Source organism: Acipenser ruthenus, chromosome 25 (assembly GCF_902713425.1).
Source record: "Acipenser ruthenus chromosome 25, fAciRut3.2 maternal haplotype, whole genome shotgun sequence".
NCBI lineage: Eukaryota > Metazoa > Chordata > Actinopteri > Acipenseriformes > Acipenseridae > Acipenser > Acipenser ruthenus.
Genome location: NC_081213.1, coordinates 21,440,512 through 21,584,690, shown reverse-complemented (window position 1 = coordinate 21,584,690; position 144,179 = coordinate 21,440,512). Strand labels below are relative to the sequence as shown.

At 36.0% G+C, this 144,179-nt stretch overlaps 1 protein-coding gene across 5 annotated transcripts; it reads right to left on the bottom strand.

Annotated features, from left to right (window-relative positions):
• Nucleotides 1–26,405: 26,405 nt before the first annotated feature.
• LOC131701499 (E3 ubiquitin-protein ligase PDZRN3-B-like) lies at nucleotides 26,406–122,265 on the bottom strand. 5 transcript variants are annotated; one of them, XM_058999624.1, is made up of 10 exons: nucleotides 121,425–122,265; nucleotides 117,616–117,696; nucleotides 115,764–115,871; nucleotides 34,658–34,911; nucleotides 33,550–33,637; nucleotides 30,797–30,895; nucleotides 30,069–30,131; nucleotides 29,842–29,943; nucleotides 29,414–29,530; nucleotides 26,406–28,905 (listed from the first exon to the last, which is right to left on the bottom strand). In XM_058999624.1, the coding sequence occupies exons 1-10, from the start codon at nucleotides 122,136–122,138 to the stop codon at nucleotides 27,355–27,357; spliced, it is 3,177 nt and encodes a 1,058-aa protein (XP_058855607.1). In that variant the 5' UTR covers nucleotides 122,139–122,265; the 3' UTR covers nucleotides 26,406–27,354. The 5 variants fall into 5 exon arrangements, with proteins under 5 accessions (XP_058855607.1, XP_058855611.1, XP_058855608.1 ...); XM_058999628.1 differs by lacking the exon at nucleotides 121,425–122,265 and adding an exon at nucleotides 119,955–120,063; XM_058999625.1 differs by lacking the exon at nucleotides 117,616–117,696.
• Between the last annotated feature and the right edge of the window lie 21,914 nt (nucleotides 122,266–144,179).

Genomic DNA, 144,179 nt, shown 5'->3' with positions numbered 1-144,179 from the left:
ATTTCACTCCGGGTAGCAGACAAATTCCTGAATACTTCCAAGAGCATTTGCAATCACTGATTGGCATGCCATTCTATGGGAATTTTTGTGCACAAGAGCAAGTGTACAGTTTTCACAAAATGCACGATGTTGAGTTATAGCTCAGCAAAGCAATAAACACTACAATGTCACCTTTGAACTTAACAAACCCCTGCTAAGTTCAAAGGTTGCATAGGTAGTAATGGTGATTTATACCATGGTGGCATTCTGGGCATCAAGGCATTTCTCTTTTGTCCTTTTTGTTTTAATAGCATCTTTTTGTTGCAGTCTTTTTTGCAAATAGTTTGCAGGCAAATTAAAATAATTACGTGCTTTAAAGCAAGAATTCCCCAAAACACAAATATTTAATTGTTATATGTAAATATTAATTCACACAACCTTCTTTCCTTGGCTCAAATAAGCATGCAGCTGCAGTATGTGAGCATAGCCAAACAGTCTCATTTGCTTAGTGTTGACAGAACAGAAGGAGGTTCTTATACAAGCTTAACATCCTCACTCTGATCGCTTCTTCAGCCAAGGAGAAAAGTGGTTGGAACCCAAATTAGATTTTAAAAATCAGAAGCAAAGTATTCAAATAAGTTTTGATTTGAGTCTGTAAGTGTACTCAGACTCAAATGTCTTTTCTAAGTGTATTTTTCCTTGGCTTAACTCTTTACTGTTTAGTGCTCCAGCTTGCATTTGAATGTATCATATCCTCTTTCTTTCTTGTTTCTACAGTTCTGTAGCTCAGACTCTTACAGACCATTTGCAGTGCATTAGCCCAACAAAAGGGACTGAACAGCACACATTGGTGAAGCCAGTAATCCTACAGCACAGCACCGTAATAACAACTTCAAAGCATGAATAGGTTTTCTAGGTTCAGTTTATTTTTGTTATTTTCTGATCTGTCAATTTACAGCCATCATCAGTGCAGACAATGGATGAAACTGTAGGAGTAATGATCTAAACCTAATGTTCTGCCTAATTTCAGTCAGTCTATTAATATTAAAATGCCTACAGATATCAAAAGAATTCTGCAAGATCCACTTCTACCTCCCGGGTAGTTTAATATTAGATGCTGGGGGAATAAGGAAAGACATTTTAATGGCAGACTCATTTATGATTGACCTGTCATTGCTGCTGAATCCCTGTGGTGAGCACCCATTAAGGACACTTGTAGAACATAAAAGGCCGGCGCAACTACAAATTAAATGACCAAGTATTGCAAATGTGGGCTTAAATCACATCTATAGGAAATAAATGCTACATGTTGATTCTTACTTGAACCTTCAGATTTTCATACTTACTTAAAACATATACAGGTTATTCGCATTGTAGCCCAGAAAGAATGCTTATCAGCTCAGCTTCTTAACTTAATATGACTAATTTTCACAGACATCAATCACAGGGCCGCATTACTTGACAATATAATTGGATATTGGCAAAACCTTCCTTTATAAATTACATTAATGCTGTTTATAATTTGGTTATATTTTTTGAAGAAGTGCAGCTTGACATATATAATGTCAAAACAATATGTGTTGGACCGGACTCTATAGATATACAGGCATGCGGCTGCCACTAATGTGCACTGTGAGTTAAATAAATATTAACAAATGCTGTTTCAGCAGCTTAAGCATATGGATTTTTATGAGGTTAAATAGAACATCTCACAAAGCACACAATAGTGATTATGTATACATTATGCATTTAAGGTTACAGCTCCTGATTTTTTTTATGTTGTGATAATACTTGTATCCTCCAGCACAAATGTATTCTGTGTTCTATAATACATTTGGTGATCAGACAAAAACAAACTGACACATAGAAACGCTGTTTCCTTTCTGATTATATATGTGAGATATTTCTGTGTTGTACTGCATAGTTATTTAAGTTATCAATAAAATGTGCTAAAATTATTGGAACACACACAAAAAAAGGTTTACTAACATTGATACATACAATAAAAGAAGGAAATGCGGTCACTGAAAGATTACATTCATACATTTTGTTCTCTTCATTAAAACGAAACCTTTTTAACCAAAATGTGATACAGGTTCATCCTACAACACATAATAAGACATGATAAGACAATAATCACTGGAGACAGTAGGGCAGATGGCAAGTTATTTCAAGCTTGAACATATATGAAGTGACATTAACATTTGTTTTATTGGAACAGCAAACAATGTCTCCCTAAAAAATAAACAAACCATTGATCTATACATTTAAAGTAAAAGTAAATGACTGTTTTATTGTTTTATAAAATACGAGACAGGTGCTTATAGACTTAGCTGCTCTGTTTTACAACAGTTTGTCAACAGTTTTACAGTTATGGGTTAAGATTTTGCAATGCTGAAAATACACTTCCATGCAGTCATGTGTTTCAATACTGCTGAGTCTGTAAACTGCAACACTTCCCAGGTCTCTAAGGAATAAAGTGCTTATGATGTGACTTAAGCAACTATAGCCTAGCCCTTGGGCAGTGTGGCAGTCACAGTATGGGGGCTATTAAACAGCAAGTCCCTGTTGCCTGTACTTCTGTAAGAGAGCAACAATAACACATGCAGATAGTGAAAGCATCAATCAACGCCTGACAAACCAGTGACACAAATGTCTTCAGGCTACACGGCTTGTTGGTTAATTGCTAGGGGTTGAGCACTGCTAAACAAAAAAAAAAAATGCTCAGTTATATTATCATAAGGACATTTGCAAAGATGTGATAAATCTGATCACAACAAAAATTGTTTATGCAAAATGTCATTTTGGATGTACATTTCATCGCTCCCTTGCAGAATGCCATTGCAGCTTTTCAATATACTGTGTCCTGGGCTAAAATAATACGCCTCTTCAATCACTTTTGCTTTATTCTTTCAGAATAGAATACACAAAAAGCTGACAGTTGATATATTTCTTTGTATGAAGACATTTTTCATATTCAAACATGCCACCAGTAAACAATATTGTTCATACCATAGCTGGGTATACAACATTAACTTGCTTCCTGAAGCATAAACCTGAGACACCTAATAGCTTTTGTGAATAAGGAGTAGGATGCCACCCAATGCCATCCTCCCCGGGACAGAGAGCCTGCTAAAGAAGTGGAGGATTGTGTATGACAGGTGAGCTGTAGGTAAGAAGCTCTACATAACTTTGTTCACATGGCATCCATGAACATGAAGTGAAACAAATTGTAAAAATAAAAAAAAATAATAACCATTCAAAAACAGGTTTCACTGAAAGAATGTCTTTGTAGTCAGTCGTCCTGCAATTAATTTGGCTAATAAATACCGAGCTTATAAATATGTTTGAATTGTAGTTTATTTTACCCATTTTGCCCCGTTTGTTAATGGAATTTCAGTGCATTCTGCATGAAAAACAATTAAAAAAAATCTACTTTTGTCATCAAATTGGGGTTGTGGCCACAAATTAGTATTTTGAATGAATATATTCCTTTTCCATTGCACTGCCATCTGCAGAAACCATTCTTGTGTATAATTACACAGACATCTGGAAGACATGAATAATGTGTTTACAGGTGGATACATTGTTTGTTTGCAGATTTGATTGATGCCTGACAGCCAGCAGTGTCAATGGTATGTGTCGTCAGTCTTTTCATTTCTCTGTGAAAAATGAGGGCTTGGTCATGAAGCTGAAAGTCAGATAGATTGCAACACTGTGAATTGCTGTTAGAATCATTCATCTGAATAGTTTTACAGCAGCTAGTATGCACACTTTGTTAGGAAATGACCCCAGATTTGGGACAGACGCTGCATTATCCACGCAGAATGACAATGATCAAACCAACGATCCTGATGTTATCCGAGCACAATACTGCATTAAAAGAGCAGCTTCTGTAAACAAGAAAAATGCTTAACATTTTAAGGTCAATTATTTAAAATGGACTGAAGTACATTGTACAAATCATAACTGTATCATATGTCATTGGCAGATGATCTTGTTTTTTTTGTAACATTGTCTGCAGGTCGTCACAATCAAGAATTGAAAATATTTGTAAAATGTGTATAAATTCTACAGTTTATCATATGATACCCACATGCAAATTGAAAGTATTCTGCGATAAAAGTTTGGAGAAGGATAATTAAATGTTTCTTCATGTATAGCATGAATTTAGAGCTAATTACAGTCAAACCTTCTAGCTTCCAACTGCATTATTTTAGGACTCTCAAAACTGTTTATTATTAAGATGTACAGCAGACATACTGTGTATCCAGAAACTATGAATGTAAAAACCTTTGAAAAAAAAAAAAAAAAAGTCTGACAACTCGAGTCTCATTGGTCATGCAGCTACAGAAATCTGTTTTTAGCATCTTTCTTATTGTTAGGATGATATTGTACAACATTTGGTTGGTCTAGTCCACGCTTGTGTAAATGTAATAGTGTGTTTAAACTGAATATGTGCCCAAAGGCAGCAACTTCTAAATTAAATTATTTCTCTTGACTCAATGTGTAAAACTCTTGCCTGTTGTGCTGCTGAGGAAAGATAAGCTAAGCACACAGGTGTACCAGCTGCTGGCTGACCCACTATAATAGAAAAATAGTTTAGCTGAGTCATAGATGGGGCAATGAAGCAGGAACAAGTCACTACAGAAAGGGCAGCATGTCTATAGAAAACATTTAGACAGCAAGAAAAAGTGAAGTAACAGATACTGGTACAACAAAACAGAGACTTGATTCATTTCACTCGTGGCTACTAACCGTTTCGATTCATGTTAAAAGCATGTGTGTCTGCTTTGTAAACTGAGGAGCACAAGTGATAACCCAAGGTTATCACAACAGGAATACTTGGTGGGGAATATAAGGCGCACCTGTGTCTGAGTTCTTGTCATTCATGCGTTTTCAGTGTTGGGCTAATTTACAAAGCTTTGTGATTTTAATGTTACACACAGACACTCACCCACACATATGTACAAATGGACAGAATTTCTAGGTTTTTGCTCAAACACAAATAAAAGGAATACAAACAATCCTTTATCGTTTGTTGAAATAACTTTCTACTACTGCGTTTAAAAATAGTTTTAATTTTGAGAACAAAAAGCAAAAGTAAATCCATGCCAAAGATTTTTTTTTCATTAAAAGATGTTTGTAGACCATTGAACTTTAAAAAAAAAAAGAATGTGATAAAGCCTAAGCATAGAGTAATGTTATAATGAGCTGTGATATCATGTTTTATGACTGAATACCCTTCAATGCAGTTGAATAATGAGCAGAATTATTCAAAATCCTCTACTGAACATTAGCCTAATTGGGGATTTCATATCTGACACTGAATTATAGAATCTCAAAAGTCTTTATTTAAAACACTGTTGTTCAATATATAAGATAATATTTCCGTTGAGTAGGCGTTCTCTATAAGGGTAGAGATTTAGGATTGCAACAAGGTGAATAGATACTTTATCACTTATATACGACTGAAGACGATTTATACTTGAAAATCACCTGCGTATTGTTTAAAATGAAAATGAGCAGATCATTATCAATATCTTTAGCTTTGTTAATTGGATTATAATATTTTTTAAACGAAAGCTGCAGGTGATTCCAGGTGACGAGAATGGTTGCAGCTGGCTTGCTCGTTTGGTTGCTGTCTTTTCCTGAGAAGCATGAATGATTTTGTGCCATCAAATTTTCTTTAAATAAATGAAATACATCAACTGAATTACATTAACATTTGATTTAAACTATCAGTCTGTACAGATTGTATTTCTTAAAATGTAATTTATTCTCCAAGGACTAAATTGTGGGCCTGCTCTAGTAGCTTGGAACAAATACTTGATTTTAATGGTATGTTTCTTGTTACATATTGTACGAAACAAAAAAAAAAAACATTTAAAAATCTATATACATCTTTATTAGAGGTATAACTTGCTTAGGACCAGACTGTTCTCCAGAGTGTGGTTAATAAAGAGAATAGTGTTAAAAGTACCATTTTGTGATGGTAACAGGATGTCAGAATTAAACACATGCTGTTAATAGCAGTCTTATTTTTCACCTTATTTTAAGTTATTTATTTAGGTTGAATAAATATAAAAAACAAGTGAATGAAAAATATAAACCAGTGGTAATCACAGAAACTAGGATAATTTCATCTTATTTTTGGCCATGTCTTATCATTACAGCACAGTTGTAAGTAGAGCCCAATTGATTCCTAATGGAGTACTATTGAAAATTCAAATTACACCAAATATATATCATTTGTTGATAATTTTTCACTTAAAAATGTATCCATGTTAATGTTAATGCTAATGTTGCATGTAATGATTTAAAACCTTGCATAATTAGAACATTTCCTGCAGTTCTCTAAATATATATCTAATAAATCTTGTTTCCATAAGGGGTCAGAAGCTTTTTAACCTCATTTTTGTAGAGCTGTTTGATACCAGCGTCACGTCTGCCTGCCCTTCAATTCTCTGTGTTAACAGACTGAAAGAAAGTCTGATCAAAGTAGTTTTTCATTCCAGGATTAAGGTTTGCACTAAATACTAATGAATAAAATACATATTATGTGCCATAGTTGATTATGTGTTATGGATGAGAGGAGATGTATTAATCCTTTAACAAACCAAGCATTGGCTAAGCCTATTGAATGACACTGAATTAACTGTTAGCATATGGCAGTAGTATTGATATTGGGCTAAGTTATACACAGTTCGCATCGTCTATTTTTGTGAATATTTTAAACATTTCTAGACTGAAGTCTAGCTTTCTTACTGCTTTCTTACATGTTCAAGTACTAATAATGTACTGTACATAGATTTAAAGCTGCCAACTAGTTTTTCCCATTCAGATTCAGATTAAAATGAACATTACCTATACTTCAGTGTTAATATGTTACCGTTGATGTGAAGTAATGAATGCATGGGTTTGGAATAGTTAGTTGTAAATATAAGAGCTTGGCTCTTGGAGAAGCATTGTGTTGGTACTATGCTGCACCTGCTCGCTTCTTTAGCTTGTTCTTGATCTATAAGCATGAGAAGTGGCGTCTGGTTACAGCTAGGTCATGGGAAATGGCTGTGGTCATAGCCAGTGAATAAAACAGGTTCATATACCAGTTACATAGATATTCTGTTATGATTGCAAATGCTTGCTGTTTGTAATTGCTGTGTGCTCTTATGTTCCAGTAGGATTTTGGCAGTAACAATGATGCAGCAGCTGCTATGAATGTAGTTTTGAAACTTGTATTCTGGAATATGTAGTAGTTGTGTGTATGGATCATTTCTTACTTTGAGGAAGCGAAACAACACTATTTGTATCTGCTATTAGCCATATAGGCTATTCCAAAGCCTGAACACAATTACAGGGAAAAGTAGTAGTTTTTTTTTATTTTTTGTTCTGTAAAAATAGGTTTTCCCCTAATGGAAAGTCCTATCAATTTCTTTTTTTTTATTGATTTGTTGGTGGAGAAAGTGTGGTGGCTCATTTACCTTTGCATACCGCATAATATACTACACTTCTTCTGCTATCTGGCAATCAGGTAAATAGTGACAGTTTAATAGAGTCTCAGAACGAGAAGGATTCTTAGGATTAAGATTAAGCCATAGCTTCTTATTTTTTATCTCGGCAATACACCCTCCGCGGCTGATATTGCTGATCAAGAATAATTTTGCTTTTAGCTATTTAGATACATTATAATTTTCGAAATTTTCTGGAACAAATGCTGAATATATAATCCTATATTTAAAAGCCTGGGCAACTAAGCACAACACAGGAATCTTTGATGGAGTGTAATGTGGGTTACAGAACATCTTGCAGGGTTTACATTAGTGATTAAAGTCACATTTTTTTCATCAGAGCATTTTCCTAATACGTGCACGCAACATCAGTGCAAGTCATTGAAGTATTACATTTACTGATGTATTATTTATTACTTCAAAACTCTAGACTGTTTATGAAATTGTGATCCTACATTATACCCATATATATATTGTATAGGCTAAAAAAAAAAAAAAAAACAACGAAGCAAATTTGTAACGTTTGCAATGATTATATATAGAAAAAAAGAACATATACATTCTTATAATCTTTCATTTCCCTACCTATTTAATATCTCTTGATGTATCTTAAATGAACCCTGAGACCAGGTGATAGAAAGGATATTCACCCTTTAACATACCAATGCTGTTTGGCCATAGAGCGAGGCAGACTGTATAAGAACTCTTAATGCTGCACTTCCCAGATCATTTATTTGCATGATTTCCATTGCATCAGTCAATCTCATTCTTTCTTTCACTGCCTCTCTTTACTCACCCATGTCACTCTACAGCAATGGCTACAGTATCGATAATTTGAAGAAATAAAAACAAAAAACAGTAAAACAGTAAACAGATTTGCCACTTCTTTGGACAACAACATTGAAAATAGTATGATTGCTCAGAACATTGAATGGTTTACTACAGTTTAATATAACAAATGCATCCACAGAAGTAGAGGTCAAATGACTGGTGGCAGATCAGCAAAGTCCAGCAGCATTGGTTAATGAAGGATGCAGTCCATATGGACAGGGGCTTGATGAGTTTGCCTTCCTGCCAGTTGGCAGATCTTGTGCCAGGTGTGTTTCCTTAATGTGGTCTAATTTGTCTCACATTTTAACCCGATATGTCTGTAATTTGGCAGCATTGTTTGGCCCTTGAGACCACCTGGGGTTGTTTCAGGTATTTCAAATTGTAGCTCCTATCAAGCTTTGTAGTACAGAGAGTAAAAACTAAATGATGTCCGTACAGCATACACCAAATTAAAACATTTCAGCTGACCAAGTAACCCTTAAAGGTGTTCTGTGCTGTGTACTTCCATTCACAACAAAGTTCTCACATGTGCAGCTTTGAGTTAAAAAATGAATTTAAAGAAAGCTCCTTTTGCACACCTTACTTTAAGATAGTCTTGCACTGAGTGAAAGTGTAGCCACCCCTTCAACTGCGTCTTTCCAGTCATTAAACAAGCAGCTACTCCCCCTAATCACTGACTTACTTTCCAGCCAGTGATATTCTTTGACCCTGAAAATAAGAAATGTATAAGGCAGTTCATCTCCATAGCCATGAATGGATTTAGCAAATCTATTCTGACTGAAAGAAACCAAATATAAAAAATACATTGAAGATGTTGCTAAAGAGTTTATACTTGCCAGATTTGTTTCTAAATCTGTCACAGCAAGATTGCAAAATAACTATATGATAACATAATTAATACAAATATCATCTATGCCTGTGCTCTATGCAGTAGGTGTGGCTGATGGGAAGTTAATGTGTGATTCTATCAACCACTGTCAGTATTAGAATGATTAAATAAAAATGATAAAGTAGTTTAAAAAATGGTTCCCAATAGCACTAATATAGTATATATGTGTTAAACAGGCATTTATAATACACATGTGCATCAATCATAACAATACATTATAGAATGTTTGGTATAAAAACAAATAAAGCTCTCAGGTTTGTGAGACAGAACTCTATACATTCTCTCTGGAGCCCGAGTGCATCTCAGGCATGTGGAAATGCTTTAAAGTCTGTATAAAGACAATCTAAACCACATGTGCTGGGTTATATTAGGATGTCACATTTTTTACTTTTTTTTGCATATTAATAAAGGTCAAAACTATTCCAAAGATTGAGGACCACTAGATTAGCCTACACAAAAAAAAACACTTGTGATTTTATACCCCAGTCCTAAAGTCAAGGTTTTTGTTTCAACCAGTCAGGAACTAAACATCTGTTTAATTTTTGTTCAGTGTACATAAGACAACACTCACAGGCAGCCATTGAGACTTTAACTAGTCTGTTGCTACAGTGATTGCTCTATAGACCAGACTACATTGCAAATTGAAAAAAGGGGAAGCGAAACATGAGGACGAGGATTGACAACAACTGCTTAGAAAATTGGCTTGAGCACAGAGTGGGTTTACACTATTTAAATTAGCAGAACGAAACTGACAAGAGCATGCACTTCAATTTAAATATTAGACAAGGTAGACAATACATATATCATACATTGTTATATACATTAGAAAAATGCATTTTGGCATGACTGTATATGAAATGCTCAGCTAAATGTTCATTCTAGAGTGACAGAATTATGCATGTGCCTTTTTTGCTTTTTCACTAGTCGGAAAATTGCAACTGTAAAACAATAGCTCTTGCAAGTGCAAGGCTATACATGTAATTGCATAGTTTAAAGATTTATAGGGTTTGGGGCATTCAAATTTATGAGGTTTCATTCTAGAATTTCATGTCACTACCCCTTGATGAACAAATCCATTCAATTTCCCCATTAACTTTTCATAAATTGTGGAAAGGCAGGCCTTCATTTCATAAGTAAACGAATTCTGCGGACCTAAGGGCTCTGTACAACGCATAAGAGGAAACAGGATTACATTTCTTTATATTTTACATCTTTCATTTTGAGGCGTGTGCTCATAATGAATCTGCTAGCTAAGGTTACAGTTCTAGGTGTCAGTTCCAATCTATCCTTAGTCAGAAAAGCAGGCCACTGGTGGCTAGTGAATTTAATTTCCAAACAAAATCTGTACCAGTTGTACCATACTGTTTATCACACCCACAGGAAACCCCGAAATGATACTGACCAAAGAACATGTAGATATCCATTATATATTTTAATAGTCACCATTTACATCTAACTATCTGGTTTGGTAATAGCTTTCCTGATCGTAATAATTTACCTTCTCCTTTTTGTGACTGCAGTGCTCTCGTTATTTCCCTACCTGACTGATCCTAGATGAAATATTGAAAACACTGAATTAGGGAAAGACCCTTATACAGTATTTCTCACCACAATGCTGTTATTGCAATGTGACGTAGGATACTAAGTCTAAATCACTGAAATCAAATGCCCTTGTAGTGTAGCTAATATAATGCTTTTTTATGATGATGTCAGTTGTCAGTTTTTATTTCCCATCCAAAAGATGTATTTGTTTTGATAAGAATGTGGTAAAAAAACCCCAAAAAACTACACAGCATGTACCTGCAACAGGATAATTCTATTACCTCTACAGTAAGGAATCTCACTTTAATCTCTGTGGCTTACATGTCTGTGAAGGTTATAGTCACTCACTCTAAATTAATTGACAAACATCTTTGCAAAGAATCGTATCTAAGTTACAGATCTTTCCATGCATATTTGTGAATTGATGTATGCCCCTGTATATCTCGCCTCAAGTCAAACAGTTTTGACAAAAATAGGCTATGAAGGAGTGGTATACATAGCACCCAACCAGCAGCCAATTAGAAAGTGTAATGTAGAAATACATTTTTGTATCCACTCTGCTTTTGGTTTGGCCAACCCCTTGTACTTATTGCATATTGGATTTTTGTCTTCTTAATTAGCCTTATTGCATATTGGATTTTTGTCTTCTTAATTAGCCTTACAATTGTCTATGTGTGATCTGGTGGTAACCAGGAGGTCCCCTGTTCAAATCCCAGCTCACTCACTGACTCACAGTGTGACTGTGTGAAAATGTATATATATGAAGGTTAGCAATTTGTCCCATATATTGCACCTTGTTTTACTATATAACTACATAAAAAAAAAGAAATATAATGTGCTACATCTAATATGATTGTTGTCACGTTTCATGCAAGTATCGAAAAACTAACCAGAAGAAATATGAGTAAAAAAAAAATCATAGTAAAAAAAAAATGAAAAAAGAAAAGAACAAAAATGTAACACACAAATCTATACTATATTATTTGTGTGCAAATATATTAGATTTTATTTTAATGTAAGGGGTACTTGTTAAATATCCATTAGAACAGGTTGTAGAGAGATGTTTATGAAATAGGTCACTCTCTTCCTTATTGTAGAGCCCCTCGTAACAAAATGAACTTTGTAGACACCAAGCAAGGGACTAGACTTGGTCGGTTTAACTCATTAAAGGAATATTAAACAGATCATCTATCAACACCCAGGAAGTGACACTAATCTGGCATTTCTATTACAATGACTTAGTACCAGAACCTGATTAATTTATTTCTAATTATGCTTGTATTACCTATAATCAGACCATTCCTTGATGATTGTTATTGGAGGTATACTTAGTGTCTATTGTCTCTCCTTAACACTGATTTTCAATTGAGCTTGGAAGGAACATACACAGTTCTGGGCTAGTTTTTTTTCTCTCATTCATCTTGAAATCACAGTATTGTGTTTTTTAATGCTTCCCCCTCTTTTGCTGACCTAATCTCTTAAATCTCTCTTCTGAATGCGGTTGGAAGCCTGGATACTGAAGAGACCAAAGGTTTTAAACAAACAAAAAAAACCCTCACAAACCCAGATGAATGTTAGGATTGTCGAAACCTTTTATGTAGAACATTTTCCTGTATAATGTGCAGTAAATACAACCTTCTGTGACACCTCTTTGTTATGTCAAAGTTGAACACATGTGAGTCGAGAATAGCATGGGACTGCCACTCTTTGTCTCCAATCCAAACTCATTCCACCTGAGGAGTAAAGAGGATTTCATCAGTCCATGGAACCTTGTCCTAGTATGCACCATCACTATCAGCATGTTTTTATTAACTTGCCATTCATCCATTCAGTTCTATTCAGCCCTTTCTCAATGCATAATTGAACCGCCTATGCTACTGTTACCGTGTCCACAGGCGTCTCTCAAACCTTAAGATAAAGTTTATAATATGTTGCATAAGATGTATGCTTAATTCCTAGACACTTGATTTAAAGTGTACTGTGAATGGAGACTTAAAAAGTCCCCTACTTTCCCCTCACTCAGGAGAATGCTGCTTTCATCAATGACCTCAAGCTATGGAAGTGGGCATTTGAGGATGTTCATTATAGAAATGACCTGACCTGATGCTATCTATGTCACAGTTCATCTACCAAGTAGCACTTTCAATAGGTCCTGAGGATGGGACATTAGCATTCACTGCATGCTGCACAGATTTCACTGCATGCTCTACGGTGTAGCCAAATACATGTTTGGTATAATCAATATTGGTATAATGTGATATATCTTGCCAGCAGTTCAAATGGCTATATTCCTGTTTCTTTGTAAATGTATTTGTATAGAAGACATATGTAAACCAGCAGCTTTTTCCTATCCTATTGCATAGACTTGGACTTGGTTTTCTTTATTGACACAAACTTGACACCGTGGCTCTAAAATGCTACAGTCCATACATCTGCTTTTCCAATAACATGGCTTCCATGTTGATTCTGCTGTCAAGGTTCTGTCATAGATGTAAGGACTTTTATATGTACATTCAGCTGGATTAGTTACACATAACTAATGGAGAGTGACAGTCCCATCACTTGTTGTCTCCTCTGTCTTATTGAATGGTTTTCACCGATTTTTGAGACTTTGACAGTTTTACTGTTGACGGTCTGAGAAGCTTTATTTAGAAAGGTGTTGATAGTTGTACGAGTTGCTATGGTTGGAAAGTAAGAATGGCACATGGTCTTCTCAGTCTCTCATAATGAATCTCTATAAATACTGATACCGCCACAATCAATTTCAGACCTCACGCTCCTGAGGTGAAAGTCGCTCTAGGAAGCTATGGTATACATGTTTATGTGGCCAGTGGATGGTCACTTTATTCGATGGCAACCCACTCAAAACTTGAGAGAAATCTATTCTGTGTAACTCCACGCACAGCATTCCAGTGGGTACAGTTTCTCACGACTGACATTGAATTTGCATAATCTTCTAAGAGTTGCCAGTCACTATCAACCACATGTTACATGTTATGTAACTTATCTAAAGATGTGGAACAGTGGTCCTTGGTTTCCTACTTGCAGTCGCAGTATGGGGTATAGATTCCAATTGGTCTTTCATGATTCTTTCAGTCGTATCTGTTTATACCATTTTTATAGACACATATACCGCAAAGGCGATCACATAACACACAACATGATTCATTTCATGATGTGTTCTTTGTTTTCTGTAAGGTATTTTTTTTAAGTAGTTTTACCTTATCGTTGGTTTACTAAAGAGATACTTATAAGTAACAGGGAATGGTTCAAGACAACTGTAAGAGCAAGTCAGATAGATAGGATTTGTCTTTGTGGAAGACATCACACCTGCTAGCATGGCTTAGTGCCAAGCCAGGCCCAGGTATCCAAGCAGACATTGGAGCAGAAACACTCGTTTCCTTCATGAGCCCAAACCAGATTTGAATTAAAGAATATGTAAACAAGGTCAAGGACTTCAAAGACTTTGGTGAGTGCATTTCAACCTGTCTCTTACCAGCTGCTAAACGTATGTATTGGAACTGTGCCCTGAAAGTTAAACATTGCAAATAGCACATAAAGGAAACAACATGGCAGCATGGAAATAAACACCTGACAAGTTTAAATCATTCTTATAAGTTATCCAGGCAGACAAGTATGTTATAATAATAAAAAAAACATCAGGAAAGAATCTCCCCCCAAAAATGGATTGCGAGTTCCTTTGTTTTCTTTGCATGCCATATTGTTATCTCCCATTAAAGAGTTTGTACACACTGTTCTCCCAAGACATAAATCATAGCAGTCTGTGCTCAGCCATCCTTACAGAGGGGTAATCAATTACATCCCAGCAGCCAGAGATGAATGGCTTGAATGTGTCTTCTGGCTGCTTTTATTTTAATGCCATCTCTTGAAATAATCTACATTAAAATAGAAATACTGTGTTTTATTTTTAAAGCAATAGCAACACCCAAGTCATTAAAAAAGTATATACCTTTTTTTGAGGACATGAATTCATCTGTTGATTATCTGCAGGAAAAAAAAAGTTAGTGCTTGTAACAACCCTAAAAAACAAACAAATGTTCAGTTACATGCAAATGGAATCACTGTTAATATATAGCAGTCATAGCATACACTATAAAAAGCAAGAGTGTTCCTGACTGTCAGTCTTCCTAAGTTACTGTGGTCCAGAGTTAGAACTAATCAGATTCTGGATCCTATTTGTTGGTCCCTCTGTAGTTTTATATTTATTTACAATAAAGCATTTGTTGTTAAATTGTTTGAACCAAATACTAAATCACGGTTTATTACTCACCTTACTGCATTTAAAGTGATCAGTTTCCTTCACTCATAAACTGATGTTTTTAATTGCAGTTTAAATAATAATAATAATAATAATAATAATAATAATAATAATAATAATAATTCTCTTTTATTATGAATTTTAAATTGCCTAAATAAAACAAAACATTCACTGAGTAATGGTTATATCCTCCGTAATTGTAAATAATATTGTTTGAAATAAATGTGGTTATTGAAATAAAACAAAGCTAAAATGTTAACGGGTCTGCAGTTGGTAGCTATCCAACAACACTGATTATAGTATCGTACTGATTCATGGTTTTGCAGTGATTCTGAGTATCCTGTCAAAACTGACGGGTTTCATTTGTTGTTGTTGAAGTATATTTTGAGAAGAAAGCATGTTTAGCATGCAGGTGCACTTCTGCTGTGATATTGGAACTCACTTTTACATAGTAGATACAAGTAACCCTCTTTCTATCCAATGAACTGTCAGTTTTTTTAAAATAAACTTCCCATTCACGTCCTTCAGTTTGAGTTCTTTGCTACATAATGTGGTTCCGTGACTAAGTGTGGACTAAGTGTGGAGTAGTGTGGAGTAGTGGTTAGAGTTCTGGACTCTTGATCGTGGGTTCAATCCCAGGTGGGGGTCACTGCTGCTGTACCCTTGAGCAAGGTACTTTACCTAGATTGCTCCAGTAAATACCCAACTATATAAATGGTTAATTGTATGTAAAAAAATAATTTGATATCTTGTAACAATTATAAGTCGCCCTGGATAAGGGTGCCTGCTAAGAAATAAGTAATAATTTTATATGCAAACGATATCTACACTCATTCAATCCTGGCATGCACTGAGTGTATTAAAATGGTGCTGCAAGAAATTAATTCCGTTATGCTAAGATGGACAAGACAAAGGAGTGCGATTAATGCGTGTTAAAAAAAAAATCAATATATATATATATATATATATATATATATATATATATATATATATATATATATAGATATAGATCGATAGATAGATAGATATTCTGTATACCGACAGTTTTGTTACTTTCAGTGAAGTTGACAAGGTAATTATGGTTCATTGAATACATTTCATGTCATTCTATCAAGATGTGATTGACATGTTATTTCACACCATGTTTTTACAATTGTTACTGTCAAAGTACTGTGGTTCTCCTGTCTTTTTTGTAATTCATTAATTTTAGTGCTTGTCACTTAAAGAATAAATAGAACAGAGTTATGCCAAAGTCAGGGTCAAGGGTTGCCTTTCTAAACGAACAAAAAACAGAGGTCAAGGCAATCACCTCTGCCTTTGCGGTCAATTCAAGCTGGACATCAGTCACTGATCTGGTCTGTCTCTGTAATCATTGTTAAGGTAATGTGGTGAAGGAAAGATCGAATACTGACAGGTTCATTTCACTCTGTTTGAAAAGCAAATACCAAAGTGGTACCTCTAAATCAAGTATTTGATGAATAACATGCATTCCAAGTCATGTGAATATGTTACTGCTTAAATAAAGTAATGGTCCCACAGTTCTGTGCGTGATTTTTATTGATGCTCAGTAATTGTATCCAGTGAATGGTAAAATAACGCAGAATACATTTCAGTGTAGTTCTCCAACTTAACGGACTGATAATAATAATAAAAAAATGTTTGCAGAGTGCAGCGTTGAAACAGGACTGACTCACCGAGAATGGAAATACCCAAACGGCAATGAACAGTCAGTAAGCAAGATCTGCAACAACCAGACGTTTGCTGTCCGGTCAGTGGTTCTGACAGGACACTGTACAAATTCCTTTAAAACTGGATGTCCGGTCAAAAACCGGACAGTTGGCAACCCTGCATCTGATGTGGATGCACGCATATTCTTTTCAGTTGTTAAAAACGCAAGTCCTTTGTATTTATTTTTTTATAATTGGAAGCGTTCCAGTTTGAATGTAATTTGTGCCTTTGTGTTGAACTGTTATGCACAACAGTGTTTGTAGTTATTCAATTTTGTGTTAAAAAAAGAAAAAACAATGTTTGTTCTTTATTTTGAAAAATAAAACACCAATGCATCGATTATTGCTGATAAATGCCTATATGATAATCGAATAAGAAATCAGTGTGCTGATTGCACTAATAAACTAATAAAGTCAATGATGAGTGAAATGGATTCTGATGTTTGTTGTACAGAAAAAGCTTCAGATGCATTAATAGTTAAATTTATTAGTATATTAATTTTACTCTAGAGCTTAAAATAGATTGAAATTCTATTACACATCTCATGTCCTACAAATGTATCCCAAAAGGCAGATACTGAAACGGTATTTAAGCATTTACATAGTTGATTCTGATAAAACACAATGCAATCTAACTGAAAACTAAAGCATATTTAAATTGCTTTGGTAAAGCAAGGCACATTGCTGCTTTCTAAGACAATTAATTTCCAGTCAATGTTATATTCGTATGATATATATATATATATATATATATATATATATATATATATATATATATATATTTTTTTTAGTAAACATATTGGATGTGTTTATGATTTACAAGGCAAATGACTCAGGCAGCCTACAGTACTTGCCCCAAGATAATAAATGTGCACATGCAAGAAGCTACGAATGTCAAATGTTTTGTTACAAGATTGGACTTGTAAAGACAGTATTCTGTGTGCATCCATAACAACTTTAACTAATAATTCAATCTTTGTATCCTGTGTTCCTAAAGCAATATGGTTGTTTTTTTTTATGAGACAATCTTCTGTCTTAGAATCTGTTTCTCGAGTTTGTATGAGATTGTTCACCAACTGTTGACAGATTATATCAGGTTTAAGAGCTCTGAGTATGTCTGCTTTAAGGAACAATCAGTGCCAACTGCTGATGAAAAGAGAGACTCATTCACAGAATCACTGTAACCAACTACATGTAAACGCATTGTGTTATCACATCTATGGACACTATCCACAGAACAGGCCTGTTGCAACCAAGTTAATCACAAGACCTTAATAATGGAATCAGTGGATTATATCACACAAGATGTTTAAATTAACATTTTCAAAAAAAAAAAAAGATTTAGGGGTAGATGTACTAAAGTGTTGCGCCTGTGGCAATAGTCGCAAACCTATTACAAATGAGTCGGAAGTCGTGGGTGAAATGTACTAAACAAGCGCAATGCTATTAGCGACTTTTTAGAGACTTTTTCTTTGCGCTTCAAGTTTAGATGAATGTGTAATTATGGGCGTTCCTGCATAAATTTGCAAAAAGGGGGTGGAGTGCAAATGAGGGTCCTCAAATATTATAATGAGATGTACTAAAGCTGCCGGCAATTGCGACACTTACAACTGCATCAATTTGTTCAGAACTTTTGAAAGCATGTTTTATACAGTCGCAATTGTTGCTGGCATTTCCCAGTCTACTTTTTCTCATGCGTTGCCAGTTGTGCTCAATGCATTTTTGAGGCGAACACCCAAGTACCTATTTCTCACGAAAGGCAGGGTGTACTTACAAGCCTTGAAAACAAATTTCGGTGACATTTTTGGTTTCTCCAATGTGCTAGGAGCAGTAGACGCATGTGCCACTAACCCCTCCAGCTCATTCTGAGCATTTGTGTAGGACCATGGTCTATTTTGTGTCAATTGTCTAGGCTACTAAGTAGGCCAAGTTAAAAATAATAATTACCAAAAAAATACGCTAAAATCATTTAATTTCAATTTAAATAATCTTTTATTCCCATTATACACCAATGTGTACAATGCAGCAGCAGCAGGTATTCATTTGATTTTACTACTGTACAGTATACTGTATAGGTCTACTGTACAGATTTATATTACTTTAAAAAAAAAAAAAAAATTATTTATTTATTTTTTTAAATAAATTTAGTAGTTGCCAATTATTTTTTTTATTATTTTCTCCCAATTTGGAATCGCCAATTATTTTATTATGCTCAGCTCACCGCTACCACCCCTGCGCTGACTCGGGAGGGCGAAGACAAACACATGCTGTCCTCCGAAGCGTGTGCCGTCAGCCGACCGCTTTTTTTCACACTGCGGACTCACCATGCAGCCACCCAAGAGCTACAGCGTCGGAGGACAATGCAGCTCTCTGGCAACTTACAGGCAAACCCGCAGGCACCCGGCCAGACTACAGGGGTCGCTGGTGCGCGGTGAGCAGAGGACCCCCTGTCCGACCTAACCCTCCCTTCCCCCGGGCAACGCTCGGCCAATTGAGCGCCGCCTCCTGGGAGCTCCCGTCCTCGGTCGGCAAAGGAATAGCCTGGACTCGAACTCGCGACGTCCAGACTGTAGGGCGCATCTGGCACTCTACGCAAGTGCTTTTACTGGATGCGCCACTCGGGAGCCCTGAATGATTTATTTTTAAAATACATTGAGCACAATAAATGTGTGCGATTTTATTGTATTTCCGGTTTTGCTGGAATTCAACTATTAAAGTATTAAAATAGATCAGATGTAAACAGAACAGAATGCATAGTACAGATGACGTTTACATTTAATAAAAACAATGTTATTTAGATTCTTGTATCCTTGCATGTATAGTCGTTATCTTTTGGGCACCCTCTGCTGCAGCAAACCACAACTCAACTCCCGCTATTTTTTTGAACAATGTCGCACAACTCTCGCAAGTATATTGCTGCTGTCTTCATTAACATTATTTTCTCTTAGTACATACGACAAAATGTTTACTTTGTTAAGTGTCGCAACGAAAATGCAAATTGCGGTATGTTTGCTCTGCGACTGGCCCATCTTAGTACGCCTACCCCTAAGTCTTACTGTAGCAAAGTTCTGTTTTTACTGACTGGAAACAAGAGATCAACTGGGACTCTGTTTAACTATTAATCTATCTTATTATACCCTTGGCTTTGGTGCAGTGACAGTCTGGACCACAGATCAATATAGTGGTCACAACTGTAGCAGAAAGATTAATGATAATTTGATGAATCTGGTTCAATTACTCTGTCAACATCATGAGAAGCGATTGGCAAAGAAGGAGTTTACTTCTGCATTATTTGTATTAGCACATGTTAATCATGGAAGAGACACACCATACATAGATTTCAGCAAACCTAAATGTATTAGTACTGACTGCGGTTCACATTAAGGAAAAGTATAAAGAACATTTTTGTAGGCAGTATAGCACGAAAGTCTTTGAAGTGCATTTTAAAATGCACCGCTTCTCGTTGCTTTCTGACTAAGATTTTAAATCTGTTTACATACTGGGTTGACTTTATTGCTGAGACACAGGGGTAGGGATTACCATGGGAAGCAAAAAATCAAAAGCCTACCACTGCTATCTGAGAAGAATCTATTGCTGCTTTGTCCTGTCAGTGCTGGTTTGGTAAAGTATGTAATCGCTGTGATAGGTGGAAGATTATACACTGGAAGTCTGACATTCCTTTTCAACCATTGAAGATACTGAGGAGCCTTCACTAAGACCAGTAAATGGTTGCTTTACTGTAGCCAAGGTGCATTCTAAATGATTATAAGCAATTTATTGTGCTTTCATATTGTCACTAATCTATTTAGATGGATATATTTTCCCAAGGTACTTAACTTTTCATGTCAGCAAAACAAATGGATGCGTTTTTTTCGTGCTATCGTAATAGAGCTTTTCAAGAGTATTAAAAATAAAGTGTAATTCTTGGTTTGTTATTATTTGACTGGAGTATGAGATTTGTGTTCATAGTGTATATCACATCATACACCCTTTTACAAATTAGGATAATTTATGTGTGTTATGTACAGGTTGTGCAGCTACAAGTTACAGTGAAGTGATAATATATAGTTTATAGCTAAATAAAACAACTACATGAGATGAATAGATAACAAGAGCAATAACACAAGGCTTCTTAGGTGTGCATGTTATAATCAGATATATGGTACCTTGTTGATGAGGTAATGGATGTACTGGTACTGGCTACGTTTTACATTTGTATACTATGAAGTTACTATGAATGCACTGAATGTCAGCTAGTGATTTGATAATTGGTATTTTGCACATTACAAACATTCACATGATATTCTTCAGTTAGTTACACAATTTCAGCAAGTTCAGAATCTGGTGCATGTTTGTTGTGCCTGGAATTGAAAATAAGGTGCTTTCATGGAACAAAGAAGACTACATTGTTGATGCAGTGGTCTAAGCAATCAAAGTCGTGAGCCAATGTCTGTTGCATCTCTGCTTTCTGAACTTGGGGTCAGTGAGTTACTCTAAGTTTACTTGCCAGTAGCAATGGAATGGAATTTCTTTCATTCACTAGGGAAAGACTGTTGGACAGGAACAGGTAAATGGTAACACACAGGTACCAGCTGTACTTAAAAAAACACAGGAGTGCTATACTTCTGCATTTTAAAAACTCACCAGGATGTGACGACAGAAATCGAAAACGATACACAAAGTGATTCTAAACAAAAAGAATACATCAATTAAGATAACTGTTATTCCTCATCAGTTTTGACGATGTATAGTATTGCCACAAATCATGTATTTGACACTGTTAATATGCCTATTTGGCAGTTTTTTTGCAGTTGTTTCAAGATTTTGCCTGATTTAATAATCTCTTGAGGGTGTTTTTCCAAACATGCAAATGAGGTTCCTGGGCTCCCATCCAGGCTGTGTCGAACAGATGGTTGTACCACCTTGTCATTGATACTCACAATTACATACTGCATTAGAAGGGATAAGTTGTTCAGGTTGGCTGTTATATTGGTTTACATGATAACAAGGCAATAGATGTCTATGCTGGTTCGAGGTGTGTAGCTCTTTGTTAGTTGATTATGGGACACATATAAAACATAAGACATGTCTAAACACTTTGCTTTCGCCTGAGCAGCAAATTGCGCAGCAGATATGTGTAATACCGTGCGGCCGCTTAGAGCTAACCCAGGCTTTAAATAAATCAGGAGTTTTGAGATCAATATTCTTATACTAAGTAAAATAACTTTTAGGTCTGAGATTTAATAAGCCTAAAACATATTGTACAATTGTCTGCAATGCTTAGTTATTTATCCTGTGGCCCTTTGTCTTGAATTACATTTCCTCACGCTTTTTTCTAAAAGGGAATCCAGCCTGAGTCAGAGGGATTCAGTGTCAATACCAAGAGGTAAAGGGCACATATCTGCCCCCCTGCTCACTACACACTTGTTTATTTACAGCCATGAGGGACCCATAATATATTGATAGGTAGCTATAGTAGGGGAAGGTTATCCCCTTATATACACTTAAGTGGGATATTTATTGTTTGAAATCAACAGACAACATATGGTGCACAAAGTACACGTATAGAACAACATTTCGAACTGCTACCTTGGCCTTGAGCCTTATATACATGATATTGTGTAAACACTCTCTCTACATACTGCTGAGATTCGTAAGTGAAACCTTAGGCAAAGAAACTAAGTCAAGTAGACAGATGTTTTGGCTAGGGTCTTCATCAGCATAAGGCACAAGCCAAAACATGTATCTACTTGACTTAGCTTCTACTTGACTTAGACATTTATTATTTCTTTTATTAGATCAATAACACATTGAAGTGGCATTGAGTGGTTTATGGAGTTTATTGAATGATGCTTTCTATGTATTCTAACCTGTGCAAATTCTTCTTGACTGAATGATCTGTTCTGGTGAATATTGATAAGAAGCAGGTAACAATGTGCTTGGATTACAAATATTTAGGACACACCATATGTATAACTAATAGGGGAACTATTACTAGCTTACCTCCCACTGTATACTCCCTCTATTCCCCTTTTAAACTATATACTTATCTTTTTTTTTTTACTTAAAACCACTTTCTGCAAAAGCTATTTTGTATTCTCTAATTCTGTGCTGTCCTTGGGTCTAGATTTTGTGGTAAAGATATCTAACTTGATCTAATTATCCATAAGCCATGGTGACTAGATTTCCAGATGATGCTTGTTTGCCTGCTGATCTCAGTTAGATGAAAATCAGGGATTCCAGTAGGGTTGCAATAGTGAGCTTCACTTTAATTAAGAACCGTTGGTAACCAATAACATGTTTAAGGGGAAGACCATGTTTAGTCATGTATGCAATACTAAATTGTAATGCGATCCTTTAAACCTTCTTAAGTCACAGTTATACTGCATGTAGACAGGGACTACTGAAAATTGTATATTGTGTATTTTCTGATTAGATTGCTTTCTTTTATGTTTTTCTAATTATTTAGCTGTCGGCTTTTCTTACCTCAACCACATTTCTCTACCAAAGGCAATTCAAAAGGCAGCTCATCCGGTTCATTAAACCAATGTTTGCCCTGCTTTGCTCATGCCCACTATATAAGCAAAGGTAGTATTGAAGTCAAGGCAATGTCTATTAGTAAAGAATCAGTAAGACGATAACTTGTACTGTGAAATAGTACAAGTTATACTGCGCTTCTAATAACCCCAACAGCCCTTTACCTGCATGTTTCCAGTCTACAAGTTATACTGCGCTTCTAATAACCCCAACAGCCCTTTACCTGCATGTTTCCAGTGCACAATACAAGATCTGCGTCTCGTTTCTATATACCAATACCAAGTGGTATCAGGCTAGTACGACATCGGGAGCACAATATACGATAGAGGGAGCGTTTCTATATGACGTTGCTCACACCACTTGATCGTATTACCTGTCGTATTACATGGACACCAATTTACTTGGCGTATAAATATGACAGGAGGACCACAGTCATTTCTCTCATTGAACTTTGAGAAACATGACTGCTCTAATTTATGCTGTGTATTTGACAGGCCGAGACAATTACAGCGACAGAGGGCATCGGAACATGTGTGCACAGTGTAATTTTTTTTTATTATGTATTGAGATTGTTATTATTATAATTATGTAGCCTATCATTTTTTTAATGACTATTTCTTGATACTGTAGACTTCTTTCTCTGTAACCACGTGTAAAGTGCTTTGAGACACTGTGGTAGGAAAGGCGCTATATAAATAAATAAAATTGAAAATCGATCATGAAATTATAGTGATCCTCTCTTCTTCTGCTGAGAGTGTGTAGGGTGAGGGGACCTCTGCCTTTTATTTGCAATTTACAGCCCTTTTGATTCCCCTTTTGAGGAAAACGTTACACGGCTGTTAATTTAAAACAATAAAATGTCCTTATTAATTTGTACTTCTTCTCACAGTAGGCATATCTGTAAGCTAGCTCTGCTAGTATAATGATTTCTTTTTGTTTTCGGCAGATGCCTTCACTGATTTTCCTGTCCAGATTGTCTCCTAACACAACCCACAATTCCCCTTAACAATTAGGCTCATTATATTTTGTTTTTTTAAATGTGTCACATGTGTTCTAACATAGTTAATTATTTAGTTAAATATTAAATTAGACTTGTTAAATAACTCATTAGTAACGCAATGCTGTGTTTATGGTGCAGTTCCAAACGTGTACATTACATGGGAACATATAAAATTACATATACAGCATAAATTAGATAGAAATAGATAGTCATATGACTAATGATTATGCAAATGTGATTTCCACGACCATTCAAAATACATTACTTGTGGGGTGTGGTTCATGTATTTTCTGACATGGCTAGTCTATCTGTCGTATTGAAACACGACACCCACCAACTATGATTCAACTTGAAAATAGAAACAGGTGATAACAGATCGAGATTGCAGGTAATCTCGTAATATAGAACCGAGCCCCAGGTCCTTAGAATGGTTTTAAAATCTATATCAAGACAAATGGGGGTTCCATCTGAGGGCCAAAGCAAAACTAGTAAATGCTTGAGGAAGGAAATATAAAATAGTATATCTCTATTCTCTCAAATGCATTCTCGCACTTGCCATAAGTAATCCGTCATATAAGTCTTTTCTATACAAGATGCTACCTTTCGCCTTTGAACTTAATACATGATACATTAATGTAAATTAACGTTACTGATCAACCAGCACCCCACATTTACGTGTAACGCAAAATAACATTTTAATCTAAAGATAAACATTAGTAATGAAGCAGCTGATGGAACTACAAGTTATATTACGACTAGCATGGGAGTTTAAACTGTAATACTGAGCTACATTTAAGAATTCTTTATTACATATTGAGGCAACGTTTCTAGGGTTGTGCAAGTTTAGTTTGTACTGTAAATTAAGTTCAGAGCTGTTTACTGTGCATTTCCCCAACAAATACTCCTGTCAGGAATGATATGTATGATATTAAATAGTTTCTCCTGCTTTGGACGTTATTGACTTATTTACTGATGAAAAGGAAATGTATAAAAATGTCACATTTCGTGTTCTAGTAAATGAAGTCTGTGCTAGACTAGTACCAATAGGCTAGTAAAATGAGAATATGGGGAACCAGTTGACAGCTACACATACCTGAACTGTGGCAATTTATCATGCATAACTGAAGACCTTAATTTACAGAATATATGGCCTCTGTCTGTATTAAAATAAAGTTGATTAAAAGGTGCAGTCAATATTTCTAAAGTTGATTTAAAAAAAAAAAGGTTTACACACTGACTGACAGTCTAATGGAATGAACCCAATTGATATAAGAAAATACCTTGATTTATGAGCAGACAAATTAATGTAATGCCAGCATTTATAGTTCATTGTCTCTGGTGGTGCTGCTTGTGTTAAAAACGAAGGGCAATATTAATACTTTTTTTGGGTAGCCGTCTGTGTGTGTCTGTGGTGATTGAGTTCCTGTCAGATAGCTAACAAATAACTGTTTGGAGTCTTTTAATTTGAAAGGAACTGTAAATAACACACAAAGATATACGTAATACATTCCATGTGTCTCCCTGGCCTGCATCTACAGCATGTGGAACAGAATCTCAAATCAAATAAAAAAAAAACACAGATTAATCAGAATCTGAGAAGTGGTTCCCATGATCTCCAGGAACTACATCTCCAGTATCAGAAATATCTCCATCAAACTCATACAATTGCCAAGACATGGCCCTCAATAGTTTTGTATTCCCCTGAATTTCGCCTGAATCTTCAACAATCAAAAAAATAATGGCAAAATGTTAGTCTAAATTGGTCACTTAAATTACATCTATACCATTGGGCCTCTTTAGTTTCTAAGAAACAAAAACTGCATTTTATTAAATCACAAATAAAGACTGCCAATGTGTGAAACGAGGGGAGCATTACAAAAAGCAAATGACAAGCACATTTGATGTTAGAAACCCATAACATTTGATGGTCTTCAAGGAAGCACCAGTGGCTGACCGCTACCCCCAACTTCACAATGCCATTCACTTCAATGCCTTTCAACCCATGTGAAATAGACCTGACCAAAGGAATGGCTTCAGTTTTATTGTGACCCCTGAACCCCTGAACCGAAATGCAAGAATGAAACATACAACACCCACCATTTTGAAAGCTCACCAAATATAAAACAATAATTTATTATTTCTCTCATTTTACAAGACATCACAATGTGCTGCTAACTAAAGATTCATTAAAATGCAATATTTAGTTCAGTACATCCAATCCAATCCTACAAAGCGCACAGTAACTACAACAGGCTTTAACAATTCCAAGTGTTTTGTATAAACAAATTAATTAACTATACATGCAAAATGTATTTGAGAGGCTGCAGCTGTTCGCAGGTAGCAATGATATCAATAGACAGCAGCCCTGTTTTACCGCAAGTCAATTTTAGCAAGTGTTTTACGTTTTTGCAGAATCCATTTGATGGCGCCTTTTAATACAGACTAAAAAAGTACAGTCAAGTACAAAATATTTTTAAAGTACAGACAAACCGGAACATCAATGATCCTTTGGAAAAGTGTAAAAACATTTACAAATGTCCAATATAAAAAGGATACTGCAAATAACCTTGAAGCTAAATATTGATTTAAAAATACGTAAAAGTACACATAAAGTAAAATACTGGTAGAAAATACATGTCTTCTTACAAATACATATTGGCAGTTATTTGTATGACCTAGGCAAGCTTTCTGTTTCTACAATTGCATGAGGATTTTAAAGATCGTAGTAAAACTAAAAAGTAAAAAATAATGATGTTATGGCAATTGGTGTATAAAGGTTCCCGAAGTGTAACAGTTTTACGTATTATTCAAAAGGTACAAAGGTATAAAGATTATTGAAAGCATGTGAAAAAAATCTGTACTTATTTTGCCTTCAAAACAATACTACAATTCATGATCTGTTTTTAAACATTTCTGATACCCAACCTTTTATATGTCGGTATTGTAGCTCAACATCTGGGGACCATTTTGTATTTACACAAAAAAAGGGTTGCCACATTTAACGAGGCAGGAATTTCTACCCCAACTGGTAGAATCTTATTTACATTATTTAGACAGCCCACTTATACAGTGGTTACAGATAAAAGGGAATTGTATACTCTTGTTCCATCTGGGGATTTAGTGCCGTGAGTTAACAGTTCTTGGATCGTCATCCAATTGTCAAAAACTTTCTTGTTCCTCTTCTTGTTCATCTTTTTGTGGCTCAGTTCAATAATATTCACCTCCTTTTTCTCCTCTCCACTGCCCTGCTCCTTCAGACAATCCTGTCTGCTCTGCTTCATGAACTCTCGCCTCTGCCTCTGCTCCTTCGCTCGTACTATATGCTGTTTGCGCTCCTCCTTGCTCCAGTAGCGGCCCATTTTCATCTCGCTGACTGCGTCATCGTCCGTCGTCATGCCGCTGCGCTCCTCTCTGATCCTTATCGCACGCTCCTTGAGCAGCTTGTCCCTCACCGGCCTCTTAGTGATGTACCGCGTCCCATCACTCCTGATCTTGACCTTCCACTCCATCTTAGGTTCCAATTGGCTTGGAGAACTGGGGTCTCTGCACATGCTGACCAGGCTCATCTGGCTCTGGGCATACTCTACTGCTGACTTCTGCTGGATCAACTGCATGTAACTCTGATAGTGCTGGGCATGAGCTGGGATGTGAGCATGCTTGTAGGGAGAGTGCTGGTATGATAAGTTACCAGCTTTTGAAGTCTTGCTGGCATCTGTAGTTTTCCTATCCTTTCCCTCTGATTGCTTGCTGGAGTCAGAATCCTTAGAGGAGTAGGAGCGGGATTTAACAGAGCTCGACTCTTGGCCTCCAGCTTGGGACAGAGAAACCTTTGGCGCTGTTCCGCTGGGCCCTGTGCTGTTGGCCACCACCCCTTCATTGCCCTGGCTGTTGATATCATCAGCAGTTCTGCGGAGAGAGTTGTCAGGGGACATCTCCAGTGTAAGAGGAGTGCTCCTGCAGCTCTCCCCAGTATTGTAAGCACTCGAGCTGTCCTTATCTGATTTCTCCGGCAGCTCTGTGATATCAGACAGCTCGTGTCTGCGAGCGTCAATGCTGGTGTTGTAGTTGTGGAAGCCGCTGTTGTGAAGCATCCAGGACTCTCTGTACTGCTCTTTCAGCTGCTGCATCTTGTGAGCTCGTACAATGTTCAGGCATTCCAGCTCAATGTTTCTCAGCTCTTCGTTCAGCATCTCCAACTCCTTGTCTACACTTTCCTGGTCGCTTTTATTCATGTCCATTGCACTGGTGTGATAATAAAGGCTGTACTGGTTTGCACTCTTCACTTGGCACTTCAGCTCAAGAAGCTCTCGAAATCTTTCGCATTCGTCTGCAGGAATCCCCAGAAAGTCTGCATCGGTGTAATCGGCAGATATGAAGGATTCATTGCTGAACTGCATATCCCCACTTCCCAGGGTGTCATGGCTGTAAGTCAGCTTCTTGCGACTGCCTAAAGTGTTGGATGAAGTGGTGTGGTCGTCTCCCATGTTCTCCTGCTCTGAGCTCTCATCGTTGCGTGTGCTCTCGTCGGTACGCCCCACTCCGCTGTCTTTCTCGTGCTGGTTGGATAAAATTGTAGCCGTGTCTGTAGTTCCTCCATCCTCATCGTGCTTCTTCTGGAGACACAAAATAGTGAAGAATTGTCAAACAAAATGAAAAGCTGTTCATTTTCGAAACAGTTAATTTGATAGATCATATCTGTGCATATTTTTTTTTTTTATTATATTTGTATTACTGTATATTGTATTTTTACTTTACATGTTTTACTTCTGTTCAAAATATAAATTAAAACATATAATTTATAATGACTGTTGAATAAACTGACAGGGATGTTCAACTTAACAACCAAGCTGGCTGGTGGGTGCTACAAACAATAAAGTTAGATTTAGTGTAGTGTTTAGGACATAACATAAACTACAAAACATGACATTACAAACTCCAAAAGAAAATGTTATTAATAATTATCTTTCGGAGAATCAAGTCAGAACCAAAATAATCAAATGCGAAATGATTACTGAACCTGAAAAACATGTGTTTTGGGAAATCGTCACAATTTCAGAACCGAAACAGTATGTATACGATATGACGTTTTTGACAATGCGTTGTACTGCAGAATAACCTTACCTGCTGAAGCATGCTGGCAGTAAATTGCATCGCCTGATGGTGCTGCTCCTCCAGCATATCTATGTGCAGATCATCAAGAAAGTCATTCCTGTCGTCATCCATCCATCCTTCGTCCAGCTAGAAACAGCGAACAACAAAAATAAGTTAATCGACAGCTTATGGTAATACGGTTTGTACCAAAAAGCTTGTCGAAAAACTCTCAAAGTGAAGTAACACAGCCCACTTCCGAGCGAGTCTTCTGTAAAGAAGGGTAACAGTAATGGCTTTTTTTTGTGTTCGTCTCCTAAGCTTCCAGTGATCCTTCAAGTCCCTCGATCAGAAGAAGGTATTAATACTGAACTTCACCTAACCCAGTTGACATAGTTGTTACTTCTTACATTATTAATGACGTATACTGGCATTCTAGATAACTTTAAATGAGCGCTCACCTGAATCTCAGGCCTGGCTACGAGGAGAGACACATTCTTGTTGTCTTCGCTGGTCAGAAGTGACACCGCTTCCTCTCTGTTCTGAATCTCTATTCCATTAATCTTAATTAAAAATAAATAAATAAATAAATAAATTAACATTAAATAAAAGGCAAGGTTGTCAAAATACAAAACCAATGTACTTGATTTGCTATCAGCAAACTCCTATTTAAACAACATAAAAGTACCTGGATAATTCGATCTCCTTCTCTGATTCGGCCATCTTTTGCAGCAATGCTATTTGGATCAATCTAAATAAGAAAGAAGACAGTTTAAATAATTGTGATTTAAATATAATTTCCATATAGCTCTACATTCCCTTCAATAATTCACACCACCTCCCAACAATCAATTGATTGTTTGCAGTATATATATATATATATATATATATATATATATATATATATATATACACACATATATATGTATACATATAATCATGTTCCTTTTATTTCTTATTATCCATTAGTGCCTATTTTAGGCAACTACCTCTCATTTATGTTTTAATTGAAGTATGGCATATTTAGTATTTGATATGTTTTTAGGTCTCTATATGTAAGACTACATTCTTGACAAAAGTCAAAATCTTTAAAGGCAATTCTATCACAGCACTGAATAATATACTACCTAAAAGCAATCGCATGAAAGGAATGCTGAAAAAAAACCAAAAAAAAAACACATTGGCTGTTGCTATAGAGACTGTAATATGATAGATGGGAAGTGTACAAATGTCACCTCCAATTCCCTTCTTACAGCCACTAACAAAAAAAAAGGGATTTGGGGTAATGTCCTTGATATAAAACCTGCCCCCACAAGCTCTGAACACTACTGATGCGTGGCTCTTTCATTTCAGTAGATACAGCAGATGAAACAGATTTACAATGCACGTTCAAAACGAAATTCACGGTGCACCTACCTCGCTCACATAGATCCCTGTGTCATCTTCATCATCTGTTCTATAGCACAGTGTGAGCCCAAGCTTGTCTTGGCTGTTAAGTCTGTACAAGTCCACTTCCTAAAGAAAAAAAAAAAAAGTGTAATATTAATTAAACTGGTTTCATTTTGTGCTGTGTATGAAAAGTGGTTCAAAGTAACAAAGTACAGGTACATTTTTACCGTAATTCATACGTTTTTTTTCATTTATGTAAACGATATTAACATCTGAATTTATTCAATTAAAGGGTTCCCTTGGTTTCATTTGTGGAACCCACTTTAGTATTCTGCTGATGATAAATGCCAAGAAGGGAAGGCTTGAGTGACAAAAATGTTTTGTAATTACTAACTATATCTAACCTAGAATTTGTAAACCACTAAAAATACTGATCACGTAACAGTCATCATAAGTACACTGTATTGAATATGTATTTAAGTTTGCTCTCATTCAAAGACTGGAGTATAAAAACCTTGAATGCTTTGAAGCTATTAAGCAAATTGAAGATGGATTATTTATTGATAAATGGCAGCTGCCAAGCACTGACAGGCCAACAGCCTCTTCTTATTGACTTGTCAACATGTGTACTTTGTTAAATAACATGGTAGTGAATGCTACTGACATTTTACCTACTCAATCAATAACACCGACAGTGAAGTGCTCATTGCTAAAATGATCAGCACTCATGTAAGTACAAATATATTCCATGTATTAAAGGTATTAAAACAGAAGATACATTTTAAAGCTGAGAAAATAAAAACGCATGCAGAAGGACACTATGAAGTGAAACACTGGGTTTGGTGCAATATGAAGAGCATTCATTTTAATAGATTTCTTTTATAATACTGCATGTTTTGCCATTGTATTCCCTTTTTCAATACATTCAGTGAAATAGCCAGCACTATTAATATGTGTTTAATAGTGGTTGAGGTACTGTTTTGACAGCAAGTCATTAAATGCTTTTCCGCAACGTCATATAAAGATAAATAATATTCTGACTCCATCAAAACAACATGTAAATCACTGAACTATTAAATACAAAAACTCTGGGGGGAAAATGAAGACATTTCTAAAAGAAATATTTATAATTGGATTTCAGGAGTTTGGGAACACTTTTCCCCGCAATACCGTCCATGGAAAACTATATATTATAGAAAGAGAAATGAAGCACTCCCATGTCAGCCTGTACATTTCTAATCATAAGGTACTTCATGTCAGATGTAAAAAACTTCAGACCCTGGCAGTAAAACATTGCGATTGGTGATATATTTATGACTTGCTGTATAGTTCTTACAACCTTTAAAATTAACTTTCAGAGTGTGCTAAAAGGTAAATCACTGTAATAAAGAACATACAAGCAAACCCGACAAGATACTTTGACACTGTAGCTGTATTACAATATAATAATATGGTATTTGAAAGGTTAATACAAGCATGAATACATACTATACCCACAGTAAACCTGTCATAATCCCTGTTAGACTTAATTGATGGAACCATTTAGTTACTTGTGACCAGGTTGAAGCTAGGTTAAAGTCAGAACTTTATACTTTAAGATTTGTTTTCTCATATTAACATTTAAAATGTTTAATCTTGGCTCCCAAATAAGATATTTTTTTCTTAAATATCTGTAATAATTGGAGTGGCTGACTGAAAAGTGCCAACAAAGCACTAATGTAATTACAAGGAGATACCAACAGGTCAAATATATATATATATATATAAAAAAAGATTCTGCAAGTTTATCAGAGCACCCCTACCAATCTGGAAACTCTCTGCTATTATAATAGTACTGTGTGAGCCCAAAGCCTTACCAGAAATGGCAAAAACAAGGATGCAGACCAAATATTGCAAAGCAGTACCATCCGGGACTGTGGTACTGCACTACAAATGCTGAAACTTTAGATTCAGGCAATGTCCTCTACACTGAAGCCTTGAAGAATGATTTGATATTTTTCTTTTGCTGCCTTGACATTTCCATTACAGTAAATGGGTATCGGGCCTCTGTGGTCTGTTAGAGAGCATTTATCAATAAGAACAAAAAGCACAAGGAGAGGTCGACAGGGAGAGCTTTGTTATTGCTTTGACCCATCCATTGATCTTTGTCTTTAAGAACTAAACAAGGTTCTTTAGTGGTTTCAAGACATGCCATCAGGCCACTGGGAGTTTTTCTAATGCTCAGCTGCCTGTGTCAAGCGGTCGTTCACCTTTTGGCACAACGTAGTCTATCAAAGTCAAAGTTATTGATGCTAAGATTTGGGCCACACAGTGGAAGGCCAATGACCTTTCTTCTCTTCACTTTAAACGTATACAAATACAAATGTTCATGAACAATATATTGCCTCAGTTTTTCTTATGAAGACTACAGCTTTTTTTTATTTTTAGTTAACTCAATCAAAGGTGTATTAACGGTTGTCACAAGTAAGTAATGATGTTGCCGCTTGGCATCTGTTAATGATATATATATTAAACATGCATCTCAACTCTTGTCTGGCATATATTTAAATGTGTATACAAAGACAAATTAGCTGTGTTCATAAGTAAAATTGTTACAAAGCTACGGGGATCATGTGGGCTGCATGGATTGAGAAGCTGCTGTATGGAATGCTAATTACAAGACTGGGTTGCTGTTATGTTCTTCCATTTGCTCAGTGCTAGCTAGTGTGCTTTAGAAATTCTTCTGGCTGTTTTGTAAAAGTGATCGCACCATCATAATATACTGTTATTCTTATTCATACCTCATATTCCAACTCTTCTCTCTCCATTTCCTGGTGCATGCCTTCCAAGAAGTCATTTGGGTCATAATATTCATGTCCTGGTGAATGTCTATAAGAATGCATATAAAACAATCAACTGATGTGTTAATACTTCTTCTTAACACAAAAACATCAAAGTTATCCTGTTCAAGGTCAATTGAATATTTAGACAGATTTGATAGAAATTAAGTTCTGTGCCCATTCTGTTCCTTATATTATCATTAAATCTTCTACCGATTTGGTTTTATGTTTTATCATCAAGGTCATTTTGTTAATCTGAACACAAGCTTCAGAGCCTTGACTCCATTAATGTAATGACAATCCACTCTGAAATAGGGTATCAATGGCTCAATTGTACAACATAAAGAGATTTCTTTATAGGAAAATAATTGTGAATGTATGCCATTCAAACCTATAGAGCTTTAGTATCTAGAACCATTGTGATCTAACACATAATAAACATGTATAGTGAATATTTTATTTTATAATCTATATATATTTCACTTTTATCTCTATCAAGTTATTACATGGATTTAAGGAAGATTGTAATGGTTATTTCTACTGTTACCACTGAAAGGTTAGCATTGAATTCTGTCATTGACTCTTGTTGATTACACTTCTAATTTAGCAGAAGAGCTGAAACTAATATTAATTAGCCCGAATAATATTTATACATGCCCACCCAAGGTTTGGTTATCCACATAGTGTATACTGTGTAAGTGAATGTTTAATTGAACTGCATTTTTCCATTTTGTGTCCAACTATATATTTGTTTTAACAATTGCAGTGCTGTTTGCCTAATAAGTGATCCTTGAAATATGCAAGTGTATAGCAAACCCCTACTTCAAATGAAATTAAAGCTTGAAAGAATGTGGTGGCCTTTTTGAAAGAGTGTAAGGCATTCAATGTAAATGTTAAGTGTGTATAAGATTTTTGTTATGTTATGGGATCTTTTGAACAGGCCCACTTTTGTCTCAAGTGTGTGTTATAACAATTTATTCACATAATATGCTTAACATTAAGATAAGTAAGTGTTTAGAAAGCACTGAGCATAACAAGTAAAAAAAAAAGCTTCAAAGTTTCAACTTACTCTTCTGGCAACAGGTATTGCTCAAGTACTGCCACAGGTGGGGTGGGGGTGGTGCGCTTTGCAAGAGCCATGATGTGTTCAAAGGTTATGTCAGTCTGTGTGCCTGTATCCAGCAGCTGAGACTCATGGGCAGGGTTGAGCATTTTGGTTCTAGGAGCTCTTCGTAGAACTTGAACCACGATTGGCTCCTTGGCTGTTCTGAAAGCTTCTACTGCCTGTTCATGGGTCGCCTTGGACAAATCTTTACCATTGACCTGTTAAACACAGCAAAATAAAATTTGTGTTACCCTTTTAGAGCAAGTACAGTACCTATTTGGGAGAATATAAGGATGTCCTTATACTTCTGTAAATGTATAGTTTACAGTAGTTCTTGCATAATTTTACAAAGCATTGACACGTTTCTACAACGCATGATTTACTACACATTGCTAGACGTTTACCATGACAAACAGTCACAAGTGAAGATAAAAAAAGGAGCGCAATTAATTGCAAAGTTTTGTTTTAAATTAATAAAAGGTAGAACAAATTTCCATAAACATAATAATAATAATAATAAATACTACTAAGTAGAGTGCAATAATTCTGCGCTATATATGTTAAGCTCAGGTTAATCTGATTTTTTTTTTTTTTTAATATTGACCTGTCTGCCTTTAAGCTTGTCTATAGACTTTTCAGATTACAGAGTTTAGCACACCAGGGCCAGAAGTGTATTAGAATGCAAATCTGTAAACTGAATGATTGACCAAGGTTAGTTCTTTTAATTTCAATTTTCAATTTGAATAAGTTTTCTCTTAAAAAAAATAAATAGGAAAGACTTTGATAAATGCTGAATTTAATTGAAATGCTATTACTTCAGACATACAGGCAATAAGCATAGACACAACTAGACTGTACATCAATGTTCATGCTGGGAACACCTGCTTTAGCTTATCTATTGGAACACTGTTTACTTTTTGTGGTGGGAATATTTGTAGTTGTGGCCTTGAAGAGTTTTTCTCAGTAAATATTCTCACCAGGAGACACAGGCGATACAGATGGATAGAAGCCACCAGCACTTCTGATGGTCTGCTTTCTTCAGAGAAGCTCTACTAATTACCTCAGGATATGTTAACACTAAGAGCACTCGCTGGAGACCCCAATGTGAAGGCAGATATGCATCAACACCACACAACCACAGCTGCTCACTGTGAGCTTTTATCTGCTCAAACAAATGGACTTTAAACTTCAAAAACAGTACATTTTAAAAGAGCCCTTTTATAAAGCCTCTCCCTCAGGAAATTAAAAAGTGTCACGACTAGACAGTTTAGTAGTTTAATTTTGTTAATATGATCATTAGACATTTTCTTATAATCCTATCCTCTAGAAATACAGAAATATGTATATAGAACATATGTGTACAGAAATGACCAAACCTATCTTGTTGGGTAGCTCTTTTTAAATGTTGCTGGGCACCGTGGTAAAACATTGCAAATTGTACTAAATTATGGTAAATCACTGGAGCACATGGTTCATCATATGTACACATGGGGGAGGCTTTTAAAAATAGTTAACCAAGAATAAGGATGGTAAATGCAATACAGTTGTATAAGAATGGAAACAGTAAGGGAAACTGCAAAACTAACAAGCACATTTACCATGGTCAAAGGATAGTATAATACAGATTAACTTCAATGATGCAAAAGCTGTCTTTTATATACACTTTACCGGTGCCTTTAAACAGAAACAGTGGAAGTGTACACAAAACGAATTTGTAATGACTGTAATACACAAACTAACTTGTAATGGTTGTAATAATACCCAAACCATATTGCTTCTCGCAACTGATACAACTTCAATGACACATTTTACTGACCTTTCAAAGTATAATAAGTGTGCAAACAAATGTACAGTACAAATATTACTTTTTCTTTACAAACTACAGGTCTGCTTATTGTAACATTGAATAAATATGCTCAATGCAAACACTACATGCGCTGCCTCCAAATGTAATTAAATGTATCTTTGGCTCTCCTATTCAACATTTTTCTCCTGATCAAAAGTTGCTTTGAAATTAAGAAAATCAATTTTCCCACTCAATATTCTAGTTATGTTTTTTTTTTTTAAACTCTAAATTCCATGCGGCTCAGACATAATGCATACACAATAACCATGATGCACCAGTGATGATGCAGCAGAACATTCCTTTTTATTGATCAAAGTAAAAATAGAAAACTGTACTTCCACATCCAATGAACATTAAAGTCAAAGGATGATATATGATAACATGTTAATAACTCTTACTAGTTTATAAGGTCAAACTGCTGAGCAAAATGAGATATTAATTAGCATGAGCCCAGCTTTGATTAATCAAGGTCGTTACACAAACTGAAATGAGGTGCCCTCATTTAATAAAGTAATTTCTCCACAATGAAAAATATGGCCTCCCCTTGGAAATGTACTGAACACAATATTTTAACCTATGAAGATTAATTTGTGAAAAAGGCTACAGTATGTTGCTATTAAGTAGCTAATTAAACCCGGATGCGCCACTTGACACATTTAAACTGCTCCTTGGTGTTTTTACAACTCTTTCATTTTAATGGAAGATGAAAGGGATGCTATAGTTTATGATTATACCACAATTGATATTGATCCAAGAAGACTTTCTAATGGATCCTTCACTTCACAGAGAATTGCTGTATATATGTTCCTTGTCTATCATTAAAACAACGAACTATCCCGACATAAATGTTTACATACAGAATTTTTTAATTGGCATGGCAATTCGTTCTCTAATAGTTTAAAATACTGAAGCACGGCAGGATTAAAAACAAATATTGAATGTTAATTTAACAATTCAAACTAATTATAAACACTTTGAAAACAAAAGTGACAAAAACCATTAAAAAAACTGACATTACAAAGTGGATCATGCTTTCCAAATAGCGATAATGTTATACTGATAATTTTTTTTTCTGGAAATGCATGTGCTTATAAGATAATAACCTTTTTTTATAATGCTTTTTAAAAACAATAATCTATAGTATCTATCAGTGCGCTAATGTTTTTTTTTCTTCCCAGAGGAAGGGTTACAACAGAAAATATTGAACTTTTTTGTTTACCTTTTCAGCCTTCACAGGTGTAAAAGAAATTGTGTCAATGGCTCAAACAGTTTTTCTAAAATATCTTTAACTGCCTATAGGGATTTGTCAAGAGGTAATTATTAGACTAGTCCACACTAGGAGTACAGCTGTGTCAAACAATTTCATTTTTCTGAACCAGTTCACCTGAAAAGACCCTGCTTAACTGGGTACATACATAATTCATATTCACAGCTTTTAATGTATGCGTATAACCCAGGATTTAATGCAATATTTAAATGGCTTTTTACAGAATGTCCAATAGGCTTCATCTTGTGTTGATATCAATATTAACAGAAAGTCAAATAAATGGAAAATGGTACTCTTAAACTTTGAAGAGCTTTTGCGGTTGTTAATAACTAAAAGGGATTATTGCTAATCCAAGCTGGAAGGATAATTGGATCATCTAAAATGGACCCAAGTTTTACTCCTCAAACATTTAAATTGAAGAAATATTCCAGCACTTTCACACTACTTAACTAACAATTGCTTACCAGAGTCAGTGTTTTTTGTTTGGATTTTGTTCCCAGTTATTTGTAATGCAGAAAGCTGAAGCCCCTGGCAAACACCCTTTACTGACTATCACTCATTGGTTACACAATGTAACAAAGCATTCTGAAGAAGGTAAACATGAGACATCCACCAGGATATCTGGTCTTCCAACGCATATATATTAAATCTTTGTAAATTTCTGAACTTTTAATAGATATATGCACTTTAACTTACTGGTTAGAAATGGAGGCTAACGCCTCTAGTTCCTGTCACAAAACACAACATTGTGTATTCACTCTAGGACAACTTTCCTCCAAGCCTGTCTTCGTCCCTGAGCTCAGGGGAGCAATTTACAACACTATAGATCAGCTGTGTAAGATAAATGTCATGTGTGGCGAGATCTTTCTTCTGCTTACTGTCCTGGGCTTTACAACTACAGACAGTAATCATTCTCCAGGCTTCCCACTGTTTCACAAAGGCAGCACACCCTAAACAAAGCACTGCCACTCCCATTGTAGCCAGTGCCTTTCACTTGACTGAACATGGAACATGATTAGCACTTAGTTAGGGGCAGACCAATACCACTTACAGCTCAGACCTCACTTGCTAGATGGCTTCGTATAGAGAAAAGCTTGTGCTGTTATTCAATAAAAAAAAAAGTAATTTAAAGAGCTACAAGGATAAATATCATCTCATACAAACAAAGTGACATGCAGTTGGGTTACTGGGAACGGCTTATCCATTTAGACAATTACCTGTATGGTATTTTACTGGAACAGGCCTTACTGGTATCTCTTGCCTTTCAACAGAGCCTTTATCAGTATGCTACCAATTGATCCCTTTATTACCAGACCTCACAATAACGCAAAAACTTGTATTTATTTCTCAATACGTCATGCATGTGTTAGAAGTTGTTATACATTCAGCAAACCCTGAGAGTATGTAATCCAAGTTGCAATAATGATAATCCTTATGAAGCTTGCATGGTACAGTGAACTCTTAGTGTCTGGGTATCCTGTTAATACTTTCCATTCCTTTTATGTTCAGGATTTCAGATAGCATGACGTAACTGCACATTTATATAATGCAACTTTTGTTGTATGACATGTATCCCAAAGCTTTTTGTAAATAAGGCTGATTCAGGTTACTTTAGGGAAAATAAACAGCATTATCAATTTTGTTATATATAAGGTTTATACTTTAAGCTTCCCTTCAGATTATTAAGCACCTGAATCCTTTTAATATAAACTCAACACAGTGTGTCCTTTGTTAGGAAGGGCACGGTGCCATGTAAAGCTATGACTGACAGGCTGCAGAGGGGAACTGACACCTCTGAGTGAACACTGCTATATTAAACTGCTTACATTTTACTCTGACTGGCTCTTTTTGTGTAAATTTCTTTTTCTTAAAAGAATGGTAATGAGGTCTGGAACAAGGCCTTGCTTCGTTAGGGCTGACTTCAAATTTCAAATTTTTTGGGGGGGTGAAGTACCAGGGGACTTCTCGGAAACAATGCCGTGCCACTTTTCATTAAAGATATCAGGCTTGTATCATCCTGGTCAAAAATGTAATTTTTCCTGCTGTAATCCCCCTTGTTATTTCAAGAGACAGACAGCCTGTTATTCTCAGCTGGAGGTGATGTTGCATACTGTGTTCCTTACTTCAAATCTGTGCCCCAGTCAAGGTCAGAACATCAGAGATATTTCTAAACATCTCATTACACTGTTTTTAGTAAAATCATTGTTCTGGAGATAATTTAAATTATCAAACACTGCTGTACTTACACCTTGCTGCTAATTCCATTAATTTATATCGGACATAATTAAATTCTGAACACAGAGCAGCAGGTGTTAGCATTTCATGTTTTTTTTTTAATTTTTTTTTATACAGACCAAATGCCAAGGAGGCTCAGTCATCTTCTTTATAGTGGGATTCACCTTTGTTCTGCTTTCACATAATTGTGTGTAAGACATCTCTGAAACTTCTGTCCACTGGAACATCTGTTTTTGTTGCCATTATTTTAAAATGAACTGTATAACTTGTAATTGAAAAGCTATTCAGATACTGTAGGTTCATTTTGAAGTTTTATGAACTTGCAGTCATTACTCTAAAGCATTGGTCTCCTGGTCTCGGAGAGCCCCAATCCTGCAGGCTTTACATCTTTACATCATCAACGGTTAAAGATCTGGAACATGTTAACCTTGACTAATTAAGCTAATAATTGGTTCAATTAAGTAACTGAGAACTCGGTTGAAACGAAAACCAGAAGACCCTGCAGCTCTCCAGGACCAGGGCTGGAGACCCCTGCTCTAAAGAGATACCTACAGCTAGCACTTGTATATCACACACAAACCAGTAGTCTTCAATTTCTTGAAAGCCATGAAAATCCTTGGGAAGCGCAGCCTCTAAATGCTCATTCCAACTGCCCACAGATGTCTCAAGCACTCTCTATGGTCTGATACACTACTTAAGAAAATCCTTAGAATGATGCCTTTTAAGAAATAAAGAAAGCTTTACAACTTTAAAGATTTCATAGAAGATGGAGAGGCTTAAGCTTATGCCTTAAATGGAGTGTCGGAAAAAGAGTTCAAAATGTAGGTTAATTCTGGTTGCAATTGCAGTTAATCCTCCTTTTATTTTACTTTTAACAGTCTTAAGAAAAGCAATACACTTTCTGTAAGCCCGATAATGGACTTTTTCCATGTATGCATGTTATTCTTTTCAGCAATTCATGGAAACAGTTACCAAGTTAGAAGACATTTTCTTTGCTAAATTACAACACAGAAGCCTTTATATTAGCATGATGTATTATTGAAGAAGGAAGGATAAACAGCCTAAGTAAAAGTAGTTAATTAGCATGGAGAAATAAAAAAAAGAAGCCATTATGTATTCTCTTTCTTAATCTTACTTAAACGTTGGAATGGCATTTTATTATCCAGGGAGATATCAATGCAATATACAACAGCGTCACAAATCATTTATTTCAGTTATTGTTAAGTCCTTATTATTTGGTATGACTCCAAACCTTACCCAATACCAAAAAAGCTTTTCTGAAGGAGAAGTCTAAAATAGATAAGAGAAATGTGTAAATGTAGTTTTACCGACAGTCAAATAAAAGGCAATTAACAATGTATGTGTAAAAAGCTGTAGAGCAAAATCTATGAAACAGATGATGATAAAACTGTCTCAAGTCAACCTGAGGAGGCTGAGACCTTACAGAGCAGCTTGACAATAATGGGCTGTCATCCTTCATTATTACTATTCTTAGCATTAGTAATAGTATAGCAATCATTGCTATGAATACCACATGATGTAGAAAAAAAGAGCCTCATTTTGTTAAGCTATGATTTAAGACTTCACAGAAAATCCTTATACAATTTACTTTTTTTGCACAGCAGCTGTTCAGTCTTTTCAGCTAGTCTAGTTTAGTCCCAATGTACTGTGTCTTGTTCCACTGATGGCCATGCACTAACAGAACCTTCAAATTAAGTGTTTTATTCCAGTTCAGAAACGGCATTGGGAAAGGAGCAAGCATTACTCACCCAAAATATATGGATATCGCAATAAACCACTGTCCCTTGGTATGGAGAGTGAACATGTGTGTTTCAGAGTCACAGGTCATGTCCAGCTGTCAGTTTAGAGACGCATTTGTAACTGTATTTACACTTAATAATACTGCCTCTAAAGCTGTAAGAGGCTCCAATGATTAGAGGCTAGGCAAGAAGACCTGTAACCTAGTAATGAGGAATAATGGGACTATCATACAAATTAAAACGGCTACTAGGTTATATTTAATAACTCCTGAAACCCTGGTGGTGTTTCAATGTTTTATTCAGGATGTTATGTTACCGCACAATGGAAGGCATCCTTCATAGGCCCTGAACACACGTTTACACTGCACTTTGGCAAATTTGCAGTGTCACTTTCAAACAAGCCAGTTTGATATGCAAATGTTTAAACAGACACATTTCAGTGTGCATTTTTTTCAGAAAGACAGAAGCACAGCAATACAAACAAATTACACTGTGGTTCTGACGCTGTGTAATATTACACTTTATCAACATTAGAATAAACGAGAATCCTATACAATTCACATGAAGCTACTTATAGGGAGCTCCAATAGGCAGTCTTGTATGTGTGTCATGCAGCTTCCTAAATGTCTCTTAAATAAACATGGGTAAACAAAAAACAGATTTATACTTGACACCATTATCAAAATGTGCCTCCTCTGCTGATTATACCTAAGAGACGCTTCTGTAGTCATTTCCAGTGTAAAGTGAGAATCTCTGGACATGTTCCAATACCAACTGGCATAGGCAGCAAATCTATACTTGGCTACCAGGGAGATGGGCAAATGCCACTGGATACAACCCAGAGCTTTCAGCCGCTGACTGCACACATTTTCACAAGATGTGCTACCATACTTACAAGCCTTCAGGTGCTCCTGTAATATCAACATACTCACTGCTTTGAATATCAGTAACCAATGTAAGTTTTCAGTCTAAACCAGTGACCCTCTCCTGAATTATAAATGCAGAACAGAGGGGGCTTCGTTCCTTTAACTTGCACTCTGTGATTGCCTTCAAGGTTCCCTCTCTTGTCTTCTTTGCCTCAGTCGTATGTGACAGTACGGCGGTGAGAAGCCGTCTCCAATGTCTTCTCCCCTGTGGCTCCCTGCCACCTGCTTCACAGCATTAGACAGATGTGGAAATGTACAACCGTAAACCTGCCTGTTATTAAATTAACTACATTGCATTATTTCGGCTTCACCAGCACAATGTTCTTTCTTTTAACCCTACAACTGTCAAGCTTCATTACCTATTTGCAGAAGAAAGCACTATGTACAATCTGCTTAGGAAGTGCTTCTTTTGCACTGGGCACATACATGCAGTGTATACAATCTGCAATGTAATATTATCTGCTCTTATACTGAATGCAGTATTATTATTAATATTATTACAATAGCTATATTTTGTGGCAAACATATTTCTGCTGTAAGACACCATCAACCTTCTCCTAATATTGTTTTTACACTTGAAACAAATGTATTCTTTTATTTTTAATGAAGGCTGATAGACCACCTTATTGAACGATCTGTTTAGAAAACACTGTCATTTGTTGCCATATGGCTTAAATTAAATAAAGAGCAGACTCATCTCCATTCTTTGCAAGACAAAATAATATATATATATATATATATATATATATATATATATATATATATATATATATATATATATATATATATATATATTCTTATGACACAACACAATGTAAATGTCTTTCTTTTAAAAATAAATAAATAAATACCACAAATAATAAAAGCATCCAGCAACAGTAGGAATCACGATATAAATAATTCACAAATATCTATTATTTGTTGTTGGCTGGCTTGCCTTCCAGATATTACCCTGCTGTGATTCATTTGGAAGCACCACACTGGTTTTCAGAATAGGCTCAGATGGATACTGTGTACTGGGCAATCACTTGAACTTATGATAAAATAGTTACCTTGAATCAAATGTTTTGTTCATCAGGCTAATTTTGTTTTGTGTATGACACACAACTCAAATGCTTTTTTTGAGTAACTTAAGACACACACAGCATCTATAAGACGTGGTCACTAAAATGCTTAGAGATCAGCCCATTCAAATCAAATAAAAGTAAACACAAGCAGAAGTAATGCATTATTAAAGGCTAGGTCAGAAGAAACATTTCAATTACCAGTTTGTGGTAAAGTTCTAATTAAGGAAGGGGGACTTCAGAGTCACAGACGGGCGCCACAGTCATTAAAGGGCAGTTTTCTGAAGATTAAGGGTCTCCAGACTGTCAAACAGAGTTTTCGATGAACTATCTCTAATTCAGTGACTGCAAATCTATTGGAACCAGCATCTTGTTGAAGCACATACCTTCCTGCTTTGATGCAAGTGTGTTGAATTCATGACAGTTATTGAGGTCACTTGAGTGGTACTGCTTTGAGCTTTCTTGTATCTTTTAATCATTCCTCTAAAGAAAGATCCTGTTTTTGCAGAATCAGCCTTGAAGTTGCTTTAAACATTTTTTTTCCAAAGCTACACTTTAATCCTCCTCAAAGGCATGCACTTAATGCTATTATGCCATGACTACAATGAGACAATTAGGATGTAAAACCTTAATGACAATGTTACTTTTCAACTTGAATCCTAGTTTTAGGTATGGCGACTACTACACAATGAACAATACCGGTATTATTATAAATGTGCCTGTTTTTCTTGGCATCTCATCACAAATACAAATTGCTTATTGATTATCATCATAGATCCATAACTAAAAAAAAAGATACAGGTGTTTTAATAGATTTGGACAACCTTTGATTTTCAGATCAGGATATCTGTTTATGGACCATATCTTCATATTGCCATAAACTAGAAATGTTATAATGGATCTGTAAAATTCATGTTACAGCAAAAACCCTTTTGTCACCATAACATGATCACCGATACTGTGCAATACAAAGCCAGCTTGCATCACGACTGCATGGCAGGTTCTATTGATATACAGTATACACAAATGGATATGTAAGTTGGACAGTACATAACAACAACGCAAATAACTCATTGTTAGGAAGGTATTCTCCATGTATAGGTTATAATAAGGTGATAGCTTGTGTAGACGAACTCTTTCAATGAAACATGTTTAGTGGTATTACAAAAAAGATGAATTGAAAAAGATAATTGAATGTGGCAGATATTGGCTCACTGTCAACTAAACAGAAGGCTTGGCAGGAAAAGGGTTAATATTGTCTAAGCACTGATGGTTTATGAAAAATGAAAATGTCTGGTTTATTTCCTTACATTGCTTAATACACAAATTAAAATCAACATTGGATTCCTGATGCTTATGGAGGTATTGTTTGTACTAGATGGGTGAAATAATGTATATGTATATATATATATATATATATATATATATATATATATATATATATATATATATATTGTTAAAGCAAACAAATGATATGACTGGTGCAAATCTATATTTCAAGTGCTTGGTATGTAAATGTATTTTTTATTGTATGATTAAAGCGCAATAAGGTATGTGTGCAACAAGAGAGAAAACCATTGTTCTGCATCATTAAACAAAGCCCTGCAAGGAAATTGCAGGCAACATGCCAGAGTCCTTAATGAAGAGGATCTCTTTGAATTATCTGTGGATGAGGAAGGAATAAAGCCTGAGACCCCCGTATATCTGATCCTTTTTGTGCTGCTCGTCATGAGGGCTTAAGAAGCCAGGTGCACTGGACCTACAAAATTGCAATTTATTGAAGCATTAATTTCCTAGGCAAATCAAAGCTTTCACCTCCAAAAAAAAGAAAACACCACAATATCCAGGTGCTACTGTATATAAATAAGAATTTGAAAGATGTGCCCTGGGATCGCTTTCACACCTCAAATGTGTATTTTAACAGTTCATTAGACATGAAGCACAGTGTTTCAGCAGGAGCTTTCTTAATTGGAAATGCCCAGACTCCAAGAGGAGGTAGCTCCACCTTGGGTTAACACAATCAATTGCATATTATAAACTTCAGGTCTAGGATTAAATAGGTCAGAGTAATTCAGGGAGGGTTACGAGTACCCTGTTGCTTTCAAAGGCTTAAAATATATATTTTGAAATGATTAGCTTTTATTATTAGTATACAGTACATAACGATGCAGTGATTGAAGATAATGCCTTAGTTACCAAGTGGAAATGACATCCAGACTGACCCTGTATTAAAAATTACATCCAGACAGTATTCTACATTAAAATGCTGGTGATAAAATGTATCCTATATATATATATATATATATATATATATATATATATATATATATATATATATACACACACACACACACCAATTGATGTTCCTCTGGTAATTGGCAAATGGAAGCATAGCATAAGACAGTCAGCATGGTGCCTCGACCATCATCCCAGTCCTTGCCAATCAAAGATGACTGACAGATCGTGTGGCACATCGTGCTGCTCGGGTACAAGTGTTCTGAGACAAACAAAGGTTTGTAAAAGGTCCATCCTTTGTTCCATCTCGTTTGACAACAGAAATAAGATTAATACAACATGGAAAACTATGCTGTCCTTTGATGACTTCTTGATCTATGGCATCTGTTGAATTTATGAGCAGGCAAACCCACTTATCATTGTAAAACCCAAACTGCAAACCTTTTAGCTAACTACTACCATAGACACTGAGTGATCAAAGCACAAGAGCTCATAGATATAATACAGACCCTTCTGGACTCTATATAATGAAAGAATCATTTTCAAATAAAGATGGTCTTTTACTAAGTGTCTTCTTATTAAGTCCCACAAGCCATAGCTATATATAGCTATTCATCTTTTTAGCATGTACCAGAATACAAATTGACATCCTCATAGTTATAACATCTGCTGGATATGTCTTTAAATTACTGCTACAGATAGGAAAATGTTCTGCTCCTAACATTTCTTTGATATATATAAAAACAAAAAAAAATCTGCCATTAACAAAACTGATATTTGTATTAACTGCTGCCCTTTCACATTTTCAAAGATTGTAATCATTTATCCCCCTTGTGGTTTTAGTATTGAATCAATGGTAATTTGTGCTGCGTTACATTTAATATGGATTCAGATAGTGCTCTGGTAGCGTCTAACACAGACCTTAAAAAAATTCCAAAAATGCATTTTCAACAAGGGGTTTGAGCTAATGCTCCCCCTACTGGTTAAAAAAAAAAAAACACATGAACTGTATTAATCACATATCCAAGAGGTTTAGTAACATATTTAACACATAATTTAATCAATACAATCATGTGCAAATTCCATACGATTACATTCTTTTTTTTAAAAAAATAATTATACAAGAATCTCCACTATTGACTCAAACTCTTTGCTTTCAGAAGCTGCAGTTAGGTAAGTGAACAAAAGAATGTACAGTGTACAAGACAAGCGCTGGTTGTTTACTGTTGCTAAGTATATTTTAATTTCAGCAGGTAAAACTAAGCAGAACAATTGCTCCAGTAACATAACTATACATGTATCAGATATGTTTTTTTATAGGTAACTTTTTCCCAAATGATGTTGACCTGTATGCAGCAGCCTACTGAAATAAGCTCATTCAACAATTTGTTTGCTGGCATCTAAGTGCTCGAAATCATATCTGCATATCTCTGTAGCACTTTTTGGAGGAGCCATTTCATTAGGCTTAACCAGCATACTTTATACTTCCTCTGAACTGCATGAAATGTTTGAGCGACTCAATTAACAGTTTAAAAGTTAAAATAAAATGTCACCAGCTTTAATAAATGGGTGTTGGATGTTTTCAAAAGGAGAAATGAAAAATGGGAGTGGGACGAAACTGCTCCGTCAGCCATTAGGGGTTAAAGATAAACCTTGCTCAGACAGAGGCTGGGGGCACAGGACCCAAAGTCAGCACTGAGTTCTATAGAAAGAACCAGCACATAGCTATCTGCAAACACAGACAAAAACTACCAGGCATCAATCATCACTCCTGTCCCTTGCAACTTGCTCAAAGAGTGCATGACCAAGCTATGACCCTTCTTACGACTTCTAAGGTGGCTGTAAGAGAAAGAGTTTGGTGTACCATGTGTTTGCAACCCACTTTTACTTTCTACTACTTTATCAGAAGTGCAATGTTTGCTGGAAGACCTGTATAAAACATACAACTGTGTATGATGTCTACACTTTCAGAGATTCTAAATATTGTCTTTATTAAAAGTTAGCTAATTACAGAATCAACCATATCCAGTAAGCATCCAGGCAAACATGTTCACACACACGCACGCACGCACGCACACACACACTCTGACGCACACACACACTTCACATTACATAGAATGGCCACATATACAGAAAACACTTAACTGTCAAATAATACAAAAACAGCAGCCCTGTATTTACCTGGCAAACTTCATAGAGTAGTTTGTATTGCTCCTCCTGCTTCTGCAGAGTACACAGACTGCATCCCATGATTAAGAATTATCAACATAAAACCTCTTCATCCAGCAAGACAGTTCGATACAAAACAATGCAGTCAGCTTAGCTGGCTCACACGTGGCTGCTCCTTCACGTATTCTAAGTAAATGAGCTCATCTGAGATGATTTACGTTGATGTTACAGTCCTAGAATCAAGTGACTCCAGCAGCAGTGCTCTCCCTCTGTCTCTCTCTCACTCACTGTACGCTACCCTCTCCTTGCTGCTACAGACAAGCTGTTGAAGTGTGCACCAGTGCACAGCCTATATACGGCTGCTCATGCATATTAATTGCCCCTCATTGACTATTCATGACACACACCGTTACAGGGGGCCATAATTGCTGACTATGACAGACGAAGTTTCATTAATTAACAATCATTACTTCTATTGTGGGGAGACAAAATGAGAGACAGTCAAGCATTTTGTAGCTGTTACAAATAAACATGACTTTATCTGAGGAGGTCATGCAGTTTCCACTTCTGTGGCAACCTTGATATGATTTTAATGATCAGAAAGAGCGAGCCCCCATTTCATTAAAGGCACTAAGATCTTAAGTGTGGGGTTCATTAACACATTTAATGGGCAAAATAAATGTATTTTGAAATTAAGGTTTACGTAACAGTCAATCTGATATTATGTATCTAATATACTGAAGTCATATAAGCAACAGGGTGCTGTAAATTACAATGGTGACTTTTAAAACCAGCTATAATAATATTGTGCAATACTAAACAGTTTTCTTGCAAGATTTTTTAATTTCCTAGCACCCTAATAAACAACTCTATCACAAATGTATCTTCAATGAGCAAAATATTGGCTTTGGGTACGAATTTAAGTCACATTTGCATTGCTAGAAACTACATTTACTTTTTGTTGCACACTAATGGTAGGGAGATTCACTAATATAGCATCTAATATGTTAACAGACAGGTGTTGCACTGGTGGATTTATACACGTCACAACTTCTAGAATGTCTGAAGTGGGAACGATATCCCTCATTTCCTATTGATGGGCTGTCTCTGAATGGGAATGGGTGTTGCTCCTGCTCATTAGTGCACACTCAAGGGACCTCAATAATCCGATTTCTTCCCTTTAATTTCTCCTAATTGTTTGGGCCAGAGCCAAGCCAAAACAAGAGGACGGGTGAAACTATGCTGGTCACTTCCGAGCCTTACTTCGGTCTTTAGAAAAGAGTACCACATTAAAACGTGATAAACAACTTGTTATCTTCTCACTGCGCTCTGCAGATAGGTCAGAGAATGCCCTCTGCGGCACTCAAGCTGACGAAAGTTACGCTTTCCTCCTGCAGACTAAGCGTCAGTTCTGACGAAGGGACTTGGTGCCAATCAGCCAACCAACACAAATGTCAATTAACAAACACAAGCAAGTTGGATGCAATTTGAATACATTTCCAGCCATGCTTATTACATTAGGAAGGCACCATCCCAGGAACACTGCGGCTCTGTCCAAGGAAAGAAAATGTTGAATTCACGCAATTACCGGCTTACGCTCTGTGGCTGATGTCACCCGATATTGCAATTACGTTCTTGGTGGATGCTAGACATGTATTAAAAATAGAGAGGGGGCGTGTCTTTCTTTATAAACTTTTTCAGACCTAACAATAGTCTTTTTTGATGAATGAATTCAAATTTGTTTGCTGTGAGAAAAAATGTTCTGGCCTGTATTATGACCCCAGCAGAAATTCCCAGACACATACTTATTATTAGGTTTCCCATTGTTGCACCAAAAATGGCATATCCTTGCCTGGCAGACTTTTTTCAGCATAACAAAACAAAAACAAAAAAGAAAATCAATTGTGGCTTACACACATAAAAAATAATATACTGGATGTTTAAAATCCATGCTGTGTTTTAATTAACCAACGAGTTAGGATAAACCCATTTCCAGAGACACATAGGACTATACTGTATGGAGTAAATGCCTTTTTTATAGTAGGTGTGCAAAACATCATCATTTGAATGCGTACACAGTCTCCTTACGTAAACTAATGCCATATTTCCAAGCTTTATACTATATTCATTAATTATATACTATATACTAATACTAATTTAGTCTGTAAATCTTTTCTTGTTCAAACCTGAGATTGCTTCCATCTGCAGTCTATAATCCAATCTTCAACAAGATGTTACATAAAGGTTAAAGATGGCCCATATGCAGGGTTAGTCCTAAAGACTAGTACCTTTTGAAACTTGACAGTCCTTATGTAAACTTGCTAGTCCTTATGTGTTCCTGAGTCGGAATCAAAACAAGTTGTTGGGGTCCCTAAATTATTAGGCTTAAATTTTATTTTCCTAAAAAATGATGTGCCTTGTTTGACAGTCTTTGCCTTCATCAGTTTCATAGTTATAATGATTACTTGATTCTTCATAGGCTTTAAAATCGACTATCTTAAAGGTAGATGACCCAGTGACAAATGTGCCACTTTGGCTTTTGTCATTCTGGACACAAACCTTGCAGTACATCTTATTTTCTGAAGGCGTAGACTTTCTGCAGCCAGTCAAATTGTAAAAGCAAGGTTACTTGAAAAGTGTGGTGCCTCTTTTCTCTGTCATATTCCTTGTGTTTGCGAATCATCATCTTTTTTTTTCTTTTGAGGTGGGGGATCACAGCCTGGTATAAATCTCCACATTTTTGTAAAATTACTTAACGCTTACTTCAAAGAAGGAATACGCTATTAATTTATTCATTGCCGTGGTTTAAATCTAAACTTTCGGTATTATAAACTAAATCTACTTTTTAGACAAGGGGAGATGAAGGGAGGTTTCAGTTCTGAGTGACTGTTTTGTAAGCATTATGTTTGTTCACCACTGCTAAACCCTGTTAGAAAATGTACTTTTCCTGCCTTTTTTTTAAATGTAAACCTGTGAACGTCAGAGTATATCTGTACATTTTTTTAAAGCACTCAGCCCCAGGAGTACTGAGACACAGACATCAACTAGTCCTCATCAGTTTTAATTCGCCTCGGGCGAACGGGTGAGCATTAGTTTCTAACCCTGCCTATATATATCACATTTTTCAATAATTGCTGTTTATAAATTAATTCACCAACCTCCAATATCTCCCTGATAGTATAAGTAATTGCCTTGTCTCTGCTTTGCCTACATTCCTTTCCCCCTGCAGTCCAAGGTAACTCCCTCAGTGCTCTTTGGGGAGACTGATCTCTCTCAGCCCGCAATCCTAACTGACTGGCTTGATCTTGCTCTGCTGCCAACATAAATAAACTGTTTACAAATCATTTTCCAGTCTGTTTTGCATCCTTTCTCTTGTTATCATGAATTGGTTTCACAGCACAAACAGGCTCTCACAAGTTCAGGCTTTATCAAACTGTCCACTCACTATCTCCCATTAGTCTCCTCATTGAACGTGCCTTGGCACAGTTAAGCATTTGCCTTTGTGATTCAAGATTATTATTATTATTATTATTATTATTATTATTATTATTATTATTATTTTTTATTTATTTTTTTTCTTCAACACATTTATTCATAACTTAAAACATGTATGGTTGGTTTCACAGACCCCAATTAACACTAATCTTTTGAGTACCTCATGTTACCTTGGGTAAAGTAATCTATTACCCCTTTCACACAGATGAGTTATGACGCCTCATAACCGGCACTGATGCAGCATTTTGGTCTGTGTGAATTGCCTGAGCCATCATGCTTTATGCCGTCTCTGAACCACCTCACACTGAACTGTCTTAAGTGCCTGTGTGAAATGCTATGCCGGTACTGAAGCGCTATAGTGGCCGTGGATTGAAAGTCAACACCCCACGTGACTGCATACTGGACGCAGTTGTTCAGCCAGGTACTCAGATCTTTCTCTTCCCATGCAGAAAGTTTTTTTTCATGCACTATCCGAAAATCTTGGGAGTATTTGGTTGCAAAATTCATCACCATGTTGGCGTTCTATTACCCAAGTGGAGCGTGCACTCTGCTTTTGCCTGAAGAGCTGGACTCTTTTTCTTTTAAATATATTGTATTGCCTTCTTTGCAAATAAAATACATGCCCTACATTGTGCCTGAAGCTACTGCAATTTGACACTTAACTGGTTGTTTCATTGTATAATATAACTGAGAATTAAAAGCAAACAAAATGCAGCCACATTTTTTTTTTTTTTTTGGTTTTGTGATTTTGTTTGGTTTCCGTTGCCATGAAAATGATCTGTTGGCTGTCAGGTTTGGAAGTTGTACACCCATGATCCCTTTGGCTGTGTGAAAGGGTAATACCGGTATTATACCGGCATAGATTGCACAATTTCGTGCTGTGTGATGGGTATTTAAAAACAAATTGAAACGTCTCTGAGACGGCTCAGTAACGGCATTTGTGTGTGAAAGGGGTATACGATTAGGGCTAATCAGGGTCTGTGAAATGTGTTATGCCCCCACATTTCAGCAAAATCTTTGGAAACTTTGAAAAGAGGAATTTCCACAGGAAGAAAAAAAGATATACAGTGTATTTTTATTTGAAAAAAAAATACATATGAGAGACTTCCCCTTTAATAACCAACAACTAGATATGATTAAGGAGCAAGTTCAATAAAAATGTCACAGACAACATTTCCTTTTGTCAATATATTATCATTAATTCAAAATAAAACCAGACAGCTCTGCAGATTAGCTGTCACAGCTGTGTCCTAATAGTGTTAACAAAATCAAGCGGACTTGCAACATGCTTTGTTTCTTAAAACAAACTACTGCATGAATTTCTTTTGGAAAGATCATGCATTAAATTTAAATAGATTGTAAATCATACATTAAACATGACAGACTGTTTGTTATCTGGTACATGCTTTGTTCTACAGTATGCTTATTTTACAGTGTAGGTGAAGTCTCTGTTTACTTTTGTACTGTACCCCAACAAATGAGCACTCTATAATTAATAGTAGGCTGAGTCATATTTAAAAATAATAATAATAATAATAAAAAAAATATTCACAGTATAAAAGCTCAGCTTTTGTCCCAAAAGCCCACTGTTACTATAAGGAGCTCATATCAAATGAAACATTTAGCTCTCTCCAAAATATTATATGCGCACACAGCCCACTAATATTTCAGACGTCGTGACTTTGATGAAGTACAGTTTCTATTAAGAATTATTTATTTAATTTGGCACCTGGCTGTTGTCACCTGGGCAATGCCTTTCCAAACTAAAGAGGCAATCTTATTACAGCATTCTAACCACATACTGTGAATCTTTTACACTGTAGAGTTACGGTAGCCACAGGTTATGCTTGTGGGTAGGAAACACTGCATTGTGAATGTTATTATTATTTTTCTCTTGTCGAATGGCTCATTTTCCTGCTTTGACAGCAGCGTTAGCTGGTGGTCTTCTCAGTACGCTTTCCACAAACACACATCGCACTGAGATTAACACAGAGCCTTATAACCATAGCCTAGGGACAGGCTGTAGTAAATTGAAGTGATTTAAAAAGGAGGCTGCCAGAATAGATCTTGATATTTGTGGAATTGCAGGAGAGCTATACAGATTTGAGAAGAAAACAATGCAGTACAATTCTTATCACAACTTCCCATTCTTCATTATTTTGACCCTGGTGCTAATAAAAAAGCAAGCCCCTTTATTAAGGTCAATTTAAAGCATGCTTTACACACCAGAGGCACTGCTGTGTATTTTGTAAAGGGTACAAGGGGGGTGGGCTTGAATATTGTGAATACATTTGTTCTCATATTAGGCATGTATATTTGCCTCTATGTTAGATTTCGCATAGGTCAATCTACTGTAAACGGATGTGAAACTTATTTAGATAGAGTTCCTTTACATTACAGTATATTAGTATTTTAAGTTTCAACAGTAGCTGCTGAATCCAAAATGTATAATACTGGTACTAACAATACCACTGCTTGTTAGTACCTAAACATGATTGCTTTGTATTGGCCTGTAAGATTGCTAAAATACTTAGTACAAGACCTCATTACAATAAAAAAAAAAAAAAAAAAGCAAAATGTCACTGCTGCATACAGTTGGTTTTTTTTTATGTTACTTGTAAACAGCCTTCAAACAGCATTTTTGATCTAAAACTCTGGAGAAATGAGAAAATATCAGCAACAGTTAATTAGAACTTAACATATTCTCCTGCCATGGTGTGACTAACAAGTGAAACTAAAGGTAATGATGTAATCTTGCTTGTCAAAATGAAAATAAAAAGGGGACACAGAAGGTACACTGTGCCATGGGATCTGATGTGTCATGCCATCTTCTAATTAACTAACGGATCCTTTAAACTGTCAAACTCCACGAGGAACTCCACAGCCCAATGTCTTATTAATATTCATGTCTGGCCATTTAGAACCATGATTCCAGTCCCAGTGGTTGTAGTTAAACAGTTGTCCATTTTTTTTTTTTTAACAAGCAATGAAATAACAGAGGTTCCTCGCCAAAACTGACATTCATCAGGAAATGAAGGCTGGCCCACCCCAGATTCTCTAATCCACTGTTGGACTGAAGTCCCTGAGGATGCATATTGATTCTGCAGTGATTGCTGGCATGAATATATTGAAAAAGTTATTTAAGTGTTTAATGAACAACAGACTTCATTACACATCACGACATATCTCTTCAGTTGTAACTGCACTTTAGCACAAAAAAGCATGTTGCAAAATAGATCTTTTTTTTTTGTTTTAATTTTTTCAGCGTCATTAATTTGTTCTTTTTTTTTAGTGTTTTGCTTTTTGGATGGAAAAAGACAAAGCTAAAAGAGTTAATACACATTGACCTTAGCATTTGACATGAGAAGATGAAATGTCAGTCTATCAGTTTTATGATTCGACAGTCTGGCAGGCCAAAAGTTGTTGAATATTTTTGAGCATAATGTCTATTGGGAGTTTACGATCCAGATCAAAGAGCACATTTATTAATCCAGCAGAGACTAAATGCCAACAATAGGGCCAAGGAAGGTGACAAGCTGACAACCCAACAATGACATCTGAAACAAAAATGATGAGACCTACACGATTTCATATCTGCAATTCCAAGACTATGATTAGCAAATTCCCTCATTAACTTTAGACTAGACTCTGTGAAAGGTTATATAAAGACAGATCATAACCTGTGAGGATGTTCCTTTAACAGATATCTTGTGAAACCTTCATCTAAGAATTTCTTACAAGAGGCAATTATAATGATTTCTTTAAAAAGTTTCAGAAATATGTATCTAAAAAATATGATAAATTAGTAAAACAAACAAACAAACAACAACAAAAAAGGCTGTAACTACCTGTTAGAAATTATGGTCTGACCTGGGATTCACCCAACTAATATCGTAAAATATTTACAATTATGAAGCAGTATTTGTTTTAGTTTTGATTCATGATTCTTTAGGCAGAGGAAATGGGATGCACTAATTCTTAAGCCTCTTTCCACGATCGTAAGAGATTGCTGCAATCTTCTGTGAGTTGACATTGGCTCTTGAATGTGGAGTCTTGCTTATTATATGCTAATCTAAAGAGGATATGAGAGTATTAGAGCTGGAGAAGTGACATGGCAAGCCTCCTGTAATGTGACCCGGTCTGCTATTTTTTTTTTTATATTGTTTTTATAATGGAGTTACACGATTAGTGCCTCTACATTTCCACTCCAAAGAGAACAACCTAATGAGCTCCATAACAGAATGTCAACCTCCCTCACAGGTTTGTCCACGACTTGTTCTTTTGCATAATTTATCTGACAGCTGTCAAAGGTGGGCTGTTATCCGGACTGGCTCCCAATTTTGCAATATGAACACTTGTCAGTTGCATTAAAAAAAATCATATTTAACGATAATTGGACAAAATATTTTAATAACATATGTGTCATTAAAAAAAACTTAATGATAACAATTTGTAGAGCCAGCACAGTTGCTTAATGAACTGTTGGGCTTCTCTTCTCAGTTATGGGACTGGAGGACACTGGGATTATTCAACATATTATTACATGTATCTCTTTACTCTATATTACTGATTAGAGCAGTGACAGATTGCAATTACTATGAAGACTGCACTTGACACTTCAAACACCAGACCTTTGAGAATATTAAGGAATAAAATAACCCCAAACCCAAATTCTCTGAATGATTTCCTTGCTACTGTGTTTGCGAGCACGACCACACTATATACTGCAAGTGATCCATAACTGCTCCACGTCTGTAAATTGAAAAACGGACCATGAGATCACATCACCTGAAGCTAAATCCAATATCCAAGGGAAACAAAGAGAAACGTGTAAAATACACACCAGCAGTATCATTGAACCTTGTTCTGTGCAGTCACGTTGGACAGCAGGAGGAGTGTTGGCTTTCTCAGAAAACAGGTTGTGTTACACAGGTTTAAAAACAGCTCATTCATTTTACCTTCTAAAGCCAAAGAGAGGAGTGAACATAAATATGTCATAGTTTGGTATATCAGGACAATGAGAAATGAGCCAGCCTTGGATTACAATTATTTTACAATCACTATTACTTCTAGACTTGAAGGCTGCACATAATTACTGGGAGGGGAACTGTTTATTTGTTTCTGATTCTAAATGTCAATGTTATTAAAAAAAGAAAGAAAGAAAAAATCCTTTGCCGATTTATGGGTCTAATAAACACAGTATCTGTTGACCTGTCATACAGTTCAAATTGTAAAGGTTAAGCAAGCTCATTGTCTTCAAAGCTATAAAAGACAGACCCACGGCCAAATTGGATTTTGAGTTTTGTAATGGCCGGCATAATTAGCACACTAAAATCATCATCTGACCTCTGGTACAATAAACAAATAAAGTAAATAACTATTATGAGAGAATGAAAAGTATGCACAGTTAATTATTTAAAATGTCATGACATTCTTAGTTAACTTATGCTGCTTGTCAGCGCAGTTATTAAACTGCAATTAGGAAAGTTCACATGTCATATACTGGTATATATACTGTGTTGTATTTTAACCTTTCACTGACATATGTATATGTGTGTATATATATATATATATATAATGAGAGATAATTCTAAAAACAGGGGAAAAAATAATACATTAATAAAAATAAAGGGTGTTTCAAATCAAATGACTGTGCTGTCACACTCCATCAGACTTGAAAACCGCAACACAATACATCCACTGGAAAGTAAAATGCTGTGCGCAAAGTCCCATAGGAACACGCCTTATGTACCGGGCTGCCAACTGCACAACCATGATTCAGTCTGGCAGGGGCACAGCCCTGACACATTTGCCTTTAATTGCCTGGTTGCCTTCTATGAGATACTCCTGGGTGACATTGCTGTTACTGCAACAAAGGGAAACACCAGGGAGAGTTTTACAAGAGACGCTGAACTGCAGACATGATTAGAGTATCTCAGTGAGATCTATATAAACGGAGAATCACCGACAGAGGCTATCTTAGATTGAACAAGCTCAAAATTCCTTTGCAGTGAAAGGATCCATATTGTACGCATATTAATGATACTTGGTTAAATAATTAATGAACAAAACAAGGTATAGACAGCAGGCTTTTAAGAACCAATACAGAATTTGAGAAAGTTCCTGCTCAATTGTACTCTTGAGGAGTCTAACTGTGATGCTTGGTTGGAAACACCGCTCTTCATCTTAATGAAGTCAAGCAGTTTAGTCCTGTAGGATGCTTTAAAAATATTTAGATTTATTTGTTAAGCATGATTGGTTTGTTTTGACACATTCTGATAATGTGTTAGCAATGCAGGCTGTTGACATAAAGGAGTGCATCTGGCAAAATCTAAACTATGTCAGTTAGAAATCTCTGAATGGAATAATACAATTAATGAGTGTTTGGTAAAGATCATCTTACCTCTCATCTGAGAAAAAAAAAAACTATTGTACCAAATTGCTTAAGAATATACAAATACATACTTCCAATGAAATGTGGTACTGAAAGCTAAATGGTCCTTTTTAAAATGTTACCTTGTCAATTTTGGACAAGGTGAAACAAATCAAGCAGTCAAATTATTAGATTTTAATAAAACAGATGCTCAGAAGAGCATTATCAGGATAATCCATTAAAAATCACCCACTAGGCACTAAACTTAGGTATTGTGTTCTATGTTTAATATAGTGAATTAACAGTAAGCTGCCTGAAATCCCTATTAAATTCATGACCGGTTGGTCTTCTCGTAAATAAAACCAAATACACTGAAGCGTTTTGAAATGCAGCGCTTATTTCCTATACAATCTTTTTTAATTGCTTATACTATAATTATGTGCTGTTTTGTGATGAGCATTGAACTAAAGTATTGTGTGATATGATTTGCTATTGTTACATTGCTAGGATGTTAACACCATAAAAAAGAAACACATATTATGAGGCTATCCCATTTACACAATTTAAAATAATTCTTTAAAAAGAATCTTAACATCAGGTCAGATCTTAGTTGTTCTTAAGTACATGTAACATTTTTTTTTTTAAGAAACACACAAGACAGAAGTCTGACATTGCAACCAGCTAAGGCATTCAGCTGAGATTTGCTTTTCATGTCTCCTCGCTTTTAAAGTCTGACTCTTATTGTCTTTAATGCTGCCGAGTAACCTGGATTCTCCGCTTATTATTTGCTTCTGAACATCACAAGGCACAAAAAAGTGTGAAAACGGATTCTTTGACATTCAATAAAAGAGCAGCAGTTGAAATTCCACAGCGTGCCACAAAATCCTTAGATACTGTAACACATCATAAAAGTACAGACATCTACTGTACTGCACTTCTGAGAAATGTACTGTCAGCTATTTAATGAATGTTGTATCTTTAAAACAAATATATTACAGCCAATTTTGCAATGCTGTTTTCATTGTTCTGTTTCTGAAATGGAAGAATAACCTCTTTAAATTATAAATATATGCTTTTATCGTCCAGTAACATGGCTTACTGAAACCATGCATTGAATTATATAGTACCATCTAAAAGGCTATAATGGTCAGCTTCAGTTTTTTTTTTAATTCTCTGTCATTTAAACATATAGCTATACGTACCAATGCTACCCAAGCTCTCCTGCAATAATCATTTATCACAATGCATCCCCGGGCTATGTAATCATCAGTGTTGCATTGATTATTAATGGTGGGCTTTTGTGTATCTTTGGAACACAGGGCAGGTTTATCTGAAAACTACTAGATTGTGCTGCTGGTCTTAAAATGAATTGTAAAGTCATCAACATCTGAGTCCAGCCATTAAACCCTTAACTGTAAAACATGAAATGCTAGGGGCCTTTGTGGGGACATTCTTATTTAGACATTCTAGGTCCATGTCCCTTGAACTGTATACCATGACGTTACGGAGGATAAAGAATAGTCTTGTCTTATATATACATTCCCTTCTATGTATTTAATGGTTACAGAATTATTTGTCCTATACGAGTGTGTAGTATATCTGTAGATGTCTTTGAATTAATAGAGGTCTTAGATACAGGAGTAATTTGTCACTGGTTAGATGGCCTAAGGCTAAGTCTGGACATTTACTTGATACAGAGGCTTCAGACTGTTTCAAGTAGGCCGTTGGGACTATACCACTGACCAGTCAACATTGCGCTCCAGTGCAGCACTTCACCGCACTGTGTCTTTTCATTGACTTGTCACAGTCCTGGCTATTCAGAAGCACTTTAACCTAAATGTGCCCTTAGTTGGGAGCTACTAATGACCTCCTCCTGGCCTTAAACACATATGGCTAAGACAATGCAAACCTCATTTAAGAGATAAGTAAATTCAATAACCCAATTACAGCACATCAAAGAAACATTTATCAAGCGCTCCATTCCAGTTTGTCTCAAGAGCTCTCAAATTTAAATGGGAATGCTTTTAGGCAAAAGTAGCTAATCCATTTAGTAGGGATGAAAAATAAATGTGTAACAATTGGTTTTATTGAACCTTCAATCTTCTTTTAAACTATTCAAAACTTGCTTTGCCATCGTGCCACTCAATGACACACACATACACGCAGCTTGCCTACACATTTGGTTTCTATCTTCTATTGTTTATTATGAAAAATTGAACTATAAATACAATACAAGCATACTACTAATAGAAAATAAGGGAGACACTGTATATATATATATATAATATGAATGGTTTACTATGCAGAGGTAAAGTAAATCTCTATCTTACATATATGTACACTGCAGACACATTAAAGCTGTACAGTAAGGTGTATTGTAAATGATCAAGAACCCCTTTATAAATCAAATCAAGCTTAACAACATACAGACAGGGCTACAGAATGAATGTGTTACATTAACATGGTCACATTACCATCATAATGTACTTCTGCGCTGCCGTTTGGTACTGTTTAACATCTTAACATTTGCCACATGTTAAACCAAAGACAAAGGTCAAAACATTAGCAGAGAGAAACAAGAACCGGCACTAACATTACCTTTATAAAATGGTAATACAATTATACACCGTTTATACACTCATATTTCAAAATGTATTAAGAGGTATATCAACACTCTTGAATGTGTAGTAATAACTTCATTCTAACAAAATCACAGAAATTGTAACCCCCCCACTCCCAAAGAAAAAGATCTTTGGCTATAGTTAAGATGAAGATAGTGTTGCCATAATATCATAATAACCACTGTGGTCACAAATTGTATACAGGTCATTAAAGAAGAAAAATGAAGCAAGACTGCTCTGGTTGGAATTTCTTATTAAGAAGCTGGACTGATTAGGTCTTTTATTAGCACTGCAAACGCAACTGCAATTCTGTAAGAGCTGTTTCCTGCTACACAATGTGGTAAATTTGTTTGAAGATAATACGGCTCTCCAGTTTTGCTCAATCTTCTTTTCTTTCTTTTCTTTTAGAAATCGAGTCAGGAAAATGGACATCTGCTTTAAAAGAGCCTGGCTCTATAATTTTCTTCCAATTCAAACTTCATTTATAGTAAAAAGTGTGCAGCAAATACTGTTATTATGGTGACACAATGCTCTTGCCAGACTGGGGGACAGGAGGTCATTAAACAAAAGAGGAATTAGCATGGGGTCCTATCCATCCATCGTCTTTTAGAAAAAAAAAAAAACATCTTCTGCCTGATGAGAAAAAAAACAGATGAACCTTCAGGTGTAACGAAGAGGACACTGTGAAATGCACCCTGGAACCGACAGAGAGACACCTCACCTTTACACTGCCAGCCCCCGAGGTGCACCTGAGTACAGAAGGGGACATGAGAAAAGAGGGGGCAGCGCAGTTATGTGTGAAGAGGAAAGTTACTAAAATAAATCATGTCTGTGTGAGGTTTCAAATTGCACACTGAAGAATGCAGGGAAGAACAATGAGGCATGGTCAGTTGCATGAGCATTTAATGCCCCCATGGATAATGCAAGCAGTGTTGTCCATTTAAGTCACACAATGAAATGTATTCAAACCTCCAGACGCTTTTATTCCTGAAAAAGCTCTAAAGAAAGGTATTGGAATGATACTCTGTCAGGTTAGTAGTGGTAGTGCAAAACAATACATAACATTTTTTTTAAAAGGTTAGCCAAATTGACACACATGTTGTGGCTAACATCACTTCCCTTTAAAGGTGATATTGCTTGCTTTTGTTTGTTTTTAACAATCAACTTCAGTTGTTATCTTAAAGGGAAAGTCAAATCCAATATTATTTCAAACTTTTAACACACACCAAACAGCCAGGATTCCTAATAAATAGATTATTAAGATAGAAATTGTATTTAAATGCAGGCCATATTTTTTGTGCTTTATTATTATTTAAATGTTTTTTCAGCACTTTTTTGTTTGTTTGTTTGTAATTGGTATAATTACAAAGCCCACCTATAATTTTAAACACCCAATTAGGAAATCAAAGCAAAACATCGAAGTACACCTAACAAGGCAAATAGATTAAACTTTTGTTTTTATTCATAATTACAAACTGAAAGCTTTTTACTTCAAATTAACACATTTTCTTTCTGAAAGGAAATAACTCCAATTACAAATTAACTATTACAAAAAAAAAACTTAGACTGATTAAAACTTTGTTTTTAAATAACATTGTAATTACAGTAACAACTACATGTTATTATTGTGTAATTAAAAACACTTAAAAAACCTTACTGTTTTAATAAAACAACAGTTCTCAGCACAAAGATAGGATCCTAACCTATGTCCTCTCTCTCTGCTGCAGTCTCACCAGATTGAAGTTATGAAGAATGTGGCTCAGCAAGGTGCACAATACCTTGGCCTAAAGGGCTTCTCGCTCACCTGGTGATGAAAGTGTATGTGAGCCTTAAAATGAAACTGCACACTTCAGACAAGATAGGCTCTGAAGATGATTAAATTCTGCAAGCAATCTGACAGCGCTAGCTTTATCACCACACCTGCTACTTCTCTGACCTACCCTTGTCCATTAATATCAGGATTGCATGAAACTTTGTTCTCCCCAGGAGATACAGATGTACAGTTACAGACACCTTACTGAGCATATTGAGCAAATATGTGAGGCTTGATTTACACATTTTAAGGGATAATCAGCATTATATGGACAGGTTGGTATAGCTATATAATATATATTATTACTTCACGCTTTTGGTGATGTCTTGTGGTGGCTTCTATGAATTATGGACTGGTTTCTAGTTTCACATCCATTGACAAAACTCTTTTTCACATGCGTTTGAACATAATATACAAACAGGAAGGGTTCATCAAGACATAATCCAGTCACTTTATGTTATAGGTTGCAATGGTTTGGCATCAGCCTATTGCATTGAATGAAGAGGCAAGGGTGGGATGCAAACCACTAACCTCACCATTCAAAAATGAACATCTTTCTTTTCAACGAAAAAGCAAGCTCTCTAGTGAAGAGTATGTGTCTTATGCTGATGTCAGTAATATTTACTGATCAGCTTATAGGAGATCCTTTACTAGGTTATAAGCATCAGCTCATTTTGCAATCTCCCCATACATTTAACAGGAGTAATTACAAAACATGGTATCATAGCATACTTTTTTGGACAAAATTAGCGATTGGGAAAAAAAGAACCCATTATCTCATTATTATTATTTATTTCTTAGCAGACGCCCTTATCCAGGGCGACTTACAATTGTTACAACATATCACATTATACATTATTTCACATTATACAGATATCACATTATTTTTACATACAATTACCCATTTATACAGTTGGGTTTTTACTGGAGCAATCTAGGTAAAGTACCTTGCTCAAGGGTACAACAGCAGTGTCCCCCACTGGTGATTGAACCCACAACCCTCCGGTCAAGAGTCCAGAGCCCTAACCACTACTCCACACTGCTGCTCATGATGTCCCTAATACAGTAAAAACAAAAAATCTATAGATGACAATTTGATTTTGCAGGAATCAGATCTTTGAATGTGCTATCTGCAGTTGTATGTTAAAGTGGCCATCAAAATAGTTGTACTAAAACATTATAACATCACTTAAGGAGCAGTCAAAGATGAGTATTATTTTCATTCAGTGGTCTGTGATTGTTTAGCAAATGTTCTACATGTGTTGAAAATAGCCAGCATTAAAGCAATACAACTCACTCAGAAGAACGCATTAGAAATCATCTGCCCCAGGGTAGAAGGGTAAATGACATAATCACAAACTGGCGATGAAAAACAATGTTTTAATCCTATCAAACAAGGGCAGAGGGATAATGGTTTGTTCAAATGGAATATGCTGTTCTTTTCTCATTAAATAGTTGGGCTGCATTGAAAAAAAAAGAATTGTCAGTTACATTTCACAGCATTGATTTAGTAGAAGGCAGACTGATAGGTAGTATTAGGTAAACATCTATTCAGGGAATGAAGTGTTCATTTGAAACTGCAGCACAATGCATTATTTTGATTGGATCCCACAGACACTTAGCCTTAATTGTTTAATTTTTTGTTTTATGGTTAGTCTTTAAAAGCTGCATCTCCCTGTTGCAAGACAGCAGATCCAACATCTTTGATAGAAAGGTGACAGTTGACGCTCAGTTGGTGAGTGCTTCTGTACCCAGGACTGCACAAATCTTCACAAAGTCTCATTATATGAGTCGTTCCTAGCTTGAACATGAATCCCACATGTCCGTGCTGTTCTGGGGTGGTCCGACACCCTACTGACAGGTCAAGGGAGTAGTTTCTAATTTTGTTGTACAGCATCGGTACAGCAACTGTTAATTATACTTGATATACAATTCAGAACTTTTTTTTTTTAATTTCCAATTGAAAGCAGCCTAGATAAAAAAGCCTCTTATGCTTCATACATTATGTATAAGATGAAGGACTTGTATGAAAAAAAGAAAACTATATTGTGTTTGTTACATCTTCTTCTAATGAAACGAGAGGAGCCAGGTAAGGCTTTCATTGAGGCAATTAACGGTGGAATGTATCGTATAAAAACAATCCACTTTAGCAGATGCTGTGCACACTCTGGTATTGTATTTACAATACGGCATGGGGTTTTGAGAAGCTCTTGTACTTTGCTTTCTGTTGATGGTCAGTCTTGTTGAACTATGTTGTGCCCTTCTTAAAGGTCCAAGGTTTTTTTGTTATCACAGATTTCCAATTACTTTGTACATGTGCAACGCCAAAGTCCTTTGTAATTGCAAGCACAAAAAACAAAGGAGAAAAGCTACCATACATTTATCTCCGTTCTTGCTCCTGTACAGCTGACTGACACGGATGATTCTGGAATTCCCTGTGGTCATTCTCCAGTGAATCGTTCGTTTGTAATTGTCACTCACAATGTGACACAAAGCCCTTCTTCATTTTAAAAAAGTCACCGGGACCAGGAATGGTTCACGCTTCCCATAAAGCGGGCATCACCTCAACCCTGATAAAAGTTTACCACAGGAAATTTGCACAGTAATTTTGCAGTGTTCCCTTCCTTTTCTAATGGTTATACTCACCATTTTAATATTCTTTACCATACCTCTCTCTTTACAATGCTTGCCTATGCTTTACCATGAATTCACTTTGATTTATAATACTTTGCTACGTATTTTACTAAGGGAAAGTACACTCCGATATTTGCAAAGCCAGAAATAAATGCATCTGAACTCAGCCATAGATAATCTGAAAATTCACCTGGACTTCACCAATCTTAGCATGGCATTATAGCCTCGTTTACACTGAGAAGCTTTCAGTTATATGAAAGGTCAAAGGTCCAGATTTTGACACTTTGCCCTTTTAACTACCATTACAAGGCATTTTCATTAAAAAAAAAAAAAACTGCACTTTTGACACGGAGATGGGAAATCATGGCAGCCTATCCATTAGGTGCATTAACTTATCTTTTTTTATTTTCTGTTCCCACATGCTAATTATAATAACATTTAAATAGCAATGTGAACAGTCAGTATGCATTCTTCTACAGAATCTCTTTCCACTCATTAATGATATATCTGGAAATCCATTATGTGGCAACCACAACTCCCAGTGCTTTCAAATTAATTAAAGCTTGTGAAGGACAACTTTGAGGTGTACAGTATACAGTGTATTCAGTTATTAGCAAGTCATTGACTGAAATGTGGATGATTGGAAGGTAAAGCAACTGAAAATCTAAAAAGGGGGCAAGTTGCATATTCTTACAGTAATCCATGTTTTGTTTTGTTTTTTTCTCTCACATGGGGTTATTGAAGTTTTTACTGGAAAACATGTAGACATTACAGAAGGCTCTGCTTAGCTCATCCCATTCACAATTTATTGAAAAGCTTTAACAGGCTTCAAAAAAAGAATACCCTACAGCTTATCGTATGTATATAGCAGTGCATTGAACCATTCATGAACCAGCTAAAGATAGGCTTTAATTTATCTTAATCCAAGAATCTAATGCAAGTGCTTTAGTCCATGTCGATAGTGCATGATAATGGCTCTGTGTTCGAAAGCTGGTCCTAATTGTACACCTGGACTACTAAAGGATATATCCTGGAAACCGTTTGCTCTAATTTGATAAAACTTGCAGAGATATTTTGATAAAACCAGTTGGGGAATAATGTGGATGCAGCAGTACCATGGTACTTTATACATCGTCGGACTGTAATGCTGGTCCTTTGAATGACGACTTCATTATTTTCAAAGTGAAAAGCATACTGCATTAAAATAAAGCCAAAGTGTAAGTCACAAAACAAGATAATATCACATTCGTTAAAATGTGCCAACAAATAGAAAAGGGCTATTGTGAGTTTGACAGCAGTTTGGTACCTGCCTTTAGTACTTTACATAGGACCGTCACCAATCCATAGACCACTAGAGTCCCCCAGAACTGCAGGGACTCATTAGGGCTCCATCTGGGATTGTATCTGAATTTGCTGTAATTATGACCAGATGAAATGATTGCTGCTCATTACTATAAGTCCACATTGCTGCTTTCATGCTTCAGAAGACACCAAACTTTAATGAGGTACATGCAGAAAAAACAGGTGCTCACCAGAAGCAATTGAAAATCAATTTGATGCTGATATTCAATGAGTACTTTCTGAAAATATAAAATCAGATTAATGCCATAGTGAATCAGATTTACTAATCTCCCCCGAGCAGACAAACAATATCATTTCCATTGTTGTTTACAGTATTTGCAGAAAATAGCATTTCAAAACCCAAATACAAAACACTAAAAGGCTTGATACAAATTGAAGTCCACATCTCTTCAGGTGTCTGGGTTTCTTTTCATTTGTAAATAACACACAAAACAGCGGGGTTTCTTTCAAAGCTCTGTACACCAAATGTAAATGACTTGCTTTATTCTGTTGAACCAGGAAGGGGTGGGCAGAGGTTCTGCATTTACTTGTTCATTTTCATTGTGCGCCACACTTAAGGGTCCATTTATAAATCTAGAAATGTATTAATGACTGTACAGTAACTAAGAAGGAATACTAGCTTATGACAATAGCATTTGAAATAAACTAGCGGGAAGCTTCATACAATTATGTTTCTTAACAATTGCTTTGGTACATGTTCTTATATCACAGGATTGTCTTCTTGTTAAAAATACATGTTGAATACTGTTTAAACATCCATTTGCCATTTTGCATTTTTGTTATAACAAACCCTGACTAAAGTGTTTAGAAGAAACTCAATTACCTTATAAAACGGTAACATTCTACAGCTTTTTGCAGGATCAATTCCATTACTGTGAAGGACGTAGGCATATCATTGTTTCACAAGGATGTCACAAATTAGTCTTCCCAACCATATAAAAATGCCTTCAGGTGTTCTCTTTTTTCTTTGTTTGTGTCGCTTTGTATCGAGTCACCCTATCCTGCGTAAAACATGACCTTTCCTTCAGCACCTTGCTGTTTTCTCTGACAGCATGTCACAGTTAGATCAGGGTACTTCCACGCATTGCCTTTGGGAAGCTCTCAGTCTTTTACACCTTCAATTGAAAGCTGATTCAGAGAGATGTGGTTGAGAACTCTGTGGTTTAGCATCTATTAAAACATTGCTGATGCAACCAAAAGCGAAAAACTGCTTTAGGAATACAAACTAACGATAACAAAAATGGAGAGAAGGATGGATGTTTTTGCCAATTTTTTTCAGTTTTAGCTGCAAATAATTGCAGTGGTCTTTATCATGGTTTTTGTTATTTGGTAGTTCTTTAAATTGTAACTATTGTGTGGTTCAGGTGGCATGAACAAGGGTTTCTTCCCCATGCAATTTTCAATCATCCATTTTTTGGTTTGCACTTGTTGCCCCTTCACCACCCCTGCAGCTGCATGTCCTTTTGGGGGAGCAGGCAAAGGTTGCTGCCCTGCCCTGTCGGGGTCTCACCTCCTTGACAGCTCTCAGTGAGATGGAGGGGGACCCCTGATCCAAGCAGTAGAAACCACTCATGTATAAATCCACTCAAGCATAACCTGACACTTTGCAGACAATGCTCCTGTCCAGTGAATATAAGCTATGGCAGTGCCATAATTACCATGTAATCCCAGCCAGGATGATTACATACAGGTATGTGCATTTGTGTATTACTGCATCAATATTGAGAAGACTTATGAAGGTTTTAAAGTATAATGTCCTAAATTAACATGTTAAACAAACCTGCTGAGTTACTAGTTTGGTAATATTAGCAGTTTATTTCCTTTCACAAAAACAAAACAAAACAAAACCTTCCATTTTACTAGTGATTTCTTTTTAATGCTGAAAATGCAACTTTTTGATGAAAATCTGAAAAATGCATTCTATGTATTCTCTAGACTGACATGGATCCACAGATCAAGGCAAAAACAATACAAATTAACTCTTCCACATTAGGGGAAAAGGCAGAGCAGCTCATTATAATAATAATATTTTGTGTGCAGCTGAAGCTTATAGCTTATAGTATTTCTGAACTTTACCCGCAAATGCTCTGCAGATTAGCACATTGGGAATATAAATCCCCCATAGTGAATAATATTAAATAAAAAAAAAGGATTGTATGATGATGCTGAGCTAGTCTTCTCAAATGTAGGGTACACAACTGTTTCATACAATATTTGGCAAAAGCTGGACATAATGAATATCTCTCTAATAAGGTAAGAGTGGCAATAAAACAGGTACCTGCAGTTGTCCCAGTTGTCATGGAAACTCCATTTGTTATTGTCTGTTACTATGGTGCTTCATCTCACAAAGTGTTTTGTGCTTGATACTCAAGAGCCTGTGTTTTTTTTTTTAGATATATTTTAAGGCCCTGACACAGCCTTTCAAAAACTTTTCTGGTAATATAAGCCACAAAACACATAATAAAGAAACTATTCTAGTTATTTAAACTCTGAATGTAATTATCACTCAATTAGGTGTCTTTACTTTAAACCACAAAATATAAAAGCAGCATACAGTAGAAACTCCTGAGATTAATTTCTCCTGCATATCCCTTGTTTAAACTCTGAATAAGCAGATGTTCACATGAGGATAACTGTGTTTATTTAAACAATGAAGTAAACACGGGTGCCATGTACATGAATTACAATGAAAAAGAAAGTATGTTTAAACCTAAATTAAATGCCAATTTAGCATTGAAAAATGGTGCTTCGTCCAGTCATTCTATGTGAATGAATGCAAGGTACAGTAGATTCCAAAATGGCAAAAAATAGTTATTCACATAAATCCAAAGGCAGAACGACAGGGTGAATCTGCTTTAAACTACACTGCACTGCTAAGGAGATGCAGAGCTTCATTTAAGGATATTTAGCTGATTCATTTTGCTTAATTTTACTCATGCAGTAACCGACCAACGTTGGTTATGGCCATTTATCTACTTCTCTGAAGTAGTACAAACATGCCAGCCATATTCACAGAATAACTACAGTACTCCATAAATGTTCATGGACTATCCAGTATACTTTACTTATATTTCGAATGGGTGCTCTCTTTCTCAACTGACTGGTGAGATGTTCTTTCAATTCCACTTAACCAACACGACTTGTGGTTTGTAAGGGAGAACCTTCAAATAAAAGGATGATGACCCAAAGGCATCTGTTTCTCCGAATTCCTGAACTGTGCCATTATCACCAGGCAGACAAAATGACCTTGAGTGTGAACAAGACCTACTGTCTACTGCCATGCATAAGAACCACAAAGTGCCTTATCCCTAAACCAACTCCACACTCCTAAACCACACATTTGTATGTGAGCCACTCAATCAAACATGCGGGTGAAATGTGGGCAAATGCACTCTTGGGAAGGACCATGAACACAATTGATGTATTCCAGATTCAGGGTTATTAGTCTCCACCAGCCACAACAGCAATATAAGCATATTGTTGTCCCTTCCGTTACATATGTATACATGGACATTTAGATCGCACTGAACGTAAAACAAACTGCTATTTTATGATTCCAATTTCCACTGCTGTTTCTTTTGACATTTATATTGTCAGAAGGGGTGTATATTTGATAATTTATTATAATCCTCCGTGTTTTTTTCTTCATTGACCTCCTTTGTCCGATGACTATAATGCAGCGGTGTGTTGCTTCTGTCTATATAAAAGACAGGATATTTCAAGTGAACATTACAAATATTACAAAAAGAAGGTTTTAACAATGTTACATTTACATTCCCACAACAAGCAGGCAGGGGGTATGGGGCTAATTAAACACAGTAGTATACTGACTACTCACTATACATCCATATGTTGCAGATAAAACTGAATACAAAAAATAGCAGATTATTTAAAGTAGGTATTCCAACAAGTGGAATTAGCCAACCCAATGGGAACAGGATTACGCTTTCTAAAAAAGATATGCATTCTGTTGGACTGCTGGGAAAGTAACTGGGAGCTTCATGGAAACCTTCTAATTGAATGAATAATATTGTTGTCAAAATCCTGCAAGTAATGGTGCCCAATGAGATTATTCTACTCTGTCAAGCTCCCCTTTGATGCCGAATGAGTCTGCAACTCAGGTAAATTACTGCTTTTGTTCTGGCTGCACACTCTTTAATAAGATTATCAGTTAAAATCTGGGCTACCATGACTGATGGAGGTGTAAATGCCAAACAAGGCCTACTCCAAAAAATATAAGAGGCAGCTCATTCTGAATGAGAAAATAAAAATAAAACACAAAACAGCAACACACAGAAAATTAGGATGGCAAGCTGCTTAGAGCATTCAAATAAACCCTGAAGTAGTGAAATCGTATTCACTTTGCATTTGACAATATGTGTAAGAGCATGCTACAGGTCTGCGTACATAGATACAGCAAAAAACCTTTCCTGACCCTGGTTTACTTGTCTTCGTTTATGATAACTGATACAGTACGCTGCAGTGCAGACTGTTATAGAGTATGACAGTACTATATGTACTTATGCTTAGATGTTTTACACAGTAACACGCAATGCTGGTTTCTCTCCTCCAAACTGACAACAGAAATAGGACAAAACTTCATTTTCAATAAACAATCACCCTGCAACAGAGCAAGACATAGACACAGCAAGCAATACAAGACTATCTTAACGGGAAATTTGATAAAAAGCTGCCAACACAATGAAACCAAGCATTTTTTTTTCAGTTCTACACGGAATGCTAGGCTGTCATTGAATATACTGTGTATTCTAATATCAATATAATTATGGCTTTGATGGGGCTAGGATTTGCTGCCGCGCTAGTGTAGGCTGGCCTTGAACCAGTCAAATCCAACATGGGTCAGACCTGTTTGCACAAGTAGTTAATAGACATCCCAATACCTTGTCTCACCAACAGGGGTCAGCATTATCAAAAACAGAAGTGTTCAACACCCCCAGAAGGTGAAAGGTATCCTTAATCATCAGTGACTTCATTATGAATCGTGTTAAGAAAATATAATTGTGATACATCATCAAGCACAATTCCAAAACTATAAAAGGGTTACAGCTATTGGACTCTACCATTTTGCCCCTGAATTACCTTTCTTTGAAACAAGGACAGCCTATCCTTACACATCTGTTTGCGTACCACTTTTTACTCTGCAAAAGAATGCATTGAGACCTATCTACTACTAAGAGAAACTTCAATGTATTTGTAGTTTGAATCTTTATTTGGTAAGAGTGCATGTAAATCCTGAGACATCTAACTCAAAAGACAGTAATCGAAGTACATCCTCTTCACAGTACCTAGCCAAGTAACGCATACTTTGTGGTCCAACATCCAGTTCTCACATTAGACCACTGCTTGCTCGGATGATCAAAAACAGGTCATGCCCTGTATCAGGTCTCAGGGGAAATGAAAGAATGAAGGCACATAAAATAAGAGCTGTATATGGCCCCGGAGCAGAGGGTTTGAGACTCCAAACAAATGTGCTGCTTTGAAATGGATCCAGGAGCACTAGTGGGTTATTGAAGAATGATGTAGGCATTGGTAAAAAAAACAAAAAAAGCATGAGCTCAGGTCAAGTCTGGTAGATTAAACAACATTATTAGTCACATCCCATTACATCCTTTGTCAACTACACTTATTATTCTTGCGGACAGGATGTTAATGAACAGAACCAATTTCTAACAAATACTTTGTTTCACTCCACTAGACACAGTTATAGCTTTTCTGTTGCTGGCATCTGGCAGAGAATCCTTAAAACCACTGCTTGATTTCCCATTTACTTGTGTGTAACAAACCTCAAAGTCAGGGGTAAAGATGACATCCTTTTTAGGACAATTAAATGCAGACAGACAGTAGGTACAGGCTATGTGAAAGTCAATGAAAAGATAAAAAAAAAAAAAATCAAAAACTGGAAACCTTGCACAACCTTGAGGAAAGCGATGATTTTGCTGAAGATTTCTGAAGATTACCGTCATCTCTTCAGTCTGTGTAGAACTGTTGTTTTAAACTGGATTGAAACACATGCTTTAAGATCAGGTCATTAGGCCTTAAAGACAAACCAAGAGTGTCAATAACAAACATCAAAGTGAAATAAACAGTTGTTTTGTACAGTTTTTTATGTAATGCCGCATTTGGCTTATAGTAATGCTATACTGCCACCTAGTGGCTTTTTAGTTAATGAAAATGCTTATTTTATATGCCTTTAACTGTTAATAAAATAGTAAAAATGACAGTTGGGAATGCAGTACCACATTATTGGCACTGTTTGGAAATCTTGTAAACAAATTAAAAATATATAATTAAAGCCTAGAAATACTAAATCCTGACAATACCATCTCTGAAGTACTGGTACAGTCTAAATGTGTGTCTGTAGACAGTAACAGACACTATCGGAGCAAATGACTAACAAAATATGGCTTGTTTATGCTGTACAGTTTAACTGTCAAGTGCAGAGGTATGTGGCCCCACACTCTGTGCTGTAACTGTAACATGACTCATTACAACAACACTGCTTTTGTGAGGTGGGGTCCCTTGCTTGCTTAACCTTCCTGCAAACAAGACTATAAAAGTCAAATACAAGAGCATATGTTGGAAACATTCGACCTGCTAAGTTTTGTACCAAACTGAGAATTAGTTTCAACAAGTGCCTTAATCTTGGAGCTGCAGCCTTCAGAACATGTGCAATGGCCTGTTATTTGCCTGCAAGATTCTCTTACAGTCATAAATCTGACAAGAACGTCCCCTTCTAAACCCCAGTAAAAAACAGCTGGAGCAGGAGCTAAGGATCAATCTGGCTCCAGTGATGTGACTCACCATTTGGATATTTAAGCCTTTAGGAAAATATGATTACAAACAGTAACATCATGTTCTGCTCAGACCTGTAATTAAACATACTGTATGGAACACTTGAAATAAATCTTAAAATGATTTGCTCTAAAATGTTAAATATACTATAGTTTTCTTAGGGACACTGATCTTCCAGCTCAGACTTGACCACAAACGGATGTGTATAATAAGGTCTTTTTTATTCCAAAATCTGTTTAGTTAGACTTCAAAGACATCACTAAACTACTCTTAACTTTCCAGTTAAACATATTTTTGAATGCGACTGTTTTTTTAAGATAGTTTATTTCTGTTTATTTAATGGTACTTGTTGAGTAAAGTTTGACTACGTACGTTTCCTAAAATCACTTCCCTTGGGAATACATTCCCAGTATTCCAGTAAATCCTTGGAACATCAAATATCATTCTCTAAAAAATGGATGATTCTAACCTCTAAGATAAGTTTCTGATATAGTGTATCTCTCCCTCCCCCTTACACGCTCCAATAAATGATGGTTTAAAATGGTTTACTTGAGATACAGGGCACTGGTAGCTTTCAATTAACTTCCAGATAGCTGTGAGTAGCAGATTCAGTGTAGAAAATGAAATCCAGCACACAAATACATAGAAACTTGTATTTTTTAGGCTTATACAGGGCCTCCAATTCTCCTCTGATTTCCATTCACAAAGTTAAAATGTAGTGTTCTCCAAGGCTTTACTAATAAGTTACTGATAGTAGAGAAAGGTTAAGATCCTGAATGGATTTCAAACATGTTGAAAAATATCAAAATAACAGCAATTTAGCAGTGGAGGATTCATTGAAAAGCACAAAGAACACTTTGTTATTGAAGCCACCACTCTTATAAAAGATGAACTTTTCAGTGAACAGGTGGCAGGCCACCTGTGCAAACAAGTAGAGCAATCCTAAGGAAATGAAATCTTCCATCCTTCCGTAGGCTTGCGTTTCCATGGCAACGGCGGCTGAAGATATGTGAAATTCCACTTTGTTGCAAGGTGGAATTTCAATCACTGTGCTAATCAGATTGCCCCTGCCCCAAATACAGGTGTACTGGTACATGGGTCTGTCGTCTGCTCATTGGACTTTTTTCATTAACACTGGGTTTTTCTTATCCTTTATTATTTTGTACAAAGGCATATCAAAAAGTGAGTTTTAATACCACAGTCATTAAAAAAGGAATAGCCACATGATGACATAACGATTTAAAGAACACAGGGACATTCCAACAACTGACAGTTGACTAACCTGTGGCAATTATTATTCTGTGTGCATTCAAATACTATAGTATACACAAACTATATCTAAAACCAAATATAGGCCTCTTGGTGGTCCACTGATCTAACTCAAACCTATAAATGGTAAAATTCACACGACAGGCCCACAGCCTTCCTTTTACTAGTGACTTAGAACCCAGATAAAATTAGAGGCTGCTTAATTGAGAAATCACCGTCTTGTCTGCGTTCCAGAAGCACTTCAAATCCAAACTCTGTTTTTCACCGCAGGATCTTGACAGTCTGCAATTTTCTGATTTCAGTGTGACCGTCCACATTCTTACAGCATCGCGGAGTTCAGGAGCATGCTGCTGGAGTAATTACTCATTATAGCCAGACAGGCACCAGACAGTTATCAGGAGAACCGAATAGGTTTAAAAAATGTCAATTCAAAACAAGTGGCATGCAGCAGTTGTGACGCACCACCTGAGTCACCCAGGCTCAGCAGATGTAAACAATAAGGTAACAATTGCGTTTATGTAGTTGATTTCCTTTGGGGCTGATCAGATACAAGTGTCAATAATTCTATATATTTATTTTATATATACATTTCTGTGTTTAGAACAGCCCATTTAGAGATTACAAGTATTTCAAATTTGTTTCCCAATATCAATCGATGCATCAAAATTATGCAATGGACTTATAAAGCGTATTTATTGCAGTCCCATGACAACAGTTGCCAGCAAATAACTGTCCACTAGGAGGCTTCATGGCACAAAGAACCACAGTCGTGCACATGCTTTCAATCAAATGCGTACTGTACAGATTATTACTGAGATTTAACTACATTACTTTTAAAGTTACAGGGTTACCAGTTTTCTGTTTTTTATAATTTTATAAAAATTTAATTTTGTATGTGGTACAAAAAACTATTTTTCACTGTAGCGCACATTTTTGTTAGCATATTATATGTTACAAGCTTGTCCATAAATCAAAATGCAAAAATAAGACACAAATTTATATAATATATTATTTTTATAATGTTCATGATATCTGAGCTACTTTCTCCTTATTGTTTACATTCTGTATTTGCAGTTTAATTTAAATAAATTATACTGTACAATAGTATCGACAAAATCTTTTTACAGAAACTGGCATTTTGGCAGAACTATACTACAGTGTAGAAAAAATAAATAAATAAATAAATAACTCCTTTGTCAAATATGTATTACAAACTACCAGCCTCTGTTCACAGCTTAAATAAAGTCAGTAGATATTATTCAAACAAATGTAACCATTGTATATAAATATAATGGTCGAAAACCAAGAAAAAGATCTGGTTCAGACGATATGCAAACACTTCATAATGTCTTTATGGTTTTAACATTTCTAACAGAAATGGTGTTCGATAAGCCTATCATAAACTTGCTAAAATATTCCTACACTTTAGACAGGAAACACCTGGGTCTCTATGGCTAATACAAACGTTCCTCTAATTTACATTTGGGAGCAGATCATCTGAACTGTTCATAAATATTTGCCTTATTGTAGTACAACATTCAGCTCTCCTGTCTATAAACAAAGTACAGTTCAGTTAACCCAGCTACATACAGCCAAAATTGACTTAGTTAATATTAATATATGCTCTTTAAATACATGCCAGCTATAAAATGAGAAGACAGCATATGGTATCTCTATTAGGAAGCACTCAGGCTATGCTTCACTTCCGCAGCACATCAGCTGTCAACTAAAATGTGGGTCTGCTTTTCTTCTGCCTACAATAATTCACTCAAGAAAGCTCTTTTCTTGCAGGTGTTCGTTTGACCACTTTGAGTTGTCAGGAGTTTCGAAAAGGGTCCGTTTTAGCTTTGGCCTAATCAGTGATTTCAGTCTACATTTGATTTAACAAGCTTTGTATATATACAGTGTATATATAGCTTTAATATCAAATTGAGGAACAGGGTATTACCCCGATGGTCAACAACAGATGCCTAACTGTAAACAGATAATTTTATGAGAGACACGAAAGCTTTGTCAGCATAATAATTGGTCATGAGAAAATGTCCTACACATTGACTGTGCTCTTTAGCTCAAGTAAATTCCCAGGAATGAATAAACTGGGGGTCCATGATCGAGCAGAGAAGAGCAGAAAACACATTTCATGTGGGACACGGAGACCCCTTTAAAGATGTGTTATTCTATGTACTGTAGACCTTAGACAAATCATGTTCAGATGCTTGGGATTAAGAACAAAGACATAAAAAAAGCAGTAAAAGGAATATAAATTTCTAATCTGAGACGTTGTTTTTAATCAAAGTCTACAGAAAAATGTTAATATCTTCAATAAGTGACTTCATGACTTCAGTTAGCTACACATGGGTACAGTTTACTATCGGTTCAAACACTTCAGTCTTCTTTTTGTAGCTCTTAAGCTCAGTTTCAAATTAAAAGAATATATGCTACTAAACACAATGTACGATAAGTGGTAAACTATAGTTTGAAATCATAACACTACATGGTTTTAACCAGGGAATTGTCTCAAAGGGACACACTCAAGGTTTGGTACATATATTCAAAACATTAGAATGACAAAAAATGTAATAGACTGGCATGCCAATGCTTTATGAATATGACCCTTGTCAAAAAAGTCCATCTTCAAACTGCATACAACTCACTGCATCAGGTTACTTTCAACCTGTTTTCAGTCACAGTAACACAACTATGCTTTAAAACTACACAACAAACCACAAAACACAGGCACTGATACACTCTAAAAGTTGGGTTTGTATTTACATGTTTATTTCTATACATATATTTACATAATGCCTTCGTCCACGCCAAAACTCAAAGCGCTTTCTTTTGTAGAGAGAAACAGCAAATGATAGTGAAATACCCAGATTTTCCATACAGATAGATAACCCAGTTTCTTGTTTCTGAACTTCAAACAAAAGAATGAATTTGTTCATTTGGAATCTACAGTATACACACACACGAACACACACAAATTATTATTTTAAAATAAGACCTTGACAAATACTATGTGTTAGCTTCACAAATCCCACTTAATGTTTAAACCAGTTGTGATGAAAAGAATAAACAGGTCTAGTTCACAGCTATCCCTGGACCATGAAGTCAGGAGTTTAACACAACATTAAGTGTGTTCTGTTAGCAAGCTGGTGCTTGTGTGTATGAAAAGGGTTATTCTTTAACCCACAATTACAACCTGTTAAACAGAACCCTTCTCTGATGTTTATGATTAGAACTACTACAGCTATATAATAAAAGTGAAATAAGACTCGTGCCTTGAACAGTGTTTCTTCTGAACCACTGGAGTGTAGGATTTGGAGTCTCCAGGAGGTTTATTTACTCAGAGTACCAGATGAGTGCCTGCACAATTTTAGTAAGGCACCATAAAATGATGCGATACACAAAATTTCATACAATGTTCTTAACAGTGAACCTTCAGTTATTTCATTAGATGAAGTTGACCTGCACACATACTGTTGTCATCACTGTGATTCATTTGATTTTATCACAGCCTTTTTCTCTAGTTATGGTATCTTTTCAGCTTTACTGGTGTTTAACACTCTCATTTGTGTCAGGCATTATAGCTACATAATAACAATTAGTATAGAGTCAATGCAAATACTGACAGCTCAATGTATTTTAGTACAGTATCAATAAATCAGATTGAAGTTTGTTATTAATTATTATTGGACTTCAATATAGATACTATCAAATTAGGAAACAAAAAAGAGGCCTTCTCTGCTGCTCTTCAGTGCTGTATTATTATATTTGTTCTCTGAGATTATACACATATTCTGTTTAAGGCTTTCCGAACAAAATATTGTTGAATTTCAATTAAATCAGCTTATACATGGTTGTATCTGATGCAGTTCAGAAATAATAAAAGAAATGCAAATTCAGTGACAAACGTTTCGACTCCAAGTCTTTATTAATGTCTTTAAAATTGAATTTAAGTTTATTTTCTTATTGCTAAATGTAGCACTATCGAATAGTTCTGGATAACACATGATGGAACCTGGGTCTAGAGCTTGTACTGAAAGCAAAACAAATAATTGGCTTCTATATTAATACACAGACTGTTGAACAAACAACATAACTGCATGTTTCATTTCCCTCACGAAGCAGTTATGTTCTCCAGACTAATTTGACCTATTTGTGCCCCATGTGTGCAACAGTCCTTAGGCTATCACAGCGAGATTGAAGCCAAGCTCTGATTAACAAATTAGTTAGCTCTAAGCAGATCAGGTAGCAGTCGGAGGAATCAATGACCCCTGAAAGCAGTATTAAGCCTCCTTTAGGGCACTTATTACAGACCACTTACTCTATGTGCAAACCATGTCAGGTGTGCCCCTGCAGATTGGAAACAATCTCTTCATAATAAATTAAAGAATACTTGGTTTTCATCATCTCTCTTTGATGTAGGATCAGTCAATTCCAATAAAAGGGATTTTCAAGGACAAAACCAAAAGGAGCCAGAGCCAGACACTCAGAATTGGTCAGATAAGGGGAGTTTTAGGTTAGCTGATTCACTCACTCTGTGATTTAATTAAATTACATTTATAAAGGGAAAGTTATGGTCCTACTGACAGTCAGAGGTGGGGAGTACAGATTCAGAAGTGTTGTTAATCTAATTGTACTTACTCTTTTGGAAATACGCCAGTACTTTTATAAGGTTGCACATGTCAAAAAAAGGTATATACAGCCAAAATCCCTGAATAAATGAGTTGCAGAATAGAGAGTTTAAAAAGATATATTTAAAAGGAAGTTATGCATGCAATGAACAAGACTCAAAATATGGACATTTGCATGCATTTCGAGCAGGTATGGTGGTGCTATATTTAAAGACAGCCACAGGATTCTTTTTTTGAAAAAGTCAAGATTGGCTTTGCTGAGTATAAAAGAGAAAACATTTACTTATCCGAGAAAAATTGTACAAACTAATACAAAAAAGGTAACACAAAGTCTGAATAATATTAGAATTACAAAATAAATCCTGTCAATAACCACTGAAAGCACCCCCTGGAAAAAGAAAGAACTGGAACTGACAGACACATTCAAGATTGCTATAACAATCAGGCTGAATTTCTTAGCCTTGACGTCACTAAAACACACTGGAAGGGGTCCCAGAGTTCACAACTTTGTCTGGTTGGGACAAAAAGCAACTGCTGTGCTTAAGAATTGTTTTCTTTTCCTGTTCTTACTTTACTGTGCAGTAAGAAGTACTACAATAATCTATGGCTGATCACCGGCTCTGTAGAAATGTCCTTTCTTCCGTAACAATGATTGTGTTTATTAAGGAGAGGACATGTTTCTAATTTCAAAAGCTTTAAAATGAAACTTGCTGAGCTCTGAGTCATTCACTCCTGGGATTTGACATTTCCAGTGTATTTATTTTTACTAAAGATTTGCCAGTTGCACTTCATGCCTGCCATTACAAGCACCGGACAAGGTAAAGGAAAAAATAAAGAAAAACAACAGCCAGCATTAACAGTGTTAGGAATGAAATGCAGTATTAATTTGTTTGGTTTTTTACTTGGAGCTTTCTATTGGTCTCTCCTCTAGGTCTGTTTATGGACCGCTCACACTCACATTATGCTGCCAAAACACTTTAATCTCTACAAAAGAAATCTTCAGTCTGCTGACAAAGCAATCTGACTATTTCCTTGTACTTTTTGGCTTGCGTGCGATTACAAAATCTGTCCATCAGGTGTCCGCCCCCTGGTCTGGTGCAGACATTTGGATATGGGTTACAGTTTGAACATTTTTTTAATACTGAGCACGCTGCAAGCCTACGATTAGAGCTGCTGAAACGAATTACATTTGGATAATTAAAAACCGACTTACAGCTGCAATACCACATACCACAAAGCTACTCCCAGGCCACTTGTACAGCTCCATCAGCCCTTGGGTCCACAGTTTTGGTCATGTCACTCATGGGCTTTTGCTACAAACATTAAGACTGAAAGGGATATATACCAAAGCCACCTAATGGACATTTAACACATTACAGCTCATTATTTGAAACCATGCAGTCACTAGGTAACCTATAGCGGTATCTGATATCCAAGTAGCCTTTTTTGTTCTTTAGATTAAGTTACATTTAAATTACAACTCTGATACAACATGTCAAAAGAGAGGATGTAAGATCAATACAACAAAAGACTGTGTGCATGAGGCAATTAAAAATAATGTAATTAGCAATTAATGCTTCAATTAAATAATGACAGTATTGTAAAACAACAAAGTATTGTATAACAGGAGGGATCTCCTCGATGGTAATTTGACCCATTTAGTTTTAAAGGTGGAAGTTTGGCTGTATTCTGGTCTACATCTTCCCTTTATAATATGATCTAAAAGCAATGGTTGAATTGAGGCTTTGATTTGATAATACTGAACTGTTTAAGATTGTCTGGTGCAAACTTTCAAATTCCTCAGAATCACCAGTCTGTAGCCTATTTTTCTTTTCCAGCCACAAATAATTTAAATAATAGCTCTTGGGTTATGAAAAAAAGACAACTAGATTATTCTGTCAATTTGTAGGTCGAGAAGGACCTTAGGCTACAATGTTCAATATATGAACAGCACAGCACAAACTACAGCTAAAGTTTATTCTTGAAGAACTAACATGAGTGAGACACATGTGCAATACATGCAGCCAAAGGTTCAATCCTACCCCTATTTATTTTTTATAGGAGCAACTGTTTAATGTTTATATATAAAGATTCCCAGTGTGCCGAAAACCTCAACATAAATAACAAGCGCTTGTCTACGTGGTATGAACAAGAAAAAAATATTGAACAACTGTCTTTCTTTCCCACTGGCAAACACTTCTCTGAGAGCAAGTGGTCCAATGCCTTAAGGAGGCTGCAGACACTAATATGCAGATGTTGCAGAGCTGCTTTGGGAAAAGTTACAAGATCAGTGAGAATACTGCTTCTTCCAAAGGATGTTAGGCAATTTGGGGCATTAACTATTAAACTCCTTTGCTAACAACTTTAGATAAAACCTGTGCAATTCACAAACTAAGTATGCTGTGCCTCTGGGCAGAAGTCCTTATGAGGTGCAGGAAAGCAGAATTTGTAAAACTATGTTTCATATTTCTATATGTTTGTCATGTTCAATGTGTCACTTCTCTCTATATATTTTGTGAAACCAGACACACAAAACAAAAGCTGCACATGCAAAGGCAAATAAGACATTGGCAAGCTACTCTACATTGTGGTTTGTAAGATATGGTTGAGAGATTCTCTATTACCCAATTCAGATATAGTCCACTATAATGGCTGTGTATTCAGGAGGTAGCAGTCCTAGTACAACATGTAGTTACCAGTGTAAGTTAGTTAGAAAATGAAATTGAAATAATGGGACACATTTACTAAACATCACCATTGATACGCATGTTCTGTAATAGAAACATCTTGTGCCACAAAGTGACTGACAAGTGTAAACAGATATAGTTGGCTTTTGCTGATTAAATACAACAGGGGGGGCGTGGAGTGTAAGTGTAGGTCGACCCCGCTCGTATCAAGTTGCTGATCTTGGCTAGGAACCCACAGGGAGTGCTGCATGGGGCTTTGTGCTCCCCTCTGGTTAGTGTGGAAAATCACCTCCACCTGCTCCAGCCACCACTACTAGTTAGGAGCTGAGACTTCCCAGACTGGGCCTTTGTGTCCCGGTTTCAAAAACTTGGTAGCAGCCATTGCTTCCATTCACCAGATGAAAAGAGGATGGCTTGACAGCAGGAACGCTCAGATTGCTTTTGATCCTACTGGTCGATATGTGGATTACACGGTCAAATTACCCCCCCCACCCCTACCACGACCAATAAAAAAAAAAAAAAAAGCATTGCCAAAGTATAGCAAAAAGAAGTTTCATTTGTGGTTTTGGTTTAGGGTATTAGGGTCTGGACTGGACTAGAATTTGTTGCTTCTAAATGTTACCATATATTTAGGACATCCTACTGTTTGATGGATTGCAATGAGCAACCCAAACCAGTTGTTATTTTTTTTTATTTTTTACTTGGTTTCCTTTAACTGCATTGAATCCAAGGATATAAAGTAGGCATAAATTACTACTTGGGTAAAACAAGGAAAATGCTTAGAAGCAGGTTAGGTCAGACATAATTATACTGGTTAGAAAGGGATTACTGTTTTATCAAATCATTTCATACATTTTATTAACCTCATTTAAGGGTTGTGTAGAAAGAAGCATACCTTCCAAATTCTAGTCATTAAATGCTTGCCTCCCTAAAATCACTAACAGATTTCTTTGCTGCTGACAATCACTTTTTTTTTTTTTTTCAAGTCAAGGTCATGTTTTTTTTCCCTGAGTTTTTTTTTCTTCTTTAGCTATCTTGTGGAACTGTTTCTAAACCAAAGAGGCATGTGGTGTGGGACTGCTGCTAATGCCAGCTGCCAATTTGGCTCCTTCACTTCACGCTTAGCTGAAGCTTGGATTGGGAAGGCTTGCTTCCTTGAGTAGTCAGCTCAGTGCCTCCCTCTGACCCGTTGGCCAACTTATCCTTTGAACATAGGAGCTACTGCTTTCACCCTTAACACTGACAAGGTTTATACTACCTGATATATATTTTTTTGTTTCTTCTTTTGAAGTTCTGTCTATAGCAGATTTGAAAGCCTTTAACTCGACCCAAAGGATTAAAATCCTCACAAGTGTATTTACTCGGCTAATATTACTGTTGTAGTAATTTCAGACACTTTGGAGGTTACTATTTAGCAAGGATTATTCAAAGCATTAAGTCAATATAGGTTAAATCTCTATTATAGCTACGCCTATACCACAAGTAGAAAATTGCTCGCAGCCAGTGCTCCTTTTGTTCCCTGGAAAGAATAAGCCACAGATCAAGCTGCACCGATGATCAACATTACTGTTTGACTGACACAATGAATTATATGTACTATTCTTCTAATATGAACAAGCATAGGGAATATGAACTGGTGTTTACCACTTTACGCTCTTCTACAATGGGCATCAGGGTTGTAAGTTACAATATGGTTTGCCAAACAGGGATCAATCATTTTAAGAAGCTGTAGAACCTGAACACAAATATACTACGGTACTTACGTTACACACTATGGGATTTGACAAAGGACTACATTCTTACCTGCAAAAAAAAAAAGAAAGAAAAAAACGATTTAAGTGTCATGGGAGGTTACAGAAAAAAAAGGTTTAATTCAGTAAACATTATGGGCCTCTCTTCAGTGCCACTGCCACTTTCGTGGTAGTTTTTTTCTTTTCATCTGGCTGACTTGATAAAAGACTTATTTTGCCTGTGGCTTGAGCCCTATTGAAACCTAGCATTCCAGAGGTTTTATAATGTTTAATTAATCCACCGCATCACTGCATCCCCAAGGAGATGTCCTGTTTAACATATCTTATAACGTCACTTTGGAAATGTATTCAAGGTCATAACACAAGAAAGCATGCAAAGATTTGGATTTAACTCTTTAAATAGCATTTTCTTAGGCAGCCTATATATTCCAAAATACAGCTCTATGTAATGTTACCTATAAAGCTAACTAGCCTGTGGCAAATGCATGTTAAGTACAGGGGTACTAATCATGTCTAAAGCTTCAAAGTACAATGTCAATATTTATGTGTATTTTTATGTCATGGAACACAAATACAATCTGTACAAGTTTAAACTTCTGTAAATGTACTAGTACAGTAGAATGTTGTTACTGCACCTTAGTATAAAGTATACGTTTTATTAATGAGACAGCACACCTCTAATATGTTATGACAACTAGAAATTGCATTTGGAAGTTTCATTTGAATTGGGTGAGCAGTTCTGAAGATTCTATACTGACATTCCATATTTGACATAACTAGGGATAATAAAACATTCAGTTTGGATGAGAACAGTATTATTTCAACTTAAATATGTCCAGCTTGGGCTTGTTTAACCAAAAAAACAGACAGGTAGTTAACACTGAGCAAGGATAGAGGTTCAGTGTTCTTTTCTTTTCCTTTCCTGTGAAGGGGAAGATGCTTCATGCTTATTAAGAGAATACATTATTGCTTATGCTACCTCATTCTATTCATTTACTCCTCAAAATCAAAACTTTCATATAATTGACCCTTTAATGGATCTTCATCCTGACCCCAGGTCTCAGATTTAACAAGTTCTTTCTTAATCCCTCTGAGTCACATCAAAGAGGGATTAATTAATTGACAAAATTTAATGAAGCAGGATTGAAGCGCTGGGACACGAGGCCAAGGCACACAGCAGTCTTTCTATCCCAATTTTACACGTTACTAAGCACATTTTACAACAGCTAATTCCCAGCAGACCTTGAAGGCTGCATCAATGCATTGATTTCTTCTTCAACAGAACAAATACAAATACTGTAAACAGTAATTAACTCAAAGTGTTATAACTAAAACTTCAGGAGGGGGTCAAATAAACCAGTCTTACTGTCTGACTGATTGAACACTGTAACTCATTTTACTAAGCTGTAAAAATAGTTTCAGGTAGAACTTCACCGTCACTGAGATACAGCTTTTGACTTTGCACATAACAGATTAATATAATTAATTATAATTAAACACACACGATTAACTGTAAAGAATAGAACTTTAATTCTGAATGTAACAGAAACATTAGTAAAGCACAGTGAAATGGGTACTGTAAACTGCTCCCAAGAATCAGAAATCTTACTCTTAAAAGGGTTTATGGCTAATTAACTAAGCTCAATAATTTTATCTGTCGTACACTTCCATTGGCTGCTTGGGTTTAAAGTGCAATTTATAAAGAAACACGTTATACCAAACATGCATTTTCAATTAAAAAAAAGTTCAATAAGCTTTCCTTGCAATGCTTTTAGGCAGTCTTGCACTTCTTAGGTTACTTCACCTGATCAGTGACACTGTTGTTCCTATTCCACTCAATGTGTTTCCTGCGATTAACCAATCAGCTGCTTCCCTGTGCTTTGCAGCCAGTGACATGCTTTAACTCCAAATATACAGCTCTGCTGAAATGACCTTCCGTAGGAAGTAAAACAGTAACACTCCACATGTAAACTGAGAATGTACTGAACCCTGTATGGTAAAAACAAAATATGCTTGCTAAAGTGGCTTTAAAAACTGCACCTATGAGAGCTACACGAATGCATAAGACATGTGAGCTTATTGGATCATTATTTAATTTGTTAAAACCTCTTTAAAAGAAGTCTGTAATTTTCCCCTTAGCAAGGTAACAGTAGAGTTTAACTCAGGAATCAGGTCAACACATTTTGAGACAGAACCTGACATACAGCACAATGCATTCCAGTCTAACAGCTGGGGCTTGGATTTGCACTCAAGACTGCTAGCTTCAGACAGACAAATAATGGCCCGGTCTGAATGTCACCAGATACCACAGGCTGCAAGTCAACAAGTCGAAAGCAAAGACCAAAATTACGATGATGAGCGGTCTCTACATATGGAAACTTCATTAGGAACGTCCCGCATGTGTCTAAAGAGCAAGGCTATGTTTACAATGAATGCTGTAATGCACGGTAAATCTAAAATATCCTTGGAGCCACCAAAATTACATGAGTACTGTTAGGATGTGAAAGTAGTAGATATGAATTTGATTATTTTGAGACCTCTTAGCCACAAAAGACCAGCTTTGGGAAAGATACCAGGTTTCTGGTATCTGTGGTCTATCCATGGGTTTAATTTCAGAGTAAATTGGGCTTGGAATTTTATATTTAGAGAACCATGATATCAAAACCAGCCAGTCCGCCTACACTAAATGGATACATTATAATCCTTCCCATTTGCTTGAGGAAACCCTGGAAGATAAAGGCATTACAGGTCTTTTTTCTATACACTTTACATCAGTATATGTTATAGAAGGGGTATCCTGCAGAGTCCCAGTTAAAACAAAATCATTTACATACAGACTGCAGAACAACAATTTAAAATCAGAAGATGCTTATTAAATTCCCAGGTTTAACAATAAAGTTCTGCTTATCAATAAGAATACATACCCAGTTAAATGCAAATTCTATCAATTCTTAAACAAAAATTAGCTAAATGCCAGTTCTCCCTGTTATCTTATCTTTCAGTTTGTTTGAATGTGAAGCAGAATGGTATAAAAACAGCACTCTTGGCGTTCTGCTTTACCACTTCAATATTGCCATACAGACTCTCTGGAGTCCATACAGCTGTTTTCCAGTGGCCACAAAGATATTTTTAATTGAATCTCAATGCAAAGCAGAGACTTTTCATTTTACCCTGCTACACAAGCACGCACTGGGCACGCTCCGAGCAACATTGTGGCTGACTGAACTTATGTAAATGGCTGTTCCACCTTCACTGATTTACCACTGCATTGCTCTGAATCATACACTCCAGTGAAACCAGAACAAATACATGGGCTTTACCAGGACACATCATCCCTGTACTTTATTGTTGAACACCTACTGTTCTTAAATCAAGAAAAGAACACTTAGGAACTATAGAAAGTATAACATATTTCTGTTTTAAAAGGCCCTTGCATTGTTAAATATCAGTGGGATTTGTGTATGGAATTTTACTAAGCAGATTTATTTATCAGCATGTCTAATTTTAAGATAAGTTTATGAGTAGCAACGGTATTTACAAACTTGCCTGATACGACTTTGCCTATATCAGTAGTGTACTTTGTTGCTGCTACTTTTTAATATTTTCCATGCTTTGAAAACAATGGAAAACATTACACAGCCACTGAATTAAGGCCAAATGCTGCGTGATTTTCGATGCAGTTAATTAAAAAGGCTGACATTCCTATGGATTTCATTTGAACTTTGCTGTGTACTGTAACAAAAGAGAAAAGGTAAACTTGAAATTCGACTGGAAAGCAAAATAACCAGGAACCTCACATCTCTGCACTGAGGAGGCATTGTGTGTGATGTGCTACGTAAGTTATGTTATTAAACTATTTTGCTATCTGGGACCATGTGTCACATCAATTGCCAAACTGCTAACATGTGGTATTGTTTAACCTTGGTGGTTATGTCAGGCTTTTTCCAAAACAGCCCATTTCGATGAAGTGCTGCAGGCCCAATGAAGTCTTCAGTAACACACACACACACACACACACACACACACACACACGGGCTGTTGACCAATGTTTTTGAATCACTCATACAACAACTAAACATTTCTTTGCAAGACCCATATTAAGAGTTGCTGCTTAAACAGCCACAAGTTAACACAACTCTAGTTCAGATATAGTATGCATTTTTACAGGCTTCAGCAATGACTGTTTAAGGAATAGAAAAAGGCTATTTGAGCAAATCAACTAAATTGGGTTTGCTACAACGTACCCTCTGGTCAGGGTTCCGAGAAAAATCATAAAACATATTTTTGTTGTTGATACAGAACTAAACAATTAGTGTTAGTTCAAAATAATAACAATGTAATTACTGAAAGGAAACATATGCTCTGTAGCCAATAGATCTCAACTGTATGTTTTTGTTTTTGTTTTCCTACTTATTTGATAGATTTGTAATTGTTTTCATTTCAGAATCTGAAGCAACCTAAATAAACCTTGAGCCTGTTAGGCCGATAACAGGCTAACTAAAGGGAACATGTCGTAAGCTACATTAAAGCACATGTTTAAAATGTTTTATCAACAGGGCTTCAGAGGGAATAAAGTCAACAGAAAGGCTTTGGCTTACCACTTTGCCTGCACTTTTTTTTTTTTTTTTTTAAATTGCATCTGGAGATGTTTAAACGTCATTAAAATATGTGCTGGGTAAACTGGCAGGTCTCAAATTACTGCCAAAAATGGTCTGCAAACCATGGATTCCTTGTGCTTTTCTACAACACTGAGTGCTGGCAGCGTGGCCTAATCTAAACATTTAGCATATCTTTAATGGTCAAAACAGCTCTTTAAAGATTCATATTTCAACATTTTAAATGGATGCATCGAAGTGATAGCATCTGAACTTTTATTCATAGGCTGTTATGAAAAGGAGAGAAATGTCCAAAAACAAGTTAAAAGTGCTCTGACTTATTTCACAGTGTCTGGGCCGTCCCAGTGCCAAGAAAAACAAGGTCCTGAGCAGAGTGGGGATCTGATTTCAACGGCGAGGCATGTCAGGAAACAGTGCTCCACTGAGAAGGGAGGACAGAGCACTCTGCAGCCCGGTGAAGAGGGCTAAACAAACTGCATTCTGTTTTCAGTCTTCCAATAACAATGTCATACAGCACAGACAGTTCTATACAGCAATCGGTCAATCCTAAAACTAGACTGATGGATAGTGTTTGCACAGTAATGTAACATTACGAGTGCTCAAAAGTTCCAAACACATACTGTAAAGTCCTGCTGGTCTTGACTCTTAAATTGGGGCTGTACAAATAAGGTGGATGTGCAAAATGTGCTGGCTTTATTTACTTGTTAAATGATTCGTATTTAAATATGGGGGAGTTCAATGAGGTGCAACATGACATTACAGCACGTTTCAGCCATCTTAGAATTCACTTTAAGTATTTTTGGCCGTGCTTGATTGGTAACAAGATTGGCTGTGTCTAACTAAGATGATAATAAAATCAGATTATTCTACTATGGGATTTAACCTCCCAACAAATGCAAAAAATGTGTTCTATGATAAACAGCCATCAGCCAATATCTAGTAATTAAAACATCTACAAATCTGGGATACAGTAAATTAATCCCATCAGGATATTGCATTTGTGCGACAAGAAATTGCTTATAACAGCACAGCATGCAAGTGCTGGCCTCTTTTTGCGTGCTAAATTCTCCATTTTCAGTATAAGTATAACAAGCTCCAAGGTGAGCCTGCTAACAAAAAGTTACTATCACTTGAAGTCACTTACAGGGGTGTACTGACAGTTAAAAAAGAGAAGTGGTCATTTTCTGATGATCCTATGGTCTGCATATTCTGTTTCAAATTCTGCTTTTTCATAGTTTAAACATTGTTTACTGAAGCCTTTCTTTCTCCTTCATTCAGCTGTAGATCCACAGTGAGACTGCTACAGGCCTTTTGACAGCTGTCTACATTTAGGACAACTCTAAACTGAACATGTCCTTTCACCTGTAAGCTTCTCTATTTTATGGAAAAGCAAACACTCAAAAGGATCACTCCTGTTCCATTAATGCTTGTTTCTAATTTTAAAATGTGGCAATCCAGTATGTTTATAAATACTGGCCCATCAGAAACATTATCATTATTAAATACTATATATAGTGTATTAATGTACTTTTTAATTTCGCTTCGTGATTCTTTTTAATCCTTACCACCTGTTTTCGAGGCTCTGGATGTCCTGCATTTCCTCTCCTCAGCAGCCCACTTTCCCACAGACAATGTCCTTTGATTGCTATGGGTCATATCTGCCTTTCCTTCACCAGCTGTAGTTTTGTATATCATGGCTGTCTGCCCATTTGACAGTGTTTAATGGTTCTTGTGTCAAATTCATGTTACCCACCCACCAAAAAATAACCAGGAAATACAATTCCTCCAAACAGTAACAAAAGTACAGTATGCAGTACTATTGTTTTAGCATTGGCAAGGGTCTAAGGGTAGAATCAGATAGTTTAGAATCTTTAACCTGTTTTTTGGCATGAAGGAATGTGAATGAATGACATTATAACAAAAATATATACCAGTATATAACAAATGACTTCAAAGAGAAAATTAATACGACCCTTATAAAACTATGTTATAACGCGCCTCGGATATAACGCTCCTACAGCATGTCCCACAATTACCTATACTACTGATTCATGCAATATTTTGTTAAAACTATAAACAACTTCTCAGTCTAACATCAGTTTCTGTCTCTCCCTTTTGATACAGTATCTGAACTGAAGAAAAGCTGTGCTGGCACTTTATAACACAGCATTCGTTTTATAACTAAATAAATATTAGTCCTATTACGTGGTTATCCTCTTCCCCTCGGCAGACCCGCTCTCCTTTTCGCACTTGGTTTGCTTGTCTGTCGCTTCGAACTGAACTCCCAACCGCCATTTAGCCAGGCAATTTATAGTTTAAAAATGGCTAATTAAAATGACCCATGAGTAGAAATATTACCCTTTTTATTTTTTGGTAAAAAATATAGCGTTGATTACACGGTGCTTTATGCATGGTTAATTCATGGAAAGTTACAGTTTTGCTTCACTATATATGCATTATAGAGGGGGAGTTATTTTATTTAGTATTTTATTCAGATCTGTGTTATGTGTCCCGTGGCGCCCCCCACCCCCTCCCCCGTTTAACGTTCTTCGGTTAGAACGCTCATATTGTGTGTCCCCCGAGACCTGCATTATAGCGAGGGAGCACTGTATATATATATATATATATATATATATATATATATATATATATATATATATATATATGTACACTGTTGGCATACAGTTGATGTATAATCTGCTTGAAGAATAGATCATATTTATCAGGGGTGCACACAGTCCTTGAGATCCGGTGCCCTCCTGGTCTTTGAAGTAGACTTCTCTTCAGGGCAACAGTAATTGTGGATGCTTTTTATGCATTGAAGCATAATTATAGTAACAAAAACAAGAATAACAGCATGTAGCCAGAGACGGAACACCCAAGGGTATCCATTTCAGCATCAACAAGGTCAAATTATGAAGGCTTGATGGTAACTTATTTTAAAAAGGAGAAAGTAAATTGAAGGCCTGTGAAACAGTAGTATTTGTTTGACAAAATCAACATGTAGCAAGATGGTAGACTGAATTTCTGACTTTGCTGCAATAAAATAACGATCTGCAAAATTACTGAAAACTGCTGTGGGCTGAGTTCTTCGAAAAGAACGACAACTTTATCACTTGATGACTGGGATGCCTAATAAGATTTATGATCACCACAGGAAAACTAAAAGGCTTACCGTACAAGTCTAAATCATTTCTGTAGCTCTTACTAGTTGATTTAGAAACCAGAACGGTTGTTGGCAAGTGAAAAGGTATTTTTGACCTTAGATGCCAGCTGGCTCTGCTCAAGGAAGTCCTGAAAACCAAGGACTGTATGTTACTCAACTGACCAACTCTGCGGTTCTATTCAGGCAAGAAGCCAGAGACTGATCAGGGTTGTGTGGATCAACTATGCATAAAGACAGAAAATGTCCACTTATTTTAGTAGAAGGACAGAATTGGTTCTTTAGCATAAAGGAAACACTACGTTACATATGATTTTATCTAAATACATCATTACACTATAATGACACTGTATTAATGTATGTGTGACATGAGTCAAAATTTCTACTAAGATTATTAAAGCTGTAATATCAAGTCCCAAAGTTTGAATATTTTTTTGTTTGCTCAAACAATACAACACTCTTGCATTTTGTGTTGTTACTGTGTAATAAAAGAATGGCTACTTGTTAATGCATGTTTGTCTTTACCTGCTGTAAATCTGAGATTTGTTTTATAAGATGAGAGCATAAAGACCCAAATGCTCCATCAGAATTATTATTATTATTATGGAAACAGCCCATAGTTTATTTGCTAAGGCATTGCTTTGGCTTTTTTCAATGCTCTTTCCAATACTACTGCAGATCTTGTTTCCTGAAGAACATTTCCTAGTTCTAAGTTTTACACTAACAGTGGAGGATGTGTTGATAATTTACATGCAGTTGATGTTGATTAGGCTGGACATGACATTTTGGGACCTCAGCTGTGTCTGCTTGCAAACAAAGACCTAATCCACAAGACTGTGATGCTTACTGATCCACATTTACAGGGCTAGCTGTCAAATAACCATATGAGCTTGAATTGCATTGGATCTGCATTGTGAAAACAACGTCAGTGTTCATTAAAGAGAACAGTAATAGGGTAATTGGTAGTCTGAAGTGGAAACAAGAAGTAAAGCACAAATACTAAATAGCATGATATAACACTAAAGCCAGGTCTTATACAGGCTGCATTTAGTAGAAGAATGCACTTAAAGTAGAACAAAAATAAACACTTTCCCCTATTAAATATGGAATTTAGATTGGAATGTTGCTCATGCACTGAGCCAAGGGCAGGCAGATTAGCTACCAAATTGCAAACATCTTGATTAACTTCAGATTTTGTTTGTTACATACAGTATGACAAACCATTAAGCGGAACAACGTGCACTTCTGAAGTGCTTAGAAGCAAAAATGTATATATGAACACCTCCCTTTCGTTCAACTATCCCTAATCGTACACATCGGGTGTCTTCCCATAAAAGTACAGCAAAAGCAGGTCCTGTCTCTTACATCTTAACTGAAAATTCAGACTTACTCTTTAAGATAAACTTTGCAACTATCCAAAAAAAACTAAAAACAAAAACTATCACAATAGCTGCAACATCTATCAATGAGGGGGCATATATTGGCACAGAATCCATAAAACTATACCCCCATTCCCCCTCAAAATGTACTCATGAGGTTCAACTGTATCTTTAAAAAATGGAAATAAATCACTTGTGCCAATTTCAAGGGCACAACACTCTTTATGCCACAAAAAGTCAGTATCAAACAGCTTGTAGAGTCATTATCTCACAGCATGGTTCACTGTACAGTTCTCAACATTTATTGCTGTTGAGGATAACATTGACGTCACACTACAAACTAAGTAGAAACTTGACCTCTGGGGATTTAGATCAGTAACCTAGATAAGAGGCTGGCATACAGCCTTTGGATCTGGGTTTGATTAGGAGGCTCATCTTAGAAATTAGAAGTTTTAGCCACCCCTCACCCACTCCTATAACACTGCAGATGTCTATCCCAATGGATGGTAATAGAAATGGAAGACAGCAGTGGAACATGCACATTAATTAGCTATATTTACAGATCTGTATCATTTCCATACTTGAGGGTATCTATTTCTGTATTCCTAATTGTGCCATGGTTGTCTGCAAACTGAGATGGTAATTTCATTTCCATGATCTGGGTAAGGGTGTCTGCTAAGAAAGAAATAATAATAATAATAATGATCTGTTGTCACAGGGATGAAAGCATGAAAGTATATGACCTGACATCAAATACTGAAGGTATCCGATCCTCAACTAGGATGAAACCTGGCCACTTCCACTGGACCTTTTACGCTGTTCTTAACATCTCCTCAATCTGTTTTCACTCTTGGTAAAATGCATCTTATTTTGCACAGGTGACAGGATAGCAAGATATTGATTATATGCAGGATACTTTCAAGTGTAGTCTCCATGGAATATTCACATCTGCAGATACCCTAAGATCTGTCATTTCTACTTTTAAAGCAATGCAACAAAAGTGCTCACAGTATGTTACAATTAACACAGTACTTTTAACCATTCCATAATACATCCTGGTAGATAAGATTATTCCAGTTTCTCTTAAGATGTGATCATGCAAAACAAAATGACTTTTTTTGGCATTTTTACTAAGCACAAAATAACAATGCAATTATGTCAAAGAAGTTAATGCAAACTAGATGTTAACTTTCACTTCTTAAGTTCTAGGGTCTTATAAAAGTCAGACTGCAGGGAATTTAGCTTGGTTGACTCAGTAGTAAGTAAAGTCTCTGGTAGAAGTCTCATCAAAAAAACACCACATGATTCAGCACATTGACAGTCTCCGCTCAACAAAAGGTCCTAACAGAATAAGCATGAAGACTGAATTATTCAAGACTCTCCAGTGAATCAATGACTCATGGTAGAGATGCACTGGCAAGGTACTGTAGCATGGTTATCTCTGTATTGCAGCTGCCAATGCAGTAGCACACAACAGGCCTTTCTCTAAGAGATGCGTGTACATAAGCCCAGAGAAAGGCAATGGCCTTTCTTTGTGAATTAGGCAAAGTAAGGCCTCATTCTGTCACTGCTGAAAATAACCACCTCTCAAAAGCACTGAACTTTATCCAAAAGAGAATCTCATACTGTTTACTTCATACGGTGCCGCTGTCTGAGAACATTAAGGTTGTCTACTGATAATCAAGGTTCCTTGACAATTTTGGAAGGTTTCCAAAAAAATAACTGTTCCTGGTCACCCCTCCTGTCCATCTGAGTATCTTAATAAAAGTCCTGCTCTTTGTTGCCTGTTTGATGTTTCAGTTTCAACTGAAGAAACAAAACCAACAACAACAACAAAAAAAACATGTAATTTCAGTTCAACTGTACAAATTGTTTTTAGCTATTTTTGCCCTAGGTTTTGTCTTTGCACTTTAAGCAAAGTATTGCAATTACAATCCAACCATGTCAAATGGAAACAATCCCTAACTACGATTATTAAAACGCAGTCTTGTAAATCTAATAGAACGCACGCTTGAAGCACAAGAACCAGGAATAGCTTCAACAACGGATCTTGTTGAGAACCTGTTCAATCGTTGATGTCATAACACATTCTAAAGAAGGCTTTATTTAGCCCTGTGCCTGCTATGAAATCTAAGCCATTACAAAGACAGAAATCTGCCCATGGCACAAAGTCCTAATGGTTACACTGCAGGAGCTAACCTTTTTAAAAGCACTGTAACTAAATAAAAACTGGATTTTGAATGTACAGTAACAATGATATATTTCAAAACAGAATATACCAGCCCAAATAAAAAACAATAGGCCTGCTTGTCGTCACTCGGGTCTGGAAATATTTCGTTCAGCTATTTTGAGTTACTGTAAACTGCATTTTTTGGGTCTCGGGTCTCAATTCTAAATTGGGCTGCCTGTCACAGTTATCTCAACAGACCACACATTCTGCTCAAAGGAAAATGTTGGTTTAAATAAGCGTAGGGTCAGAACTATGCAAGATATGCTTAAATAAGCATAGCAGGGAACTGTCCCCCAGAACAATGCTTAGGCACACCAGCAGTGAAGTGCAGAGAACCTCAGCATTGTTAACAGACAAAGGGCTTGATCCTTCCGTACCACCTCTATCTCCCCTTTTACAACCTATACATTTATCACAGTATTGAGGAAGAAAAAGGGTCAGTGGTTGTTTTTTGTCTTCTGAGACTAGATAAGATTTAGTCTCAGAAGACATATTCTAAGATGCACCAGATATCTAGATCAATGATCAATTATCAGCCACACAGGTGAAGACACATCTTTAAAGGAGGGCTTTGGGGGGCACTTCAGCAAAAACTGTATTATTTGGATATCAGCTAACTGGTCAAAATAAGGTTATCAGTTTTAGAAATGCCTGTTCTCTTAGTCTGTTTTTTTTTTTTTTTTTACAGCAAGTAATACCGCTCAGCCAGTTATGACTGTACGTGTGATATTTCCAAGGAGCTTTTCTTTCTCATTTTTAAACAAGGTCTCTTTTCATGAGGTGCACACAAACTTCAAACTGGTCATTAGTACTGAGCTGAAAACCAAACGGGCTCAAGCTTGGTAATGTAAATCAGCCTTTGTCAGCGCCTGCAAGATGTAAGACGTGGAAATTATTTTGGCACCTGTCTCGGAAGAATAATTACAATATAAAAAAAAAATCTGGTATACATTGCAATGCCAGGAAACAACATACACTAACCCAGGGTCCCCCTCACTTTATTGTGCTACAAGAGAGGCAACATTTTATTATGGGCACGTAAAAATTCAATTTAGTCAGTCCCAGAGGTATGTAAAGGCTATCTGTTTCTCCTTGAACGTAATTATCCAGGTTGACATAAGGTAAATGGCTGACATCACATCACAAAGAAGCTGCAGCGCTTATAGTTGAATTAAAAATTACAAAATCGTAAAATAATATCATCTTAGATATGTACATTGAGAAGCCATTTCCTTGCATGCAGGTTTAGTTACAAAACTTCAGAGTTGTAGTTTGTTTTACCATAGCCTCCAACCTCAAAGGACATACCTGCTAAAAAGTCAAAATCTATGTTCATAAGTCCACCCAACAGATCACAGTTATAACATGTGTGACTTAAAAGACAGCTTTTAGTATGCAGCTGACAATATCTGTAAAACGGCTGCAGACAAAACTGGATTTTACAAACGGAAGGTTTTTCCATTAAGCTTGTGCTTCTGGGTTATCCAAACATAAAATGAATGCAAAGCACAATGTGTCTTTTGTTATGTTATACACATAGCCTGACTGTATTATTCTCAAATACAGTATTCCTTTCAAGTGTAGTGGAACACACGGTTGCTCTATCCTCGACCTTCTTAAGTAACCATTTGGTATCCTGATTACAACTAACCATGCATCACTCACAGTGCTGTGTTGTTTAACCAAAGAAGTGTTGATCCCCACCCCCTTTAAAAAAAAAAATCCTATTAATTTAGCTTTGACAGGACTTCTAAATTTGACACTAGTTTTTGCAGCCTTGTTTAATTAAAGAAAAGCTAGGATTCCCTAACCATGAAAGTATATTTCTGAAGCAACAGCTAAACCTTTTCCATCAGGGTCAAATTAGCATTACACTGTCTGTTAAAAATATCTTGTGGACATTGTTCAGGTTGAGGTCAAAACACAAGGCTTTCATATTTGTTAGTTGCAGATGCTTTTTGCATTTAAGGCCACTTTGTTAATCGGTTAGATTTAAGTCATTTGGATAAATTGTTAAAAAATTGGGGAACTTTGAAGCTGCAGAAAAGTAAGGAACTAATTGAGTTAGCAAATCATGTGTTTGCCTACTTTGTTTAATGACACAGGCTTTACTCAAGCATGAAAGCAAACACAAGCAGATTATCACAAGAACATGAACAGGAGAAACAGCTACAGTAAAGGAAACAGGCAATGGAGTCACTCACAGCACGATTGCTTTTGATCACTTACAGACTCTGTTTACAGTTATTGTAATAGATTACTATTAAATTGGTTTACTCTTTCTGATAAGAAAATGATTATATCACAGCATTTTACTATACTAAATTGAATGTAGTGTGTGTCTGTTTCTCAAACTGACACATATAATGATCAAAATCCTGATCTGCGAATATCATTTGACCAACAGGCAATGTTTCAAGACTCCATTTTAAACAGTTTCACTAATTCACTCACAACTTTTTAATGTTTAGCAATTTAAAGCTCAGAAACAACAAATAAGGTTTAATATTTATGTGGCATGTATTTCATCCAATAAATTTATTAGCAATAATATGTAGCAAAACCACAGTTCATTCTCATCAAAGAAGTAGGCCTACCACATTATTCAAGACCCAACCAGACTTAGATGGAATTAAAAAGTAATTCAAGTAATGTCATCATGATAGCAGGAAAAAAACTAATATGAAAACCAAAACTATTTTCTGCAGCTGACAGTATTTATTATTTGGAGTCTAAAGTCTGCCCTCCTAGAGCTACTGTTTCATATAATTTTATTCACGGGCCAAAACAGTAATGGTTCCCTCCTCCTGCTATTAGAAACAATTGGCTTGTAGTTCAACACCTCCTAAGAGAACACTTCGCCTAAAAAAACACCCTTGTGGTGAAACATGAACATCGCTTAAAAGAACACCGTTTTTGCACCGCTAGCAATTCGTTCACAAATGGTACAGTATATTCTGTAGCCTGATAACTCATCATCATCAAACTTAAATTCAAATGGTTTGTTCAATCTTTTCAAATGTGACTTGTCATTGCGAGAGTGTCTTGAGGCACACTGATTGGTTTATTAAATCTTTCCAGAACTGCCGTCATATCATTACATCGTTTTGTTCTGATTTCCACGAGTGCGCCTCATCGCTACAAAATGGCATGTAAACAAACTGTGAAGCACGCCACTGTTTCTGACTGCTTCTGCTTTTTGCCTCACCATTCTGTTAAATAATTTTGTGCATGTCTAGAATATTGCTCCTGTACAGGTATTCATAATTAATCTAGAGCTGCTGCTGCACTTTTTAACGGTTGTAGGGGTGCTGTGTTGATTTAGTTTGACAGTTAGTTTATTAACATTAGTTTGTCTGTTACTTTATTATTATAGTTTATTAACATACACTTGCCTATTGTTTTTCTCTTGCCTATTCTATTAATTTCACATGTTGATGCACGTGCGTCATGACAATACGTATTTATTTATTTATTCATATTGTGTCTGGTGGTCAACTCTGTCTTAAAGAACACTTCGGCTTAGAGAACACTTTGCTTGCTTCCCGACGGGTGTTCTCTGTACTTCTATTTTACATTTTACTATATGAAACGGGTCCTGCAATCAATATTTTTGTTTTCTGTTTTTTAGAAAAAATGCTGATATTTGTAAATTCCAACAATGTTATAAATGCAAAGCACTGAGACAAAAGAAATCACATACAGAATGTATTCAATGCAGATATAAAACTTTAAAATGCAACACCAAGCACCCGGGTGAACAACGGAGGAAACTGCATTATAGAGTGTATATTTTAGATACAATCCTTAGTAACCATAGCAATGTTGTTTGATGCATTTTGGCAGTGAACTCTCTTACTTCAAATGTGTTTACAGGCTTGAAACCAAAAATGAGTTCCAAGATGTGATGCTAGTGAGGTATGGTATATACATAAAAACGTTATGTGGGTTAACACACACCCATATCTATATAGAATTGCAGCTATCTCTGAAGTACATCTGAAGTTAATAAAGGAAAGGAAAAGGCAGTTATGAACCGAGTTGTATGTGTTTTAACACCATGACCCGTTAACATTTTAAAGGTAATGTAAACCGACTTCATGTTTCCATAACATGACTAAGTACATACAGTAAGAATGGCTACACGGGTTAAAAGCGTTTAGTTGAAGCTGGCTGATGTACTCGGGTCGGTATATGAGATATTTCTGCTTAGCTGAACATTATAATAAGGTTGTGCTAGTGGGTGGAGTGCCATGGATGGGTTTTTCCAATTCCACTGCCAGACTGAGCACAAACAGATTACTTTGCAAAACAGTACATATTAAATATTACATCACTTTCTAATAAAAGCAATACAGGAGCTGACCTTAAGACTAATGAATGAGATACTGGGCCCTAAAAGTCTGTTTTGATAAATAGATTTGTGATTAAACTGTTCTCTGACTTGTTAATAAGTCTAGATTTAGTGAATACATCATTGTATTTAATCAACATTTAAAATAAATAAATAAACATAAATAACCTATGAATTAGAGCATTGTTAATAGGGGTGAATATTTAATCATTTTTACATTTAAACTCACAATAACATTCCTAGGGTATTCAGAAACTCTTTTTTGCAACACACTCAAACTTTTTTTAGCAAAAACAAAAACGATTACAATTGTTATAACATATTACAACGTGATTCAGTAGGGTAGTGTATACAATTTAGAAATATATCTCCATGATCATGTTTCTGATAGCAACAATCCAGAAATCTATTCATTACCTTATAAACAGCTGTCATCTCTTTTCTCTACATCATCTTTTTTTTTCTTTTAACATTCTGCCAGGGCATGTTTAAATCTAAACAAAAACGAGTTGATTAGTCTATCTCTAGGACATGTTGTTCAAAAACCAAAGCTACCAGGGACAACTGTTGTACAACTGGAGATACGTTTTTGTCATATTTAAAAGTTTGATCAAGTGAGTCATGCAAGTGGCTCACTTAACTGTTACTGTAAATGCTTTCCATGCAGTGTCAGGCAGGTCGTACTTTAAGAAAAGTTTACGTGGTGGAGTACTAGTTGGCTTCTTTCCTTCTAACATACCAAAACCACTGTAACTGGTTGATGTGATTCGTTTGCTTATGTTTAGTTCCAGCGTTGTCAAACATGGTTGAAGGTTGAGGGATTAAGCTATCTATCAAGGCATCTGGAGGCTTTGTCATGTTTTCTTTAAAAAAAAAATGCAATAGTGATTAAAATCATTAGAACTGCACAGTCACAGTGTGGTAAACAGTACTGTGGCAGTATATTTTTAATATCACCAGACAGGTGGTTTCTGAGTTGCTCATTTTACCTGTGAAAAATGAATCCTTTGTTTCCAGGGTACAAGCCTGTCAAAGAAACAGAGCACAAGAGGCAATGTTTATTTTAATCCCTTAGAACATTGTGAAGAGACTGGAGAGGATTCCTGGAAGAGCAGAGATATAAACATGGTGTTTGCTAATCCGTCATCAGAACTAAACCCAAGTTAAAACAACCAGTTCTCTCATTGTCTGGCAACCCATGTCTGACTGAAGTAACCAGTCATTTTCCTAAACAGCACAATCTCAAACCAAGCATTTGCTTGAAGAGTTGTTCACAACAAAAGATAAACACAGTGATGGATCAAGACCAGCCTGCCAATGTCTCCCAAATGAAACTCATTGCATCTTGCTGTATCAAAAGGGTTTAGTATACATTAATGCACAGCAGTTTCATTTTATAGTTTGCTGCAGGACATCTTTGCGCTACCACACAAAACCAGAATAAAGTCAATAGGCAGCTGACTTGAGGCAAACACTGCAGCTACTGACAAAATCAACATCTGCACATTCAGCCAAACTAAACTGAAGTACAGGATCCTGTTTGACTTGCAAAAGCCGTAAAGGTAAAAGCTTCCTCCCGTAATGAAAAGAAAAACATTAATATCAAAAACTGCTTTTTACTTTAACAGTACACAAAGACACTCGAGTTTATTGTGTTTTGGATAGATTGCAGTTCAACTCTTACGATTGGTCCATGAAGTCTGTTTTTATTTCAACAAGAAACAAAACATACAGAACATAGTTTACTTTAACAGTCTGCTGAAGAGACACATTAATCTACTGTATAGGCAGGTAATAATTTCTACAAAGAATACCTACATTTAATAGTTACTATAACTATTACTGTTACCATTAAACCATTTTGTACTTTTGAGAGACGTCTTCATTTTGTAAGAGAAGTTTGTAGTAGCTCCATATCTTTGGCTTATGGCAGGAACATTGCAATTCCCAATACTGAGGAAACATCTGATGAAATGATTCACGTATTTAATATTAAAAGTCTTTTTCAGCCAGATATGTGCTTGACGTATTGTCCTAACATGAACTTAAGAAATCAGATAAAAACTACTGAACTGAGCCAAGAAGCGCCATGGGACAATTGCAAGGTGGGAAAAAAAAAAAAAACACTGAAGCATCCCATTTCTTGGCAGAACACGATCAAATTTAGTAGTTGAATGCTGAACACCCTGGTCAGTGCAGGAGACTGAGGTCATTAGTATTGGATTCCTGTTAATATTTCAAGGTTCAATTTGAAAGAAGGTAATTTCAAATTAAAAGACTTTACTGAGAGACAAGATTGTATATTTAAATAACATTACATTACAAGCGCACCCTGAATTGTCAGCATACCTTTTCATTCAAACAACTAGTGGACTGATATAGTACTGTAGGTCACCTGGTGGGAGATATTTAACAGGAGACACAGTACATGCCTCCCGCTCTCTCTCTCTCTCTGAGCACAAGATTAATAATAATGACATGTCAAGGCCTGCCACTATTTGTAAGACACAACCAAATCAGAACACCATCCAGTAAATCTACAACTGCTATGAATTACTGTTGTCTAATTGGGATGCTGTGTCTCACTTTGAGTTGTTTGTTAGTGGATAAATGGAAATAATTTAATCATATCATTTTCCCCATCATTGGGGAATACTTATTTCTTTCAATAATGTTTCAGTTTTTCATTGTAAATACACCGGCAGTTAGGTCCAAGGTAGGGTGAGATGAAGCTGATATCCTTCCATGTGATTTCGTTTTTTCCATTTTCCATGCTGAGAACGAGTTCAGACAGAGCAAAGTTGGGATCCTGGCATGCGATGTGATAGGGAATTATCCAACATAAAACATGTTGGAGTGAAAGTGACCTTGCAGCAGATTAGGGTGGCAAAGAACAGAAGAAAAGAGACCAAAATCCTAATAAAATTACAAAGGAACTGTTGTCAGGAAGAGTCAGGTCGTTCAATCTCTGTCAGAAACATGATCCTTACAACAGATGTAAAATACTTTTTTTTTTTTTTTGGTTAATGTCACTTACCTTGTCAACAAAGTCCCCACCTATAGCCCTAAACACCCCCTCTCTGCCGCCTCCATCCTGACACTTGTTCTCCACATGATAAATGACCTACTTTGGGCTGTTCTGTTTCATCTCAGACCCTGGCTTTCTGACTTGATGATTCATTCCATCAGCTCATACTGCACTCGCCTCTCCAAAAGCAGAAATTAATATCATGCCTTGGCTTTCACCCACTGGGCATCTGGACAAGCTATTAAGCAAGACACTGAAATACAATGAAAAAATTTAACATGTGTGGAGGTGTCAGCAGTAAGATTTGCGTTAAGTTAATACTGTATCACTGGAAATTTTGGCCGGTATTAAATTTGTTGGATTTGCTACCTTGAGGGATTTTAAATTGGAGTTTTTCACTTAGCACGCTCACAGAGAAAAATGCCACACCGTTTTGCCTTTCTACTTTTAATTCCAAAAACATTCAAATAAATGTTTACTTAATGAAATATGTCTGCTAAAACAGAATATCATTTACAGTAACTCATTATACAACCTAAAATGTCACTGCAGCAACTTGGAGAACAACAAAGAAGGCCTTCTAAAAATCAGTTACAGTATTTATTGTTCTTATATGGCCCCATAATTTTAAGGTAATGTGGCAAAGTCAGTGTACAGGTGCAGGTGATCAAGAAACAGACAATTATAATCCAGGAGCAAAGTTGTTTAATGGGTTTGTAAATCCTGTTACTTAATTAAACCACAGGCGCAGTTTACAGTGCCTCTGGGTTTCTGATCGCATCATCAATTCCAGATTTTTTAAAATCCATTGATGGAAATGTCCGGTCTACTTTTAATGTTTTCAAGCAAATTGGCTTCATCACTGCCATTCTCATATCCACTTTACACATTCTTTCCATTGTCTTTAACCTGTTCTGTATACCAGTCTGCCAGAGGGTGGGATCGCTATGAGCACTGTATGGTACCCTCTGATTCGTGGAAGTTTTACTGGCGATCCAATCAAAACCGCCAATAAAGCTAAAATAAATTATCAGCCAAAATGTATCGTTATACGGTATAGGTTAAGATGTGCATTGTAATAACAATTTAAAAAAATCCTGAACCTTCTAACTCCCCCCAGGATACAGTCTGCACCCCTCCCCCTTGAGGGTCACGCCCCCCAGTTTAAGAACCACTGATATAGAGCATAACTATGCACACACCCACAACTATGACTGTGGAATCTACATAAAAAGCCCCCACACTTCCCAACCGCTTGCCTATTAGTGCATGCTAGATCACACCCTAAACTTTCCACACTCCTTGCCCTTTCCTGTTTCTTCCAAAGTCAACCTTGCTCCCCTGTTTCTGAACAAAAACGCTAAACTTAAGACAGTTTACAGTACTACCTAGCACAGTATAAACGTTTTTTGCAAAGTTGATTGATAGAGTTACATGTACATCATTCCCAAAAGTGGTTCCCAAGATGTAGCCTTTAATAGCTCAGCCAACCAGGTGTCCAATAACAAATGGAGGTACAGTACTTGAACTACCTGCTTGAAACAAATGTCAAGCATAGATTAATTATCATTAGTCTTAGTTAACCCAAGCATTCAGAGGTAAAAGGCATTAGTATATTCAAGAACTTGTGCAAATTAATTTCCATAACCAGTGTTTATAGCTTATAGACCTCCAAGCCTTTCAACTATTTGAAAATAATACATTTATAACCATATTATGAATTTTAACCTTAATGTCTGACTTCATCAGACTTTCAGGATAGTTAATGAATGTGTAATGTAACTAAGGAGGCTACCATTGGCATAGCAAAACAGTTAAACAAATGTAAGCGATCTAGGATGACTTTTCTATCATGCTGGTATTGTTTGAGAATGGTTTAGGGAGGGTTGGCGGTGGAAAAATCACAAATTCATTTTGAAGTAGATTATGTATTGAGTACTAGACAAGTCTATGCGAATACAATTAAAAGATTCTTGTTTTGATATGACAAGGGATTTTTCAATCACCTGCAAGGATCTATCACCAAGCTACCACACAAACAAAAGATTGCGGTTGCCAGTAAAAAAATATATATATATTAAAGACACCTGTATGTTAACGCATGCTATTACACGCTGCAGATGCAGTTCATTTTATATCCCTAATGCTGTCATGTCAAATGCAATTAACAAACACCCTTGTGCAGTGTCCAAACAGTTGTCTTTAGGTTATCTTTCCTGACATTCTGACTTTGACCTTAACACACTGCTCCTTCACAGTAGGTGGTCTCTAACGTGTACAAACCTCTTGTTATTACTTCCTCCCTTTACTCTGTTCACATTATGCTTCATTTACAGGACATGGAAAAAAAAGAAACAAAAAAAGACACATTTTATAATAATCCGCATTAATATGATTGTTAGTCTAAACCTGTACACCCTGGCCTCATTAATGCGTTCACAATACTGACGGGTTGAAGTTGAAACCCAACCAATTCCATGTGAATATAAAAGACCCTGCTTGATTTTTTGGTCTGGTGGAAAAAAAACAGTCAAGACCTTTCCCAAGACCTTCATTTACAGCTTTGCAAGAACCTCTCTGCATTCGCTTTTGACAACAGGCCAAGCAATTCCACTGGGGTTTATCGCTTCATTGACAGCGTGGCTTAATTAAACAAATAAGATGAAGGCATGATTTCCTGTATAAATATAATACTCTGTGGCCTTGCCATAGGAAGCATATTTCACTTCATGCTCTACAGAACTAATCCAGAATATTCATTGACCAAACATCTGCAAATTAATAAATAAAGATAGATAGAAACTTACTTTGCTTGTTAGCCACAGCTGGCCTCACTTTTGTTTTTCTTTTTCAGAAACCAAGGCTAGGATCCGGTAAAAGGTGAAACATGACAGTCTTGAATTTGAATGAATTTTGCTAAGCAATCAGCGACAGCGAAATGGAGCAAGGTTGATAATGAGCCCTGCTGTTGGGACAATGTTTTCTATTTGCACACATTTGCATCATAAAACACTGTACCAGACGTTGCTTCTACTTTATTTGTGTGTGAAAGGATAGTTAAATGTTCTTAAAACTGAAAAAAAAGATTTTAAATAACGAAACAGACACATCTTATTAGGATTCTAAAGATGAAATATGAACAGCTTTAAACTCATTTTCTAGTGTAGTTACACAGTACTTTGACACTTAGACAGCCCCAGCATTTACTGTTGAACACCTCTTTTTAAAGTTCTGTAAAGCCATAAATGCATATATGCTTGTTTCTTGATTTTAGATTTTGTCAAGGAACATTACCACACACTAACAGCGATCTGTTCTGCATGCTGCCAGAATCATGTTGTGCAATACTGATCTGTGATTGTGTGATGCAGCTCTTGATCAGTAGCCAGCCTTATAGCTGACAACGTGGTATAAATGATAAAGTACTACCCTCCCCCCTCCCCACACACACACACACCACTGCAGACAATCTGCTGTTCACACACAGTTATTATAAAAGCTGTAGCTGAAGCTGAAACATTGGTTGGACAATGTATATAAAAGCTTGGCAGCAGCCGATGAAAACTACAGCAGACTGGGTATTTGCCAACCGGGGTACGATTGAAATGTTGCCGCTCAAGCTATTGTGGCTCAGGGCGAATTGTTTGATTATCTCATGAGCATTCAGACCTATGTGGCGGCCGATATGGTAAGAAAGGGGAGGGAGATTAAGGCAGAAAGCGTCACCATAGACAGACGGTACCTTGGGTCTACATGATGTATTCACCTGCCAGGATGACACCCATACATCATTGATAAATCATCTAAAAGTATTTAAACAAATAAAACAATCTGATCTTGTGTGCACAGTCTCTCTCGCTATGGCATCTCCACTATCGTACGTAGGTCTGACCAATGTTGTAACAAAGGGATGTCCTCATTGACTCGCCACACGAGTCAAGACTTGAAACCAGGGTACATGTGTTACATGCCAAACGATAGCTTAATCTAAACAAGGATACATTTAGTACCCCAGTCGACAACCTGAAAAAATATTGGGTGTTTTGGGTGATACAATGTCATGTTCAAACAGCGCTATTAAAGATTTAGAATTGTAGCATTATACTTGTGTATGTTGGCTTGAAAACAGTAATCATAACAAAACTTTATTGATGTACAAACTTTCCAACAGTCATGAGGCTGGTGCCAAGTGAATGCAAACTGAGATCAGAAGTTCGTCAGCTGACCTCACTGCGAGACTGAGACTGAAATGAGAACGTTGGCGGATCCTTATAATAACACTCTACAATTCAGTACAGTTCCTGGTTCACTTGAAGCCATTAACAGAATCAGCATAGGAAGTGAACTATTGTGTCCCTCCAGTAAGAGATGACTGCTTTGGGTTAAGGTTGTGCAACACAGACAGCATGATGTTGAGTTTAATCTAATACTCCTTTATCTGGATGTATGCTGACAGGTCCTACTTTCTAATACTTTCCATTTCCTATCCCCAAAAGGCAACATGTGCAATAGCAAAGACTTTCACCAAATGACCGGCTCTTTTTATAATCTAAACGCCAGACTGTTGCCTTTCCTGGATACTGTACTTCATGTCTGTTTCTTCAGAAATCACCATAACGTATACTCTGTATTTATATACCACCCTTTAGGTTCAAGCATCCAGAGCAAAAAGCTCACCAAAGCAAGTGTCAAAAACGTAAAAAAAAAAAAAGTGTTTTAGTTTGGTTTTTAAAAAAGTCAACTGTACTGTGAATAATTCCAACAAACAATATCTTTGATTGGAACAGAATGCTTTGTTTTAGACATTAAATGTTTTACTGTTACACTAGAGAGATAGGGTGGTAGTGAGGTACAACTTCAGAATTTCAACCAGCAAAATATGTTTTGCCAGAACTTTTTATTCTAAAGCATTAGATATTTTTATTGAAACAGTTTTAATGTCCTTTAAAACTGAAAGGACATTGCCCCAGTATCTGTAAGCCCAGGTATAACAGAAAAAAAAGAAAATAAAATCTGCTTCAGTGTGAATGTTTAAGTAGTACCATGATTAACTAGCATTAACACTCGAGCACAAATTGATCAAGACATAATTCATTACAAACCTTAACACAGACAGACAAAGGGAAAGCACAAGGCTGTTTGAAACAACTGAGGTCTGTAAGTCGCTCAATTAGCATTTAATTCACAGTGTGTAATTATGAACTATCCAATACTCCACACCATGGAGAGTTAATTGACCAGGAACAGCGAGAGATGGAAGCTTTGTGAAGGGCCAGCAGCTGCAAGAGAATGTGATACTGTTAACGCTGATCTGTTTACACAGAAAATGTGATTGATTTGCAGGAAAACTTGCCCTAATTAAGCTCCTCTAATTTCAATGTTCCCCTTTGTTTATAATGAAGCAGTGTATCGCAACTGAAATGAATGAATCTGGCCTATGTCGGTAAGCCTTAAAAAAAAAAACTGTTTAGAAGAACATTTTTAATCCATCACTGTTCTTTTATATATATATATATAAATATATATATATATATATATATATATATATATATATATATATATATATATATATATATATACACACAGTATATATATATATATATATATATTTTTTTTTTTGATGTATAGTAATTGTTTGGAATTGTTGTATTTTTATTATATTTTATTGAGTACCTGTACTGGCCCTGCAGACACAAAGTGAATAAACTAAAGTATTCTGTTGTACTATATAATGAAGGTTTGACATTCAGGACTTCCTATTGAGGTGTGTTTCTTTGGCTTGACATAAAGACAAGAAGATTGTTTTTATCCTTACATCAGAAGGCAACAGAATCTGTGCAGCCAACAGGATAAAAAAATGTGCACTGTATTTGTCCCAACACCGGTTCCTGGTGTCTGCCTTTGCTTCAGCTCTTTAGGGGGTGACATAATTAGGTCTCTTTTGATGAACAAAGCTAATTCTGCTCGAGGTAAACATACCATATGAACTGTGCTGGGCATACAGGTTGCAATATTGAAATACTTCAACCCTACACAAATGCTGACTTTAAAATGTTGATACCATAGGTTAAACGCCTTTACTTTTCACATGTGGTGAATTGCGAACAAAGACCTGGCTGTCTGCTGGAGTAAGTGTTGTTTACATTAAAATCACAAAGCAGCATATTCTGTTTTTAGGAGCTGATGGTCGTCCAGAAACAAATTGCTCCCTAGAACGTAAATCTGATTTAATACACTGCATTAGCTGAGACAGAACTCACCAGGATGGACCACAGTGGTAGTACTCTGTTATGAGAACACAAAAGCACGTAAATCAGACACCTCAACTTTGCTCAATAACCAGGTAGCCAATAAGGGCCAGGCATTCAGGACGAATGTTAAGTCTGCTAAAATCCAATAAAATGCTTCATAATGGCCCGTTTCATCTGTGAAATGCAAAACAACTTGTGATCTCTGGTACACTAATTGGTGTTTCAGTTCTTCCAAACTCTTGTGCCAGTAACAGTCTTATAGTTATAGATGTATAAGCAACGCTCAAAGAAAACAAATAACGTAAATCGACTTTATTTATAATTTGGTTTTGCAGCAACATATGTATCTCACAAGTTGCTTGCTGTATATGCACACCCCTTTATTTGGCACATGATAATGAACAGTTAAATGATACATGTCCCTTTTACAACTAACTAAAATACTGAAACTAACTAAAATACTGATCCAGCTATCTACTAACCCAAACTGTGCAAGAATGGAGATTTGCATGAATTGCTTCTGTGATTACTTGGGTATCAGTGGCTGACAGAAAGCAAGTGGTATACATTGGTTTTGTTCACAACTACATTTTTTTCTCCAAATTTCCAGCGCAGAATAGCCTTGTTTTATTTACAGTCTACACAATGACACAGCAACCTTTACTAAATTTACAACAATTTTTTTATTTAAAATCTAAAGAGAAGGTTAAGATTTTCTAAAAGAAAATGTTTACAGTTTTCTGCCTTTTAAGACAATCACACATGCTACATCAGGGGCTTAATTTACACTCACAATAGAACTAGTTCGAGCCTAAAGAATTGCTGGTCGGTCTTTTTGTGAAAAGTGACAAAAACTACCCAACTATAAACTGACTCGGCGGCAGTAGTTTTCTCCTTGTTTTCCTTACAAACTGTCCAAACAACTGTCCTCCACCTCTGACAGTGGAATGCTAATATGCAAACTTCAAAAGGAATTAAAGCTCATCTACATGCATACACAAAGCCCCTTTTACACAATTCACTTCACATTTCTATCAACGCCCATTCAAGTCTTTTGGCTGCTATTTAGCATCACAACTTGCTGGTGAATTGTCACTAAAATCTCTTGGGAAAGTAGGAAATGTTAAAAGTGCTGCTTGAAGGGTAACCGAACATTTCTGGCTCCAGACAGTTTCGTTAGCAAGCAGCTGACAGCAAGTTTAGTATTAGTTGATCACAATGCACTGCTGCAATGTTCCATTACAGAATTGTTTACATAAAACTTCTAAACTAGAAGCTGCAATGAATGACAGATATCGCTTAATATCAAAAACAGCCTTGTCCAGTTTTTCTGGATGTGACTGTTAACCATCTATTTCAGGATTTCCACCTGCATTATAAGATCAATTTAAGTGAAACTGTACTCTTTAAAATGGCCTCATACTCAGAATGTAAACATTTTAAAGCTTTACACTTCATGCTAGTGCCTCTTGACTTCCAGTTCGTAGCAAGGGGAGTTCAAGTCATAAAGCTGTTTAAATGTCAAGACTTCTGCGTTTATATGTGCTGACTGCCGAGTTGGTTTCCTCTCAAATCCCCAATTTAAAAGGGCCATCTTAGATAAAAAAAAAATCAATTGATTCAAGTAGAAGCAGTAAATTCAGATAAGACTAAGAATAAAAAGGTGTGGGTAATATCTTGAAAGTTTTGTAAGGGGTTAAGTTGTTTTCTGTGGTTTTACTGCTATGTTTGTGACAACCTTACTAGTCATCAGTGTGTTTATGGGATTTACAAGGTGACAGAGTATATTCAAACTTCTCATCCACTTAACTTCACTGTTTGCACTAAACTGACCGTTTGCATTCATCCCATCTGGAACAGCATACTGGCAACAAGGAGATGTTTGAGTTACAGAGCAGTTGCTTAACACTGACATTAAAGGCTTAAAAGATAATAGATAATAAAGAAGAATATTGTTCATCAGGCATATTAGTACAGGGGAAACTAGCAATATAAGAAGCCATTAGCCCTTCTCAACAGAATGAATCTTCTATATCTAGATTCTTTCCCATAATGCTGCAGTATAGATGTTGTTCCCAAGGACACACTGTCATAACGTTTTATCATGCTACACATTGTGTAAGTAACTCTACCTGACAAGGGCAATAATTATGAAACTCATTATATTGATGAAAATCAGTCAAACACAGCGTGCAAATGGTTGACATCCATCCAAATCTATCTTACCAGGTACAGTCGATGAGGCGTTGTTTAAACCCTTATTTTTGTAAGCTGCCCTGATCTTCTGCTGGTGCATGTCAACATCTAACCACTATTTCTTGTCTTGATTGCCTGGTATTTTGGGGGCAAGGGTTTTGTGCTTTAGAAAAATGTTTTATATAATAACAATAATGTTAAAAAAGGCATCAGCTTTTTAATTAATCAGTGTAAACTTGGACCATATTGTTCACAGGACATCACAATGCTCCGTAAAGTCAAGTGTATATGTATACATTCAGCATGAAGTCACTGAAACTTTTTTTTTTTTTAAGAGTGGCTATATTTATTTTAAAATGTCTGCTTAGAACAATGAGCTATTAAGTCGTTAGTTTTTGTTGGGCATTAGATTAAGAAAGCAGTACATTACCCATAAAGATTAATTTACTGTGAAATTCTGTTCAAACACAATCATAAATAAATGCATACTAAAGCATTCAGTAACAAAGTGCAAACTGTATCAGGTACTTTTAAAATAAAAAGATATACAGTAGCCTCCCGTTAATCTGTGTTTCAATAATTAATGTTTCGATAATCCGTGCGGTATAATATATTAGTGCAGAAATCATGCAGAAGCAGGTATTCGCACGTTTTATTAGTGCAGAAATCAGCGTATCTGTGGGGAAGCGGACAGTCATCATTTAATTTAATTCAATTAAATTGAGTACAGTATAGTGCAAGCCAACAGACAGTACTGTATTGTAGTTACTGAAACCAGTGACAAGCGAGCAGAAAGCAGACTTAAGACTCTCTTATCCTGGCAGCTGAATGGGAAGAGCAGCAATGGGAAGAGCAGCAATGACAATGAAAGACTCAGAGCAAGAGCTGTTGGGACAATATATTTGATTTGTATTACTGCATTTTTCGAGTTTTCAAAAAAGCGTAAGGATTTCCCAAACAGTAAACTCAATTTCGTCTAATCTGTGTTTTTCACTAATTCAGGCTCAAGATGCACGGATTAACGGGAGTCTACTGTGTGTGTGTGTGTATATATATATATACATATACAGTACTGTGCAAAAGTTTTAGGCAGGTGTGAAAAAATGCTGTAAAGTAAGAATGCTTTCAAAAATAGACATGTTAATAGTTTATATTTATCAATTAACAAAATGCAAAGTGAGTGAACAGAAGAAAAATCTAAATCAAATCCATATTTGGTGTGACCACCCTTTGCCTTCAAAACAGCATCAATTCTTCTAGGTACACTTGCACAAAGTCAGGGATTTTGTAGGCATATAGTCAGGTGTATGATTAAACAATTATACCAAACAGGTGCTAATGATTATCAATTCAATATGTAGGTTGAAACACAATCATTAACTGAAATAGCATGGTGGAGGTTCCTTGCAAGTTTGGGGCTTCATTTCTGCAAATGGAGTTGGGGATTTGGTCAGAATTAATGGTCTCCTCAATGCTGAGAAGTACAGGCAGATACTTATCCATCATGCAATACCATCAGGGAGGCATCTGATTGGCCCCAAATTTATTCTGCAGCATGACAACGACCCCAAACATACAGCGAAAGTCATTAAGAACTATCTTCAGCGTAAAGAAGAACAAGGAGTCCTGGAAGTGACGGTATGGCCCCCACAGAGCCCTGATCTCAACATCATCGAGTCTGTCTGGGATTACATGAAGAGAGAGAAGCAACTGAGGCTGCCTAAATCCACAGAAGAACTGTGGTTAGTTCTCCAAGATGTTTGGGCCAACCTACCTGCCGAGTTCCTTCAAAAACTGTGTGCAAGTGTACCTGGAAGAATTGATGCTGTTTTGAAGGCAAAGGGTGGTCACACCAAATATTGATTTGATGTAGATTTTTCTTCTGTTCACTCACTTTGCATTTTGTTAATTGATAAATATAAACTATTAACATGTCTATTTGAAAGCATTCTTACTTTACAGCATTTTTTCACACCTGCCTAAAACTTTTGCACAGTACTGTATATATATATATATATATATATATATGTACAAGAGTAGCTTACAAGCTGTGATCTAAATAAGCTGTGATCTAAATAACAGACATTGATAGATGCTTAACCTGTAATTTCGTGACTGTTTCAGGCTAAAAGAAACCAGGCCTCTTCAGGTTTATTCATTATCACATGCTAATAATCACAGGGTTCTGACCAGCCCTGGTGCTGGGCACACTGCCAAATAATATCCTACTTCTGAAGATGCTGAACAATAAAACCTTTATAATATAGAATATATATTTTAAAAAAAGAACAAAACAAAAAAAAAAACACTGGGCTAAATTCACTAGCATTCGCTCCAATGAAGAGTCTGTAACTCTATAAGGAAACAAAAATGTTATTATATAAATAATAAATAATACAGGAAGTTATTAATGGGTTCAAACACACTGTACTCCTTTGTAATGTGTCAGACTGTACTTGTTTTGTAACATTTTGTTCTGTGTCGTAATCAGCACTTTCCCCCTTTGATTACAATACTCAAAATGTTCTAAAATAAATTCATATTAGCATTAGTCAATTTTGGTTGCCCTTGAAGGCTGTCTATCCGTCATCTAGATTAACATAGCTCTAAGAACATATTCATCAGCAGGGGTTCAGTACACTGCAACATTGTTCTGATGGTGGGCTCTATTGCTGACTGTCCACATAGACACCAGATCCTCCAAAGGAAAACATTCATTTAATCCCCTATAAATGATATGTCTGATTCTAATCAACTGGAAACCATGCGAGGGGGCTAGCTCAGGAAACCACACTGCATCTGTGTACCCAAAAGCAAGGTACCAGTAATGTAAGTAACCAACCAATAAAAATTAAAGGCTTTGACCAGATAGAACTCTTAAGTAGCCTCTTTAGACCATTATGTGTTTACGGTAGTACGTCACACACACTTGTGAATGTGTATTAACAGGCAACACATGTTGTTTAACTAACCACATATATTGATTGCAAATTAGAAGTTAAATATATATTTAAAAAAACAAAAAAAAACATTCCTTTATTATTATAAATGCTGTGAAAGAGATTTTTTAATCTCTGCTGAGAAATAATGGCCACACTATGTCTATACATAGATGTATGTACCTACATTTTTTGGCATAAATCAGTATTTTTACCAGCTTAAGTCGGACGAATTTTGAGCAAAAATCAATAAAGAGAAATGTTTTTTTCAGTAAACATATGATAAACTAAAATAACAACAAAAACGCTCTTCAGCTTTCTTTGAAATCATGATTGATTTTTACCAGGTTGTCATTCAAAAGTTACCTCAAAAACCACGCCAAAAATAGATGTGCGAAAGTAACACTACACAAAGGAGAAACAGTAACTAGCAAATATTTTAAAATGCAACCTAGTGCTTTTCAAAAGGGTGAGGAATAGGAACAGGATTCTAACTTTGTTGGTACAACAAGCTAGAAGTACAATATCCGGAACTGAGCTTTTCAAAATCCACGCTTCTTTCCTAAGTTTTTTTTTTTTTTTTTAAATAAAATGTAAAAGATTCCCTAAGATCCTCAATTAGAACCTCGAGTACCACTAAATAAACCACTAGCCAAGGTGTGTATTCAGCTGGCAAGAGGACAAAGCTTGGTATATTTACCCAATTAATGACAACAAGTGTAGTGCGTTATCGTTAAACTTTAGAATAACCATTATAGGTGAACTTTAGGGAACACCAATTATACATCACATTGTTACTGTTAATGGTTGAATTGGGGTCTATTCAATTGAGCTAATTGGTGGCGGATATTAATACCACCTCAATTTGAATAACAAATACAACTTCCAAGGTTTTGAAAATCAAACATCCAACAGTGCATGTTAGTCAATGCATTTCTGAAGATCAAACATCCAACAGTGCATGTTAGTCAATGCATTTCTGTCTGTGGAAGTATGTTCATATTTTAATAATTTAAATGATGGCAGCACTTAGATCTGCCACGGTTTCGATTAATTGGGTAGACCCCACTGTACATAATGTGTACCAAGAAAACTGCCTGAAAATAATCTGATTCCAAACTGTCAAACACTTATTTTCCAAAATAAGACAATTTCTGCCTGTTTTGTGGTTCTAACTGTCTATTATTATGGGGCTTATGATCAATCCAATTGTACAACAGGATTAAAGCCTTCGATTACATCTCCTAAATATAGCTACCGTTTAAATTATTGACACTCAAATGCACCAGTTTTTTTTGTTTTTTTTTTTACTGGAACTAGGCCAGAACAGTTCAGTCTATAGCTGCTTCTGTGATACTAAATTCTTTCAGAGATTACTCAGGGAATTCATCCATTGGCAATTAAAAGCATTACAATGGGCAAAGGCTTAAGTAGCTTAACTGCTATCGCTTTCATCAAATTTCCAAACAGATAAAAATGACCCTTTTCACATGAACACACAATTAGAAGGGTACAATCCGTAGAGAAAAATAGAAAATGTTAAACGAGAGGAATATTTCTGTAAAAATGGTTTACAAAAAAATGGTACACTATTCTCAATGTAATTCAGCCAGGTTATATACAAAACAAGAAAAATAAAAGCTCTTTAGCTGGGGCCATCTTGTTACAATGGTGATTGCATTGTTGGTGTCATAAGAAGGCTGACAAGTGAAGCCCACTGTCTTAAAAAGCTAAAACATTTAGACAATGAACACAATCTGAAGTCTATATTTAGTAAGTACTATGTCCAAAGCAAATGGTCAGTCTAAATCTTCTGCTGTTGCCGAGGAAGGCCTACATTGATTGATATATAGGCTGGAGAACACACTCTGTCATGCCTTCCCCCAGGTCACTTTACTTTACAAATATCCAGATAGAGAGCCGTAGTTGAAAGTTCACAAAGGACCTTCTAACATACCTCCATAATCCTGTCATGGATTTGCAGTCCTCCTTCCTTGTCAGCTGGCCCATTCTCCACTATTTTGGACACAAAGATTCCTTCATTCAAAGAACCATCTTGGTTGTCCTTTAAAGGTGCAGGAAAAGTAAAAAAAAAAAAAAAAGTACAAAAATGATACCTATGAACAGTAATTCAAACACACCTCCTTATTAGCCTCAATATGCTGAGGAAATTCTTAATGTTTACTTCTGACCTTACGGGAACCTACACTGGAAAAATGAAATAATAAAAGAAAGTGTCTGGCTGTTGGTTTCCTGTTATGTACTGGAGTCCAAGGACTTGCAGGCTGCTTCATTTTACAAGGCAAAGCTGCTTACCTTAATTGGAAGATATCAACAGAAACACACTATCAAACAGTAGGCATTTGTAGGGACTATATTGCAAGGAAATACCATTTATAGTGTCATATTAGTGAATGGTGAAAGGATGTTTAAGACATCAGTTCAAGCTGGACATAAAGAACCACTGGAAACAAATATGGTATTGATGCCTTATGAAGAAGTTATTATAAATCATAACAATTTGTACAAAAAGAACCTCCATAAAATAAAGAATAAACTCTAAAAGTGCACCACAATCCTGAACCCTTTTTCTTTAGCCCCCACCTTAAAGAATGGCACCAGAAGACAATAATTAGCAAGATCATGTGTTACACACAACCACTGGAGGAGACATTTTGTCTGAGCTGCGAGAGGAACACTTGATATATGTCTTTCAGTCGAACTACAAGACGTTCCTGTCAAATTGAAAAGCAGTTGAATAACCACCCACTACCCTGCTGGAGGCTAACATGCTTTGTATTCCGCAAAAACACATACAGAAAACATGGAAACTATAACGCTTTACAAGTCTGCATTTCTTTTTCTTTTCTTTTTTTTCAACATGCTGTTTACAATGAATACACTTCTTTAAAACTGCCTTCAGTGAGTTAGGAATGTCACAACATCATCTCTTGAATACACGGATATGCCCCACTGCATCCAGTGTCCACAAGTAGAATGGAAAGACTGTACTGCCTGGGCTTCATGCTTATATAAGCTCATAATTGATTATACCTCTTGTACTGTGCTTATCATTTCTAAGCGAAGAGAAACGTTCATGGCAGCTAAAGTTAAAAAATGTCAGCTATGGTCTAGTTATATTACTTTATAGACTCCTGCAATTACTTACATTTTTGTCTTAGGACATTGATAAGCAGGGCTACAGCAAAATATATACAAGTACCTGCATGTCATTTAAACGATGGAACACAAATAGCATGGTTTCTTAAATATGGTGCCCTACTACAGTGCTACTGTATAGCACAGTAATATAAAATGTTCTCAGATAAGCCCAAATGTATTTATATTCCTAGAGCTGTATATTAACATAGTCTCACTTATATAATATAAAAGACACAGCTTGGGTTTCTTACAGAACTGAACTATATATAAGTTTTGCATAAAGCCAGGTTTATGACACTTGTTTTCAACATGAAGTTCCATTCAAATAGTTGGCCTTCACACCATTTGTGTAACTTGTTGTGTTAGAAAATGAAATAAAAACTAAAACATCTGTATTCATTCCGTCTGTATTTACAATCAAAGCATGTTTTAAAACAATTCAGTCAACTGTCAACTTCAAAATAAACCATAAAAAAAAGGTTTTTAGATGTGTTTTTTTTTTTTTAATCATGAAAAATGTGATTGAATGGGTCTGTTACAGCGTTCCCTTTCATAAACTGTGGTACAATACTGTTTTTTTTTTTATTCAAAAAACATAGATATGACAAGTTCAGTACCAGTGTAACCCTTGGTTATAACTAACATACCGGTCTGCCACCAACAATATTAAATCCCAGAGATCCAGAATCACGATGAAGGGCAGCTTTGAGGGTTTTAGTCTCTCCACCCTATGGACAGAAAAAGAACAGGTGCTTTATGTCTTAAATCTACACTGTTAAACTTGATAGACAATGCATGGAATAGTCGATCTCCAGTGACCAAGTTAACTGCTTTGATTCAAGCAGAAGACAAGGGGGAGGTTAACAGATTCAATTTAAACAGTACACATCAAGTGATGTTAATCTACAGGAAGCACCAGTGGCTAGAGTAGACGTTTTCCTGGTGAAAGGGCTGCTAAGTGACCAGCTGTATCAAGGTTAAATACCGTATCCCTTGCTATGACTGACTTCATAGATTCTATATTTATGTAACAGTCATAAATTTCACTCAATGAAGGGATGACAAGTGCTGCACTGGAAAAGTGCTGAGCCGAGATTTTTGAGAGGAACATAACTGCAGCTGTAATTTCTGCAAATCATGGGATACAGTAACTAAATATAAAGCAGGCATTGGTGGCATTCATGTTCTCTTTCATGCCTGCAGTCTCGGCTAATGGTCGTGTTGATAGTGCAGGCCTTTCAGTGTCCACAATACTCAGAACTCCAAACTTAGTTCTCCAAAGTTCAAATGACAAAAAACACCCTGGAAACCAAATAATAATGTATATTCTGCAGTTATGACTATTAAGATCGAGCAACGAAACACTGTACAGGTAACACATGGATCTCATTTAAACTACTATTTTGAGGAATCTGAAACACAGTAGTGTGTGTGAAAAACTGGCACCAGCACAATTATTAAGTTTAAACTCAGTATACTGTTCCTGCTGCGCCACTCAGCAGCCCACTGTGTCAGATTCTAAATTTAATAAATCACCCTGTCTTTCAACTTGAGTCTTCAGGCTTAGAAACTGTTCTCAAGAATGTTCTGTATTCCAGGTCATCAGAAGAAGACTGTTTAATATGTAATATGATGTATATACCAGGTGAGACACCTTTACAGTGGAACACCTATCAAGGCAAATATTCTGTGTGTTCCAGTCTGAAAAGAAAATAATCAAGACTATCTCTATTTTAAAAACATAAAACTATAAAAGAATGGCTAAGAAAGAACACCTGTGAGTCTTTACTGTTCAAATGAAAAGGATTCTGAAATTGATGATGATTAATGTCAGTGTGAAACTGCAGAAGTAGTTGCAGCTAGTAGAGGGCCCTGGCAGTATCTTTGTATCTTCATTCATCTTAATTTCAGTGACATTTTTAAAAAGAAGAAAGTTGTCCATCAAAAGACCATGCTTTGGCTCGAAGAAATTATATTTCTAAAGATGGCTGAAGTCACAATAAATCTGGAAAAGATCCTAAACGCTTGTAACTCATTTTATATGCGACTCACTCAGCACAAATATTAACATACATTGAAGCTCTGTTACAGAATAATGACAGCCTCTAACTCGGACGCCTCTTACAATTCATTACACTTTTTCTTTTCATTGAAACTAAAGCCAAGTGATCATGTTCATGTTGCTTGACTGAATTTGAACAGTAAAAATAACCACATCATCCACGTAATGTTTTTTTTTGTTTTGTTTTGTTTAAAGTTCACTTTCATGGATAATTTGAACAATCCTTCCTTGGCTTTCAACTCCTTGCATTACAAACACAATTCAGAGAATAAGATTGTACTGCATCAGCAAGCTTTGTTCCCTGTTTCATGTGCTTGTCAGAGCAGACACTGATTTTATTAGGTTTTTTTTTTTTCTCACTGATTTCATATTGCTTTGGCCATAGCTGTACATTTGTAATGAATGAACTCAGTGGCAATGAGCAGGAACAATACGGGGTGTTCAAGTATAAGCCTACAGTCTCAGGTTTTGCCCAATTTCAGACCCACTCCTCTCATCATCAATCATCCTGACAAGTTTAACACCCCCCCCCCCCCCCCTCCTTTGTTATTACATCATCAGTGGAACCAACCATTTCTGAAGGAAGTATTTAGTTCATTTAATTTTAAATGTTTACATTTTTGATGTATCATTTTTTTATTGGGTACCCTCAATAGCAATGTCAAAATTAATGCATCTGTTACTTTTTTGGTTAAAAAATAAACACCTATATTCCCCCCCCCTCGATTCAGACTGCAGCTGGAGAGTTTATTAAATCATTTAAATTATTGATTTGATCGAGATGGCAACATGAGCTAACCCTGAATCTCATGAATGATTTTTTCTTCAGTTTTAATCTTTTGCCATATTTAATACTGTTTTTCTTTTCTTCACAAGATACAGTCATGTACACTGACAGTTGCCACAAGTAAACGTTACCCTTACCTCGAGTCCAGATACTGTAAGAGGATTTTGAAACACTCAGATAGTATCTTTCATTGTCAGCCAAGATTATCCAAGGTTTTTTCTCTGATCTTTCATTCCCTGAATGTTCCTGATCCTTGTTAGCCTTCCTGTCCATGCATGGGCAACAATCCCAACCACCTGCCTGAATTTATATATATATATATATATATATATATATATATATATATATATATATATATATATAGACACACACACACACACACACTTTTACAATGCCACCACAATGCAGATGGGTGGTGAGTGGGTGTGTCTGGGATAATGTTGTGGTTGTTGCGGTGGGTGGGTGGTTATCTTTCATAAAAGGAGAGCAAACACGTTCATTTAAATTGTAATCGTTTTGCTCAACATATGCATGTCTGAAACATACAGTAGTATGCTATTCTAAAAAAAACAAAAAACAGTACAAGAACAAATGAAAGCGATTGAGTGGTTTAGAATGTTATACAAATGCTTGCAAATTACAGCTACAACGCAGTTGTATTTAAAATCCGGTCTAAATACTGTTTGTACCAATTAACTCTACTGCACTGCCTTCATGGCATTACTGTAGCTTAGATAAAATACTAGAAAACATTACAAGAGATAATATATAATAACCTCCAGTAAACGACTATAATCAGAAACCTTCGTTGATTCAAAAACATTCAGAAAAACTGTATTGAGCTGTCAGCATACAATGGTGTACCGTTGAAGTTGATAATTTTAAAGCAGACTTGACAACATCTGATTCAAATTATTTAGTGTTTCGTAATGTCCCAGTAAACGACGCACTCGCTTTAATAAAAAAAAGGGTTGATTTGAAAGCCAAAGAACTAGTGTAGGAAAATGTTTGAAGTGGAGAAAAACGAGTAATTTTGTTAAGTGACGTTAGCCAAGTTGCTCTACAAGGTAAACCCTGAACGCAGACGGCAATTAATATTTGCCCCTCCCCCAGAAAGTGCCAGCTGGCAAAGACCGCAGCTGACAGACATGTCTTCAGGCAAGAGGGGCGAAAGCACAAAACCTCTGACCGCTCACTTAGTTACTTAACAGCCCCTTCCAAATAATAAAACGGAGAAAATGACGTTTAATTAAGTGACATTTAAATAAGCCCGCTTTTAACCACAGGAGCCTTTCAGTCTGGCGCAAGAAAACTGTCGCTTATTGAACTTGGATCTCTCTTTTCATCTTTTCTGAAAACGCCTCTTCAGAGGTTCCAGTTTCCATTGGCTTAAGCTAACTAATAACGTTTAATAAAACACACCGCAGAGGCTGTGTCTAAGCGATGTTTTAGTCAAAGTTAGAAAAACTGTTACAAAATACAAATATAACCTGTGCTCTCTAAAATCACAAGTATGCGACTTTATAATGCTAGTATTATTGGAGGCAAACTATCTAAATCCCACTGTGACAAAATGCTGCACAACTGTTATAAACTAGCTTGGTTACCTTGCACGGAGGAGACAGGCTTTTAGTCAGAGAGTCGATCCTTGCGCTGTACTCTGTGAATTTCTTTTGGTATTTCAGAGCTGTCACTTGAAGCTCATTCTGAACAGATGAGAGCTGAGCCAGAAGAGATTTCTCCCGTTTGCTTGATTTCAGAGACTGTTTCTTAAACTCTTTATCCAAACCTACCATTTTACCCTGCAAGGCGCTATTATGAGCCTTCAAAGCTTTAAAACAACAGTGATTATCTAATGTCTGCTCTTTGTAGATTAGCACCAAACCACATCCTTTCTCACAAATCCCAACAGGTCTATAATCACACGTTTCTCTCATATGGGCATCCATGTCTTTTAAATTGAGGACTTCGTTGCATCCCTTATTCCTGCATTTGGCTGGCGAAAAGTCGCACATCTCTGTGTGCTCTGCTAGATGCTGCAACTTCACCACTTTCTCGCAGCCCCTAGCGTGGTTGTCACACTTAATGTCCAGCTTCAGTATCAGGTTTTTCAGAGGGAGAACGTGGTTCAGTTCTTTAGTAGAAATCCTTTGGCACTTTACGGGGCAGCTGCTTTGCTGGACAACCCATGGTAAGACACAGCCAGCGCAGAAGACGTGACCACACGGAGTTGCAAGCGGATCCTCCAAAACTTGATTGCATAAGTTGCATTTGAAATCAGGGTCCACATCCCCATTAAAACGATCCAGCTCAAATCCCATGTTTAAGCAATAATTCCTAGAGATCACGCAAGCAACAGTTGCTTCTTTTCGCTTGTCATTGGAAGCTCCCAGACCGACTGACCGACTGCAGCTCTTTACTGACTGAACTAATTGCCTGAGACTTCCTCGAAAAAAGCGCTGGAGGAATTCTCTACCGTAATTAGCGTAAGAGAAGGGCGTGTTTTCACGTTTGTGCAGTATGTCTTTTAAACACGTTTTTAAATGTAATTGGTCCTTGTATTTAAAAAAAAAAAAAAAGGATTTCAGCATTATAAAACATTTATGCGATGTATACTCTCAATCACAATATGAAATATGTCTCTGTACATCATATTTATGTGCTATAAATATGTTTGTTCTTATTGTCTTGATTAGAAAGTGTATTTGCTGTACATTAAACACAAGTAGCCACAACACCCGACTAAACTATGGTAAAATTACAGGTATAATTTACAAAGGGATGTGATACCTTTTATTGGACTAACTAAACAAAAATTAATCACAAGCTTTCAAGACCTCAAATGCCTCTTCTTCAGGTGAAAGTGGAAAGGTACTTAGTCCAATAAAAGGGATCGCATCTCCTTCTCTTTGTCTATCATCTCTTAACTAACACGGCTACCATATCATCTATCAACAGGTATTATTTAGAAATGTCAATGTCATTATTATTGAACGGTTTTACAGTGCACATGTTACACATGTTTATAGGTGTTTGTCAGACATAAATCTGATGCACTTTAAAAATATATACACAATTAATACACTTGCATTTCTATAAGTAATTTCCCAAACATCCACTGATATGGAAATTGCTGTCTCCATATGCCTCATGCTGTTAATTATAGTTGTTGTAGGTAATTCATTTAGAAGTTCATTATTTTCTAATAATGATGCTGAAAACACATGCTTTGCTTCATTTCCATTCATATAACGAAAGTCTGCAACAACTAAACAGGTCTCTTGAGTGGCGTCCTGGCACATTGCAGTTTGCACATGGGTTTAAGCCAGGTGTGCCATTTAAAGTGTCTTGTTTGCTTGCTTGCTTGTTTGATAATTACTCCATTAATTAGCTCCATTGTATGTGTTGTTAGGTAAGCACTGTCAGTCATGGGCCATTTTACAAAACTTTAAATTAGTTAAGTTTGATATTTTATAAATACATATCACATATTATTTGACATTTTTTTTTAATGTATTTATTTTAAAAGTTCAAATTTAAAACAGGGTTGTTAACTGTATCAAGCAAGTTACAGTGGCAACCTTACAAAAGATGGGTTACTGACCATAAACAATATTGTCATTAATAAGGCATTTATCATATTATGTGTAGCATAGTGCATTTAATCCTGTCATATGCTTCATTATTGATATTACCTTATTCAAAGAACATGCACAGAAACATCCAGTCATATTTATGCTTTTTTAAACTTCTTACTCATTTGTCATATAGAGTCTTCAGATCTCAACATCGGCCGTTATACTTCTAGACATGTTTTGATTTGGTTATTAGAATGTTTCTTATTATTGCTGGTACTACTGTATATTTTATTATTACACATTCTGCATTTATCTCTAATTCAAAAATCATTTTCTAAATTCAATGCTGGTCAAAGCATCTAATAGTATTAGTTGTAATATTAGATACATCTGTATTATGTATGCACTGTTGAAACCATCTGTCGGTGGACTGAAAAAAGGGCTACGAACTGACATAAAGGTTATCCTAGATGACAGTATAGTCTGGGTTTGTGGGTTAGGAAAGAAACCTTAAATCAACTGAATATGACTGTTTAGTTTCAACGGAATATTAGTATATAACATTCATCCCCATGTTAGGAGTATGAATCTTGACCAAAAATAAATACATACAAAATATTAGAGTTGCACATCCCATTTGGGACAAACTCAAGTTTTTCCCTAATCCTTAAAATACATGAATGTTAATCCCCAGATACACTGTGAATTAGAACTAATTTCACAATCTGGCAACCTTTCACAAAAGGGGTTCTCAACTGATTAAAACATAGGGTGTGACTGCTCTCCAACAATTCAAGGAATCCGACAGAGAGCATGCTTTTCCTTTGTTCTCCTAGACAAGCAATTGAAACATTTTTAAAAAAGGGTTGCAGTTTACAAATTGTAATAGCATTAAGAAATTAGGTATTTGTTTCGTGAATGGTTCCGATCCAGTCAAGACTCCAAGTGATCTCATGGCTGTTGTGTGAAATGAGTTATGATAGAGGACCTCAAAACACATTTCAATTTATACTAATTGCTGTCTTTCCTGGGCATGCTGACTGCTCTGCAAAATGAATGGGTCAGTAAAACAAACTTGGGGAACATTCAGGGTTTCTGTATAAAACAGCCAATCTATAACCAACACCCGTGCCTTGTATCTGAGATGGTGGACCTATACATTAGGCTTTCTACTCATAGTAAGCTGTTTTGATTAATGAACTAAATTTTTTTTATATTGGTTGTAGGTTTGTTTGACCACAGTTACTGTTTCATAAGTACAAAATACTAGTTGTGTTAATAGGGCCCAGTGGCCCACTATGAGGCATTTAATATTGCTGAACAAATACTTAAATTCCTCACTACAAAGTTAAATGCTTTGACTGTGAACTAATTATAATAAGCACTCGATTAGTTGACTTAGCATAGTGCTATTAAACTATAAAATTAACAAGCAAGGTTGGGTTCAGTTCCCATGGGAACAATAAAATAAAGTACTTTATAAAACAAACAAAAAAAATGATGAGAACTTGGGAGTGAATTCTTCTTCACATGTGACAAATTTGCTTTGACAACCTTTATGAAATATCTTGTAGTGAGTTGCCTACAAGAAATCTGGGAATTGTACTACATTTTTTTAAACACGCCTTTTAAAGCAATGTATCTTGCATTTTAAATATTCTCCCATCTTTGTGTTGCTGCAGCTCACTGTGAATCTTTTATAACACAAGGCGATTTAATTGAAAAATGCACCTCCATTTAATACAGGGATTTTAACCATTTTCTTTCTCCCCAGGCAGTATTACAGTCATAAAAGCATTTGAATTGTAAATGATTAAAGGCCAATTCAAAGGGCACACCAGTTGCGTTTGGTGAAGAGCAAGAATGGTACGCATACTCAAAGCTTAACTGTCCTTTGTGAACAGAATCCATCTTTGTGCAGACATTATATTCTGTTACAGAAGGAAAATATACTTGATATATTATCTGCTCCCAGTGAAATCAAATTCCATGTGATGTTATGCCTCAACAATTCAATCCACATGTTAACTATTCAAAATAAGATCTAGTGCGCATCACTGGTTAGGGGGATGGGGTACTTTGCATAAGCACAATTATAACCGGCTATGAAGTGAGGTTTGAGATTCAAATCTAAACTGATCTTCACCCTGGTGCCTTGTTAGCTTGGGTGAATGCTGAGTATGACTCAAACTCAAAATATGGACAATAGTACTGTTGTGAGCTGGGATTTTATTTAAAGGTATTGGTGGTAGAACTTTCTGAAAACACAATGCATTACCACATTTTCTTGTTATTATTCAGTATTGTATTTTGTTACTGGTATTGGAATTTTCTGGAAACTAGCTTCAGCATTCTTTGGTCACATTCTAGATGTAGCAGCAGGACTGCACCAAAGTCTCTAAATTCATGTCCTGCTAAGCCAGCTGAACAGAGAAACAGAAGTACACTTGAAGTTACCTCAGTGCACAAACACTTTAGATTGGCTGCTTGCCAAAACTCATGGCTGCATTTGATTGGCTTATTTTTTTCTGCCTGTAAAATAAGCATGGGGCCAAATGTCCACTTTGTTCCACAACCTGTTCATTGCGAGTATAATCTAGAAAGCCTGTAAGAATGAGCACCCATGATCCATGGCAAGATACTTACATTATTAATTATTTAGTTTGCCATTCAGTAGACTTGAAGAACTACCAAAGTAGTTAATATTCTACTAGGCACTAGGTCGTTTCTTCAGCAACTTCCGAAAAAAATACTGAACTTTCCCACCGAGATGGGTTACTGCTTACTGCTCTACTTTGTAGCGTTGTGCATTTCAACTTTTCAATTCCAATACCTTGAGAGAATACTGTATATTTTTGCGTCTTTTTATGTAGACTGAAATTAGAGATTGCAGCTTATTCATTAATTTAACAGAAAGGGGTACTTACTTTAAATCCAAGTAAGCAATAACATATAACAACCGGACTATTCAAAAAAAGAGAAACATTTCTGAGGCTGCAACTGTTTCTGAAAGATATTTTTTTTTTGTCAGATGGAAGATGTGCTGCTGTAGACAAAAGGTCACCTATGTGTTGCATAACGCAGAAAAGACTGAGTTGACGTGAGGCAGGAAAATGAAGATTACCTGATAAGGGTTAATCCAGACATTTATACAATACCTACTGGACTGTTGCTGAAGACATCCAGATATAACCAAAGACCAGGTGTGTTTTCCCAGAGGGCCTTCCACTCCATTAGCTCCTATCATACATGCATCAAGATCTTCCTTTGCTGAAACTGACCAGCCTGTTTTTTTGGAGCATTAGAGATCCTTAGAGATCCCAAGCCTACAATGTACATTTTGTTACCAATACTTAAAATGAATTATAGTGCTGTTATACAAAATTATTTGGATAAATAACTTTTTTTTTGTGAAAGTTCTGATGTCCATGTGAGGTTTCTACATGCCAAGTGACATTTCTTGACACGTGAGTTTTATGGGTCTGTTATATAAATACAGGACATTAACACCACATAGCTTTTACAGCCAACAATGTATCATATTAAACCTGCCCAGGATGATTATACATGTGACAAGGACTGTGCATGATGGAACTTGTTAACATTACCTTTTTTCCATACACAGTAAGAGATTGAAAGAAGCTGTCTATCTCTGACTGGTTTAACAAGATCAAGCTATAATTAGATTCTACTAAATACTGTACTTCTGAGAGAAATGTTGTGTCAAGTAATGTGTTCGCTTATGTCTAATTGAATGCTATTAAGAGGTGTTGAATCTTCTTGTTTGATATGAATAAACACTGCAATTCTGTTTTTAGGTGTTGGATACAGTGCCACCACCATGCAATTCTAGGGTCTTGACAATGTCATGTCATGTGGTCACTGTTCTATCCTGAGGAATGTGACCCTGTATTTGTTTGATGCTGGTAAAAATAAATGCTGTAAAAAAGCCAAAACATAAACCCTGTAAATACTGTCATGTAAATGATCTTGCCAACAGTGTCTGCTCTCCTAATTACCAGTAGGACATTTGTGGTTATAGTTGTTGAAATATTGTTATTTTGGAACATACATAACTCGATTTTGCTAGCCTTCAGTTCTCTACAAAGTTAATTTGGTCAGTTTCCAGACAGTCCCTGAAGTAGTTTTTTTGCGGCACTTCTCTTAAAATAAAGTTGGATGAAATCTTTTTTGAGGTTAATAAATGTGTTGTTAGCAGTGGGTAGAGTTTAACTAGAATGTAAATCAAACCAAAAAAATTATATTATTTTTCCTTGCTTCGGAATGTAGGACAAATAAAAAAAAAGGCAACAGCAATTTTGAAATGTGACTACGGTAAAGCTGAATTCAGTTATCAAAACCCTGAATATTTGTTTATTTATTTATTACTTCAAATATATATGTAACTCTTCTTGTTCCAAGCAACAAAAACAATATAAGCAATGTTGTTTTAAAATGATTGGCATTTTGTTTTGTAGAGCATGTATATCAGATCACAAAACCAACCAGAATATACAATATAGAGTGCCTTGGAAACCAGATATTTGTGGGAGCAAAAACAGGTTCAAGTAAAAATCCATCATGGCCTTTGCAAATGACTGTAACTTGCTCTGCATGCAAAATCAACCTTAACTTAGCAAAAGTTTAGATAACGAAAATAAATGTTTGTCATATTCAGTAAATGTTTTTAAGAAATACTACATTATAAAATGGGACATTTTGACTGGCTTAACAGTAAAGGGTTAATGTATAGTACAGCATAAACATTAAAGATTTGTTGAATAGTTTACAGCAGAGTTGCAATATTGCATTTTTAGTTTGAGGGATTTTTACGTCAATGCAGTGGCAAGGCGACAATTATATAACACAGACAGCTTAAGAGCTCTTAAAATGGTACCACTGTGGTATAACATTATCATGGTTTTTGACATACCCATGGCATTGACATCCATTGCAGTACTAGTGGGACAGTGAAAGATAAAACAAAAGTTTAGAATTTCAATGTTTAAGTACGAGTAGAGTATTCATTATTAGCCCCCTTGAAATTACTTTGAATTGTACATGTAGCAGCAGGATGCATGTTTTTTATAAAGCAAAGTGGCCTTGCAAACATATTTCTCAAGACAAATAAAGTGGGTTTCTGGATTATTGAAAGATACGTTTTTATAGACTTTTTTTCCCCCTGCATTTTACATAAACTTTTGCTAGAATCAAAGACTGGAATCTTGGAACTGTTTCAGAATTCCACATTCTCTAGGGAACGAGGCCATAAGCATGTGACAACAACTGTAAATTAAAATGAGTGAGATAAATGTATGCAACTGTCTGTTTAAACTTGGAGGTCACCTGATATCTGCCAACACTGTTTTCATTACAGACGCTATGTAGACCTAAACAATATATTCACACGGTGAGACTAACCTTGTAGATACAATTCATTATTAGCTATTTTCAAGTGGTATTGTTCCAAAAACTACATGGAGTCTTGATGGTATGTTAAACAATACACTTTAGTCTAAAGAATTGTAACTTTGCTCAAGGTTTTACTGACAGCAAAAGTGAATTAACTTGAAATAATGACCATGTATATCACTGTATATGTACAGGTAGTTTTTGGAAGTATTATAATGTATGCTTTCCTGAAATCTAATTTATTAGAATTTTTTTTAACAGAATATCCTTAAGCTCAAGGAGTGTCGAGAGCTGTCTGACCTATTATTTGAGTCTCTATTTGCAGATGTTTTTCTTCCATTTCTGTTTACTGTAATGTGTTAAATATTTAGCAGGGGGTGCTGGTATGTATAGATAGAACTCACTGTAACCTGTGGTCTGCACTGTACCTACCCTGGGTAGGATTCTAGGATGTGGTCATTTTATCAAGATGGGGTATTCTTAATTTAGAGACCACAATACAATTCTTATTGAAAATCCATTCTCCTTTTCCCTGTACGCTGTTCTGGCAGATAGAGTTTGCTTGCTACCTGCATTCAGTTTTTGGGTGATTGTTTTTATTGATCTGAGCCTTTCTTATGTCACCACCCTTTTGTGGCTGTCATCTTCCTCTGTCAGTCTCCTGTCACCACACACAGGCTGATCAGACATTGTCTTCTAGGACATTTGCCATTGTGAAACGTTGTTCAGTTTCCTAATCAGCATCGTGGCGCCGAGAGAAAGAAGTGCTGGATCTCAGGAGTGGTGGCAGGCATGCCTGGACAAATGCTTGATCTGCCAGTATACCCCTTCTCCGTAACTGAGCAGGGGAGGATCAGGCAAGGAGCAGTATATTAGTAAAAGCATCAACAGGACATCACAACTCATCAAGAAGAGGTTAACAAATGAAGACGTTGGTTGTGTAAAAAATAAATACACTGTAGTTACAGTGATGTCCAGTTCAGTCAAATCAGTTTGAAATAGTCACATTGAAGAACTATGGCCACAGGGTGACATGGACAATAGTAGGATGCAGCAATTATACAGGGAAAACAACTCCTTATGGATAGCATCCTTAAACTCGATAATTTTTTTTTTCCAACAGCAGCTGAGTGACCAAGGTTACCCTTCCCCTCTACTTTTCTGTTGTAGATTTCAATCAGATTTTGTCAATAGGTGTTTATTTATATGTTTCAAATAAGCACTTAACTGGGTTTTAATGTGTACTCAGCTACACAACAATCAGCAGAAGGTAGCTACAAAAAGTTCAATGAAATAAAGTAGTTCATATGAGTATTCTGAAATGTGCTTTTAATTTTATTGAAATAATGCAATGGTAATGAACAGATTGAGAGGCTAGTATTGAAATACTGGATGCAGCTGTTACAAATAAAATTCCACAGGGATCAAGCCATGTGATATTACAAACCTGTATTAGTACAACAGCAGAAACCATTTGACATCCTACTAATTAATACATAATGGCCTAAGGACTCAGAAACTTGACTGAATGCCAGGCATACAGAAATAATAATTAATAACAATAACACAGTGAACTACTGCTTTAAAATGCCTTTGATTATTATGAATAGAAATATCTAGGTCAGAAGTACCTTCAAGGATAATCGCATACAATAATTTTGGCATATCTTATATGACCTGAAACAAAAATAAAAGCATCTGACCTATTTTAGTTTTTGCACGCACAAAGCAGACCAGAAGAGAACAGAGAAAAGGAAAGAGAATGTCCTTCTGTACCGTGTGGTTTCAGGTACTCAATCAATCACTTTACCATCAGTTAAAAATACAATTTAACAATAGATTTAATAAAGAAAAGTCCTAATCACAGGCACCAGTTAACAATATCTTTATGGACATTTTCCATGACCTCAAGACAGCTTGCTAGCACACACATGCTTCTTGGGGGTATCTTCGACACTCTTCTTAACAAATTCGTTTAAACTGCCCAATACTTCTTTTCAACAGTCTAGCAATGCTTAGTTGGTTTAACAACTTATTTGCCTGGGCTCTGGACAAAGAACTGTGAGAGTTTCTACCCCTCAACCCTAGTAATAAACCTTTTAGCCAAAACTGACAGTTACTGCATGCCATTCAAGGGAGTAATATTGATATTAATACTTGTCAATACTTATGAACACTGTATAAATTAATTTAAATCTATAAAACATGTATTTTGTTTACCTTAAACAAGTGATATATACTGCATCACAGCCTATAACTCATGTAATCCTTTGAGACAGGAATGACCCAGAAAAGCTGAGGTACAGTAAATGTGTATCAGTACAGAGCACTGTGGATTCTAACTATAGGCTTAATTCAGAATGTCTTAAATTTATTCCAGATCTTGAATTCAGTCCAAAAGGTATTGTGTACAATGCAGCAGTATGATTTATTTTGTGTTACCGGTAGGCTAAAGTAAAAAGAAAGTGCACTAAGTATTCATTTGATTTTATTACTGTACTGTATAGGCTAACTGTACAGGTTTATATTTTTACATAATGTAAAGCGTAGCCTACCCAAAACACATTAGTGTTATTTCAGTGCAATGGTTTACACTTAAAATGCATTGAGCACTATAAATGTATGTGTGTGCGATTTATTTAAACCCGACACCTCCTTATGTCGGACAAACATGCTTGGTTTAGCGAGGGGCTACTGTATGATTATGAAAAGCTTTTTGGGGGTGAAGGTGGCGGCCCCACTTGATGGGATTAAACACCCTTTAATTTTTCATATATATAACAGTATTAAAATAGGTCAAATAAAGACAGAACAGAATGCATTGTACAGATGAAGTTTACATTTAACAAAAGCAATGTTATTTTGATTCTTGCACCCTTGCAGCAAACCACAACTCAACTCCCGCTATTTATTTGAACAATGTTGCATGACTCTTGCAATGTTTAATGCTAGAGATCTCACTAAGAATACGCAACAAATATTTAAATTAGTATATTGCAGCTCTCTTCATTAACATATTTTCTCTTATTACATACGACAAAATGTTTACTTTGTTAAGTGTCTCAACGAAAATGCAAATTGCGGTATGTTTGCACTGCAACTGGCCCATCTTAGTACACCTATCCCTTAGACCTATTTTCAAACAGTTCTTAAAAAAAGTGGTATCGCTTTATATTTAAAAAAAAATATTTTACAATTCATTGAACTATGTCTTTAAAATGCTGTTATCCTGTAAAAAAAGAAATGGTTTAAGCAAGCAATGACAAAATTGAATCAATCTATAAAACCTTGGCAGCAACCAAACCACATTTTGTTCAGATTAATGATGGCATGCATTAGTTCCAGTATGCAGACTCTGAAACAGATGAGTCCTAGGATACAATGGAATTATAGACAAAGAGACAATTCCAGAGGTAAAGGATTCAAAACACATTTAACTCCTTAGACCCACTAGCCACTGGTGCTTCCATTGAAGACTGATTTATTGACCAATTTATTAAAATCACTTAAAGATAGTGTAAGGATTATTGCCCTCATTGTCAAACAGGTAACACAGCAATAATGATTCATGATGTGGTACGGAACTGAAAAGCCAGAGCACTTGTTTTTTTGGGTTTTTTTTAGAGGACGGATCTCAAACCCCAGTTCACCATTACCCAGAGTAGCCATTTTGAAAATAGCTTTGAAACAGACTTTAAAGTTATAAGTGTAAAACGCTGTCAGGATGTTAAAAATGAAAATACATTACAGGTACGTTATATAAACAGTTGTAGCAACATGTGGGGATGTATAACACTATATTTTTCGGAACTCCGCTACTTACTCTTTAAGGTCAATTTGATCAACCTATACTCCACAGGGGAATTTTTCAGCACTGGTCTGGTGAATCACTGGATTGCATCACCCAACTTTCCACGGTTATTACCCCTAAAAATAAGTGAATGATGCAATACAGGTTTCCAATTTTACAGGTATATAGGCATTTTACAGGTTTTGGGTATATAATTAAAATAGATCTGATTGTTAATCTTGCAATGAAGTCAGGTATTATATTCTAGATTATTTGCACCCTGTAAATGTGAATAACCATGCCTGACTTACCTGCTCAATATCTCATTTGTCTCAGGTTAAAATATTTTCATTGTGTTATATTTCAATACCAAATTAAAAACATGAAATCAATAGAGTAGGAAAACAGTAAATCACATGCATTGAAAGGATTTGGACAGGCAGGGATCCCTGTATTTGAATAGTTTTTATTAGGGTAGTCCCTAAAGGGTTTTTCAACTTGTCACGATGGACAAAGCAATGATGAATGTTAAGGTAGATGGGAGATGTGCTACATGATAGGGGAGAGTGAATTGAGAACAGACGTAGTAAATGATAGGCGGTGACAGGCAGCACTCTAGCTGTAAGGACAGTGTTGACAATCCAGAGAGTACCTTCCAGCTAATGCATGAAAACAGCTTCTTACAAAGAAATAGAAAGCCCAGTTACAACCTCAACATAACAGAAAGATACCACAAATGACCAAGCACACCCACTCTTTGAACACTGTAATGTAGTCAAGTCCAGGAAGTTCTTTTAAAGTCCACAGAGACAAATCATCAAGGCTTTTCTTTGAACCAGCATTCTGGCACCGTGTTTTTATTTTTATAAGCCAAATCGCAAGGTCACTTTTTTTTTTTTTAGCATTTGCTTTAACAAAAATAGAATGCTTTGAAGGTTTGCATTGAATTCCACTTTCCTATTCCTGAAAGTTCTAGAATGAAAGATCAGCAGGGACTCTTAAATATGTACTCGCTTTGAAAGCACATCATGTGCTGTATTGACTGTTCTGTTGAATGTGTAATATGTTGATGCAAAGTATGCATGTTACTGCTGTTGCCCTAGTAAACCCTTTGAAAATGTGAATCTCATAAGGGCTATCCTAGTCTGATCATTGTAAATAAAATCAATACAATGAACTGACTTTAGTTACTGCATCTAAATTCATGATCAAGTTGTGCTTATAAGTAACCCCAGAGTACATTATTGTCCAATGGGCTGTTTTGGATTCAGTTTCTTAATTACCTTTAAAGGTGCATGGAGGGTCCGATTGTAATGAGCTCTCACTGCTGCCTGACTCAGTTTTATAATATTATTTTTTATATATAATACAGAAATACACAGGTTTATCTTGTGATGCCGTAAATCCTATGCACATGCAGAAACTTTCACCATGCCTTTTCTGTGTATATGAATGATCAACGATCTGACAATGACCCGCTTCATTCCGAGACGGCAGTCCTTAGCAAGGTTATGGGTGGAGATCCCTGGGTTGCTCACTCTTACTCTAGTCAGTTAGGGTGCACATCTCCAGTTTTGTAAAACAGTGTATACAAGCACCACCAGTACAGCATTGCTACTAATTGGACAGCATGCTTAAATAGGAGAATGTGCAGATCTCTCCACTTTGATTTGGAGATGGCATTTCCAGTACAGTACCTTTAATCTTCATCTCTTCAGAGTTCCCCCATGTAAATGGTTACAGACACCCTGATCTACTCATTTTCTCATTGTTTTTTCATAAGATTTTGGATACAGTAACTGGCATTTGAAGACGGCTTCAGTGTGTCTGTGACATTTAAGTTGGTGCCAGTGCCAGTCTGTCAGGACCGGTTACAAACTTCACGCTGTGTCTCGCCTCAGGTATGGTTTCTGCTTTTCTAAGCAACACGTTCCTCCCAGGGACAATAAGAGCATGCAGCTGCAGGAACCGCAGGTCAGAACCCAACCAAAGAGGTACACTACCCAATTGCTTGTTTTTTCATGGGATACTAACATTTAAAATTTAAGAATGCACAACTGTTCATGTAGTGGGGAAAATACATAGTCTATTTGTATGGGGAAAAAAAGGATAGAAGCACTGCATCATTGTCTGAAACCGACATGCTTAAAAGGACAAGCCCACTGCAGCAATACATTATTTGAAACACATAAAGCTTGTCTTTGTTTTATCCTTGAGTCCTGTGAGTTGTCAGAGTCTATTTATCTGTACTTGTGTACAAACCAAAAAATGTGCAACTGAGACAATAAATGGAAAACCTACACAGCTTTTGGCTATCCCCTGTACCCTGCATATGTCAACACAATGACATTTTTAAAAATAAAGATGATTATTTTTACCCTTCAGTCCTGCAGAAAAATCCTGCAGCAGCTTGAAGTGTGACCCATTTGTCATAATATTTTGCTTAGGCTTCATCTAGATTACTGACATTGACACGCAATGATATGAACTTGTCAAATTCTGTGTCTTGAGAAACTGGGTTTAAAAATAACACCAATAGAAGCATTGCTCATTGAAACAGTGTTTCTAGCTAACAAAATGATCTCATAAATCGTATTCAGTTGCATTCATAATATACTGCTGGTCTCAAATGTGCAGTGCAAACATGTATTGTTATTTTAATACATGGTAACTGGTACAACAATATATTAGAGAAATATCTGTTTGCAAACTATGCTTTCAGATTGTGTTGCACTTCCTTGGTAATTTCCCCTCCCCTTCAACAGCTATCCTGTCATTAACCAACTAGCTGCTTCCCCTATTGACTGACATGCTTTCAGCCAGTAAAATGTTTTGACTCAGAATACACTGCTGAGAGGAAATGGAAGGCATGAAACCTAAGAACTTTCTATAACCTAAAGTAGTACCAGCTATCATGTTTTAAAATGAAAATACATGAATATGAGTGTTTACGCAGTCTAATTTGGTTAGCGGACAACATTGGATGTCATTAATCAAGCAGATCCAAAAGCATATCATATTTCAGTCACATCTGTTTGGCATAGGTAGCAAGAAAGAACACAACTGAGACATCAAAAACAGATTATGTGCATAATGTGTTTCTGGATACATCAAGGGCCATTGAATTGAATGTAGAGATGCAATCCTTAATTGGGTTTCTTGGTAGTCTAAGCAAAAAGATTGTCATCTGCATAGAAAGAGTGACTAGAGAAGGAATTCTATTGATTAAAAAAGAAATGCTTCTCTCAAACTTAAACATTAAGCGAGGCACATAAGGCCTAAAAGTGTAAGCCCTTTAAGTATTATATCAATTTAGCAATGTTTCTATTTGTAAAGTCTAGTAGGAAGAAAGTGACAGCATGTGCATACACAATGACCCAGAGGTTGTCACCAGCTAAAGCACATAGCATACTGAGAATATTGGTTTAAATGATTACAACAAACTAATATTGATACTCTTTTTACTGTGCTTCAGGTGCCAGGGACTTGTGTGACCAAGAAGGCCAATGTTCCCTCATAGTTAACATTTAATGTTATCTTTTTTTAAATATTGGTAACATTCAAGAGGCTAATCCAATAGTTTAAAAGAACAACAACAACAAAAAAAAAACATTTTAGCTTTTAAAACTGTTAATATAAGTAATAGGTCTGTCCTATAATTTTACTATCTTTTGTTATTTAGAAAGTCACAGTATTGTGAATGAAATAGTGTAAACGGTTTACAATGCAGGGAACCCACAAGATGGGATTAAAGTCTTTATTTGTGTATTTACCTAGAAGATTAATACAGAATCATGTTGACAAAGCTTAAACACGCAAGTTAAGAGGATTACCTGAAGTCATGCTTCAGCATGTCACTACACAATTTTAAAAACTGAAATGTAATCTGTTATCTACAGTTCATACATCGGTCTGCACAATTGAACTGCTGTGGCAAAGCTTACGCTGGCTTCATATCTGAAAGCTTTTTATTTCAGGGGGCAATGTGCACCTTTTTTATGAATGTAATGTTACAAATCTAGAAGGAAACAACTTCTGAGTCCCTAAACAACCTTTAAAGTTTCCTCTTAGTTTTGTAACACTGCCACCCTGCCACAGAGTACACTTCGATAAATAGGTACCTTAAATCTACAGTTTAAATCTACAGTATTTATACAAGGCACAAACTCTTACTTATGGGGTTTTGCCTTCTCATATTGTCTGATATCACCAAAGTTAAGAAAGAGAGAATATAAATACATTGAAATAACATCTGACTAAGTATTTTGGACACAAAAAATGAAATGCAGTAGGTTGATAGTAGAGTACTGTGTAAATAAACATTGCAGAGTTGTGTGGGATAAAACAACAGGAAGAAGCAGTATGGAATTTGCATCCAAGAACATTAATGAACTGCGGCTGTGCAGGAAAACTGTTACCAGTTGTGAAGAAATGGTCTAATGAAAACAAGCAAGTTAAACAAAACAAAAAAATAAATAAAAATAAACTTCTTTCACTGCAGTCCTTGAACAGTACAGGTTACACGGAAATAAGAAATATACAGTGTGCAATCCGAATGCAGATTGTAAACATTCCCACAGAGTACCATTCAAATTGATTCATTACATGCCAGACTTCATATAACAGACATGGGAAAAGAAGGTTATGGTCTGTTTAAGTAAAAGGAGTACACATTTAAAACACATGTATGGTTTTTTAATTAGGCATTCACTACTTACACATTCAAATAACACTGACTTGTGATGTTGCCTTCTATTCTTAGAACATGTAGACAATACCTCAGTTTAAAAGAAACAATTAAAAGTTATATATATATATATTTCTATCCAGAACTGAAATTTAGATTCTGATCACAGTCTTCATATACAGTACAACCCCATTTTGTCTTTAAAACCACTAGACCATGAAGACCCATGGCTGGGACCTTCAGAGGTTTCCTCCCAAGTGAATGTTTTATCATGGGTCTTCCAAGTCAATCATAAATCATGATGTTTGGTTGTGTTCTAATCATGACTTAATTTATACAGAAGACCAGTGCATATGTCACTTATTGAAAAAAAATGTATATGCTGCAAAGAGAATAACCAAACCATTATTATTTAATAAAGCACACACATTTTTATGTTTTCAATGAGGCAATATTATAATAAATCTTCTGTCACTCAAGATTTTCATCATAACATCTGGTAGCAAGTCTGCATTTTACATTTGGATTCTGTTCCATAATTAATTCCATAATACTCTTACCGATGAAATTTGAAAATCCAATGTAACCAGAGCAGTTTTGTTTTAATTTATCATTCTGTTTTTTTTTTTTTTATCTTTCAATATATTCATAGCCACAATAATGGGAACATAGTAACTATCCTGTCTCAGTGCCTGTCAACAAAAAATGTGTTTGCTTTTCATTATATATTATATATTTTCTCCTGCTTTCCCCCATTATAATTGTAAGCACTGCCAACCTAACTGTACAGTCATGTGCTATTTAAAGCAAAGCCATTTGCCACAGACCACCCCCGAAGTCCTACTTAAGTTGTGCCAGGTCACTTTTTCATTTGAAGGATCTGGCTACCTACTTCCCTTTGAGGTGAGAAGTCAGCTGCGAAAAATGAAATACACAGCACTTAACATAGCCTTTCTACACTTTTCCATTGTTGGTGGAACTGTCTGTTTAACCTTTTTTTTTTTTTTGGACAATGCTTAGCCCATGATCTTGACCATCTGCTAGCCAGGGGGCCATTTCCCAAAAGCTACTTGAACCAAACCAATGTCGTAAGACCATCGTAAGATGAACGTTTTGAAACTGCAGTGTTTCCCGAACATCATCGTAACTCCAGTAGCTCTTGAAAGTCTACTGGAGTTCACAAGTGGTCTGAGGTAATCGTGAAATGTTCATGGAGGTATTTACCCTTTAAAAATATTATATTTCATGACTTTTTTTTCTTAATATATACACTGCTGTGCAAAAGTCTTAGATATGTTGCATTTTGCTACTCTGATTTACTCAAAGACTCCACTAGTGTTTCTTGCAGAAAGAAGGAAAAACATTAAATGAAATAGCTTGTATCACTTGATTTTCAAGGTGTGGTATCCAAAGCATAATCAACAAGTAGAGAAACATCTGTAATTGACAAACCCAGGACTGGAAGACCCTAAAAGCTGTCTAACAAGGATGAGCAATACTTGAAGATAATATCCTTAAGGAATAGAAAAAGACAAGCGTTGAATTGACAACAGAACTGGCAGAAGGCACAGGTGTCGTTGTCCATCAAATCACGAAGGTCACTCTTGAAATCAGGACTTAAAGGATGTGTTGTAGTAAGAATACCTCTATTAAAAGAGGGAAACAAGAATAAAAGGCTAAAATATGCACAAGAACACAGAAATTGTATTATGGAACAATCGCTTAGACCACTTATATCTGTTTCAAACGTGCCTACGCCCTTAAGGGCGAATCAGACACCACCATACCACCATTTGGGAAACGCATTGTGAAGATCGATCGAAAGCAGCTGAAGTGAATCATAAGAATCATTTTCAAACACCAAGTACTACCATTATCGGGAAACAGCCCTCTGGCCACCTCGGACAGAAGTACCTTTCCTTCTCCTTCAAAAGTGTTCTTAAATATGAGCACCTGATACCAAAGGCAGCTAAAGGGCTAAATTTTCAAAGTGATATGTGCTTGCAAGGCCACTGAAAGAACCTACATGTGTGATCTCGGCCTGTGAACAAATTGGAAAGAAAAAGGTACATTGTATTCTAAGACACCAGGGTATCAGTTTTCGCAATAGTATTTTCCTAATATGACTGTTAAGCTTGGACAGGATCAACCTCTGAACTTACATACCAGAAAGATTTTGTCTGGCATATAAGTTTAAGAGCTACAACACAAAGGGCAGGGTTACTAAAGTTTCCTAGGGTCATATTCATAAAAAGTAGCATGGGTTTAAGCAGTGCCAATGGTATTTTGCTTTCATTCATTCCTTGACATTTTCTATATTTTTAAGAACATAATTTTGTTGTACTGCAACAGACAATGCAATAGGAAATGTAATACGATACATTAAAACAATTTAGCATTTTTAGTAAGTTTGCAATATCTAAACAATGAAAAGGTTATTAAGAGCCCACATTCATACAGGACCTTTGGGAGAAAGGAATATGCATGTCTGTTTAAGGTCAGACCAAAAGCTGCTTTGTGAAATTCTTGGGTATTAATTAAAAGGGCATGATGTGAACAATGTTGTTTTTGTGTGATATTGTTAAACAGGTGTAAAACTATGCATCAACTGTAAAAATCACCCAGATACTTCATTAAAATCCCTTCAAACAGAACTGTCTCCTCTTTCCTTTATCTCGACAACAGTTACAAAAATAGCTTAGTTATTTTTATATCACACACACACTGTCCCCTAATCCCAAATATCCTGGCCTCATTTTAAGCAGCTTTTGTCAGCAAAGTCTTGTCTGAGAAAATTGAGATGCCATTTTAATGTGAGCTGCATAAATACGGTAAATAGTGTTAGTTTTGGAAACTCCAGTATCCGTTGGCTGAAGCTGCCATTGCAAAATAATACCATAATACTTTTTTTTTTTTTTTTTTTTAAACTCATTTCAAAGAAAAACAGTATGTATGAGCAAATAGCATTTAACTATTAAGGTTGTTGATAAGATTTAAAATTGGACTGTTTATTTTAATGTTGTAATCCTACATTTCTGTACCCAGTTGGGTCTGTATTTTTTAGAGAAAATGTCATCATGTCTTAGCTGGTTCCTTCCACATTGGAGTAGAAATAAATAGTATCATCTGGAAGTGATTTTTGCTTTGGAACCTATTAATATGTTTCAGACTCAAAGTTATCGCAAAGCTGTGTTGAGCTCAATACTTTATATGGTGCTGGTCCTTTTGCTTTAACCAATTCAATATAGCTTTTTTCCCCCCTGTCTCTGCATTGCAATCTATTTTTAAAGGGGTTCATTTAAAACATGCCGTGAGTTTGTCAGAATATGTAGATGTAAATAATTACCACACAAATAAAATCATTTCTTGTCAAAGTCCCATGGTTGTATTCACAGGAGCTGGCATTTTAATTCAGATAATTGTTTTATTTGAACTCATATGTAAAAAGTGATTACATATTTTGCTCTAGATATTGATTTGATAAATCTTGAAAGCCTGTTTATGTCTCATACTTTTAAATATACTGCCAATATAGCATATGTTAAAACACAAGTATACAACATTTACAATAACTTGTTGGGTAAAGTACTGTCAAATGTTAAAAAGCCATTTGTATGAAGCTAGTTGATTTCCCCCAAAGCTGTTCTATCTACAGCAGCGGTAGAATCATTAACAGTTATACACTAACCTTTGCCTAATAGTCTCATGAACCCCTCCCCTCCTCCCTTTCTCCCTTTTAAAGCTAAAGAAGCCATTATTTTGTGCTTTGGTGAAGTCCATTTTTTTTTTTTTTTAAATTTTTCAAGCAAATGTGAATGTAGACTTTCAATGCTTTAGATTTCCTATCACCAGACCTGTGGGTTCTTAGTAGTTTGATTGAAGCTATTTTTGATAGTATACTGATATACAAAGAGCCACTGAAACTGGCAGCATCCCTGATTAAATGGCTTGAAATGAAAGCAGTCATGTACCCAAATATTTGTGATTTATGCAGTCCCATACGACACATGTATGGCCTGCTTTTAGCAGCTGACGATAAATCAAAAGAACTTCCAAAGGATATCTGCCATAATCATTTTAGAAAGTGCAACAGATTTTTTTTTTTACTGATTTAAATTGACCTTGAAAATTGACATCAGAATTTAAACCACATAAGAATATATTTAGAATCATTCAATCCTGTGAATCATAGCACAATCAATTGAATGGGTCCCATTATATCAAATAACTAATGCACTGGTGCTTTGCTAAATTCTTCCTGAAGTAAAGTCTGAATTATCCTGTTTTTGTCCATGTTCACCATCGCGTTAGTGTTTTCAAATTAATCCACCATGTCCATGACAATTTATTGCAATGCTGGGTATACAATAGACTCCTTTGTTGTTTTTTGTAATGATATTAAACCCCTCTACTCTCCAGGGATCACTGGTCTCCTGCCTCATTAAATAAACCATTCCCATAAAGGTTAATGACTCCAACTATAAGAAAAACCAAAATGTATAGAAGAAAAACTGTCTTTGTAACTCGCTTTAACAGTAAAGTGATTTATAATCTAGCACCCTTTTAACTATGAACACAAGTAAGACTGTACAGTAAATGAAATATATATTTAAATATACATTGAAAACATTAGCTATGTACATATGGACAGACATATACATTATAATCTTAGAATATAATAATGGTTTGGATTTCATTTAAAAACGGAATTATTAAAATTCCTCAGAATCATACTATTGGGCTTTATTCATACAACTTTATGGATTTTCTTTTTTTAAAGGACTGTTTTTTTTTTTAACATGTTGATCAACATTCTCTTAAACAGTTCTTTGATAAATAAGAATAAACTAATAAACTGTAACTTTAATTTAGTAAATCAAACTGGGTTTTAAAAAGCATTCTTTAACATTTTTTTTTTTTTTTTTTAATATTCCTTTTTCAAATTTTGGGAATGGGGCCAATTGTCTTTAAGGGTTTTATTCAAAGTCTGTTTTTATGAACAAATTCAAGTTTGATATTCCTGAAACTGTTTTGAACCGTAGATGGTTTAATTAGCAACAGTAGAGAACAGTATCATAAATATCAAATTTTATTCAGAAAAAAATACTGAAAAAGCTTTGTGAAAAGAGCCCCAGAACTAGGATTGTGGACCTCAACAGATCTATATTGAGGAACACTTATATATTATATTATAAAATGGAAAGAAACAACAACAAAAAAAACACTAGCCGGGATGTTTACTTGACAAAAAAAATGTCTTTATGATACTTAGCTCTATTACTTACTGACATTAGCTATTCCATAAGAAACTTAATGTAATGTAAATTTCTAAATATCATGAATACAGATCCAGTTTCATCTCCAGTAATGCAGTATTATCAATACTCACTAGAAACCTGTCAGACATTAAACAAATCGTTTTCATACTCTGCGGGCACATTCCAGCAATGCAGTTTTCCAAGACAACACAACACATTCATCTGTTGTTTATTACTTTTCAAATAGCATTTGCAAATCAGATTTTTTTTCATAATACTCAACATGTTTTTTAACACGTTTACTTATTTCCAAGCAATACTGAAAATGTGCTCTTCGTAAACCGTCACACGGTAACATGCTGTCGTATGTTTCCTAAAGGAGAAAGTTTGTGTATGTTCTACACAAGGTTCTTTATCATCTCAGTTAACTTGTTAAAATGTACAACACCATGGAATAGCTTACAATCTCACAACAGTTTAGTTTACTATTATAGACACCTTTCTTACTGCAGTTGGTACAAGTTGTGAGTCCAGTTTCGTTTGTTTCTCACGCGAGTGTTCATGGTTCAACCAAATGCCGTCAGCACTGACAATGGCTCTGAGTAGCTTTCACATTTCCTTTATTCTTACTCTGACTGGCTGTAAAGGTAACACGGCTAACTATAGATTGGATAATGCTTTGTCGGGTGGATTTTTCTTGTGTACTATTGCCTAGTAACTGAAGACATGGTATTCTGGGAGATGTCGTTTTTTGGTGGGTTCTGTTCTCCATCTACTTCAAACGTGAAATTATTGTATCATTTGTCCTGTCTGAAAACAGATTAATTGTGAAAGCATTTACAGATATTAACAAAGGCTTGATCAGTGCATACTTTATTAGCACAAGGTGCTTTCTTGCAGGTACAAAGGGTCAAGATATATAAAATATAACAAAGCCTCTTAGTGGAGTATACTGGTAAAACGCCAGCAGAGATACATGTCTTCATCAACTTATAAACTTTTATTTTCTATAAGAAATACCAAAACCCCTCATAAGATATTAAGAATCACATTTTCATACTCGGTTCATTAAACATCCTATATTCAATGTCTTCTAATAATATCATATAGATAATTCTTGATTTTGCTGTGAAAACATGCACTTATCTCTATACCCCATGACATCCTGAATTTGATCTCAATAAAATTCCATATGATATGGGGTGGAGGATCAATTTTCATGCACACCCTATAGCTTGCAGTGTACCTGCCCATATTAATTCACACAAGGCTCTGTAAAAAAAAAAAAAAAAAAAAAAACTGTCTGTACTGAATTCCGTGATTATGTATGCTTTCCAAGATCCCCCTGTATACAATACAATGGATCTTTTTTTCCTGAGCGAGCGCCCCTAATTGAAACAGGAGGATATACGAATGTCCTCACATTGTCAATAAATTGACTAAATGTGGAAAAACAAGCATTTGTTGTTGTTGTCTGGCACAGATGAATCTAATAAAGAGGTAAATAAACTATGGGATATAAAGGATATACATAGCAAAGATTCAGTGGTACCTTTTCTACAGAATTGAGGAGTGTCATGTGAAATATATTTTATAAGCTCTATTTCTAATGCATTTGTATTGTATACAGAGGGCCT

Bases quoted from the DNA above. Each gene is read 5' to 3' on its own strand.
- LOC131701499 (XM_058999624.1), bottom strand. From the start codon at position 122,138: ATGGGATTTGAGCTGGATCGTTTTAATGGGGATGTGGACCCTGATTTC. The intron at 115,872-117,615 runs GTATGTTAGTTA...GCACCTTTAAAG, and splicing joins ATATTGTTGGTGGCAGACCG to GACAACCAAGATGGTTCTTT. The intron at 30,132-30,796 runs GTAGGTGCACCG...TTTCTTATTTAG, and splicing joins CAGGGATCTATGTGAGCGAG to ATTGATCCAAATAGCATTGC.